At 43.2% G+C, this 144,179-nt stretch overlaps 3 protein-coding genes and 1 pseudogene across 16 annotated transcripts; 2 read left to right on the forward strand and 2 right to left on the reverse strand.

The window, feature by feature from the left end:
- The first annotated feature begins 1,409 nt into the window (after positions 1-1,409).
- On the forward strand, positions 1,410-24,820 carry LOC101440507 (cytochrome P450 4F2-like). Of its 2 annotated transcripts, XM_058292572.2 has the most exons (13): positions 1,411-1,567; positions 2,717-2,915; positions 4,971-5,115; positions 7,779-7,832; positions 7,924-8,051; positions 9,896-10,017; positions 10,794-11,064; positions 11,560-11,626; positions 11,810-11,939; positions 23,599-23,732; positions 23,829-23,893; positions 24,059-24,141; positions 24,554-24,820. In XM_058292572.2, the coding sequence occupies exons 2-13, from the start codon at positions 2,718-2,720 to the stop codon at positions 24,750-24,752; spliced, it is 1,596 nt and encodes a 531-aa protein (XP_058148555.1). In that variant the 5' UTR covers positions 1,411-1,567; position 2,717; the 3' UTR covers positions 24,753-24,820. The 2 variants fall into 2 exon arrangements, with proteins under 2 accessions (XP_058148557.1, XP_058148555.1); XM_058292574.2 differs by lacking the exon at positions 24,059-24,141 and having other exon boundaries at positions 1,410-1,567.
- Positions 24,821-33,907: 9,087 nt separating this feature from the next.
- On the forward strand, positions 33,908-83,052 carry LOC101418426 (cytochrome P450 4F2-like). Of its 12 annotated transcripts, none has more exons than XM_058292567.2 (14): positions 33,910-34,040; positions 56,568-56,628; positions 61,185-61,383; positions 63,319-63,463; positions 64,593-64,646; positions 64,737-64,864; positions 66,660-66,781; positions 67,549-67,819; positions 68,317-68,383; positions 68,577-68,706; positions 78,485-78,618; positions 78,705-78,769; positions 78,937-79,019; positions 79,434-81,303. In XM_058292567.2, the coding sequence occupies exons 3-14, from the start codon at positions 61,186-61,188 to the stop codon at positions 79,627-79,629; spliced, it is 1,593 nt and encodes a 530-aa protein (XP_058148550.1). In that variant the 5' UTR covers positions 33,910-34,040; positions 56,568-56,628; position 61,185; the 3' UTR covers positions 79,630-81,303. The 12 variants fall into 12 exon arrangements, with proteins under 12 accessions (XP_058148545.1, XP_058148550.1, XP_058148548.1 ...); XM_058292565.2 differs by having other exon boundaries at positions 33,912-34,036; XM_058292562.2 differs by lacking the exon at positions 56,568-56,628 and having other exon boundaries at positions 33,908-34,036.
- LOC131277528 (nucleophosmin pseudogene) lies at positions 44,228-45,217 on the reverse strand (annotated as a pseudogene).
- A 7,777-nt stretch (positions 83,053-90,829) lies between the features above and the next one.
- On the reverse strand, positions 90,830-112,824 carry LOC101415494 (cytochrome P450 4F2-like). 2 transcript variants are annotated; one of them, XM_058292539.2, is made up of 13 exons: positions 112,685-112,824; positions 112,043-112,241; positions 109,885-110,029; positions 107,458-107,511; positions 107,240-107,367; positions 105,277-105,398; positions 104,205-104,475; positions 103,401-103,467; positions 103,078-103,207; positions 91,916-92,049; positions 91,757-91,821; positions 91,510-91,592; positions 90,830-91,093 (listed from the first exon to the last, which is right to left on the reverse strand). In XM_058292539.2, exons 2-13 carry the CDS (start codon positions 112,238-112,240, stop codon positions 90,895-90,897), a joined length of 1,596 nt encoding a protein of 531 aa, XP_058148522.1. In that variant the 5' UTR covers position 112,241; positions 112,685-112,824; the 3' UTR covers positions 90,830-90,894. The 2 variants fall into 2 exon arrangements, with proteins under 2 accessions (XP_058148522.1, XP_058148523.1); XM_058292540.2 differs by having other exon boundaries at positions 112,665-112,824.
- Positions 112,825-144,179: the final 31,355 nt, after the last annotated feature.

Below are 144,179 nucleotides of genomic sequence, written 5' to 3' on the forward strand. Positions count from 1 at the left end.
TCGGTCCATAGTGGGCCCAGCATGAAGACTGCCCAGTACACATTAAGCAATCTATGAGGTGGGACAGAGCACGGTACGTTCTCTACGGAGAATGTCTGGAACACAGTAGGTGCCCTATGTAGGCTGCCTGGAACCAGTAGGTGTACTATGTAGAGCGTCCAGAACTCAGTAAATGCTCTATATAGAGTTAGTAGAACACAATCGGTGCTCGATGTTGAATGCCTGGAACACAGCTCATGTACTATGTAGGGTGCCGAGAATACAGTGGGTGCTGTATGAAAATGTCCAGCACACAGTAAGTGCTCTATGAAGAGTTCATGACACAGTAGGTGTTCTGTGATGAGTGTCTGGAACACACTCAATGCTCTAGGTAGTGGGTCTGGCACATGGTTGGTATGGTATGTAGAGTGCCTAGAGCCAAGTAGAAACTCTCTATGAAGAGTGCCCAACACACAGTAGGTGCTGTGCGAACAGTGCTCTGTAAAGAGTGCTGGAGACAGTAGGTGCTCTATGTAGTGCATATGTCATGTGGTAGGTGTACTATGTAGAGCGCCTGGCATGAAGAGTGCCTGGCACACAGTGGTGTTATATGAAGAATGCCCGGCACACAGTAGGCACGCTATGCACAGCACTCTGCACAGAGTAGGCTACCTTAGTACAGCACCCTGCACACCCGCAGCTCCAGTCCTAGCTGCCAGCCCCTCTCCTTCTCTCCCTCTTTCTGAGGCTCCTGGTCCTTCCCACCTCCTTGTGGCACCCTCCTCTGCCCCCTCTAAGGCCCCCTCCCATACCCCTTTCCCAGATGGGGAGACAGAGGCCGCAGAGAGGGCCTGTGCTGCCCACCGTCAGTGCAAGGAGAAGGCAGGATGGGGTCTCCACTCAGGGCCCCTGGTCTGTGCCCTGCTGCCTGGACCACATGCCCTCACGGTCCCTCCCAGACTGACCCCCACTTCCCCCCATCCTCCTCTCGGGTCCCCAAACCTGAGCCCAGCCCCCAGGTGTGCTTTGCCAACCTGACCAGCGTCTTTTATCCCCAGAATTTGATCCCTGTTTTCTTTATTCCTGGACCGGTTCTAACCGGGGTTTAATTCCTAACAGGTTTTACAGTCTGGAAATGGACCTTGCAATTCCTGGTGGACTCTGGCCACATGCTGGGAGCGTTTAGGGAAAGGGATTTGACCCGTGATGCTCCCCTGTCCCCTGAACGCCTGCTTTCCCCACTGCACCCTGGCCTTGGACAGCACAGGGCTGGATGTAAACTTGGGACCCAGGGACCTTTGTCCTTCTCCACCAGCTCATTCCTCTGACACGTGGTGGGAGGGGCTGAACGCTGCTTCCCTGGCCACACTGTGACCCTGAGCCAGGGCCTTAGCCACTTTTGAACCCCCGGTCCCTCTCCCAGCCCCTTATTTTGGTCAGGAGGCCAGGCAGGGAGGAGGCAGGCAGCCAGTGGGGATTGGCTGGTTTAGCCCTGCCCCTTGCAGCCGAACTCAGCTCAGGCACCAGGGTCAAAGACATCTCAGGAGGAGGCAGGAGACAGGCGCACTGGACAAGCCTCTTCTGCCAGGTCCGGGGTGACAAGTCTGGGGAGGGGTTTTGTCTGGGTGCCCGCTGAGAAAGTGAGGGTGGTGGTGCATCAAATTGTGGTTACCGGGTAACTGCCCCCCACTGTCCTCCCTCTGGCTGTTGCCTCGTTTGGCCTTTCTGGACCCCAGCAGGCTCTTTCTCGGTATCACTCACCTCTCATTTTCTTCCTCTCTGTTTATTTCTCTTGTGTCCCTCTGTCTCTCTGTTTCTTTTCCTCTTCCTCTCACTTGGCCTCTGCCCCCTGAATTTCCCTGGGCCTCCCCCTTCCCTCTCTCAGCCCCGTGCTCACCCACCTCTAAGCCTCCTGCCCTGGCTCAGGCGCTCGCCTCCTTCACCCTGATCCCCTCCTCAATCCCCATCCCAAACCCTGTAAGTCCCCTCTTCCTTGCCCCCCTCCCCAGCTCCCTCTCTCCCCATCCCTGCTCCCCACCTGCTCCCTTCCTTCTTCCCACTGCTGTCCCATCACTGTCCTCTTCCCTGTCCCCCTCCATATTTCCCTCTGTCTCCCCATCCAAGCTCTCAACCTTCTCCACTCCTTCTCCCCATCTCTCTCCCTCTTCATCCACCCCCTCCCTTGTCCTGCTGCTCCCCTCCTTGGCCCTCTGCCTCTACTTTTTATTTATTTTTAAGGACTTATTTATTTCTCTCCCCTCCCCCCCCCACCCTGGTTGTCTGTTCGCCCTGTCTATCTGATGTGTCTTCTTTGTCCGCTTCTGTTGTTGTCGGCGGCACGGGAAATTCTGTTTTTTTTTGTTGCGTCATCTTGTTGTGTTAGCGCTCTGTGTGTGCGGCACCATTCCTGGGCAGGCTGCGCTTTCTTTCGCGCTGGGCGGCTCTCCTTACGGGTGCACTCCTTGCGCGTGGGGCTCCCCTACGCGGGGGACACCCCTGCGTGGCAGGGCACTCCTTGCGTGCATCAGCACTGCGCGTGGGCCAGCTCCACACGGGTCAAGGAGGCCCGGGGTTTGAACCATGGACCTCCCATGTGGTAGACAGATGCCCTAACTACTGGGCCAAGTCTGCCACCTCTGCCTCTACTTTATGAACCACCTTTGCTCCCTCCAAGTGCACCCTCACTACCCCTTTTCCTCGCCCTCAGAGCTCACCCTCTGTGCCTGCTGCCCTGCAGGATGCAGCTCCTGAACCTGTCCTGGCTGGGACCCGGGCCCACAGGCCCCTCCCCGTGGCTGCTCCTGCTGCTGATCGGGGCCTCCTGGTTCCTGGCCCGCGCCCTGGCCTGGTCCTACGCCTTCTATGACACGTGCCGCCACCTTCGATGCTTCCCACAGCTCCCAAGGAGGAACTGGTTCTGGGGCCACCTGGGTCTGGTGAGTGGAGACCACAACCAGGACTGGACTTCCCGAAGGGTCAGGAATGGGGCTCAAGGAGCTGAGAGATGGGGATCTGGCAGAGTCTAGGACACCCACCCTGCAGGTCCATCTCTCTCCTCCATGTACCCTATGCCCCAAGGCCTTTCTCTCATTCTTATCGCCCAGCCTGCTTGGGGTCACTTTCCTGACTGTCTTCCCCATCTCAGTGCACCCTGTCTCCCCCGGGGGCTCCCAGGTCAGGCTGCATGGGGCCCATGACCTGCTCTGCTCCCAGGCTATACCCTGGTATTGTGCCTTCCCCAGGGCACAGCCCAGTGTCTGCTCTCAGTGGACCCCAGGGCAGAGTCTAACATTCTCTGTACCGTGGGGGCACAGCTGGGCTAGAGAGGGAGTCGCCCCAACCACCCCTCCTAGGCACCTTCCTCTTCTCATCTTGCCCGTCCCCCTAGAATTACCAGTGTGTCCCGTTGCCCAACCTGGACAAAAGTTGGCTACTTCCCTTTTCAGAGGCTGTCCTGGAATTCCAAGTCTTGACCTCCTCAGACTTGACCCTGCTCCCACTTGTATTAAATGGTTAATTATCTAGATGATTGTTAATCATCTTTCTCTCCCATTAAACTGGTTAGGGGGGGGCAGGTACTCTGTCCACAGTGCTCAGTCAAAGAGCTGGTACACTCTAGACGTTCAACAAATGTTGACGTCCTAGAGGTTCAGCTGACCATCACCTCCATGGGTCATCCAAGGCCAAAGGGAGGAACTCTCCCTCCTCTGGACCAATTCTGGAGTGCACACAGCTGACAGCTCTCATAACATCCAAAGAAGAGCTACAACTTGGGAAAGGGCTTTCCAAGCCAAGTTCAGGACAGAAGTGAGGAGTCCAAGCTCTTCCTGAAGGTTCGCTGAAATTACGGGCCTTGGAATTCCCTAAGGCCACAGGATTGTCATAAAATTACTGCAATTCTACCTCCTGCCTGACCTTAGAGTCTGGTCTTAATGGCCCTTCCCTTCCTCCCATCCCTCTTGCTCTATGACCTAAGCTTAGTCAGTCTCCCTCTCTGGACCAGTTTCACCTAGCACATTGAATCTTCACCGCAGGGTCCATGGGGAGCAGGCAACAGGGTACACAGGTGAAAGTGACTCATATCCACCTGTTTGGAGAAGACTGGGCATCAGGCACAATGGGGCATCCCTGGGACAGGGGAGGATGGATCAACAAAACTGACCCCTGCCCCACCCCAGCAGGGTACGTGGCCTCAGCCTTTTTTTGTGAATGGCCCCTTGGTGGACTTGTCAATAGGTTCAGGGAGAAGATGCATGGAGATACTCTGCACCCACTCTGGTGGGCAGGTGGTGTCCAGGTGGGAGTACTGTTCTGAATTAGTTCCCGACTGTTCTGAGGGAGGGGGCTTCCAAGGCTGGATTGTGCACCATCTGTAGACCCTCCCCTGGGGAAGGAACACCAGAGCGACCACTATACAGGTTCTCCCTCCAGGACCTCTTCCACGAGCTCACCCCACATGCCCTCCTCCATGGTTTGTCCTGACTGCAAATCTCTACACCACCCCGCTCTTGTCTCTCCCCTGAGGGATCTCCACCTTCAGGGCCTCCACTAAGATCTTCTTGCAGAGGCCTCCCCCTCCCCATGACTACTCCTCCAAGGGCTCTCCCCACAATTCATTTTCCAATGCCCCTTCCCCATGCGCCTCATTACGGCCCCTCCCACACCAGCCCTCCCGCCCCTTCCCACATCCCAAGCCACCTCCCCTTCTGGCTACCGGCTGTGTTGGAACTTCTCCCAGCTTGAGAAAATCTGTCTTCTCTCAAGCTCTGCCTCTCAGTGGGTGGAGAACGTGTCTTCTAACTCTGTCCTGGGTCATGTTCTTGAGACCTTGAGACACCAGGACCTTCTGGCCTCAGAGACACTAGACACCCCCCATCACTGTAGAATCCCTACAGTGTTTGCACCAATGTAGGAGGTTGGACCAGTGTTTCAGGAGGTGGAGACCTGTAGGCGGCTGCTCCTAGGAGGTAACTGCATACCATTGTTTGCAGGTCAAACCAACAGAGCAGGGCTTGAAGGTACTGGAAAAGCATGTGGCCACCTACCCCCAGTGTCTTGTGAACTGGTGGGGACCCCTCATTCCCATTGTCACTCTGTGGCACCCTGACTTCATCCGGTGTGTCACCAACACCTCAGGTACCCATGCCGAGCTTGTGGTGATCATGCTGTGGGGGCTTCAGTGCTATTAAGATCCTTTATCCCAAGCTTTGAGGGCCTCTGCAGGGGTCCCTCTTCCCCTCTTCTCTCTCAGCCATTTTTCTATTTCGGCAACCCCTTATTTCACTGTCAGCCCCACGGTGGACCCACTGGGCCATTGTAGTCCCAAGAGGCCTCAATCCAAAACCCTGTTCTGGAAGAACCCCCAGTATTGGGGTGATGGATCTAGAGAGAGAGATCATCAACCCTATGTGGTCAGGAATGGGGACAGAGAGACAGAGATGGGCTGGGCCAGCCCAGAGGTAGGAGCCAGGCTTCTGCCAGGCAAGCTGGAATTCGTCCTGGAGGAGAGGGGACTGGAACTGGGTCTGGAACAATAAGTAGGAACTTTTATGCCAGGTGCAGGGTGCTGCTGTGGGCAGTGGTAGTGGGTGACTCTGGGAAGGACCCTAGACTCCCCTATTGCTGAGTTTAAGCAAAGGAACAATATCCATTGACTGAAAACTCCAGGAACAACTGTCATCTGGCACAGCTGGATCCAGAATTTAAAGGATGTTATCAGGAATCTCTCTCCATCTCTTAGTTCCACTTTTCTCTGGCTCAGCCTTACTTCCAAGGCAGCTCTTTCCTTGTGGTGTAAACAGTGAATCCCAGAAGCTCACTTCTGATGGGAAAGCTCTGACAATTTCCTATTTTCACAAATGGCGTGGATTTACTTTCAATGTCTTGTCTGAGTCACAGGACCAATTCCTGAGCCAGTTGCACAACTCTGATTTCCCACTCTTGGACTTCGGACCCTGAGAGCTATTGTTTTTGGGGGCAGAAAACAACTTGAATATTAAGAACTTAGGTCATGAATTCAAACACAGCTGTTCTTGGGTCTAAGTCTCCCCACTTGCTATTTGAAGGGCCCTGTACAAGTGACTTCATCACCACAACCTCTATCTCCTTCTTGGAAAAATGGAGATGAGAGGAGAACCAAGGTGAGGGTTATGTTTTGTTTTTTTTTAATTTTAATTTTAATTTTTTAATTTTTAAAATTCATTTAAAAAATATTACATTCAAAAAATATGAGGTCCCATTCAACCCCCCCACCCCCATCCCACCACTCCCCCCACAGCAACACTCTCTCCCATCATCATGACACATCCATTGCATTTGGTAAGTATATCTCTGGGTATCACTGTGCCTCATGGTCAATGGTCCACATCATAGCCCATACTCTCCCACATTCCATCCAGTGGGGAGGGTGATGTTTTTGAACCAAATGGAGAAAAACCTTTCTGCTCCTGTACCTAGAGACCCTGCAATTGTTGTGTGTCAGGCTCTGTGATCCACGAGGAGGCTTGGTGTGGAGGGCGAGCAGCTGGCTGCGCTCCTGGAGCTCAGGTCTTAGTCTCTGCACTCCAGGTGCTTCTCTGCAGCATCATGGAAAGGTCTGGAATTCATCTTTGTTCCTCCCCAGATTCTGATTTTGGAAAACGGGTCTTCTCTATACACAGGGTCTGGCGAGCATCTATGGGGAGGTGTGGCGCTGGTGGGTTGGGGCCATGTCACGCAGTCATCTGAATCTTCTGCCCACTTTCATTAATCACATCCTCTTCACTATATAGAAATTCTGCGGGCCACAGTCTTCTGCTGCTATGGTCTCTGTGCTCCCTTCAGCTGGGTGAGTGACACAGGGGTGAGTGACAGGAGGAGCCACTGCCCCTGCCAACCTGAGCCCTTAACTGTCAGACCTCCAGTCATTTCTGGTCTTGTGTGGACATGTCTATGTGATGTTTGCTGTGTAACAACACCTGGTCACTTCTGGTGTGTGCTTACACCTGGAATCAAGTGTAAATGTTCTCCATCATGTCTGGGGCTCAGCTGTGGCCATGGATATTTAGGTTATGTCAAGGTCTGTCTAGGTCTTGGCAGAGATGCTGTTTAGGAGAGTCTGTTTCCCCTCTTGGTCATGTCTGAGTGATATTTGTGTCTTTTCTGAGGTCAATTCTGGAATGAGTCTGGTTCCCAGGATCACGCTGGGAAATATCTGTGAACTTATTGGAATCATGTGTGAGGCAGGTATAAGGTATGCCTGGATCACCTCTGGTCCATTTGGGGACATGAACAAGAGCATATTAATATTTTGTCTGGAGCAGGACTGTGGGGCAAGCAAAGGACATGTTAGATTGTCTCCAGCCCATGTCGATATATGTCGTATTATGTTATGGATATGTTAGTGTGTCCCATGCATGTTGTGGCCATGTGAGATATCATGGTCCGTGTATGGAGTTGTCATACAATGCTGAGGTGTTTGGGGTGACCTAGGTTCACAAGATGCTCTTTGTAGAGTGTTGGCTGTGCTCAGGTGCTTCAAAATATGTTGGCCATTAGAGGAGACATGTTGTGCTGTGCTGTGGCATGTTGATCCATGTCAGTGTGTCTAAGCATGCTGGAGCTTGTCTGTGGGTTCTGTCTTTTCTGTAGTCTGTGGCTGCAGCCTGGTCTAGTTCCCCTCGCCTCCCCCTGCTCTCTGCTTGCTCTCTGCATGGCCCCACTCCTGCAATGCTGGGTTTGGTGGGAATGAGGGCAGAACTGCCACCTGTGACCCACCCTTGTGCCCTCCATGGCTCCTGATGACCCATCTCACCTGTCAGCTGCCATTGCACGCAAAGACATGTTCGTCTACCAGTTCGCGAAGCCCTGGCTAGGTGAGTAATTGCAGGCAAGGGGGGTTATGAACAGTCATGGGGGCCAGGAGAAGGGGTGCCCTCACCTATTGCTCATGGCTGTCTCTACTAGGGGATGGACTTGTGATAAGTAATGGTGACAAGTGGAGCCGCCACCGTCGCATGCTGACCCCCGCCTTCCACTTCAACATCCTGAAGCCCTATGTGAAGATTTTCAACAAGAGCACGAACATAATGCACGTGAGTCCCTTGAACCTGAGGTCCCAGATGGAGCTAGTTTTGGGTGGAATGGACTTCAGATACATCTGTAATGGAGTCTTGGCCCTGTTGTGTGGCTTCGAGTCCATTGCTATTTCTCTGTATGCCTCAGTTTCCTTATCTGAAAATGGTGATAATGATCTACACCCTGAAGGGTGATCAAGATGACTTCATGGAAACATGTCCCTCAATCATATATGTGATTAGAAGGCATTGGTTTTTAGGCTCCCTACCAGAATCCTTGGAATCCTAAGACAGTGTTGATGATAATAATGAATGCTGCCTAGAAGCTATTCCTGAGTAACTACTTCAAAACTCTGATTTAAAACATTAGAGTTAATTACTGTTGGAAATCTATGGGTGAGTTGGCTGGCTCTACTGGGTGTGGATGGGCTCATTCATGCATCTGTGATCAGCTGGGGTTCTGGTAAGCAGATATGATTGTTCAAGCTTGCCTCTTACATATGCTTGGGGCTTGGCTCACTCAGGCTGACCTAAAATAGTCTCTGCTGGGTGAACGGTAGTTTTCTCCTTGATATCATTCATGCTTCAACAGGCAGCCCAGGCTTGCACACATGGCAGAGGCAGGGTCCAGGACATTGAGAGAAAATTGTAATGCCTCTGGAAGTCTAGGTTTAGAATGATCATTCTTCACTTTCACTGCATTCTATTAAACAAATCAAGTCACAAGACCAGCCTAGAATCACAAGATGGGGAAGTCAGCTCCACTTCCTAGTGGAAGAATTGGCAGTCACATTGCACAGAGTGTGGCTATAGGGTGAGATGAAACATTGGGGAAAAATAGAGTAATCTGTCTGTCATTTTCCCTACTTGTAATCCAATAACTTAGTTTGTCACTCTTTCATGGATTCTTCGAGAACACACAAGACTCGAGTCAGAGTCAAAGAGTTAGCTATTCATGGCACAGTGTATGCTTCATGTTGGTTTTGACTCTTTCCCCAAGTCACAAGTCACCCAAGTCTCATAGGGTGACACAGGTATGCTTAAATCAATGCCTGGCCATGCAGACCATTGCATTAGAGGGTAGGAACACTAATTTTAGGGAATCTGCAACTTGCATAGGAAGAACAAGAATGCTTGATTTTGGTCCAAGAGAAGGCATTACCTCATCCCTCAAGGATGCTTGCTGCAAGCACAATTCTGAGAAATGGTTCAGGTAAAGAGTGCCAGGTGTTTGAATTCCTGGCATTTCCAGAAAGATGTAAACTCCTTCGTAGGGCCCATGAAGGACTGCTTCTCTCAACATAGGGGGTATTTTTCTAATCAGTCCATAACAAGGATGATAATGATGACCATAATGAAAGATAATATTTATTAAGTACTTACTATGCATCAGAAACTGTGCCATTCTAAGATATATGTTGTCCAATTTAATTTTCTCAACCCTATGAGGCAGAGATGATCATTTTTGCCCTAACAGAAATGTTTAAACAGAGGCTCAGCGGGGTTAAGGACCTTGCCCAGAGTCATTCAGCTGTTACCTGGTCTCCTTTATCTGACACGGAAGATCAGCTTAACTTTATGCAAGATTTGACAGCTGGTACCCAGAAGAAGATGTTCATTTGATTGAGGACATACAAGCACAGCATGCCAAATTGTGGCTTGAACCCTTGTCTCCTGACTCCCAGGCATGGAATCTTCATGTCCTGTCACTGACGCCTTCCACTCCCACTTAAGCCTGGTTGTCCCTGAAAGTGGATGCCTGGTGTGAAGGACCAGGCTGGGTTCTGAGTAGATTCCAACCTGGTAAGTGGGCTGAGGTGCACATAGGGATCATCCCCATTTCTTTCCCTCTCTTTTGCCAGGCCAAGTGGCAGCGCCTGGTCTTGGAGGGCAGCTCCTGTCTGGACATGTTTGAGCACACCAGCCTCATGATGCTGGACAGTCTTCAGAAATGCATCTTCAGCTTCGACAGCCACTGCCAGGAGTGAGAATTTGGTGTCCATTCACACAAGGGGAATAGGTGGGGGGAGAGAGAGAGGAGTGATTATAGCAATGAAAAGGGCTTTCCTGGAGAAGGAAGGTCAGAGCAGAGCAATGAAGGACAAGGGAGGGGAGAGAGAAAGAGAGGAAGTTCCAGGCAGTGAAAATATTAGAATAAAGGCAAGGAGGGCTAGAAGAGTAGGACAATGAGGCCACCATGGATTGGGGTTGGGGAAGTTATATCTTAAGGACTCTCATAATCCAGGCGACAGTGTAGGAATTAATCCTTATGTTTCTTTAGAAGCTATGGAAGGGGATGAGTAGATAAGAGGTTTGTTCTGAGTAAAGCTTTGTAGATCTGTTTCTTTGTAGGTCTGATTTTGACTGTTGTGTTGACATTGGACATAAAGAGACAATAGAGAGGGCTGGGCCAATGGATCCATTGGGAAGATGATGCCTGAGATGGATGGAGAGTTTGGGGGAGGAGAAGGAGCATGCATGATGGTTATTGGTCAAGAAGGGAGAGATAGTCATGTAGTCCCAAGCTCTGCTCTGAGGACATGAGGACTGAGAGGTAGCTCACTGATATGAGGTTGCAGGGAGAGAAGAAAGTCTGGAGAGGCACACCTCCTGAGTCATCCCCACTATGTATCCCTGGGGAAAACTTTTCCTGGATGCTCAGGTTCCTGGTAGGAGGTAGCTCCCAGGTTCTGTTTGGAGATGCTCCTTGGCCTTCATGGGTGTTAAGTTGTTGCTTCCCTTTATGTCCTCCTCCTCCAGGAAGCCCAGTGAATACATCACCAGTATCTTGGAGCTCAGTGCACTTGTGGCGAAACGGAAAGAGCAGATCTTCCTGCACAAGGACTTGCTGTACCGCCTCAGTTCTTATGGGCGGCGCTTCCACAGGACATGTCGCTTGGTGCACAACTTCACAAATGCTGTCATCCAGGAGCGGCGCCGAACGCTCCCTGATAAGGCTGCTGATGAGTTCCTCATGACAAAGGCCAGAACCAAAACTTTGGACTTCATTGATGTGCTCCTGCTGGCCAAGGTGAGCTCCTTTGGGATCTGAGTTCAAGATGTAGGCAGGACCTTGATCTCAATTGTTAGACCAAAGAACTCGGATTCAGTCCAGAGGGCACTTGTGAGCCATGCGAGGTGTTTGAGAAAGTGAGGGATTCAGTATCTTATAAGGTGAGCAAATGTCTCTTGGGGAAGGCAATGTGTAACTTTCAATGCACATTACCAGTATATCATCTCATACCCCAGATTGCTAGGCTTTTTTTTCTTAGAAAGCTCTCATTATGCAGAGATGGGAAAATATTTATGGAGCATTGATGGTTTCCATTAGTGTCAAAACAAGAGACAAGGACAACAGCAAGGTGGATTGTAGGGTGGGGGCTATGGGGATGGTGGGGAAGGGATGTTCTAAGAGTGCAGGGTGTGCTTGAGTTTCTGAATGGATGATGGCTCTTCAGACAATGTCTTGGTTAGGGTGGGAGGCTCTCAGAGCTGGAGTGATTCTGGAGTCTTGCAATCTCTTCAGGATGAGGATGGGAAAGAACTATCAGATGAGGACATCCGAGCAGAGGCTGACACCTTCATGTTTGCAGGTGAGAGTCCCAGCCTGGGATCATGGTAGCACTAGGCGACTCTCCAGTCCAAAATCTTGGTGGGTGGACCCTGGACCACTCTATCCTGCACTGTCCTCCTTAAGGACTCCATGGCAAGGAGCTGCCTGCCCTCTGGTGTTTAATCAATCCAGAGGTTCAAGCCCACCTGACTGTTCCCCTCAGGCCATGACACCACGGCCAGTGGCCTCTCCTGGGCCCTGTACAACCTCGCTAAACACCCAGAGTACCAGGAGCGCTGCCGGCAGGAGGTGCAAGAGCTCCTGAGGGACCGCGGGTCAGAGGAGATTGAATGGTGAGTGCATGTTCTCATGACCTGTCCCTAAGTCCCTCTCATTGCCTCTGCTCTCCAGATGGGGACAGAAGAAGATCTTTTGGTTGATTCTTCCTTTATTGATTAGTGTGGCTAGGAGGAGAGCCCAGTGACAGGCCATGGTACGCAACCTGGGTCTCAATGGAAATGGTCCAGGTTTTGGGTGAGAAAGATCTGGCTTCAAATCCTCAACCTACTGTTAATTTGCTGATTTATGAAAATGGGTTATGTCTTCTCTTCAAGACTGAGTTTCTTCCTCTAACATGGGACTAATCTTCAATCCCCAGGGATCTGTGAGAGTTAGCAGCAAAATGTAAGGGCAGATGCTGGTTAGGATGTGGTCAGTTAATGAGCTTCTCCTTTCCTCCCTTGCTTTTCTTCCTTGAAACCATGGTTTTCTGAATATCTTTCCTCTCCTGAATATTTTCTCTTCTACTGCCACAAAATTCCTACTCTATTGTGTGGCCCAGGCATTCTTTGAAGACACCTATGGGTAAGAACTTTCCATCTCTTGCTGAGGAAATCCTCCATCACCCACCTGCCTTGAATTGTACTCAACCCCACCTCTGCTCACAGCCTCCTTCTGGTCCAGGCATGATCAAGTCTCGAGTTGTACCTTCTAGGCACTCCCAGACTGGTGTGAGAACAGTCCCATTTCAAGAGACTCCCAGCTCACATGGGCTGGTTTAGGGCTAAGAGAAATTAAGGAACACCTAGGGTGGTGGTGGAGTGGAGAAACCATCTCAACTAAGATCTTTTTTATCAGTAGTCATTTAGGTGCTTTAGGCCAAAGAGTACAGTGCTTTCAGCCAAAGAGACAAATGCCAACTAGAGAGGGAAAGGGAGAGATAGAGGAAAAGAGGGAAGGATTCCAGCAAATTGCATAAACCAGGGATGTCCAAATCTTTTTGTAGTTTAGGGCTTCCTGCCTTTTCTCCCGTGATGGTTTTGCAGAAGGAGCCAAGGATGTAGTTGGTGCTGTAAACTTTGGAACCTCAAGCTGTCCTCATTACCCCTAGAACTGATGAGGCTTCTTACAACTTTCTCCTTTGCCAGGGGTAGGACAGAGTCACAGCTGTGTGGAATAATCCAAGTTGTGCAGGTCTAGACTGTAGTTTGTCAGGGAGCCTAATGAGGCTTCACACCTGTTTCTCCCCTCCCTGGGTCAGGGATGGAGCTGCAGGTGTGGGCAGCAATCTATGCAGTGCAATTCCAAGATGCCTGCAATAGCCCTGGTAGACTTCTGATTATTCAGTCTGTGCCAGCCAAATGTACCTGCAGTTACCTGGATAGGCTGGTGCAGGTTCTGCCAGCTTCCTCCCTGCCAGAGTTGGGGCTGAATCCTAGGCTAGGGCTGCAGGCTGATCTGGGTGAAAGAAATGGGTTACTATCGTCACTGTGATTATCAGCATGGCTTCCCCTCAGGCTAGGGATGTTGTCAAAATGGTGGCTGGCCTCTTTCTAACTTGGACAGATTCACATCCCAGCTTTTCCTAGGAATTTTCCTTAGCCAACTGAGTCTACTAATTAGTAGCCAAAATCAGCACCAACTGTCTCCTTCTCCCCTGTTTGTGGGAAATGGAGCTTCAAATTCCAGCCACAGAATAGCTCCTCAGGCAGCTTATGCTGCCTGACAGTCACTGGCCTCCATGGATTGGCTGGTAATTTCACAGAGAGCCTGGCGCAGGTCCTTCCAGCTTCCTTCCTACCAGAGGTGGGGCTGGGGCTTTGGCTAGAGCTTCCATCTGGCCTGGATGGAAAGAATGCGGCCCCAGCAGCACCATGATTTCCCCTCGTGCCAGGCACAGAGTTAAGATGGTGGCTCCTGGCCTCTTTCTGAATTGGACAGGCTCAAACTTTAGCTGTTCTCAGGATTATGCTTTAGTGCACTGCCTTTACTCCTCTGCAGCTGAAGCGGTGCTCAACCATCTCTTCCTCCCCATTTTTGGGAATTGGAGTTTTCAGTTTCAGGCATGGTGAGATCCATAGCTCCCAAGGCAGCTTGTGCCTCCAGTGGATATTGGGCACTGGTCTCCAGGGCATGGAACACTCTTCCTATTGAGTCTTCTCTGCAGATGGGCTGTCTCCTCCTTACATTCCTTCAAGGATGTGGCAGAATGCTCTTCTAGTCTCCTGGAGCCCCCCTAACAGGTGCTTCAGCTAGCTCCAGATAGCTCTGGGTGTTTGCTAACTGCCCTGTAGCAGGAGCTGATTTTAGGAGTTCCTTACTCTGCCACCATCTTGCTGGTTGTCTCCCAAATACTTTTGAAGTGTGTGGTGTGAGAGACAGACAAGTTTAGGAGATAAAGATGGTGTATTGCAACAGAGTCTCATTGTGGGAAATCATTAATGCATTCAATTGTATTTATCCCTTTTTCATTATAGAAGTTACAGGTTTGTAGAAAACACAGTTTTCATATGCTCCCCTATTATTAACAACTTGCTTTAGTGTGGTGCATTTATTGCAATCATGAAATCATATTACTATAATTGTTCTATTAACCATAGTCCATGGTTTATAGTAGGTTTCACTGTTTGTGTTGTATAGTACTATGATTTCTTGTTTGCTTTTTTTTTCATTTACAAAATTTATTGAAGTTTATCACTCATACATAAACATACATAAACAATAAGTGTATAGTAAAAGTTGTGACCTTAGAAAAAAACCTGCATAACATCATACAGGGCTCTCATACCTTACCCTTCCATCAATCCTTTGCATTCTTGTAAAACATTTTTTAACAAATGTTAAGTAATATTTTGAGGATGATGAATCATCATGATAGATTCATCATCCTCAAAATATTACTACTAATCAAAGTATTTTACATTTGGTGGTTTTACCCCCCAATGCACCTTATTAATATTATTATTATATTATTCATACAGGAACATACATAAATAATAACTGTGTAGCAAAAGATGTGAACTTAAAAAGCAAATGAATATAACATCATACAGGGTTCCATAAAACAACCCACCACCAACACCTTGCTTTGTTGTGAGACAGTTGCTACAAATGAAAAAAGAATATCTTCAAAGTCTTACTACTGAGTATACTCCATACATTACATTTGGTGTATTTTTCCCCCAACACACCCTATTATTATTTTTAAAATATTTTTATTACGGAAGTTGTGAACTTGCTGGACAATCATGCTCATGTGCAGAATTCACATATACCATCACTCCATCAACACACCATACCATGGTGGAACATTTGTAACAGATTGTGAGATAATATCATCAGGCTATTACCACTAACCATGGTCTATAGCGAACATTTCACACACTTTTTCCATATTGCCCCATTATCAACACAGTATATCTTTGACGTATAAGCCTTAATATTACAGTATTGCTGTTAACCACAGTCCCATAGGCCACTCCAGTTCTATTTTTCCCATGCTTCTCCACATTCCCTCCACAGGGCAATAGTTATGTATACCTGCTCTAGCTCAGAAAGGATACTCTTACAACTCTCTGTACCATCAATTCTCATCCATCTCTTGGTTCACTGTGATATCCAGTCTCTAGATTATCCTCTCACTTTTTTTCAATTGACATTTACATCCCTAGACTACCCTTTCCATACACAATCCCATTTATAAACCAGTTGCTACTTACTATAATGTGTTACCATCAACTCTATACATTTCCGCACTTTTATAGTGAAGTTAATTACAACCTCTACGTACATTAAATCTCAGTTGTCATTCTCAGCCCTTCCCTTATCTCCTTTAAGAAACCATCACCTACCACCAAGTCTTGAAGCTGTTTTCCTACATTACTTTTAGAAGCTCTGTGGTTCTTGCTTTTACATGTGGGTCTTTCATCCTTTTAGAGTTGATTTCTGTACAGGGTGTGGGATAGGGGTCCTCTTTCTTTCTTTTGGCTTTGGATAGCCAGTTCTCCCAGCATCTTTTGTGAATGGACTTTCTGCCCGACCTGGGTGGGTTTGACAGAGTTGTCAAAAGTCACTTGTCCCTAGATGTGAGGGTTTCTTTCTTTCTTTCTTTCTTTCTTTCTTTCTTTCTTTCTTTCTTTCTTTCTTTCTTTCTTTCTTTCTTTCTTTCTTTCTTTCTTTCTTTCTTTCTTTCTTTCTTTCTTTCTTTCTTTTCTTTCTTTTCTTTCCTTTCTTTCCTTTCTTTCTTTCTCTCTCTCTCTTTCTTTCTTTCTTTTCTTTTAAATGTTACATTGAAAAATATGATGTCCCCATATACCCCCCACCACTCCCCCCACCCCTCCCACATCAACAGCCTCTTCCATCATCGAGGCACATCCACTGCACCTGGCAGATACATTCTGGAGCACCGCTGCACCACATGGACAGTGGTCCACATTGCAGTCCACACTCTCCCCCAGTCCAGACAGTGGGCCATGGCAGGACACACAACGTCCAGCACCCATCCCTGCAGCACCACCTAGGACAACTCCAAATCCTGAAAATGTGCCCACATCATATCTCTTCTTCCCTCTTATTACCATCAGCAGCTACCGTGGCCACTTTCTCCACATCAATATTACAATTTCTTCCCTTACTATTCACAATTGTTCCCCAGGAAACACCAGTAAGTCCACTCTAATCCATTCTCTATTCCTCCATCTTGTGGACCCTGAGATGGTTATGTCCAGTCCCCCTCTACCTCAAGAGGGGCCTTAGATTCCACATGGATGATGGATGCAATTCTCCTGCTTGCAGTTGTAGCCATGAGCTATCAATTTGGTTCCTTTGGTCTATGTGTCTGTCTTCAGGTCAATACAATGATGTTTTTACACTGTAGCTGAGTAATATAATTTATTTATTTATCTATCTATTTATTTATTTCTCTCCCCCCCTCCCCCGATGTCTGCTCTCTGTGTCCATTCGCTGAGTGTTCTTCTGCAACCACTTCCATCCTTATCAGTGGCACCGGGAATCTGTGTTTCTTTTCGTTGCATCGTCTTTTTGTGTCAGCTCTCCATGTGTGCAGGGCCATTCTTGGGCAGGCTGCCCTTTTCTTTCGTGCTAAGCGGCTCTCCTTACGTGGCGCACTCCTTGTGCATGGGGCTCCCCTAGGCGGGGGACACCCCTGTGTGGCACGGCATTCCTTGCTTGCATCAGCACTGTGCATGAGCCAGCTCCACACAAGTCAAGGAGGCCCAGGGTTTGAACTGCGGACCTCCCATGTGGCAGGTGGATGCCCTATCCATTGGACCAAGTTGCCTTCCCTGGGTAATATAATTTAAACTTCTCATGTGTGAGTCCTCCAACCTTGTTTTTTCTTTCTAAAAATGTTTCTGGCTATTTGGGGTCCCCTTACACTTCGAAATAATTTTGATAATTGTGTTTTCCACTTATTTAAAATACGCTGGGGGAATTTTTTATCAGGTTTGCATTGAATCTGTATATCAATTTGGGTATTTGGGCAGAATTGTCATCTTAATGATATTTAGTTTTCCAATCCATGAGCATGGGATGTTCCTCCAATTACTTAGGCCATTTTTGATTTCTTTTAACAATGCACCGTAATTTTCTGAATACAAGTGCTTTACATCCTGAATAAGTTTATTCTTAAATATTATTCCTTTTAGTCTCTGTTGTAAATGGAATTGTTTGCCTGACTTCCTTCTCAGATTGTGCATTACAAGTGTCTTTTTAAAAGGACACATATTTATTTATTTAAAAAGAAACTTAGATTACACAAAAAATATATGGGGTTTCCATATGCCCCACTCCCTAGCACTCCCACATTTTCCCACATCAGCAACAACCTTCATTAATTTGGTACATTTGTCACAATTGATGAACTCATCTGGGGCATTGCCACTATGTGAAGACTATGGTTTACACTCTTTCCTGCAAATTATTGCAAATTATTATATGATATACAATGGCTTGTATCTGCCATTGAAATATCATTCAGAATAATTCCCAAGTCCCAAAAATGCTCCTAAATTACACTATTTTCCCCCCTCTCTCCCCTCAGAAACTCCAGTAGTCACTGCCTCCACATCCATGATAAAAAGTTCTTCCATTCCTTGGATCACAAATCTAAAGTAGACCAACTGTATGTCTACTCTAGTACATTGTCTGTTCCCCAGTCCTAAGATGTGATGGTGATGCCCACTTCACCTCTAATTGAGCAGGGGCTTAGGTACCATGTGGCAGACAGATGGGGCTTTCTTGCTTGCAGTTACATGCTCTCTCTGTTCCTTGAGATGGTTGTTGTCAGTCATCTTCTCCTTGTTAGTTGTCCTGGGTGACTCCAATGAACTGTAGAGTAGGTGATGCAAGTCTGTTGAGATTCAGGGCCCAATTGGCCCATGGACAGACCAAAGATTTAAGTCTCTTGGACATACAACTATCAACTCTAGTACTAACTGTAGGTTCAGATAGAGGGTCAGCAGAACCATATGTAGGGAAAACACAACTGAGTCCTACTCTATCACAATAGGGAGTGTAAATTCCAAAGTAGGGCCCACTGGCAGGGCACCAAATTCCTGAGCTGTCTGCTCTGTGTATAGTGTCTGGATATCTTCAGAGACCTCAGAAGACTTGCTGTTTTTGGTAATATTTACTTTGTCAGTCTATGCATTCCTGCTGAGATGTGCTTAAGTGGATCCTCTGAATCTTGAAGACCTTATGTTGAGTGAAGCAAGCCAGGCACTGAAGGGCAAATATTACTTGACCTCACTGATATGAATTAAGGAAACTGAGCATGATCACAGAACTAGAGTCTGGAAGATATGCTTACAGGAGATAAGTGTCTTGTAAAGTCTATTTCATATGATTGAAGTATAGCTACTCCTGCTTTTGTTGTTGTTGTTGTTCAGTGCATGCATAGAATAACTTTTTCCAGCCTTTCACTTTCAATCTGTTGGTGTCCTTGGGTCTAAGTTAAGTGTGTTAGACATTATATAGGTGCCTCATATTTTCTTTTCCATTCCACCAGTCTGTTCTTTTCTTTTTTAAAATTATTATAGTCTTTTCAGAAAAAGATACACAGATCACATAAAATGTTACCTTAAAAAATAAAAGAGGGTCCCATGTACCCCCACTTCTCCCCCCAACTCCTCCCACATCAACAACTTCTTTCATCAGTGTGGCACATTCATTGCATTTGATGAATACATATTGGAGCACTGCTCCACAGCATGGATCATAGTTTACATTGTAGTTTACACTCTATCCCAGACCATTCAGTGGGTTATGGCAGAATATATAATGCCTTGCATCTGTTCCTGCAATATCATTCAGGACAACTCCGAGTCCTGAAAATGCTCCCATATCACACCTCTTCTTCCCTTTCCCTGTCCTCAGTATCTCTTGTGGCCACTGACTCCACATGAATGATACAGTTTCTACCCACTCTCTAACCCAACCCCAGCATGGGACATGATTCCTGGGGATAAGCCTCCCTGGTGCTGAGGTATTACAACCAAGCACCAGCTAGTGATGCAACCAGAAAAAGATTTTGTATATAAGGAGTGAATGGTAAAAACAGAGACTTTATATGGCTAATAGACTTCAAAAAGGGTTGGGAGATCATCATAGGGGTCCTGCTTATGCATATCTCAGCAGGATCTCAGAGACAGCCAAAGTAGACACAACCCCAGGTAGTGGTGCTCTGAGGGCTAAGGAGGCACACAGGTCCTACAGTCTTAACAGATGACTCTGGAGTTCAGTGCCTTAGCAGTGGCCCTCTTTTTCAATTTGTGTTCCTAAGTGTGATGGAGTTGGACTTAGATGTGACCTGTCTATGCATATTTCCTCTGTCCCTTTTACTGAACCTTTGATTGGTGCTGGTGTTGATGTATGCTCAGGAGACTTGAATCTCTGGACTGGCCATGGGCCAGCTGGGCCCTGAACCTCAGCAGGATTGTTGGACTTACCCAGGTCCACTACCAGGGAGTAGGCTTGTCAACCACCACACCAGGGAACAGGGAGAGGCTACAGCTGCAAATAGGGGAATCCCATTCATCGCCCATGTGAAATCTAAGCTCCCTCTTGATTTCGAGGTGGATTGGACATTTCCATCCCAGAGTCCTCAGGATGGAGGAATAAAATATGGATTAGAGTGGACTTACTGGTATTCTACTACTGAATTATTGTGACTTTAGCAATGGAAGAAACTGTAGTCTGTTTCTTTTGATTGGGGAGTTTAAGCCATTCACATTCAGTGTTATTATTCTAAAGTTTTTCTTTCACCCATTTTAACCCTTGGGTTTTATCTGCCATATTTTATTTTCACCACTCTTTTGAGACTTTCAGTTACTTTTACTGATATACTCTTCTTTTCTAGATTGTTTTCCAACCCTCTCTCTCCTGTCTTTTCTTTTCAGACTCTGGCACACCCTTTCATGTTTCTTGCAAGGCCAGTTTTTTTGTTATCTGTGAATATTCTAAACTCGGACTCATTTTTGAAAGACAGATTTGCTGGATATAAGTTCTTGGCTGGAAGTTTTTCTCTTACAGTATCTTAAATACATCATACCACTTTTTTTGTGCTTCTGATGAGAAATTGGCACTTAATCTTATTGGTTATCCTTTATATGTTATGCATTGTTTTTCTCTTGCTGCTCTTAGAATTCTTTCTTTGTCTCTGCCATTTGACATTCTGATTGGTATGTGTCTCTGAGTTGGTCTTTTTGGATTTATTTGGATGGGGGTACATTGTACTTCTTGGACAGGAATATCTATGTCCTTCAATAGGGTTGGGAAATTTTCTACCATTATTTCTTCAAATATTCCTTCTACCCCTTTTTCCTTTTCTTCTTCTTCTTGGATACCCAGGACACATATGTTTTCACATCTCTTGATGTTGTTTAGTTCCCTATGACCTTGTTCACCTTTTTCCATTCTTTATTTCATCTGTTCTTTTGTATTTTTTCCCAGAGGTCATGTCTTCAAACTCACTAATCCTTTCTTCTGCCTCCTGAAATCTGTTGTTTTACAACTCCAGTGTATTTTTAACATTTTATTTTTTTAAAAAAGATACATAGATTATGTAAATATTACATCAAAATATAGGGAATTCTCATATGTCCTGCTCAAAACCCCTCCCACATTTTCCAACATTAACTACACACTTCATTAGTGTGGTATATTTGTTACAATTGATGAATACATTTTGGGGCATTACCGCTAAGCATGGATTATAGTTTATATTGTAGTTTAAACTCTGTTCAGCACAATTTTATAAGTTACATGAAGATAAATATGACATAATGTTATATATATCATTTCTCTGATAATTACTAACTTTGAGCATACTTTCATTTTTGAACTCCCATGAATTCCTAGTTCATATCCATTGCCTATCTTTCTGTTGGATTTGCTGTTATTTCTTTTGTTGATTTTAGAGAATTCCTTGAGTACTTAGGGACATTTGGCTGTTAAGTTTGTCTATGTTGTCTGTTTTTAGAAATAACAGAAATATTCTTTGTTATTAAGGTTTATTATTAACATAACAATTGCATTTTCTATTACTTCCTTAATTTTGATGCATTTTCCTAAATTTTATTTGGTCTTGCAGTTTGTACTTTTTGGATTTTAAGAAGTGTTTCCTACCTCTAGGCCACAAAATTGTCTTACATTATCTTCTTTTCCCCCTCTCCCCACACCTGCGAGATGGTTCACTGTCTGTTTGTTCATTGTTGTTTTTTTTCCATTGTCTGTTTTATTTTTCTTCAGGTGGCACCGGGAACCAAACCCATATCTCTCATGTGGAAGTGGGCATTCAACTGCTTGAGCAACATTGCTCCCCACATTATCTTCTTTAACTTTTAGTTTTACCTTTCTTGATAGGTATCTAGTCCACCTGTAGTATATGGAATAGATGATGATCTAGTTCTATTTGTTTCCGTATTATCAGTTGTTTGAACACTGCATCCATCCATGCACAAGGTCTTATTGGGTTGAACTTTACCCAATGTTAAGTTTTCACCTATTTATGTGCATGTCTCTGAGCTCTCTGTTCTTAGTCATGGATCCATTTTCCTGTTCTTGCACAGGAATACACTATTTTTTTTTCCTTCTTTTTCTTATTAAAGCAGCTTTGCAATAGGTTTTGATATCTGGTGGAGTAAATGTTCTTCTTTGATTTTTTTTGGTTTTAAATTGACCTAGCTCTTCATGATCTTTCATTCTTTCAGAAAATTTAGAGAAAGTTTATCAAGTTCCTAAAATAATTCAACTAGATTTTTACATGATTGAATTGAATATGTGATTGTCTTGTGGAATAATGATTACTTCATGATATTAGCACAGACTGTCCTAGAGTGTGAATGGATCTCCATTTATTCAAATAATCTTAATGACTTTTAATGGAGTAAGAGATTTCTGCCTAGAGATTTTAAGTATCTAGTTTTAAATTATCCCTTAGACACTTGTTATTATGGAAATTATTATATTCTATTGATATTTTGCACAATACCAGTAGGATAGTATTTATAAGTTCATTTGGAATGAAGGGCTTTCATATTTCTTGTTATATTTAATCCAGTTATTTTATATTATTATGATTACTGTGTTTTATTATGTTTTCCAACTGGTTGTTATTTTTTATAGAAAAGTTAATGACATATATATATTTACATTAACTTAGAAAATACTAAAGATGGCATTTATATCAGTGGGGAAAATGTGGATCATTTAATAAAACTTCTTGAGAGAACTGGAGAGCAATCAAGAAAAACATTCAATCTGCTTCTCAGATCTTCTAACAAGATAATGTCCACATGAAACAATGAATTGTTAAAAACAAACAGACAAACAAAAGGTAACCAAACCCAGTGATTGTATTTAAAAAAGAAGTCTTAAAACTTCTAGAAGAAACCATGGGGAAATAGGAGGCCCTATTTTGACACAAGTCTCAGGAGATGTGCAAGAAGAAATTGGTACACTTTTAGATGAAAGAGATTCAAAGTAGTGTAAATGTAGTATGGCACTATATAATTTTTTAAAATGCAGAAATGTAATGCTGGAAGAATACACAAAGAATTAATATCTTGGATAATGTGTGGGTAGGGGAAGTTGGTATTGCTGGGTCATAGTGGTGCTCTTTTATAGTTTTCAAAATTTGAACCATTTGTCTTTATAGCCATTGAAATGTTAAAGAGTTACCCAAAAAGAAGGGGTAAATAATTTACCCTGTTACTGAATTCTCAGTGTTTATGAAATTTTTCCAGTGGGTTCTTTTGTGCTTTCTGAAAATAAAGACATTATCAGCCAATGACAATACCTTTCCTCCTATATTTTAAATTACATTAGTCTTCTTTTTTTCCTTGTCCAATTGCATTAGCTAGTATCGCTCATAAATGTGAAATAAGAGTAAACCATTGGCTGTGCTTATTTTCTTATTCATTCATCCTTTGGTTTTGTTTTCTTACCATGCAGAATATACTATTTTCATGCAAATTTTCATGGATGGTTTCTGGGTGTTGGTTTTGTTTAGAAGATTCTAAAATTAGCTGTCTAAATTTTCTCTGGCATTTTCTGATATTATTTTTCTGATCCTCAAGTTTCTGATGTATCAGGGATTTGTTTTGTTATAGAGAGTCAGAGCTAGAGAGAGGCGATGAAAGGGTCTCATGGGGCAAGTTGGAGCTGGGGGAGTCTGTCTTTGCTCCCTGGTCAATTGTGGGGGGATCTCAACAGGGACGACCTGGCCCATTTGCCCTTCCTGACCATGTGCATCAAGGAGAGTCTGCGGCTGCATCCCCCAGTCACCGGCATCCTCCGCCGCTGTACCCAGGACGTGGTGCTCCCGGACGGCCTGGTGATCCCCAAAGGTATCCACAGTGACATGGATGGGGACCCTTGGGCAGGGAGCTGGTTTCCTTAGGCATTGGGGGCCCTGGTCCTGACTGTTCCCTCCTCTTCCACAGGTGTAAACTGCCTAATCAGTATTTTCGGGATGCATCACAACCCGACAGTCTGGCCAAATCCTGAGGTGCTGCCCCTTCCCCAGTGATTTCACGTCCAGGGACCTGAGGGGATGGTGCAGAGTCTTGCCCCGGGAAACCAGATGCACCTCCCCCACCATACACACATCTGCCTCTCAAGAGCATGGTGTCCTGGGAGAATAACCTTAGCTGTCCTGCCTCATCTGCCCCAGGTCTATGACCCCTTCCGCTTCAACCCAGAAAACACCCAGAAGAGGTCACCTCTGGCTTTTATTCCCTTCTCAGCAGGGCCCAGGTGAGGCCAGTGGGCGTCTGGGGTGGGGAGCAGGAGAAGGGTGACTGGGGTCTGGGATTGCGTCTAGACCTGATTGTGGGGGAAGAGGAGGTTCCAGGTGGCCGGCTTTCTAATGCCCCTCTTTCCCCTCCCTGGGAGGATGGACAGTGACTGAAGAAGCTGAGTGAGGTCCAAGGAGAGGTCCCTGGCCTTCTCAGAGTCCCCTCCTGCACATCTGCTGGTCTGAATGGGGTTTGGAGTCTGAGCCAACTCTGAGGACATAGTCACACGGGGTTCCTATGCATGATTAATGTCCACTGCTCTATTGCTCAGGCTGATGTGGGAGAAGGTTGGAGTAGTAGACGAGGTCCAGGAATGATGGCGGCCCAAATGGGAGTCCTGGGCACAGTCCAATTCCTGATCCCGTCCACAGGAACTGCATTGGGCAGACATTCGCCATGTCCGAGATGAAGGTGGCCCTGGCGCTCACGCTGCTGCGCTTCCGCATCCTGCCAGGCATGACAGAGCCCCAGAGGAAGCCGGAGGTGATCCTGCGCACGGAGGATGGACTTTGGTTGCGGGTGGAGCCACTGAGCGCAGGTCCTACTGGATGCATCGACAAAGGGCCTTAGACCCCATCCCTGACCCCACCCATTCGCCTTGGTAGATTCCCTGGATTAAAACATTGCTGTCATCTCTGGTCAGACCTCACTGTGGTTCAGCAGACGGCCTTTGGAGACTGAGTGTATCCAGGGGATGATGGTGGCAGTTTGGAAGTGGGGCTGCTGTCTTTATTGTCTATGACCTTTATTGTCTTTCAGGCTGACCTCAGAGGCCCCACCATGATGGTGAGTTCTTCAAGAGCCCAATCACCGACATTCTCCTGTGGGCCAGAGGGAGCCGTGGTGGTGTTTGAGCAGGAAAAGGTCCAGGGTTAAGGATGGATTTAAGGGGACAGCTTGAGGTTCTGAGTCGAGGGAGAGGAGCTCTTGTAATAGCAGATCCTTTTCTCTGGGCCACAAAGGCGTCTGGCCTGACTAGAACACAGGGTAGAAGGGCTGCAGCCACACCCAGTCCACGACTCACAGTTCCCTCCTTGTGTTGCCAATGGCCCATGCAAGGACACTTGTGACTGCCCCCTTCTAGCCATCCCATCAGTGGTCCCCTTCTCCTCCCTTCAGGTAATCTCCCTTTTGTCTCCTGGTCCTCTGATGATGCTCAGGCAGCCTTGAGAAGAGATACCAGCTGAGTCCCATTGTGTACCAATTGGTCTTCTAAACCCTAGCAGCAGGGTGCATCCCCACCTTTCAACTCTGGGTTCTTCCATTCCATCACAGGCTAACCTCTCTCATCTTGGTGTGTGGTGTGGGGAGGACCTTCTTGTTTGACCCCAGATAGTCATCGTGAAACCCCCAAAACAAAAGTGAAAATGGAACATGTTCTGTGAAATGATTGTCTTCACATCTCACCTCTGCTTATGCAAGTGAATTCCCCTCTCTGTACCTCAGTTTCCTCAAATGTAAAAGGAGGCCAGCAAAAGGACTTAGGTTATACCAGTGACTAAATGTAAATGGCTTAAAGCTTTTCCTGGTGCAGGTTAAAAGTAAATAAATGTGGGAAGCAGATTTGGCTCAACTGATAGAGCATCAGCCTACCACATGGGACATCCAGGGTTCAAACTCAGATCCTCCTGAGCCATGTGGTGAGCTGGTGCATGCATAGTGGTGATGCATGCATGGAGTGCCATGCCACGCAGGGGTGTCCCCCACACAGGGGAACCCCATGCACAAGGAGTGCACCTGGTAAGGAGAACCACCCAGCACAAAAAAAGTGCAGCCTGCCCGGGAGTGGCACTGCATATGTGGAAAGCTGATGCAGTAAGATGATGCAACAAAAAGAGACACAGATACCTGGTGCCATTGACAAGAACACAAGCGGACACAGAAAAACACAGAGTGAATGGATACAGAGAGCAGACAACCAGGAGGAGGGGAAGGGGAGAGAAATAAAATAAAAAGTAACTCTTTAAAAAAAAAAATAAACGAATGTGACTACTATTCCTTTCTCTTCGAGAAAGCTTGTCTCTTGTAAATACAAGCATGCTCTCTTTGAAGACTGGTATCTCTGTTATGCATTTTAAGAGTGTCTTAGAACTCAAAGGCAAGACTTTTGATCTTTGTGTTCATTGAATCAGCTCTCCCCCTTTGAGGGCTGTGCAGATGGGGAATGATTGTTTCTGAAAGCGGTGGGAGCACCTGGAAGTACAATGGTGTGGTGATGTCATAGAAGCTTCAGTTAATATCTCAGATTAATATCCTGTTACAAATGTTCTCTTTTCATTGCCCAAGGGTGTCTTCATCACTGAGCCACAGCTGACCCTAAAATTCATCTTTCTAGCTGAACTTCTCTCCATCAAGACTTCCCAGGCACCTTCGACTCCTTCCTGTTCTCCTAATATTCCCTGTCTCTTTGCACCACGGAGTTCTTTCCCATGCTTTTATGGTTACTAGGTTAATTTGTTACTATCTTTATTTAAAGAGAACAAGCCTAGTTATTTTATAATGTGTGTCTGATCACTGCAATATCTGAAGTCCTTGTGTATCTGTCATTTTGTCTGTTGGTTTTGCTGGTTGTTATTCATGGTGTCACTTTCCTTGTGTAGCTGGTGTCTTTGCATATTGACTGTCAAATTTGGATAATATTTGTAGAATTTGAGGAAGCTATCTTTTTCAAGAGAGTAGTCTTTGGAACCATGCTGGAGCTCATTCATGTTAAATGAAGTCCAAGGCTATGGGTAACCAAAATGACTACAGCAATTTAATCTCAAACTGTAAATGCTCTTGTGAGGGGCTCCTTTACTTGAGTTTGCTCTCACACGGGGTGCAGCCCTGTCAGATGTCCGCTTGTGTGAGCAGGGTCTCCTTTGATTCCTCTCCTTGTAACATTCCTGCAATTTGAATTCCCTATCCTCTTTACCATCAGGCCATCTTGTCCCTGAAAAGAGAAATGCCTCCAGAGTAAAAGAATAATTCATATTTATTTTATCTCTAGGTATCTACTTTCAATTGAGTACTGTCTTCATCATTCCATTTTGTGTTTTCAGGTCATTTATTCACTTAAGAAGATTGGAAAAGTATCCATCTTCTAGAGCTGTTTTAAAAGTGTTGGAAGGTTAATCCAAATAACCTGACTTGCTATTAAAGGAAACAAGAAGAAGATGGGGGCACAGGGATACTATTGGGCAGGGCTTTTCACGCTTGAGGGGGGCTAGGGATGGGGGGATCAGTCAGATGGCACAAGGAATTGGGGGGAGGGTTGGGGGGAACAGATGAACATGGGTGATAGTCGGGTACGTGGTCGAAACTATACTGTTGAGAAAACACTTTAGAAAATATAATAAGGAAAGGTTACCTGTTTAAGGTACTTAATGGGGGGCATCTAGCACAGGGGCAGGCTTCTAGGGATTGTGTGAGTGGTCACCTTGTCATAGTGTGTTGTACCATTGGGTGGAGACCCATACAATGAGTGGGAAGGTGTACCCCCATCCTGGCAGAGGCCTGGTGTTCTCAAAGATAGAGAATTGTGTCTCTTGAGAGAATTGATGGTTCCCAATGGGGGAGGACAGTCTAGTGTGTCAAGCCCTCAGTATTGTTGCAAGTACGTGTGAATCTGGTCCTTCAAAAGTGTAGCTTGGGGAAGTGGACTTGGCCCAGTGGTTAGAGCATCCGTCTACCACATGGGAGGTCTGCGGTTCAAACCCTGGGCCTCCTTGACCCATGTGGAGCTGGCCCATGTGCAGTGCTGATGCGCTGCCCTGCCACGCAGGGGTGTCCCCCGCATAGGGGAGCCCCACGCGCAAGGAGTGTGCCCCATAAGGAGAGCCGCCCAGCCCGAAAGAAAGTGCAGCCTGCCCGGGAATGCGCAGCACACACGGAGAGCTGACACAGCAAGATGACGCAACAAAAAGAAACACAGATTCCTGTGCTGCTGACAACAGAAGCGGACAAAAAAAAAAAAAAAAAGAACACGGAGCAAATGGACACAGAGAACAGACAATTGGGGGAGGGGTGAATGCAAGAGAAATAAACAAACAAACAAACAAAAACAAAAGTGAAGCTTGGTTTTTACTGTGGGCCCAGAGGTGGGTGGGGGAGAGGAATAGAATAGATGCAAGAGAGGTAAATGGAGGCAATGGCAGTGTTCCACAAGATCATGCAATGATGGATAAAGGCCATGTTATATTTCACCAAAAATTTATAGAAGTGTATAGTCTAAAATGTAAATGATAATGTAAACCATAATGTAATTAGAATTTTGAAAAGTGTACAGTCTAAAATATAAACCATAATGTAAACCATAGTGGAACAATGTTTAGTAGCTTTGTTTCATTATTTGTACATCAGCTGTAGCAAATATAACACCGACATGCAAAAAGATCATTGCTGGGGATGGGGTGAAATGGTTTGATGCTGGGTATATGGGAGTCCCCTGTATTATCTATGTGAATTACTGTGATCTAAAACTTTTTTGCAGACAAATTAAAAATTAAGAAAAGAATGTTGCAAGTGAGGAAGAAGTGGATTAGATTGCCTTACCACTGTACATACGGGGCATCATCTATTACAATGATGAAAGGCAAAAGGTCAACAAAGTTTTTTGATATTTTTCACTTTTTAATTCCCTATTTTTTCTTCTTTATTTTCTTTTAAAACTTACATTAAAAAATATGAGGTTTCCATATACCCCCACCCAACCACGCTGCCCCTCTCACATCAACAACCTCTTCCATCACTGTGGCACATCCACTGCACCCAGCAAATACATTCTGGAGATCCACTGTAGCACATGGATGGTGGCCCACATTGTACTCCACACTCTCCCCCAGGCCACCCAGTGGGCCACGACAGGACACACAACATCCAGCATTCACCCCTGCCGCACCACCTAGGACAACTCCAAATCCTGAAAATGCCCCCACACCGTATCTCTTCTTCCCTCTCCCGACCATCAGCAGCCACCATGACCACCCTCTCCACATCACTACTACAATTTCTTCCCTTACTAATCACAATAGCTCCCCAGCAGAGCACCAGTAAGTCCACTCTAATCCATACTCTATTCCTCCATCTTGTGGACCAGGGATGGCTATGTCCCTTCCCCCTCTACATCAAGAGGGGCCTTAGATTCCACATGGATGATGGATGCAATTCTGCTTGCAGCTGTAGGTACTCTTGGCTCCCTGGTGTGGTGGTTGACTCTCTTCATCTCCCTGTCAGCTGTCCAGGGTAAGTCCAAGAAACCAGAGGGTAGGAACTGCAAGTCTGCTTAAGCCCAGGGCCTGGCCATCCCATGGACAACACAGAGATTCAGGTCTCCTGAGTATACATCAACCCAAACGCCAACCACAGATCTGGTAAAAGTGACAGAAGAGGCACGTGTAGAAAGGTTATATCTGAGTCCAATTCCATCACACTCAGGAACACAAACTTCAAAGTAGGGCCAACTGACATGGTCCTGAACTCCAGAGCCATCTGCCTTGACCATAGATCCTGTGGGTCACTGCAGCCCTCAGGAGAACCAGCACTTGGGTTTCCATCTACCTTGGCTGTCTCTGGTACCCTGATGAGGCATGCATAAGCATCATCCCCCTGATGACCTCCGACTCTTTTTTGGAGACTCTTAACCATACAAACTCAGTAGTCCTTTCCATTTCCCCCTTTTTATCCAAAGTCAAAAAGCAGTTTTTAACACCTGATATTAGGCTGAGATATTCTGCCGGTCTGGGTTGACCTCTTTGTTCAAGGTCTTTTTGTAGTTACATCATCAGCTGGTGCTTGATAGTGATCCCTCTGTGCCAGGGAGGCTCATCCCTGGGATTCGTGTCCTATACTGGGGGGGAAGGCAATGCATCTACATGCCGAATTTGGCTTAGAGAGTGGCCACATTTGAGCAACATGGGGGCTCTCAGGAGGTAACTCTTAGGCACCCCACAGCTCTAGGCCTAGTTCGTATTTCAGGCACACAGGCTCATAATCAGAGCTATCAGTGTCAAGAGCTCATCATTGGTCCATCCATCTTTACTGGTCTTTGCCTTTGCACTTGGGGGATTGTTGTTGTTCTATTGGGGAATGTGATAGAGCTGCCCTAGTCAGGAACTCAGCACTCTCTCATCTGTCGTTTCCAACTGAAACCACTATGAAAATATCCACACCTTTCTATGTATCCTGTATACATGCCCTGGAGAACTCCCTCTCAACCGTGTGTGCCCCAGCAATGACACTCCACACAAATGCTCCTTCCATGCCATAGTTGAACCTCTCTGTAGTCCAAAACATCTTTAGAAAGGAAGCCCAATATATTGCCAGGTTCCATTAATAGAAAAATGGAAAATAGTGATGGGTTTAAAGGTTAGATACAGAATATATAGAAATTTAGAAAAATTAAATAAAGGAAAAATAAATTGGTGTATCAAAGAGATGAGAAAATGAAAAAGCTTTGCTTTTGACATTTTGCCTTTCATCATTGCTTCAGGTGTTGCCCTGTATGTACAGTGGCAAGGCAATTTCTTCCATTTGTTCCTCATTATCGCACAACATTCTTTTTTTTTCCCTCCAAATTATTAAGTTTCTTTTGCATAAGTTTTTGGACAGTAATTCACATATACAATATATAGTACTCCTACATATCCAACATCAAACTTTTTGCACCTTCCCCAACAGTGACCTTTTTATATGTTCCTATTATATTTGCTGCAGCTAATGTACAAATATTGAAAAGATAGCTTTCAAACATGGTTCCATTTGGGTTTACATTATGGTTTGTATTTTAGACTAAATGATTTTCTAAATTTTCAGTTATCTTATTTTTTACATTATGGATCGCATTTTAGCCTAATAGAATTTTATACATTTTTGGTGTAATTTAACATGACCAATATCCATCATGGAATGACCTCATGGAACACTGCCATTGACCCACAGTTACCTTGAGTCCATGTATTCAACACCTATTCCCCTCCTCTCAGGGCCCATCATGACAATCAATCTTCATTACTAGAGGGACTATATTGAAAGATACTTGCAAAATGTTGAGGGCTTGACATACTTGACTGCCCTAACCCATGGGGAGCCACCGATTCTCTCAAGAGATACAATATCCTTTGTTTGAGAACACCAGTCCTCCCCAGGATGTGGGTATAACTTCACTCTCATTGTGAGTCTCCACCCAATGATATAATTCAGTATGACAAAATGAGCACTCACACACTCCCCAGAAGCTTGCCCTGTGTCAGATGCGCCCCCCTTAAGCATCCCAAACAGGTAACCTTCCATATTACATTCTCTAAAGAGTTTTCTCTGCACCACAATTTCAACCACATACCTGACAATCTCTCACGATCAAAAGCTCCCCCCAACCCTCTCCCCAATTTCTTGGGCAATCTGACCCATCTTTCCATCCCTAGCACCCCTAAAGCCCAGGCAGCCCCACCCAAAGTTATTCCTATGCCCACATTTTTTCCCTTCCCTGTACAAATACTTACCTCTAGCTTATCATAGATTTCACCCAAGTAGCTGTCAGCTCACAACCTTCCTCTTCCCCCAACTACCTTTAAGTTTATCTTCCAGTCTCTAGCTCTCTGAGACAGCTTGGTTTACTTATTTCATATCAGAGAGGCCATGTAGTATTTGTCCTTCAATGCCTTGGTTGCTTCACTCAAAATAAGGTTCTCAAGATTCATCCACGTTATCACGTGTTTGTACTGTATTTGTTCTTTTTTTTTTTTTTCCCAAATTCTACTCAATTTATTCATTTTTTAAAAAGATGTTACATTAAAAAAATATGAGGTCCCCATTCGCCCTCACCGCCCCCACCCCACCACTCCCCCCCCAATAACACTCTCCGCCATCATCATGTCACATCCATTGCATCTGGTGAGTACATCTCCAGGCATCGCTGCACCCCATGTCCCGTGTTCCACACCATAGCCCACACTCTCCCACGTTCCATTCAGTGGGCCATTTGGGTTTATTCCAACTTTTGGCAATAGTGAATAGTGCTGCTATGAACATTGGTGTGCATATATCAGTTTGTGTCCTTGTTTTCAGATCTTCTGGGTTTATACTCAGCAGTGGAATTGCTGGGTCATATGGCAAATCTACGGCTAGTTTTTTGAGAAAATGCCAAACTGTCCTCCAGAAGGGCTGGATCCTTCTGCATTCTCACCAGCAGTGGATGAGTGTTCGCCGTCCTCCACATCCTCTCCAACAATTGTAGTCTTCTGATTTTTTGATAGCTGCCAGTCTTATGGGAGTAAGAAGGTATCTCATTGTTGTTTTGATTTGCATTTCCCTAATAGCTAGAGATTTGGACATTTTTTCATGTGTTTTTTAGCCATTTGTATATCATCTTTGGAGAAGTGTCTGTTCAAATCTTTTCCCCAGTTTTAAAATGGCTCTTTGTCTTTTCATTTTCAAGATATAGGATTTCTTTATATATGCAGGTTATAAATCTCCTATCAGATATATGGTTACCAAATATTTTCTCCCATTGTGTAGGCTCTCTTTTCACTTTCTTGACAAACTCCTTTGAGGTGCAGAAGGCTTTAATTTTGAGTAAGTCCCATTTACGTATTTGTTCTTTTGCTGTTTGTGCTTTTGGTGTGAAGTTCATGAAGCCATTTCCTATTACAAGGTCCTGTAGATGCTTCCCTACTTTGCTTTCCAAAGTCTTTTTGGTCTTGGCTCTTATATTTAGGTCTTTCATCCATTTTGAGTTAATTTTTGTATAAGATGTGTGTTGGTAATCCTCTTTCATTCTTTTACATATGGATATCCAGTTCTCCAGGCACCATTTGTTGAAGAGGCCATTCTCTCCCAGCTGAGAGAGTTTGGTGGCCTTATCAAATATTGTATGACTGTATATATGAGGGTCTGTATCAAACCTCTCAGTTCGGTTCCATTGGTCAGTGTGTCTATCCTTGCCATTTTCACTACTGTAGCTTTGTAGTATGTTTTGAAGTCAGGTAGTGTGATTCCTCCAATTTCATTTTTCTTTTTCAGTATGTCTTTGGCTATTCGGGGCCTCTTTCCTTTTCAAATAAATTTCATAGCTAGTTTTTCTAATTCATTACAGAATGCTGTGTTGATTTTTACTGGGATTGCATTGAGTCTGTAGATCAATTTTTGTAGGATAGACATCTTATTAATATTCAGTCTTCCTATCCATGACCAGGGAATTCATTGATACTTTTTCTGTGGCCTAGCATTTGTCTCTCTTGGATAATGATCCATGTGCACTTGAGAAGAATGTATATCCTGCTGTATTTGGGTGTTATGTTCTCTATATGTCTACTAGGTCCTGTGGGGAACAAAGGCATGTTGTTTCCATAAAAGCAAGTTACCTCCTTAACCATTGAGTCGTGCTGTCCTTGGAGATATAGGTGCAAGTCATAAATCTATCAGGCAAATGTAACATTCTGGTGGAACAAGGACTTGCTAGAACAGAACGACCTGAGCAACAAGATAAATGAGTATATTTGTTTCAATAATATAATAGAACATTATGAGCTTTAGTAACTATCTAATTCACTGTGTTAGTAAGAATGAGGTAATGGTAATAGTTATCTAGAATAGTTCCTGCTTCTCATGACCTATTGGCATATATAAGCAAGACCCTGAGACTAATAAAGTTGTCTGATGAGCTTGAGAAATCAATGCTCTCAGATCCCCAGAACCCAATCTCTCTTTGTCTTTCATTCCGGATACTCTTCCGGTACGTGACTCAGACGTTTGGTGCCCGGGGCGGGGCCGGAAGAAGTTAGTGAGGCTTCTAAATCAGTGTCTGGAACCACGGAAAAGACCTCATCGAGGGTCGTGTGTGATATCCAAAGCAGAGTGACTCGAGTCTTCAAGATTAAGTAAGTAAGTAACATTTCCGCGAATTCATCAGGGTAATGGGTAATCAAATGAGATGTGTGGAAGCATATTTGCAAGTGTTAAAAACTTTGTTGAAAGCTAGAGGGGTGCCTTTAAAAAGTTGTGAGTTAATCAAATTGTTTGCTTTAATACAAAAGTATTGTGTTTGGTTTCGGCCTCAGGGGCGTAATGTTTTAAATTTGAAACAGTGGAAATGTGTAATGAAAGCTTTACGAGGAGTATATCAAAGAGGGGAGTCCATTCCTTTATCTGTGTGGGCTTTGTGCCAGCAAATTGCTGCCGCCTTAGATCCTTTACAGTCTGAGGAAGGAGAGAAATATGAAACTACTATATTTTCTAAGCCCGTAATTAATTTGAAATGAAAGAAAGTAAATTGGAACAAAAACAGGAGCTCGAGGGGAATGGGGAACCATCAGGTTTTTTCCCTCATCCTGGTATTAACCCTTTCATCAATAAAAGCTCAGTGAAGTGTCCCAATGAAATATCTTCTGTGTATCCAGTACAACCCTCTGCACCTACTGAATTGCCTTCTGTTACTAAGCCCAAATTAGAAATGTTTTCAGATGTTGCCGATGCTTTGCCTTATGTTAAACAATTATTATCTGCTTTCCCCGTAACATTACATGTGATACCACCAGATACAAATAATCTGCCAGGGGGTGTCAAGTTTCATTCTGAGCCAAAAACTTTTAAACTATTGAAAGATTTAAAATGAGCAAAGATACTAAATAAAGTCCTTTTTAGTGAAATCAGGCTTGTAAGAAAGCTCTCTGTTAAAGTGTTAGCTAAGATAAGAAACTGTTCTGGCAGCAACTCTGCAACCCCCCTGCTGTCTACATGACAATGTAGCTGTGGGCTAGTGGGGGTTAACTGAGTTAAGCCACTGAAAAAAGAGAAAAACGGGCTAACATTGGTGTACTGTTTTGTTACCATGCTAATTCTGATTGGGTCTAGTTAACCAAGGTAATAAAATTAGTACAAAATTTTTATCAAATTTTAAAAAGGAATTTTCAGTTTTCAATCAATAGTTTACTCCTCAACTTCAAGTCTCAGTATAATCTTACAGAGCAATGATCTGTAATGTATGTTAATGGTCTGTCTAAACTGCTAAATAAGAGTTTAGCTACATTTCTGCTGCTCAGGTTATCTTAACTGATTGCTGATAACTAATAAAAATGTTTCCCAAGTACAGGCTTGCATGTTACAGGCAACATGGATTCCAGAATAAACCTTTTTTTTTTTTTTAAAGATTTATTTATTTATTTAATTCCCCCCCTCCCCCGGTAGTCTGTTTTCCATGTCTGTTTGCTGGGTCTTGTTTCTTTGTCCGCTTCTGTTGTCGTCAGCGGCACGGGAAGTGTGGGCGGCGCCATTCCTGGGCAGGCTGCACTTTCTTTCACGCTGGGCGGCTCTCTTTCAGGGTGCACTCCTTGCGCGTGGGGCTCCCCTACGCTGGGGACACCCCTGCATGGCAGGGCACTCCTTGTGCGCATCAGCACTGCGCATGGGCCAGCTCCACACGGGTCAAGGAGGCCTGGGGTTTGAACCGCGGACCTCCCATGTGGTAGACGGACGCCCTGACCACTGGGCCAAGTCCGCTTCCCCAGAATAAATCTTAAAAAGTACAATCTAAAATGTGATATATGGAGAACTTAAAAAACAGCTATACCAAAAAGTAAGAAAGTAAGAATTATGAGTTAATTGTAAACTGTATGTTTCTGTTAATGTGTTTTAATTGTTTTGTGTCTGTCTGTTCGTTCAATGTCAGTGTATATTTTGAGACCTCCAGATGGTAATATAAATTAATAAAAATTTTAAAAAGAGCTCTATTCAAATGGCCAAAAATTAAATTAGTGCTTATATTAATACTTAAGTTTAAATGTTAATAAGATCTCTACAATGATAAAAATTGTAAGTCTTGATTAACAAAATTACTATAAGTCTTGTTATAACAAGTTGTTCTTGCCTAAATTGAAATGAATAGTTTACTTTTCTTCACAGAATAATATGAAGGATGTAAAACTTAAATGAATATTAAAGAAGGTTAAAAGTTTGTGGGAATGCTGACTGAAATTTAATAAGTTTTTTCTAAAAAGTGTGTTTTGTCCTAAAGTAGGATGGCTAATTTTCATAAACTCTTGGAACACAAATGCATGTGGCAAGTTATAGAAAGTATTGTGGTAACTTTAAGTAAGGAAGTGTGTTCTGTGGAGGTAAAATTTGTTTTAAAATAATATAATTATAGTCTATATGGTTATAAATAATTATAAGAAATTTAACAAAGCATTGTTTAAATTAAAGTGTTTAAATGGCTAATTCCAAAAGGTCATTATTAAACAAATCTGAATTAATAATAATAATAATAAAAGGTAATTTTATAACAGGAAAATTTGGCAGCAGCCAGCCTCCCCTGACAACTTGCTTCTAGGAGACTGTTTCTGATATTGCATGCTACTAAGTATTTAAAGAAAAGTTCATTATTTTAACAAGCTTGTTTAGTGTTAATGGTATTTGTTATAAGAAGTTTGCCTGATAACTTAGTATGTGGGCTACATGGAATGTGTTTTTATTATTAAGGAAACAAGAGATGATTTTGTCCTAAAATAAAATGATTGATTATTGGGAAAGAGTAGAGTGTGGAATAAAACCTAGGTGAATACTAAAGTGCAGAAGGTTCATAGAAAAGAAATTTTTATGATTAAATTTAAATAAAATTTAATGGGTCTATCTATAAAATTTTAAAAGGTTTAGTATCAAGTAGTATACTAATGCAAAGTTAAAATTTTGTTCTTTCTCAAAGTCTCTTAAGTCATTAATCTATTTTGGTAAAAGTTTTTATCCTGAATAATCAGTATAATATAAAGAAAGTCTGTTTTATCAAAATAGCTTATTGTCCTTTAACCTTATCATTTCCTCAGTGTTCAAAAAAGAAAAGGTCTTATCTCTTTTAAAGGAACATAATATTCAAAACTGCTTTCTCAAAATCAAATCCTGAAAAGCAGCCTTTTATTCCAAACTAATTATAAGAGATTTGTTCTTTTACCTTGAAAGAAAAATTAAAGTAATAGTTAAGTTCATTTAATATGTTATAAGTCAAATAGAAGGTGTTTAAAAGTGTTATGAAATTAACAGGTTTTTTTTCTTCTTTAACTCTCTGTTCATTAAAGTTGTATGAGTAAAAGATTTCTATGAATGCTTAAGAGTGTATAAAGTTACCAATATTTCAGCATAATATTAAAGAGAAGTACAATGTGGTTAATTATGGTTTTAATTATTATAAAAGAGTATGTGTCACAGAAACAACCTCTTACCATAGATTAAAATAACGACACTGCAGTATGCAGCAATCCCAAACACTGCTAGTTTGTTGCAAGAAGTTAATGTCCAGCTGTGCTGCTATCACTTTGTTTTGAAACTTGCTAAAACTTTCTTTAGTGTCTTCTCAAACAAGTCAAGCCAGCTGCATTCCTCTATCTGTAGAAAACCCAACAATAGACTTTTGCAGTGCTTTTAGGGCTATGTGCATAGCCCAACATCTTGTACAGTACTTACTGATGGTAGTAGTAATGGGAAAGCAGCATACGTTACTTCTCAAAAAGAACAGGTTTGGCAGACTCCTTATTCATCTACTCAATGCACAGAGCTTTCAGCCATCATTAAGTTTTGCAAACGTTTCAAGAGCCCTTGAATATTGTCTCTGACTCCAAATATGTTTAACTGTAAGCCATATTAAAACAGCCCATATTTTTATTACTGATGAATTGTCTCAACTTTTTGCTGACCTTCAAGCCCTCATTCGGCAAAGAAGTCAGCCCATATATATTACTCATGTCTGGTCTCATTCTTCCCTTCCTGGTCCTCTAGCTACCCAAAATGCAAGAGCTGATTTATTAGTAGGATGTTTGCAAGATGCCAGTAAATATCATGCATTGACTCATATTAATACTAAGGGACTTAGACATAAATTCCCTCAATTAACAAAACATCAAGCTCAAGAAATTATTCGCACCTGCCCCACCTGTGGATCCTTAATTACAGTGCCTTTACAGGCTGGGACTAATCCCAGAGGCCTGACTTCTAATCAACTGTGGCAGATGCATGTACTCACATACCATCATTCGGTAAATTACAATATGTCCATGTTTGCATTGATACTTACTCTCATTTTTTTTGGGCTACTGCACAAAGTGGTGAACGTTTTCATCATGTTCATTCCCATTTGTGGTCTGCTCTTGCTGTGATAGGATGCCCCTCAAAAATTAAAACCGACAATGGTCCTTCTTACACCAATAAGTCCTTTGCTACATTTTGTGCTACATATGGTACTGGACATACTACAGGTCAAGCCATAGTTGAATGCTGCCATCATACCCTAAAAACTATGCTTTTAAAACAAAAAGGGGGAGATGATGGTATTATAACACCAAAGATCAATTGGCAAAAGCTTTATTTACTTTAAGTTTTCTTAATGTTTATAATTCATTGACACCTGCAGAATGTCGCTTTGGAAAACGTCAAACATCTACAGTGGGCGCAGGAAATGAAGATCCACCAATATTGTGGAAAGATATTTTAAGCAATGAATGGAAAAAAGGCAGGATTAAAGTATGGGGGCGAGGCTATGCTCTTGTCATTTAATGTGGGAAACAAAGGCACGTTGTTTCCATAATAGCAAGTTACCTCCATAACCACTGAGTCGTGCTGTCCTTGGAGACACAGGTGCAGGTCATAAATCTGTCAGGGAAATGTAACATTCTGGTGGAAGAGGACTTGCTAGAACAGAACGACCTGAGCAACAAGATTAATGAGTATATTTGTTTCAATAATAAAATAGAACATTATGAGCTTTAGTAACTATCTAATTCACTGTGTTAGTAAGAATGAGGTAATGGTAATAGTTATCTAGAGTAGTTCCTGCTTCTCATGACCTATTGGGGTATATAAGCAAGACCCTGAGACTAATGAATTTGTCTGATGAGCTTGAGAAATCAATGCTCTCAGATCCCCGGATCCCAATCTCTCTTTGTCTTTCATTCCCGATACCCTTCCGGTCCGTGACTCCGACATCATCTTTTGGTGTTATAATGCCATCAAGGTCCAGCTCCTCTAATATATTGTTCAAAGTCTTTGTTTCTTTATTGCTTCTCTTTTGAGATGTTCGGTCCAAAATTGATAGGGGTGTATTAAAGTCCCCCATTATAACTGTAGAGGCATCTATTCCTTCACTTAGTTTTTCCAGCATTTGCCTCATTTGGAGGCACCCTTGTTAGAAGCATAAATGTTTATGATTGTTCTTTCTTCTTGAAAGACTGTCCCTTTCACTAATAAGTAGTGTCCATCTTTGTCTGTCAGAATTGTTTTGCATTTAAAGTCTATTTTGTCTGATATTAATATAGCTACACCTTCCCTTTTTTGGTTGTTTCCTTGAAAGATTGTTTTCCAGCCATTCACTTTCAACCTCCTTGAATCCCTGGGTCTAAGAATTGTTTCTTGTAGACAATGTATAGCTGGGTTATATTTCCTTATCCAGTCTTCCAGTCTGAGTCTCTTGACAGGTGAGTTTAATCCATTGACATTCAATGTCATTACTTTCAAGGAATTACTTATTTAGCCATATTTCCTTTGGATTTGTGTTTGTCATATTTTGTTAGATTTTCTTTTCCTGTTTTTGTCTTTTTAGTTGCTCTTACACTCTCCTCCAACTCTATCTCTCTTGTTTTTTTCTTTCTTCCTGCAGAACTCCCTTTAGTATTTCTCGAAGGGCAGGATTCTTGTTGGCATACTCTTATAGTTTCTGTTTATCTGTGAATATTTCGAACTCTCCATCATTTTTGAATGCTAACTTTGCTGGATAGAGTATTCTCAGTTGGAAATTTTTTCTTTTAGTACCTTGACTATGTCATACTACTGCCTTCTTGCCTCCATGGTTTCAGATGAAAAATCAGCACTTAATTTTATGGAGCCTCCTTTTATGTGATGGTTCTCTTTTTTCTTGCTGCTTTTAGAATTTTCTCTTTGTCTTGAGCATTGGATAATTTGACAAGTATATGTCTTGGGGTGGGCCTGTTGGGATTTATGCTGTTTGTGGTGTGTTGTGCTTCCTGGACATGCACTTCTATCTCCCTCAAAAGGTTTGGGGCGTTTTCAGCCATTATTTCCTCCAACCCCCCCTCTGTTCCCTTTTCCTTCTCTTCTCCTTCTGGGATGCCTATAATACATATGTTTGTGCATTTTGCATTGTCATTCAGGTCCCTAAGCCCCTGCTGGATTTTTTCTATCTGTTTATCGAGCTGTTCTACTATCTGTTTGATTTCAGATGTACTGTCTTCCACATCGCTTAATCTCTCCTCTGCATCTTTGAGTCTGCTCTTATGTGCTGTGAGTGTATTTTTGATTTCTTGAATTGTGCTGTTCATCACCATCATATCTGTTATCTTTTTGCGTATGATTGGAATTTCTTCTGTATTCTCTCCAATTGTTTTCTTCATATTCTTAATTTCTTCCTTCACCTCATGAAATTGGTCCCTAATATATGTTTTGAGGTATTTAATTACTTGTTCAATGTTCTGCTCCTCTTCCTGGTTTTTAATTTGTTCATTGCATTGGCCCGTGTTTTCCTGATGATTGGTTTGGTTTGTAGTTTTTTGTTGTTGTCTGGTAATCATTTTATCTTGATGGGGTTATTCAGTTGCCTAGCTTCTTTGTCTAGTTTGGAGTTTAGTTGTTTTTGCGTGCGTGTTGAGTCTTCTCTTTGTCACTTTGTTCTTCTTATTCTGTTTCCTTATTGTTGCCTAAGTTCACTTGAAAGAAAATATTAGGGCCAGAGAAAGCAAAAGGAGTAAGAAATGAAAATGAATAATAGTAGTATTGATAGTAAATATTAACAGAGTAACCCTGTGAGATATAGGAGAATGGATATTAGAGTCATGTGGGGTATGTACATTTATAACAGTAATAAATTTAGAGTACGTATAATGAGAAAGTAATCTGAAAATGGGGAGGAATACAGTGTGAATTAATAGGCCTGTGTATTCAGGAGAGAGGGAAAGAGAAAAGAGAGGACAATAATATAAAGAGAAAATATAAGGCAGAAAACAGTACAAATGTATTAGTAATAAAAGTAAAAAAAATAGGGTGGCAAACAAGAGAGGTGTAATGTAAGAGAAACAATCAATGATGGAGGATAGAAAGATGTAGAGGAAAGGGAATAGTGTTGGTGGCCAAATCAATACACACAGAAAAGAGTAATTGGAGGATGAGGAAATACAGCAAGTGTGAAGCTCTCCCTGCAGCAGCTAATGTAAGAAGAGTAAGAAAGCAGAGAAAGAGAGAAAGAGGGAAAAAAAGGGACAAAAGGGAGTGGGGAAGTAAGCAGGAAAAAGAAAAAGAGAAAGAAAGCAGAAAGATAAAAGGGCCTTGGGGGGATAAAAAGAAGGAAAAACCATCCAAATACTAGGGAAAGTTTCAAGGAAGGAATCCTGTCTGTAGTTAAATAAAATGCTTAGGGATCTAACGTTCCCCCTTTTTTCCCTTCCTTACTTCCCTCTCTCCCAGGCAGCGGGAAAGCTGCCTGAGAGGTCCAGTAGGAGATTCAAGTGAGTGCTTGTTGAGTCAGCTCCACACAGAAAATAATGACTTTTAATTTCCAGAGAGAGAACACCCACACCTCACCAGGAACCCCAAGTATGCTACTGGAGGCTTGGAAAGAACCTCCTACAATCTGTCTCTTTTAGATGTGCTACGAGAGGGCTTCTTGATTTTCTGACTCCACCTTCTCACAGGTCAAGTTTCCTATCCCAGTGTATTTGGGTGAATCGGGCTTTCTCAGCAGATTCGCCACTCCTCTCTTCCCAGACTCTCCCCAAGCCAGCCGGAATGCTCCTCCAAGCACAAAAAGAAGAAAAAAAAAAAAAAGAAAATTAAAAAAAAAAGGGGGGGAGGGTGGGAACACCAGAAAATGGAACCTGCACTAGCCAGGCCCCGCTACTGCACCCCCCCACTGGATCCCTCCTACCCATGGAAACAGTCCAAAGCCAGAGGTCTAAGGCAACCCCGGACCTCTGGGTGCACTAGACTTGGGAAAGGGAAGTCTGGGACTCTGCAGACCCAGGGCACGTAGGTCCATGGAACATGGATTTTGGGGGCTCAGGGAACACTGACCAGGGGACCACGCATCCGGAGACCATGGGGCCCAGGAACGCCACTGCACAACCGATAGTTCTCAGGAAAACCGCGGCCACCAGCCCCAGGGGGAAAGGTCCCGCCAGTATACAGCTTCCGACCTCTATACTTGTAAGCTGCAATTCTACGTTTTGCAGTCACCACCTCCACCACTCTCTCTCCAAATCTATGTCCACACACTCTGCCCTGCAAGCCCTCAAGACAGCCCACTCTGGCCAGACTCCAACCCCACTCAGCAATCTCTTCGCAGGAGAGACAGTAAGGTGCACTCAGATGCCATCTTGTCCTGCTTCCACCCTATTTTATTTTTTACTTTATTTTTTCTAAATTATTAGTATTCTATTTCTAATCATTAAAACTATCATTATTATTTCATTTTCCTGCTAATTGAATTGACAATATATTAGCCTTCATTTTTGAAGAACGTTTGGACCATGGAGGGGTTCAACTATGGCAGGGGAGGAACGCTGGTGTGGGATGTTATTGATGGGGGACACATGGGCCAGAGGGAGTTCTCCAGGGCATATATATAGGGTATATAAAAAAGTTCATGTATTTGTTAGGTATTTTATAGTAGTTACAGTTAAAAATGACAACTGAGGGAGTGCTGAGTTCCTAGCCAGGGGAGCTCTGTCACTTTCCCCAATGGGACAGCAACAATCCCCCAAGTGCAAGGGCAAAGACTAGTGAAGTAGGATGCTCCAATTGTGAGCCCTTGACACTGATGAATATGCTTATGAGTCTGTGTGTCTAAAATTTCAATGAGGCCTAGAGCTGCAGGGTGCCTAAGAGTTACCTCCTGAGAGCCTCCATGTTGCTCAAATGTGGCCACTCTCTAAGCCAAACTCAGCATATAAATGTATTACCTTCCCCCCAGCATCAGACATAACTCCCGGGAATGGGCCTTCCTGGTGCCGAGGGATTACCCCCAATCACTAGCTGGTGATGCACTAGAAAAAGACCTTGAATAAAAGGGGGATAATGATAAAGCCAAATGAGTTTATATGGCTAAGAGAATTCAAAATAAGTCAGAAGGTCACCAGAGGGGTTGTGCTTATGGACATCTCAGCAGGATCTCAGAGACAGCCAAAGTAGATACAACCCCAAGTAGTGGTTCTCCTGAGGGCTACAGAGACACACAGGTTCTATGGTCATGGCAGATGGCTCTGGAGTTCAGTGCCTTGCCAGTGGGCCTTATTATGTAATTTGTGTTCCTAAGTATGATGGAGTTGGACTCAGATGTGATCTTTCTACATGTGCCTCTCCTGTCACTTTTACTGAACTTGTGTTTGGTGCTGGGGTTGGTGTATACTCAGGAGATTTGAAAATCTGGACTGACCATGTGCCAGCTGGGCCTTGAGACTCAGCACTGTTGCAACACCTACTCTCTGGTTCATTGCAATTACCCAGGTCAGCTAAGAGGTAGGTGAAGATGAGGGAACCGAGAGAGTCTACAACTGCCAACAGGAGAATCACATCCATTAGCCATGTGGGATATAAACCCCCTCTCAATTTAGATATGGAGTGGACATCAGCATCCTAGGGTCCACAGGATGAAGGAATAAAATATGATTTAGAGTGGACTTACTGGTATTCTACTATAGAAGTATTGTGACTCTACCAGTGGAAGAAATTGTATCATTGATGTGGAGACAGCAGCCATGGTAGTTGCTGAAGGCAGGGAGAGGGAAGAAGAAAAGTGACGTTGGGTATTTTCGGGCCTTGGAATTGTTCTAAATGATATTGCAGGGACAGATGCTGGACATTATATATCCTAGCATAACCCACTGAATGTATTGGGGGAGAGTGTGAACGACAATATAAACTATAATCCATGCAGTACAGCAGTGCTCCAATTATATTCACCAAACGCAATGAATGTGCCACAATGATATGATTGCTTGTTGATTTGGGAGGAGTGTGGATGGGTGTGGGATGTGGAGTATGTGGGTGCCTCATATATATATATTTTTAAATTAAAATACTGAGTTTATTTCACATGTATATTTTGTGTCCCCACCATTTTCATTTGTCTGACCACTGCTACTACTATATCCTATCATAACATTCCATACATACTTAAAACCAAGCAAGGGGTGGAGTTCCATTTTTAAAAACTAAACAGGCATTTTGGACAACACATTCTTGGCAAAGGGACCTGGAAAACATTTATCAGACACGGTAGGGAAAGTTCTCACTCTGCATTATAAAAAGGACAGCCAGATATTAATGGTTACAGAAATGAAATAAGACAGAAAATGTTAACAAAGTGTTCAAACTACTTTCTTAAAGAGACTTCCTCCACTGCCAGAGATCTTGAATAGCCTCCTGGTCAGTCATCCGGAAGCAGTTCTTCACATAATTGATGAATTTGGCTTCCACTTTGGGAAGAGAACCACCTTTTTCTATACTTGCTTGCATTCTTGCTTTAATGTCTTCTATAGAACTAGGTCCTTCTGGTGTGTTAGGAGTTTTTTCCTGTTTTTTGAAGGATTCTTGACCTTTTGATTTTGGTGTTGATGGTTTTGAGTATTTTCCATTCTGGTTTGATTTTTGTGCATTTTTGGACTGGAGTTTCTCTGACAGATTTATTCACTGGAACTTTTTCTTCCGTTTCCTCCTCATCTTCATCATCATCATCATCTTCATCATCATCGTTGTCATCTGCATCAGCAAGTTTTACTTTTTATGTGGAACCTTGCTACCACTTCCGGGGGCAGATCGCTTTCCAGATGTGCTTAAGAGTTTCACATCCTCCTCCTCTTCCTCTTCTGACTCTGCATCTTCCTCTCAGCTACTAAGTGCTGTCCACTACTATGCACAGGCCCAGAACCACACTTCAACAGTAAGACAACAGGTGGCATTATTTCAAAGCCTCCAAGGGAAACCATTGGCTGTACAGACATTTTCAAAGTTGCCAGTGTTACTGTAATTGGACTGCCTTCATAAGTCATTGCCTCTGCTTCAAACAATGTGCAATTCATCCTTTGCTCCAGCTCCTAAACTGACCGTTCTTAAAGATAACGGGTGCTCATTTTCATCATTATCCACCTTAAAGTGATAATCTTTGTCAGCCTTTAGTTCACAACAGAAAAGATAGTTCTGGGGCCTCAGGGGGCTCCTGTCCATGTCCATCGAATCTTCCATGGGGTGGTGGCACGCACTTAGGTGGGAGAGAAGGCAGACGGAGACAGGCAACCACTGTTCCAAAAAACAGCCACGCAGGACAGAATCAGACCAGGGATTGTATTTTTCAATGTAACATTTTTTTGGTGTGATTTATGTATCTTTAAATAAGACAATAAAAAATGAAAAATATAATTTTTTTCATTGTGACTTTCATCACTGTAATAGGATTTGCCCTGCATGTATAGTGGCAAGTCAATTTCTTCCATTTCTTCCTCAGTGTCTTTCAAAATTTTATTTTTTATTATGTGTATTAAAAAAAATTTAGATCACAGTAAAGTCACATATAGAATATAGAGGACTTCATATACCCAATATCCTCACCCTCTTCCCCCTTCCCCAGCAATGATCTTTTTGCATGTGGATATTTCATTTGCTACACCTGATGTACACATATTGAAACATAGCTACTAACCATGGTTACATTATGTTTTACATTTTAGACTATACACTTTTATAAATTTTTGGTGAAATTTAACATGGCCTGTATCCATCATTGGACAATCATTCAAAACACTTCCATGCCCCTCCCCCCAGTTACACCCTCTTCCATCTATTCTATTCTTTCCCCCTCCTCTCAGGGCACACAGTGATAATTAAGCCTCACTCCTTGAAGAAGATTCATAGATACTTGTGACAATGCTGAGGGATTGACTCACTAGTCTGTCCTCCCCCATTGGGAGCCACCTATGTTCTCGAGAGACACCCTTTCCTCTTCTTGAGAATATCAAGCCCCAGGATGGGGTACACACCTTTCCACTCATTGTGTGGGTCTCCACCCACTGATAAAACACATTATGACAAGATGAGCACTTACATACTCCCTAGGAGCCTTCCCCAGGTGCACCCTGTGCCAGATGTCCCCATGAAACACCTTAAACTAGTTACCCTTTATTGTATTTTCTGAAGAGTTTTCTCAACATTATAGTTGCAACCACATATCTGACAATCTCCCATTTTCACCTGCCCTCCCCAACCCTCCCCCCAATTCCATGGACCATCAGACCCATCCTCCCAACCCTAGTGTCCCTCAAGCCTGTAAAGTCCAAACCAACAGTATCCTTATACCCCCGACTTATCCCTTCACTGCACAAATACTTACCTCCACTTTATCATAGATTTCACCCATGTTAGTATTGGCTCACAGTCTTCCTCTCCCCCTCTATTTCCTGTAAGCCTATCTTCCAGTCTCTAGCTCTCTGAGGCAGCTTGATTTGCTTAATTCATATCAGAGAGGTCATGTAGTATTTGTCCTTCCATGCCTGGCTTGCTTCCCTCAACATAAGGTCCTCAAGTTTCATCCATGTTATCCTGAGTGTTAGTACTGTATTCCTTCTTATAGCTGAGTAGTGTTCCCTTGCATGTATATACCACATTTTGTTTATCCACTCATCTGTTGTTGGGCATTAGGTTGATTTCAACTTTTGGCAGTAGTGAATAATGCTGCTATGAACATTGGTGTGCATATATCAGTTCACGTCCTTGCTTTCAGTTCTTCTGGGTACATACCCAGCTGTGGAATTGTTGGGTCATATGGCTGGTTTTTTGAGGAAATGCCAAACTGTGCTCCACAATGGCCGCATCCTTCTACATTCCCACCAGCAGTCGATGAGGGTCCCCATTCCTCCACATGCGCTCCCACACTTGTCCTCTGCTTTTTTAACAGCCGCCAGTCTAATGGGTATAAGTTGGTGTCTCATAAGTTTTGATTTGCGTTTCCCTAATATCTGGTGATGTCGAGCATCTTTTCATGTGCTGTTCTGCCATTTGCATTTCTTCTTTGGAGAAAGGTCTGTTCAAATCTCTGAAAACAAGGACACAAACCAACATATGCACACCAATGTTCATAGCAGCACTATCCACAATTGCCAAAAGTTGGAATCAACCCAAAAGCCCATCACCAGATGAATGGATAAATAAAATGTGGTATATTCATGCAGTGGAATCCTACTCAGCTATAAGAAGGAATACAGTATAAACACATGATATCATGGATGAATCTTATTTATTTTTTCTCTTTATTTTCTTTTAAATGTTACATTAAAAAAATGAGGTTCCCCTATACCCCACACCCCACCCACCCCACCCCTCCCACATCACATCTGAGTCCAGCTCCATCACACTCAGGAACACAAATGCCAAAGTAGGGCCAACTGACATGGTACTGAACTCCATCTGCCATGACCATAAAACCTGTGGGTCTCTGTAGCCCTCAGAAGAACCAATACCTGGGGTTGTATCTACTTTGTCCATCTCTGGGACTCTCCTGAGGTGTACATAAGGACAACCCCTCTGATAACCTCCTGGCTCTTTTTGGAGACTCATAGCCATATAAACTCATTTGTCCTTTCCATTTCCCCCTTTTATTTAGGTCAAAAAGAATTTTTAACTCCTGGTATTATCCTGATAATCCTGGTATTATCCTGGTAATATCCTGAGATATTCTGCTGGTCTGAGTTGACTCTTCTATTCAAGGACCATCCTTTATTGGTCTTAACCATTGCTCTTGGGGGATTGTTGCTGTTCCATCAGGGTATGTGATAGAGTTCCCCTGGCTAGGAACTCAGCACTCCCTCAGTTGTCGTTTTATCTGTCACCACTATGAAAATATCCGAACATTTTTATGTATCCTATATATATGCCCTGGAGAACTTCCTCCCAACCATGTGCTCTCTATCAATAACACTCCACACCAGTATTCCTCCCCTGCCATTGTTGAAACTCTCTGTGGTCCAAAACTTCCTCAAAAATGAAGCCTAAAATATTGCCAGGTTTCATTAATAGTAAAATGGAATATAGTGATGGGCTTAAAGGTTAGATATAGAATACAAACTTATTTAGAAAAATTAAAGGAAAAACAAATTGGGGTATCAAAAAATTAAAAAATGAAAAACTGCTGTTTTTGATGTTTTGCCTTCTATCACTGCAATAAGTGTTGCCCCGTATGCAAGTTCTTCCATCTCTTCCTCAGTTTCTGTGTCTTTTCTTTTTCTTTTCTTTTTTCTAATTATTAAGCCTGTCTTCACAAAATTTTAGATCACAGTAATTCATATATACAATATATGGTACTCCCACATATCCAACATCAGACACTTTGTCCCTTCCCCAGCAATAATCTTTTTACATGTCTACTATATGTACTGCAACCGAAGTACAGATACTGAGACAATAGCTTTCCAACAATGTTACACTTGGCTTTACATTGTGGTTTATAGTTTAGACTATACAATTTTCTAAATTTTTAATTATGTTTTACATTATGATTTACATTTTAGCCTATAGGACCCTATACTTTTTGGTGTAATTTAACGTGGGCTATATCCATCCTTGCATAATCTTTTGGAACACTTCCATTACCCCACAGTTATACTGATTCCATCTATTCAATACCTCTTTTCCCCTACCCTCAGGGCCCACAGTGACAGTAAATCTTCATTGACTGAAGGGCCATGTTCAGAGATACTTGCAACAATGCTGAGGGCTTGACATGCTCAACTGCCCTAATGCATTGGGAGCCACCCTTTCTCTCGAGAGATACAATTCCCTCTATTTGAGGTCTTCAGTCCTCCCCAGGATGTGGGTTTACATTCACACTCACTGCATCCAATGGTATAACCACTATGACCAAAAGAGCACTCACACACTCCCTAGAAGCCTGTCCTGAGTCGGATTCTACCCTTTAAGCCTCTTAAATAGGTACTCTTCCTTATTATATTTTTGAAAAAGTTTTCTCAACATTATACTCTCCACCACATACCTGACAATTTCCTATGTTCATATGTTCCCCTACCCTCTCCCCTATTTCCTGGGTCATCTTACCCATCCTCCCATCCCTAGCCCCCCTGAGGCCCACAAAGCTCCACCAAAAGTTATCAAGTTATCTCTATGCTCCAATTTTATCCCTTCCCTGTACAAATACTTACCTCCAGCTTATCATAGATTTCACCCATGTAGGTGTCATCTCGCAACATTCCTCTACCCCCCAACTTCCTTAAAGCCTATCATCTGGTCTCTAGCTCTCTGAGGCAGCTTCGTGTACTTGTTTCAAATCATTGAGGTCATGAAGTATTTGTCCTTCAATGCCTGGGTTGCTTCACTCAACATAAGGTTCTCAAGATTCATCCGTGTTAGCACATGTGTTTGTAATGTATTCATTCTTAAAGCTGAGTAGTATTCCATTGTATGTATATACCACATTTTATTGATCCATTCATCTGTTCATGGGCAACTTTTGGCAATAGTGAACAATGCTGCTATGAACATTCGTGTGCATATATCGGTTTGTGTCCTTGTTTTCAGCTCTACTGGGTGTATACCCAGCAGTGGAATTGCTGGGTCATATTGCAAATCTATAGCTAGCTTTTTGAGAAATCGCCAAACTGTCCTCCAGAATGGCTGGATCCTTCTGCATTCTCACCAGCAGTGGATTACTGTTCCCATTCCTCCACATCCTCTCCAGCACTTGTAGTCTTGTTTTTTTTTCATAGCTGCCAATGTTATGGGAGTAAGATGGTATCTCATTGTACTTTTGATTTGCATTTCCCTCATAGCTAGAGATTTGGAGCATTTTTTCATGTGCTTTTTAGCCATTTCTATTTCTTCTTTGGAGAAGTGTCTGTTTAAATCATTTTCCCATTTATAATTGGGTTGTTTGTCTTTTTATTTTCAAGATATAGGAGTTCTTTATATATGCAGGATATAAGTCTCCTATCAGATATATGGTTACCAAATATCTTCTCCCATTGTGTAGGCTCTCTTTTCACTTTCTTGACAAAAAACTTTCGGGTCCAGTAGGCTTTAATTTTGAGGAAGTCCCATTTATCATTTTGTTCTTTTGCTGCTTGTGCTTTTGGTGTGAAGTTCATGAAGCCATTTCCTATTACAAGGTCCTGTAGATGCTTCCCTACACTGCTTTCAAAGTCTTTATGGTCTTGGCTCTCATATTTAGGTCTTTGATGTATCTTGAGTTGATTTTTGTATAAGATGTGAGTTGGTAATCCCCTTTCATTCATTTACATATTGATATCCAGTTCTTCAGGCACCATTTGTTGAAGAGGCCATTGTCTCCCAGTTGAGAGTGTTTTGTGGCCTTATTGAATATAATATGACTATATATATGAGGATATATATCAGAACTCTCAATTTGGTTCCATTGGTCAGTGTGTCTATCCTTGTGCCAATACCGTGCTGTTTTCACTACTGTAGATTTGTAGTATGTTTTGAGGTCAGGTAGTGTGATTCCTCCAATTTCATTTTTCCTTTTTCAATATGTCTTTGGCTATTTGGGGCCTCTTTTCTTTCCAAATAAATTCCATAGTTAGTTTCTCTAGTCCATTAAAGAATGCTGTGTTGATTTTTATTGGGATTTTATTGAATGTGTAGATCAGTTTTGGTAGGATAGACATCTTAATAATATTTAGTCTTCCTATGCATGACCAGGGAATATTCTTCCATTTATTTAGGTCTTCTTTAATTTCCTTCAACCGTGTTGTGTGGTTTTCTGTGTGTAAGTTTTTTTTACATCTTTATTTAAATTTATTCCTAGTTATTTGATTTTTAAATTTACTATTGTAAATGGTATTTGTTTCTTGATTTCCTCCTGAAATTGCTTATTATCAGTGTACAGAAATGCTACTGATTTTTGCACATTGATCTTATAACTTGCTATTGTACTGAACTCATTTATGTGTTCTAGAAGCTTTCTTGTAGACTTCTCAGAGTTTTTTATGTATAGAATCATGTCATCTGCAAATAATGAAATTTTGGCTTTCTTTCCAATTTGGATGCCTTTTATTTCTGGTTCTTGCCTCAGTGTTCACGCAAGTACTTCTATGCAAATGATAAATAGAAGGGGTGATAATGGGCATCCTTGCCTTGTTCCTGATCTTAGAGGGAAAGATTGTAGGATTTCACCATTGTAAATGATTTTGGCTGAGGGTTTTCATATATACCCATTATCATGTTCAGAAAATTTCCTTGTATTCCAATCTTTTGCAGTGTTTTTATCAAGAAAGGGTGCTGTATTCTGTCAAATGCTTTTTCTGCATCTATATATATGAGCATGTGATTTTTTTCCTTCAATCTGTTTATATGGTGTATTACATTAATTGATTTTCTTATGTTGAACCATCCTTGCATACCAGGAATGAATCCCACTTGGTCGTGGTGTATAATTTGTTTAACATGTTGTTGAAAATGATTAGCAAGTATTTTTTTGAGTATTTTTGTGTCTAGTTTCATTAGAGAGATTGGTCTGTAATTTTCCTGTCTTGTGGTGTCTTTGTTTGGCTTTGGTTATAGGGTATTATTGGCATCACAGAATGCGTTAGGCAATGTTCTTTCTGTTTCGATTTTTTGGAATAGTTTCAACAGGATTGGTGTTAGTTCTTTCCTGAATGTTTTGTAGAATTCACCTGTGAAGCCGTCTGGCCCTGGGCTCTTCTTAGTTGGGAAATTTTTAATGACTGATTTTATCTCTTTACTTGTGATTGGTTTGTTGAGATAGTCAATTTCTTCTTTTGTCAATGTAGGCAGCTTATGTGTTTCTAGGAATTTGTCCATTTCCTCTGAATTGTCCTTCTTGTGGGAATATAGTTTTTCTTTACTTTTTCTGTATTAAAGATTTATTTATTTATTTCTCTCCCATTCCCCCTCTCCCACCCTGGTTGTCTGTTCTCTGTGTCTATTTGCTGCATCTTCTATGTCCACTTCTGTTGTTGTCAGTGGCACTGGAATCTGTGTTTCTTTTTGTTGTGTAATCTTGTTTTGTCAGCTCTCCGTGTGTGCGGCGCCATTCCTGGGCAGGCTGCAGTTTCTTTTGCGCTGGGTGGCTCTCCTCATGAGGCGCACTCCTTGCACATGGGGCTCCCCTACACGGGGGACACCCCTGCGTGGCAGGGCACTCCTTGTGCGCATCAGCACTGTGCATGGGCCAGCTCCACACGGGTCAAGGAGGCCCGGGGTTTGAACTGCAGACCTCCCATGTGGTACGCGGATGCCCTAACCACTGGGCCAAGTCTGCTGCCTGGAGTATAGTTTTTCAAAGTATCCTCTTATGATAGTCTTTATTTCTGTGGGGTCAGTGGTGATATCGTCTTTCTCATTTCTTATTTTGTGTATTTGCATCTTCTCTCTTTTTTTGTGTGTGTTAATCTAGCTAAAGGGTTTGTCAATTTTATTGATTTTCTCAAAGAACCAGCTCTTGGTTTTCTTTATCTTGTCAAGTGCTTTTTTGTTTTCTATTTCATTTAGTTCTGGATCTTATTTTTGTTATTCCTTTCTTTCTACTTCCTTTGGGGTTAGTTTGTTGTTTACTAATTTCTCCAAGTGCGCAGTTCGTTCTTCAATTTTAGCTCTTTCTTCTTTTTTGATGTATGAATTTATTGTACAAATTTCCCCTCAGTACGGCTTTTGCTGCACCCCATAAGGTTTGGTATGTTTTTTTTTTATTTTATCATTTTCATTACTTTCAATGTAGTTATCAATTTCTTTTGAGGTTTCCTCCTTGACCCACTGTTTTTCTAAGAGTGTGTTGTTTAGTGTCCATTTCTTGGTGTGAAATCTGGGTCTCTGGCTCTTGCAGATTTCCAGCTTCATTCCATTGTATTCAGAGAAATTATTTTGTATGATTTCTACCTTTCTGAATTCATTGAGACTTTCTTTGTGGCCTAGCATATGGTCTGTCTTGGAGAATGATCCATGTGCACTTGAGAAAAATGTATATCTTGATGTATTTGTTTGTAATGTTCTGTACATGTCTGTTAGGTCCAGCTCCTGTAATACAGTGTTCAAAGATTTTGTTTCTTTATTGGTTCTCTTTTGAGATGTTCTGTCCAAAGTTGATAGTGGTGTATTAAAGTCCCCCACTATAGTTGTAGAGGCATCTCTTCTTTCAGTTTTTCCAGTGTTTGCCTCACGTATTTGGAGGCACCCTTGTTAGGAGCATAAATGTTTATGATTGTTCATACTTCTTGAAAGATTATCCCTTTCACTAATATGTAGTGTCCATCTTTGTCTCTCACAGTTGTTTTGCATTTAAGGTCTATTTTTTCTGATATTAATATAGCTACTCCCTTTTTTGTTATTGTTTGCTTCTAAGATTGTTTTCCAGCCCTTCACTTTCAACCTTCTTGAATCCCTGGGTCTAAGATGTGTTTCCTGTGGACAGCATATAGATGGGTCATATTTCCTTATCCAATCTTCCAATCTGAATCTTTTGACAAGTGAGTTTAATCCATTGAATTTCAGTGTTATTGCTTTCAAGGAACTACTTACGTTAGCCACATTTTCTTTGGACTTGTGTTTGTCATATTTTTTTGTGTGTGTTTTATTCTTTTTGTCTTTTTAGTTGCTCTTACACCCTCCTCCAACTCTGCCTGTCTTGTTTTTTTTCTTTCTTCCTGCAGAACTCCCTTTAGTATTTCTTGAAGGGTGGGGTTCTTCTTGGCATACTCTCTTCCTTTCTTTTATCTGTGAATATTCTGAACTCTCCATCATTTTTGTATGCTGGCTTAGCTGGATAGAGTATTCTTGTTTGGAAATTTTTTCTTTTAGTGCCTTTACTATATCATACCACTGCCTTCGTTCCTCCATGGTTTCAGATGAGAAATCAGCACTTAATCTTATGGCGTCTCCTTTGTATGTGATGGTTGTCTTTTCTCTTGCTGCTTTTAGAATTATCTCTTTTTTCTTGAGCATTGGATAATTTGACAAGTATATCTTGGGGTAGGCCTGTTGGAATTTATGGTGTTTGGGGTGTGTTGTGCTTCCTGGACATGTACATTCATCTCCCTCAGTAGATTTAGGAAGTTTTCAGCTATTATTTCCTCCAAAATCCCGTCTGTCCCCTTTCCCTTCTCTTCTCCTTCTGGGATGCCTATAATGCATACATTTGTGCATTTTGCATGATCGTTCAGGTCCCTAAGTCCCAGCTGGATTTTTTCTATCTTTTATCGGTCAGTTCTACTATCTGTTTGATTTCAGATGTACTGTCTTCTACATCACTAATTCTTTCCTCTGCCTCTTTGAGTCTGCTGTTATTTGCTGAGAGTGTATGTTTGATTTCTTGAACTGTGCTGTTCATCACCATCATATTCATTATCTTTTCACATATGATTGCAATTTCTTCTGTATTCTCTCCAAGTGTTTTCTTCATATTCTTAATCTCTTCCTTCATTTCATCGAATTGGTCCCAAATATATGTTTTTTTTCCAAAGATTTCTTTTTTTCATTTCTCTCCCCTCCCCCCCACTGCAGTTGTCTGTTCTCTGTGTCCATTTGCTGTGTGTTCCTCTTTTCATCTGCTTCTGTTTTTGTCAGTGGCATGGGAATTTGTGTTTCTTTTCTGCATCAGCTCTCCATGTGTGTGGCCTCACTCCTGGGCAGGCTGGGCTTTCTTTGCTCAGGGGGCTTTCTTTGCTCAGGGCACACTCCTAGCGTATGGGGCTCCCCTACATGGGGGACACCCCTGCATGGCAAAGCACTCCTTGTGTGCATCAGCACTGCACATGGTCCAGCTCCATGTGGGTTAAGGAGGCCCGGGGTTTGAACCATGGACCTCCCATGTGGTAGATGGATGCCCTATCCACTGGGCCAAGTCTGCTTCCCCCAAATATATGTTTTGAGAGCTTTAATTACTTGTTTGATATTCTGCTCCTCTTCTTGGTGTTTAGTTTGTTCATTGACTTGGGCCATGTTTTCCTGCTTATTGGTTTGGTTTTAGTTTTTTGCTGCTGTCTAGTCATCACTTTATCTTGCCACATTTAATTAGTTGCTTAGCTTCTTTGTCTAGTCTTGGGGTTTAATTAGTTGTTTCTGCATAAGTGTCATGTCTTCTCTTTGTCATTTTGTTCTTCTTATTCTATTTTCTTGTTGCTGGCTAAGTTCACTTTGAAGGAAAATATTAGGGCCAGGTAAAGCAAAATGAGTAAGAAAAGAAAATGTGTAATAGTAATATTGATAATCAATGTTAGCAGAGGAACCATGTGACATCTAGGAGAAAGGATATTAGACTCATGAAAGCTGTGTAGAGTTATAACAGTAAGTAGAGTACCTATAATGAGACAGTCAACTTTATATGGGAAGGAATATAGTATGAATTAAAAGGCCAGTGTTTTCAGGAAAGAGAGAAAAAGAGACAGTAATATAAAGAGTGAATAAAAGACAGAAAACTGAACAAAGGTATTAAAAATAAAAAGTCAGAAAAATAGGGGGGAAAACAAAGAGAGGTGTAATGTAAGAGAAACAATCAGTGATGGAGGCTAGAATGATGTAGAGGAAAGGAATAGTGTTGGTGGCTAAAATCAATACAGAGAGAAAAGAAGAAATGGAGGATGTGGAAACACAACAAACCTGAAGCGCTCCCTGCAGCACCTAATATATATATATATATAATAAAATAAAAAAGGAGAGAAAGAAGAAAAAGAGAAAATAAAGGGGGGACAAAAAAGAGGGGGCAAGCAAGAAAAAGAAAAAGAGAAGAGAAGAAAAAGAGCCTTGGGAGGATAAAGAGGAAGAAAAAACCAGAAGACAATGCAGCAATAACAACAACAACAACAAAACCAAAGTTTCAAGCTAGGAATCCTCTTTGCAGTTAAATAAAATGCTTAGGGATCTGATGTTCCCCCTTTCTCCCTTCCTCAGTTCCCTCTCTCCCAAGGTATCAGGAAAGCTGCATGAGGGGTCCAGTAAGAGATTCAAGTGGGTCCTTGGTGAACCAACTCAACACAGAAGACAATGACTCTTTAAAAAATTTTTTGTCTTTATTTATTTTTTTAATATTACATTAAAAAAATATGAGGTCCCCATATACTCCCGACCCCCCTCACATCCCTCCTCCCCCCATAGCAACAATCTCCTCCATCATCATGAGACATTCATTGCACTTGGTGAACACATCTCTTAGCACCGCTGCACCTCGTGGTCAATGGTCCACGTTATAGCCCACAGAGCACCTACACCTCACCAGAAACCCCAAACATGCTATTGGAAGCTTGGATAGCTCCTTCTACAGTCCCTCCCCCTTAGGTGTGCTAGGGGAGGGCTAATTGATTTTCTGACTCCACTTTCTCCTAGAACAAGTTTCCTATTCCAGGGCATTTAGGTAAATTGGACTTTCTCAGCTAATTTGCCTTTCCTTCTTCCCAGACTCCCCAAGACAGCTGGTATGCTCCTCCAAGCTCAAGAAAAAAAAAAGCAGACAACTCGGGTAATCACGGACCTTAGACAGACCTCAGGGTGTGCTAGATTTGGGAATGGGAAGTCCGGGATATTGCAGACTCAAGGTATGTGAGTCTGTGGAGCGTGGGCTATGGGGTTTAGGGGACACAGGCCTGGGAACCACGCATCCGGGAAACACAGGGTTTAGGAATGTCACTATGCAACCAACAGTTTTCAGGAATTGCCATGGCTGCCAGCCCTAGGGGAAAGGGTCCTGCCCACAACTTCTGACCTCTGTGTCAGAAACCCAAAATTCTACCTATTGCAAGAACCTCTTCTATCACTGTCTCACCGAATTGACATCTAGACACCTCCTGCCCTGCAAACCCCTGAAACAGCCCTCTCCAGCAGGACTCTGACCCTACTCAGCTGCTTCTTTGCAGGAGAGATTATAAGGTGCACTCACTCAGATGCCCTCTTGCCCTGCCTCCTCTCAAGTTCTTCTTTTTTGTGTACTGATTTTGGCTACCAACACTATCTCTTTTCCCTCCTGTATCCTTCTATCTTTTGCCTTCTGTTATTGCTCTTATATTCCTCCTCTCTTTGTTCAGACCTTAGTTTTTCTGGCTTTTTATTTCTAACACTTCTATTCTCTTTTCTATCTTTTATAAACTCTGTTTTTGTCCTTTCTTTTCTATTTCTCTCTCCTCATCATGCTGCCCTTTTAATTCATACTACATTCTTCTCTATAATCAGTTTCCTATTTCACTATAAGGTACTCCACTTCTTTATTCCTATAACTCTACACTGTTTACATGATTTTAACACCCATTCTCCTAGGTCTTATATGGTTCTTTGGCTAACTTTTACTATCAATATTACTATTATACTTTTTCTTTTCTTATCTCTTTTGCTTTCCTTGGCCCTAATGTTTTTTCCTTCAAGGGAACTTACACAACAGCAAGGAAATAGAATAAGAATGAAGTGTCAAAGAGAAAACTTCACATGCACACAGAAACAGCTACTAAATAAAACCTGAGAATACAGTGAGAGGCTAATCAGTTGAACAAACCCATCAAGATAAAATGATGACCACACAGCAACAAAAAATTGGAAACCATACCAATAAACAGGGAGACATGGCCCAATTCAATGAACAAACTGAAAACCAGGAAGAGAAGGAGAAAATTGAAGAACTAATCAAAACTGTCCAAATAAATATCATGGACCAATTTAATGAAGTAAAGGAGAGCATACAGAAAAAATTGTAAACATACACGAATAGATAGTGGGTGTGATGGTGATGAATGGCACAATCCAAGGAATCAACAATACATTCTCAGCAAATAACAGCAGATTTGATCAGGCAGAGGAAAGTATTAGTGGAGGACAGTACATCTGAAATCAAACAGATAGTGGAATTGATAGATAAAAAGATAGGAAAAATTCAGCAGGGACTTAGGGATTTGAACAACAACCCTAAATACACAAACATATGCTTTATAGGCATCCCAGAAGGAGAAGAGAAGGGAAAGGGGACAGAAGGTGTGTTGGAGAAAATAATGGCTGAAAACTTCTCAAATCTATTGAGAGAGATGGAGGTACATGTCTAGGAAGTGCAATGCACCCCAAATAGTATCAATCCCAACAGGCCTACCGTACCATGATCTTGTGATGTTCATGCTACTGAATGCCCCTTTACAGGTGAACAGTGGTACAGCTTAAGGCTTAAGGACATGCTATGGGAAGTTAGCTTTCCCAGACACATCTTGATCTGCCAATTTCCAACTGTGTGAGTTTGGAGAGGAGGGAAACTTTCTTTCTGCCTGACATCTGGAGCCAGTCTGGGCGGGAAAGGATAGTGTGGTTGGGAGAAGGAGGTTTGGGGTCTCCCCAACATCATATCTCTCTAAGGAGGAAAGTTTTTCCCCAACCTTCTTGCTCAGCAGCTCTGCTGGGAACCTCATCCTTCAAGCTCTCCCTCACCTGAGACCACTGCAAAGGATAATTCTGACTAGGAACAAGGGTGGGGCAGTCTGGAGAGCTGCACTAGTCCCATTGGGTGCTCCATCCTGGTTGTAGGAGCAGGAGCCTGGTAGGGACCTCAAGGATTCAAGGTTTATTCCCATGGGCCACCTCTATGTCTGAGACTCCACCTTAAATATTGTCCCTGGATAATGGCAGTGGGGACAGTGGCAGAGGCAAAGGGTTTGGAATTGGGAGTTTGACAGACCAGTGTTCACTCCAGCTGTGTGGCCTTGGGCTGGAGGCTTTGCTTCTCTGAGCCTCAGTTTCCTCTTCTGTTAAATGGGCATCTCTGCCTCCTCTGGATGTCACCACCTGGGTCTCCCCGTGTAACTCTTGGCATAGGTCTAGAAAGTTGAGAGGAGAGTGGCAGGGAGGAAAGGACATGGTTTCTGACACACAGTGGGTTCACTTCATGCAGAGTGCCTGGGGCAGGGTAGATGTGCTTCTAGCTTACTAATCACACTGTAAGCATGCTTTGGCAAAACACCAGACATGCAGTAGGCACACTCTTTGTATTGTGCACAGTATAATGTAGACACAACCTCTGCTGTGTCACAAGCTCAGAGAAGGCACACTGTGTTGACTGCCTGGCACACAGTAGGCACACTTTAAAAAAAAAAAAGATTTATTTATTTAATTCTCCCCCCTCCCCCAGTTGTCTGTTCTCGGTGTCTATTTGCTGCGTCTTGTTTCTTTGTCCGCTTCTGTTGTTGTCAGCGGCACGGGAAGTGTGGGCGGCGCCATTCCTGGGCAGGCTGCACTTTCTTTCGCGCTGGGCGGCTTCCTCACGGGCGCACTCCTTGCGCGTGGGGCTCCCCTACGCGGGGGACACCCATGCGTGGCAGGGCACTCCTTGTGCGCATCAGCACTGCACATGGCCAGCTCCACACGGGTCAAGGAGGCCCGGGGTTTGAACCGCGGACCTCCCATGTCGTAGACGGACGCCCTAACCACTCGGCCAAGTCCGTTTCTCCGCTGTAGGCACACTTTATGTAGGTGCCTGGCACATGGAAGGTGTGTTCTGTGAAGAGTTCTCAGCACACAGTGTTCTATGTAGAGTGTGCAGCACTCCGTAGGTTCACTATGTGTAGAAATTTGACACACAGTAGGCATAATGTGCAGACTGCCGAGCACACAGTAGGTGCTCTACGAAGAGTGCCTGGCACACAGTAGTGCTCTATGAAGAGTTCCTGGCACACAGTAGGCACACTATGTACAGCAGTTTGCACAGAGTAGGCTACTTTAGTACAGCACCTGATACATGTGCAACTCCAGTCCTAGCTGCCAATCACTTCTCTTCTCTGCCTCTATCTTAGGCTCTGGTCCTTCCTGAGGCTGCCTCCACTGCCCCACCTAAATCTCCCCCCCATGCCCCATTTACAGATGGGAAAATGGAGACTGCAAAGAGGGCCTGTGTTGCCCACCTTCAGAGCAAGGAGGGGGCAGAATGGGATCTCCACTCAGGGCCCCTGGTCTGTGCTCCGCTGCCTGGACCACATGTGCTCCCGGCCTCTCCCAGGCTGACCCTCATTTTCCCTCTGTCCTCCTCTGAGGTCCCCAAGCCTGAGCCAGCCCTCCAGGCATGCTTTGCCAGACTGACCTGTGTCTTTTTTCCCCGGAATTTAATCCCTGGGTTCTTTCTTCACGGGCTGGCTAGAATCGGAGTTGCATTTCTACCAGAACGTGTAGCCTGGCAGTGGACCCTCCAATTCCTGCTTCACTCAGGCGCACATGCTGGGAGGCAATTCACGTAGAGGCATTGGGCTGGTGATGCTGACCTGACCCCTGGACACCTGCTTTTCCCTGTCCTTTTGGAGAGCACAGGGCGTACTGGAACCTTGGGGACCTTTGTCCCTCTATAGCCAGTTCATTCCCCACTCTTGGTGAGAGGTGCTGCCCACACTGTGTGACCTGAGCCAGGGCCTTGGCCAGGCGTGAAACCTGAACCCTCCCCTTTCCCCTATTTTGGGCAGCTGCCGTGAAGGGAGGAGGCAGGCAGGTCAATGGGGATTGGCTGGTCTAGCCCCGCCCCTCCCACCCTGACTTGGCTCAAGGACCAAGGGCAGAGTCCTCAGGAAGAGGCAGGAGACGATTGCACTGGACAAGCCTCTCCTGTCTGAGGTGCCAGCCTGGGGTGACAGGTCTGCAGGGGGAGGTTTGCCTGGATCCCTGTTGAGAAGGTGAGGGTGTTGGGGCAGCACACTGGAATTATTGATTAAATGCCTCCCCCCCAATCTCCTCCCTCTGGCTGTTGGCTTAACTGGCCTTTCCGGACTCCAGCCAGCTCTGTTCCTCCCTTACCTGTCCATCTCCCATCCCTGTGCCCCCAACCCCCATCCCAGTCCCTCTCAATCGCCTTTTCCTTGTCCCCTCCCAAGCTCCATCTCTCTACCCATCCTTGCTTCCACCCCTCACTCCATCTCTCCCCCTTTCCATCCACGCTCATCCCTTGTCCTGCTGCTCCTCTCCATGGCCCTCTGCCTCTACTTTGTGAACCCTTCTCTCCCCTCCAAGCCCACCCTCACCACCCCTTTTCCTTGCCCTCAGAGCTCACCCTCTGTGCCTGCTTCCCGGCAGGATGCAGCTCCTGAGCCTGTCCTGGCTGGGACCTGGCCCCACGGCCCCCTCCCCGTGGCTGCTCCTGCTGCTGATCGGGACCTCCTGGCTCCTGGCCCACGCCCTGGCCTGGTCCTACGCCTTCTTTGACAAGTGCCGCCACCTGCGATGTTTCCAACAGCCCCCAAAGCTGAACTGGTTCTGGGGCCACCTGGGTCTGGTGAGTGGGGACCAAAACCAGGACTGGATTTCCCGAAGGGTCAGGAATGGGACTCATGGAGCTGCGAGATGGGGGGATGGATGTGATCTAGGGTGCAGTGATGCAAGGGAGGGTGATGGGAGCCCCTTTTTCCTCACCCATCCTACAGGACCATCTCTCTCCTCCTCTATGCACCCCATGATCCAAGGCCTTTCTCTCATTCTTACCCACCAGCCTGCTTGGGGCCACTTTCCAGCCTGTCTTCCCCACATCAGTGCGCCTGACTCCCCTGGGTGTTCTCAGGGTGACCTGCCCTGTCCCCAGGCTCCACCCTGAACATGGAGCCTTCCCCAGGGCACAGCCCAGGGTCTGCTCTCAGTGCACCTCAGGGCAGAGTCTAAAGTTCTCTGGGTCGTGGGGGCACAGCTGAGCTAGATGGGGAGTCTTCCCACCCACCCCTCCTGGGCACCTTCCTATCCTCATCTTGCCTCCCACCTTCAGAGGCTGTCCTTTACCCCACAACCGTGACCTCCTCTGATTTGGCCCTGCTCCCTCTTGTACTTAAATGGTTAGTTATCTAATTGATAGTTAACCATTTATCTCTCCCTTTAGACTGGGGGAAGGTACTCTATCCACAGTGCTTAGCCAAGGACCTGGCGTCCAGTAGGTGCTCAACAAATATTTATGTCCTAGAGGTTCAGCTGATCATCACTTCTGTGGGTCATCCAAGGCTGAGTGGAGGAGCTCCGGGCTGCTCCCCTTCCCCAGACCAATTCTATAGTGTGCACAGTTGACCAGCTCCCCCAATGCCCAAAGGAAACCTACAGCTTTGGAAAGGGTTTCTAAGCCTTGTTCAGGACTGGGGTGAGAAGCCCAAGCTCTTCTTGAAGCTGTCCTGAGATTCTGTATCTTGGAATTCCCTAAGGCCTCAGGATTGTCATAAATTTATTGCAATTCTCTCTCCCCTCTTGGCCATGGAATCTGGTCTGCAGTCTTTCCCTTCTCCCATCTCTTGTTGTGTGACCATAAACTAGTCACTCTCTCTGGACCAGTTTCACATTGCACATTGAATCTTCTATCCAATGTCCTTGAGAAGCAGGTAACAGGGTACACAAGGGAGAGCGACTTATGCCCACCTGTTCATAGCAGCCTGTGCATCAGGTAGATAGAGCATCCCCTGGGACCAGGGAAGATAGATAGTTCACGTAGAACCAGCCCCTGTGCCATCCCTTTGGGGAACCAGGCCTCAGATTTTTTATTTGTGAATGGCCCCTTGTTGGTCATGTCTGTAGTTTCAGGGAGAAGATGCATGGAGATACTCTGCACCCAGCCTGGTGGCAGGTGATGCTCCAGGAGCGAGCGCTGTTCTGATAGAGTTCATGTCCATCCTGGGTGAGGAGGACTTCTAAGGCTCAATAGTGCCCCATCTGTAGACCTTCCTCTGGGTGAGGAACCTCGCGGGGGCCACCATACAGGCTCTCCCTGGAGGACCCCTTCGACGAGTTTACCCCACATTCTCTCCCTCATGCTTCTCTCCCACATCGTCCCCATGATCTGCCCCCAGTGAATCTCCACAATGCCCCCCCTAGGGTTTCACACCCAGGAATCTACCGCCAGGGTCTCCACTATTCCCTTTGCTCACAAGCCTCCCCCTCCCCCGTGGGCTTTCCTCACAGTTCCCTTTCTGCTGCCCTCCCACACCAGGCTCTCCCTACCCACTGCATCCCAAGCACTTCCTCTCAGTGGCCAAAGAAGGTATATTTTTGGTCTGCCCTGGGTCACGACCCTGGGACCTGGAGACCCCTGGACCTTCTGGCTTCAGGGACAGTTGAGACCCTGCATCAAGGCAGAATCCCTACTGTGGTTGCAGCACTGCAGGAGGTGGGCCAGGGCATGGGGAGATGGAGACCTGCAAGTGGCTGCACCTAGGAGGTGACTGCACACTACTGCTTGCAGACGAACCCCTCAGAGCAGGGCATGAAAGTCCTGGAGCAACTGGTGGCCGACTACCCCCAGGGGATTGTGAGCTGGTTGGGGCCCCTCATGCCCCATGTCACTCTGTGGCACCCTGACACCGTCCGATGTGTCACCAACGCCTCAGGTACCCATGCAGAACTTGTGGTGATGGGTGCTGTGGTGGTTTCAAGGGTATTAAACCCCTTTATCCCAAGATCCAAGGGCCTCTGCTAATCCACTTTGCTCTATGCAGACACTCTGCCGGCCACCGCCTTCTACTGATGTCTCTGTGTTCCCTGCAGCTGGGTGGGTGATGCAAGGGTGAGGGACAGGTGGTGCTGCTGTCCCCTGCCCACCTGAACCCTCAGCTGTCAGATCTCTAGGCATTTCTGATCTCGACTGGACATGTCTGTGTGACTTCTGCTGTGTAACCCCACCTGGTCACTTCTGGTGTGTGCTTACACCTGGGATCACACATGTACGGTCTCAGTCATGTTGGGATCAGCTGTGACCATGGACATTTGGGCCATGTCCAGGTCCATCTGGTTCTTGGCAGAGATGCTGTTTTAGGATAGTCTGTTTCCCATCCTGGCCACGTCTGAGTGATATTTATATCTTGTTTGAGGTTAATTCTGGAATGTGTCTGGCACCCAGGATCCCTCTGAGAAATGTCTGTGACCTTATTTGAATCATGTTTGAGGGAGATATAAGGTATGCCTGGATCACATCTGGTCCATTTTGGGACATGAACAAGACCATATGCATATTATGTCTGGGGCACATTTGTGGGGCCGGCAGAGGTTCTGCAAGATGGACTCCAGGCCATGCAGAGCAAGTCATGTTATTTAATGGATATTTTAGTGTCCCATATATGTTGTGGCCATGTGAGATATCAAGGTCCATATCTGGAGAGGTCAATTGATGCTGGGGTGGTTGGGATATCCTATGTCCACAGGAAAGTTTTTGTAGAGTGTTGGCTGTGCTCAGGTGTTTCAGAACACATTAAACTGTGGAGGAGACATGTCGTGGTGTGATGTGGCATGTTGATCCAGGTCAGTGTGTCTAAGCATGCTGGAGCTTGTCTGTGAGCTCTTCTTTTCCTGTACTCTGGGGCTTCAGCCTGGTCTGGTTCCCCTCACCTTCCCCTGCTCTCTGCTTGCTTTCTGCATTCCCCCACTCCTGCAGTGCTGGTCTTGATGTGAGTAAAGGCATACCCTCCATCTAGACCCCTCTCTTATCCCTTGCATGGCTCCTGATGACCCATCTCACGTCAGCAACCATCGCACCCAAAGACATTATCTTCTACCCGTTCCTGAAGCCCTGGCTAGGTAAGTATCTGCAGGCAAAGGGAGTTGTGGTCAGTCACGGGGTTCAGGGGAAGGGGTGCCTCACCTGCTGCCCTTGGCTGCCTCTACTAGGGGATGGGCTCCTGCTGAGTAGTGGTGACAAGTGGAGCCGCCACCGTCGCATGCTGACCCCTGCCTTCCACTTCAACATCCTGAGGCCTTATATGAAGATTTTTAATGACAGCACGAACATCATGCATGTGAGTCCCTTGATCCTGAAGTCCCTGACGGAGCTAGTCTTAGGTGGAATGGACTTCATATGCATCTGGTCTGGAGTCCTGGCACTATTGCATGGCTTTGAGACCGTGGCTTTTCTCTCTGTGCCTCTGTTTACTTATTTCAAAATGTGGATAATGATCTCCATCCTGAAGTGTGGTCAAGAAACTTAATGGAAACATGTCCCTCACACATAGTAGGTGATCAGAAGTTGTTGGTTTCTAGGCTGCCTACCAGATTCCTTGCAATCCTAAGACAGTGTTGATGATAATGATGAATACTACATAGTAGCTATTGCTGAGTAACTCCTTCAAAACTCTTTGGTTTAAAACTCAAGAGGTAATTATTGCTAGAAGTCTATGGGTGAGTTTGGCTGGCTTCCCTGCATGTGGATGGGTTCCTTTATGCAGCTGTGATCAGCTGTGGGTCATACAGGTAGATTTGATTGTCCAGGCTTGCCTCTCACACATGCTTGGGTCTTGGTTCACTCAGGCTGACCTAGAATGACTTCTGCTGGTGAACTGCACTGTCTTCCTTGTGATTACCCATGCTTTAAGCCCAGGCTTGCACACATGGCTGAGGCCTGGTTACAAGGCATTGAGAGAAATTTGCAAAGCCTCTGGAAGCTTAGTTTTAGCATTATTCATCACTTTCACTGCATTCTATTAAACAAAGAAGGCCACAAGTCCAGTCTAAGATCACAAGAGGGGGAAGCTGTGGTAGAATCACATTGCAAAGAGCACGGATATAGGGTGAGATGAGGCATTGGGAAAAATATCTGCGAATGGTCGGTGATTTTCCCTACTTACAATCTCATAAGTTAGCTTGTAACTATTTCAAGGATTCTTCAAGAAAAGAACGGACTCTTGGGTCAGAATGAAAAGAGTTTGCTATTCATGGCACAATGTATGCTTCCTGTTGGTTTTGACTCTTTCTCCAAGCCACCCAAGTCTCACAGGGATGACAGGTGTATATGCAGACATTGGCATTAGTGGTTAGGAACACTAATTTTAGGGAATCTGCAACTTTCATATGAAGGACAAGCATGCCTGATTTTTGTCCAAGGGAAGGCATTACCTCATCCCTCAAGGTTGCTCACTGCAAGTACAACTCTGAGAAATGGTCCAGGTAAAGTGTGTCAAGTCCTTGAATCCTTGGCGTTTACAGGAGAAGGCAAAGTGAATCATATGGCCCATGAAGGCTTGCATCTCCCAGTACAGGGAATATTTTTGTAATCAGTTCACTTCTAAGATGGTGATGATGACGATAAAGAAATATTTATTAAGTACTTAATATACGCCAGAAACAGCCATTCTAAAATACATGTTGTCTAATTTAATTTTCTCAACTCTTTAAGGCAGAGATGATTATTTTTTGCCCTAATACAAGTTATTAAACTGAGGTTCAAGGTGGTTAAGGAGCTTGCCCAGAGTCCTTCAGCTAGTACATGAGCTGCTTTATCTGACATGGAAAAAGTTCATCTTAACTGTTATGAAGGAGATGACAGCTGGTACTCAGAGAAAGATGACTTCTTTGTGAATATACAAGCAAAGCAGGCACAGTTGGGACTTGAATCCACTTGTCCTGACTCCCAGACATGGACTCTTCTTGTCCTATCAGTGACAGCTTCCACTCTCACTTAAACCTGGTCATCCCTGAATGTGGGTACATGGAGTAAGGACCAGGAGGCTGAATAGATTCCAACCTGATAAGTGGAGCCAGGAAGTGGCCGCAGGGCATGTAGGAACTATCCTCATTTCTTCTCCTCTCTCTGGCCAGGACAAGTGGAAGCGTCTGGCTTCAGAGGGCAGCGCCCATCTGGAAATGTTTCAGCACATCAGCCTCATGACCCTGGACAGTCTTCAGAAATGCATCTTCAGCTTCAGCAGCCACTGCCAGGAGTGAGAACTTGGTCCATTCACTCAGGGAGTAGGTGGGACAGAGAGAGGAGTGACCATGGCAATCAAAAGGGCTTTCCTGGAGGAGGAGGGTGAGAGCTGGGCACTGAAGAACAAGGGAGGTGAGAGAGAAACAGAGGAACTTCCAAGCAGTGAAAATATTAGAGGAAAGGCAAGGAGGCCTGGAGAAGAAGAGTAATGAGGCACCATGGAAGTGGGTTTGGGGAGGTGGACAGGGGCTGGATCTTAAGGGCTTTCAAAATCTAGGCAGCAGTGTAGGAATTAATTCTCATGCTTCTAAGAAGCTATGGAAGGGGATGAGCAGCTGAGGGGTATGTCCCAAGCAGAACTTTGCAGATCATCTCTTTGTAGGTCTGACTTTTGACTGTTATGTTGACACTGGACATAAAGACACCAGAGAGAAGGCTGGGTCTATGAAACCTCAGAAGATGACATCTAAGATGGATGGAGAAGTTGAAGGAGGAGAAGGGACAGGACTGATAATGGGCAGGAGGGGAGAGCGCCATGTAGTCCAAGCTCTGCTCTGAGGATATGAGGACTGAGAGATAGCTCACTGAGCTGTGGATGCAGGGAGAGAAGGTTTGGAGAGGCACACCTCCTCTGTGATCTCCACCATGTACCTCTGGGGCAATCTTTTCCTGGATGCTCACAATCCTGGTAGGAGGTAGCTCCCAGATTCTGGGTAGGAGATGCTCCTTCCCCTTCATGGGTGTTAAATTGTTGCTTTTCTTTATGTCCTCCTCCTCTAGGAAGCCCAGCAAATATATCACCGCCATCTTGGAGCTCAGTGCCCTCGTGGCAAAACGGAACCAACAGATCTTCCTGTACTCGGACTTCCTGTACCACCTCACATCCGATGGGCGGCGCTTCCACAAGGCCTGCCGCCTGGTGCACGACTTCACAAATGCTGTCATCCAGGAGCGGCGCCGAACCCTCCCTGATCAGGCTACTGACGAGTTCCTCATGGCAAAGGCCAGAACCAAAACTTTGGACTTCATCGATGTACTCCTGCTGGCCAAGGTGGGCTCGCTTGGGATCTGAATTCAAGAGGCAGACAGGATCTTGATTTCAAATGTTAGATCAAAGAACCCAGATTCAAACCAGAGAGCACTGGAGAGCCATGTGAGGTGTTTGAGGAAGAGAGGGATTCATTATCTTAAAATGTGAGCAAATGTCTCTTGAGCAAGGCACAATTTGTAAAATCTAAGGCATGTTGCCAGCGAATCATCTCTTAACCGAGATTGCCAGGGTTTTTTTCTTAGAAAGCTCTCATTTTCAGAAACACAAAAATATTCACGGAGCATTGATTCTTCCCATTAGTGTCAAAACAAGAGACAAGGACACAGTGAAGTGGAATTTGGGGAGGGGGCTGTGGGAATGGTGAGGAAGGTAGGTTCTAGGAGTGCAGGGTGGGCTTGAGTTTCTGAAGGGATGATGGATCTTCAGACAGTGTCTCGGTTAGGGTGGGAGGCTCCCAGAGCTGGAGTGATAATTCAGTCTTCTTGCATTCTCTCCAGGATGAAGATGGGAAAGGACTGTCAGACGAGGACATCCAAGCAGAAGCTGACACCTTCATGTTTGAGGGTGAGGGTCTGAGAATGGGATCATGGTAGGAACAGGTGTCTTTCCAGTCCAAAGCCTTGGTGGGTGGACCCTGGACCACTCTATCCTGCACTGTGCTTTTCCATCCTCCTTGAGGGCTCCATGTCAGTGAGCTTTCTACTCTCTGGTTTTGAATCAACCCAGAGATTCAAGACTGCCTAATTGTGACCCTCAGGCCATGACACCACAGCTAGTGGCCTCTCCTGGATCCTGTACAACCTTGCAAAACACCCTGAGTACCAGGAGCGCTGTCGGCAGGAGGTGCAAGAACTCCTGAGGCACCGTCCGTCAGAAGAGATTGAATGGTGAGTGCACATTCTCAAGGTTTGTCCCTGAGTCGCTCTCATTGGCCCTGCTCTCCAGGTAGGGACAGAAGTAGATGGTTTGTTGATTCTTCCATTATTGATTAGTGAGACTAGGAGGAGATCCCAGTACAGGTCCTGGTATTCAACGTGTCCAAGAAATGGTCCAGCATTTCTTTTAAATCCTCAACCCCTTATTAAGGTCTGGTTTTGAATCCTCAACCCCCTAAGACTTTGCTGAGGTATCAAAATGCATCATGTCTGCTCTCCGTGCCTGAGCTTCTTTTTCTAACATGGAATCAGTCTTCAGTCCCCAGGGATATGGGAGAATTAACAGCAATATGTAAGGGCAGAATCTGGTTAGTACATGGTCAGTAAAGATACTTTTCCTTTCCTCCCTTGCTTTTCTCTCCTGAGACCACAATTTTCTGAGGATCTTCACCCTCCTGAATATTGCCCTTCTTCTGCCAAACAATTCCTACCATATTGACTAGTCCAGGCATTCTTTTTTCTTTTTTTTAAAGGTACAGTTTGATGACTTTTTTTTTTCTTCTTTATTTTCTTTTAAATGTTACATTAAAAAAAAATATGAGGTTCCTATATAACCTCCACCTGACCCACCCAACTCCTCCCATATCAACAACCTCTTCCATCGGGTGAATACATGTTGGAGCACTGCTGCGCCACATGGACAGTGGTCTACACTGTAGTCTACACTCTCCCGTAGTCCACCCAGTGGGCCATGGCAGGACACACAATGTGCAGCATCTGTCTCTGCAGCACCTCCCAGGAAAACTTCAAATTGTCAAAATGCCCCAACATCATATCTCTTCTTCCTTCTCCCTACCATCCTTGCTACCATGGCCACTTTCTCCACATCAATACTACAGTTTCTTCCCTTACTAATCACAATAGTTCCCCAGCAGAACACCAGTAAGTCAACTCTAGTCCATTCTCTCTTCTTCCATCCTATGGACCCTGGAATGTTTATGTCCAGTCCCTGTCTACATCAAGAGGGGGCTTAGATTCCACATGGGTGATGGAGGCAATTCTCCTGCTTGCAGTTGTAGGCACACTCAGCTGCCGGTGTGGTGGTTGACCTTCTTCACTTCCCTGTTATCTGACCAGGGTAAATCCAATAAATGAGAGGGTAGTATTTGCAAGTCTGCTGAGGCTCAGGGCCTGGCTGTCACATAGGCAGTTTGGAGATTCAAGTCTACTGAGTATACATCAACCCAAACACCAACCATAGGTCTGGTTAAAGTAACAGAAGAGGCATGTGTAGAAAGGTCATATCTGAGTCCAACTCATATCTGAGTGAACTCCTTCACTCTCAGGGCTCAATCTCCGAAGCAGGGCCAACTGACATAGCCCTGAACTCCAGAGCCATCTGCCATGACCATAGAACTTGTGGGTCTCTGTATCCCTCAGGAGAACCAGTACCTGGGTTTCTATCTACTTTGACTGTCTCTTGTACCCTGCTGAGGTGTGCGTAAGCATTATCCCGCTGATGACCTTCCAACTCTTTTTTGAAGACTCATAGCCACATAAACTCATTCATCCTTTCAAATTCCCCTTTTATCCAAAGTCAAAAAGCAGTTTTTAACACCTGTTATTACGTGTAGGCTGATATATTCTGCCTATCTGAGTTGACGTCTTTATTCAAGGTCTTTTTCTAGTTACGTCATCAGCTGTTGCTTGATAGTAATCCCTCAGTACCAGGTAGGCTCATCCCTGGGAGTCATGTCCCATGCTGGAAAGAAGGAAATGCATTTACATACTGAGTTTGGCTTAGAGAGTGGCCACACTTGAGCAAAGAGGAGGCTTTCATTAGGTAACTCTTAGGTACCCTGCAGCTCTAGGCCTAGTTCCTATTTGAGATGCACAGGCTCTCAAGCATAGTCATTAGTATCAAGGGCTCATCATTGGACCATCCATCTTCATTGGTCTTAGCCTTTGCACTTGGGAGATTGTTGTTGTTCCATTGGGGAATGTGATACAGCTCCCCTGGCTAGGAACTCAGCAGTCTCTCAGTTGTCATTTTTAACTGAAACCACTATGAAAATATCCAAACATTTTTATGTACCCTGTATACATGCCCTGGAGAACTCCCTCCCAACCCTGTGCCCCCTATCAATAACCCCCCACACCAGTGTTCCTCCCTTGCCATAGTTCAATCTCTCTGTCATCCAAAATTTCTTTAAAAAGGAAACCTAATATATTTCCAGGTTCCTTTAATAGTTAAATGGAATAGAGTCATGGGTTTAAAGTTTAGATATAGAATATATAGTAATTTAGAAAAATTAAATAAAGGAAAAATTAATTTGGGTGTCAAAAAATAGAAAAAAATGAAAAAACTTTGATTTTGACATTTTGCCTTTCATCACTGCTATTGGTGTTTCCCTGTATGTACTTTGACAAGGCAATTTTTTCTATTTCTTCCTCAATGTCTACACCCTTTCTTTTTTTTTTTCTTCTAATTCTGTAGTTTGTCTTCACATAATTTTTATTTATTTTTTGTCTTTATTTTTCAATGTTACCTTCAAAAAATATGAGGTCCCCATATACCACCCACTCCTCTCACCCCACTCCTCCCATATCAATAGCCTCTTTCATCATCATGGGACATTCATTGCATTTAGTGAATACATTTTTGAGCACTGCTGCACCGCATGGATAATGGTTTACATTATAGTTTACACTTTCCCCCGGTCCATCCAGTGGGCCTTGGTAAGACATACAATGACAGCAATTGTCCCTGCAGTACCACCCAGGAAAACTCCAAGTCCTGAAAATGCCCCCAAATCGTATCTCTTCTTTCCATTCCCTACCCTCAGCAGCTACTGTGGCCACTTTCTCCACATCAATGCTTCATTTTCTTCCATTACTAATCACAATAGTTCCACAGCAGAACACCAGTAAGTCCACTCTAATCCTCTAATCCATGCTCCATTCTTCCATCCTGTGGACCCTGGGATGTTTATGTCCACTATACCTCTATATCGAGAGGGGGCTTAGATTTCACATGGATGATATGGGTGCAATTCTCCTGCTTGCAGTTGTAGGCACTCCTGGCAGATGTTGGATATGTGGGAGGATTTCTTTCAAATGACACTTGCATCCCTGGACTACCCTTTATAGTCACTTTCCCTTTTATAAACAAGCTGTTATTCACTACAATGTATTACCATCAACTCTCCACATTTCCACACTTTTATAGTCAAGTTAATGAAAACTTCTCCATACATTAAGCATCAGTCATCCTCAGTGTTCCTCTTATCTCCTTTAAGAATACACCACCTACCACCAGGTCTTGAAGATGTTTTCCTGCATTTTCTTCTAGAAGCTTTATGATTCTTGCTTTTATATTTAGGTATTTCATCCACTTTGAGCTAATTTTTGTATAAGGTGTGAGATAAGTACTCTTTCTTTCTTTTGGGTTTGGATATCTAGTTCACCTAGCACCATTTGTGGATGGACTTTCTGTCTGAACTGGGTGGGTTTGACAGGCTTGTCAAAAGGCGCTTGTTCATAGATGTGAGGGTTTGTTTCTGAACCATCAGTTTGGTTCCATTGGCCTATGTGTCTGTCTTTAGGTCAATACCATGGTGTTTTTACAACTGTAGCTGGGTAATGTGATTTCAAGTCCGGATGTGAGAGTCCTCCAACTTTGCTTTACTTTTCAAAAGATGTTTCCAGCTATTGGAGCCACCTTGCCCTTCCAAACAAATTTGAGAATAGTATTTTCCATTTATTTAAAAATTTGGTGGAAATTTTGTTGGGATTGCATTGAATCTGTTTATCAATTTGGGTAGAATTGACATCTTAATGATATTTAGTCGTCCAATCCATGAGAATGGAATATTCTTCCCATTATTCAGGTTTTCCCCCCCTCTTTTAACAATGCATGGTAGTTCCCTGAATACAACTGCTTTACAACCTGGTTAAGTTTATTCCTAAATATTATTTCTTTTGATCACTATTGTAATGGAATTTTTTCCCTACTTCCTTCTCAGAATTGCATTATAAGTGTCTTTTTTGTTATTATTATTATTATTTTAAAAACATTGCTGTGTATTTTATTGAATAAAAGGGAGTATTTATTTATGTTTACAAACAAGTTTCAAAATCAAAGAAAAACATGCATGCTTCTACTTATTAACCTTTTTCAAAATGCCAATAGCCCTCATGCTATATGAAGGTTTCTAAGGATTTATTAGAAAAAGCAACACAGTTCACCAAGACATCACTGAACTAACATGTTAGAAAAAAACAAAAAGGGATAAGATGCTCTTGTAGCTTGATAGTTTGATTTAATTTGACTTGATTGAAATAACCAAAGCATTTCAAGCATCTTTCATTATGTAGATGATGTTCTGCATTGAACAGTCTACTAAATTCTGAACAAAAGGTTATTATCTTTTAAAAAAATACATAGATCACACAAAATGTTACATTAAAATATAAGAGGTTCCCATATACCCCACTCATCACCACCCCCACCTGTCCTGCATCAACGTCTTTCATCAGTGTGGCACATTCATTGCATTTGATGAATACATTTTGGAGCACTGCTATAGAGCATGGAATATAGGTTACATTGTAGTTTACACTCTCCCGGTCCATTCAGTGGGTTATGGCAGGATATAGAATGTCCTGCATCTGTCCCTACAATATCATTCAGGAGTACTCCAAGTCCTGAAAACGCCCCCATATCACCTCTCTTCTTCCCTTGCCCTTCCTTCAGTAACTCCCATGGCCACTGTCTCCACATCAATGATACAATTTCTTCCATCGCTAGAGTCACAATAATTGTATAGTAGAATACTAGTTAGTCCAGTCTAATCCACATTTTGTTTCTCCACACAGAGAACCCTGGGATGGCAATGTCCACTCCATCTCTGAATCCAGAGGAGGCTTAGATCCCACATGGCTGATGGATGGGATTCTCCTTCTTGCAGTTGTAGACTCTCTGGGTTCCCAGGTGTGGGGTTGACCATCCTCACCTCCTTGTTAGCTGACCTGGGTAAGTTCAACGAACTGGAGAGTAGGTGTTGCAACTCTGCTGAGGCTCAAGGCTCAGCTGGCACATGGACAGTTCAGAGATTCAAGTCTCCTGAGCATAGATCAACTCAAGTGCCAACTACAGTTTCTGTAAAAGTGAAGGAAGGCATGTGTAGATATTTCATATCTGAGTCCAACTCCATCGCACTCAGGAGCACAAGTTCCAAAGCAGGGCCCACTGGCAAGGCACTGAACTCTATAGAGTCATCTGCCATGACTGTAGGACCTGGTTGTCTTCATAGCCCTCAGGAATACCATTACCTGGGTTTGTATGTACTTCGGCTGTCTCTGGGATCCTGCTGAGATGTGCATAAGCGTTGCCTTTCTGATGACCTCACCACTCATTTTGAAGTCTCTTAGCCATATAAACTCATTTGTTTTTACCATTCCTCATTTTATTCAAGGTCTTTTCCTAGTTGCATCACCAGCTGGTGCTTGGTAGTAATCCCTTGGTGCCTGGGAATCTCATCCCTGGGGGTCATGTACCATGTTTGAGTGAAGGTAATGCGTTTATATGCTGAGTTTGGCTTAGAGAGTGGCCACATTTGAGCAACATAAAGGCTCTCAGGAGGTAACTCTTAGGCACCCTGCAACACTAGGCTATGTTGCAATTTCAAGAGCAAAAGCTCATAAGCGTAGTCATCAAAATCAAGGGCCCATCAATGGACGATCCTTCTTCATTAGTCATTGCCCCTGGACTTGTGTGGATTGTGCTGTACATTAAAGAATGTGGGAGAGCTCCCCAGGATGGTAAATGAATATTCTTTCCATTGTTTTGTGCATCTCAACCCAATGTGGCAATGCCCCATGAACATTTGAACATATTTATTTACCTTATATGTATGCCCAGATGAACTTCCTCCCATGCCTCCCCTGTCTTTGATACCCTACATCAGTGGTCCTCCCCTGCCTTAGCTGTAACTCTTCTGTGTTCCAAAACTTCTTTAAAATGAAGCAAAAAATATTGCCAAATACAATTAATAGGAAAATGAAATAATAATGATAGCTTTAAACATAAGAAATAGAATACATAATAATTCAGAAAAACTAAAACATTATCTTCTTCTCAGTTTTAGTTTTACCTCTCCCTGATAGGTATCTGTTCCACCTGTAGTATATGGAGTAGATGAGGATCTATTTTTATTTGTTTCCACATCATCAGTTGTTTGGATGCCTTCTACTAAACAACCAATCCATACGCAAGACTCTTTCTTTACCTGATGTTACGTTTTCACCTATTTATGTGACTCTTTCTGAGCTTTCTGCTCTCATTCATGGATCTAGTTTCTTGTTCTTGCACTAGAAAACCTTCTTCTCCTTCTCCTTCTCCTACTCATTCTTTATCCTCCTCCTCCTTCTCCTCTTCCTTGTCCTCCTTCTCCTTCTCCTTCTCCTTTTTCTTCTTCTTCCTTGTTACTGAGCATTATAATAGGTCTTCATATCCACTGGAGTGTTTCCTTCTTTGATTTTTTAGTTTTAAATTGACCTAGCTCTTTATGATCTTTTATTCTTCCAGAAAATGTAGAGGAGTTTTATCAAGTTCCTAAAATAATTCAGCTAACTTTACACTAGGATTGAATTGAATAAGCGATTGACTTGTGGAAGAATGATTACCTTATGATCACTGCACACACTGTCCTAGTTTCTGTAATGTATCTCCATCTATTCAAATAATCATAACATCTTTTGGTGGAGTAAGAAATTTCTGCCTACAGATTTTTTTTTTTTTTAAAGATTTATTTATTTTATTTAATTTCCCCCCCTCCCCCGGTTGTCTGTTCTTGGTGTTGATTTGCTGCGTCTTGTTTCTTTGTCAGCTTCTATTGTCCGCTTCCGTCAGCGGCACGGGAAGTGTGGGCGGCGCCATTCCTGGGCAGGCTGCTCTTTCTTTTCACGCTGGGCGGCTTTCCTCACAGGCGCACTCCTTGCGCGTGGGGCACCCCCACGTGGGGGACACCCTTGCGTGGCACGGCACTCCTTGCGCGCATCAGCACTGTGCATGGGCCAGCTCCACACGGGTCAAGGAGGCCCGGGGTTTGAACCGCCGACCTCCCATATGGTAGACGGACGCCCTAACCACTGGGCCAAAGTCCGTTTCCCCTGCCTACAGATTTTAAGTATGTATTTTTAAATTAACCCTTAGATACGTGCTGTTATGGAAAATATTATATTCTCTTGATATTTTGCATAATAGCAATAGAGGATAATATTCATACATTCATTTGGAAAGAAAAGCCTTCATATTTCTTCTGATATTTAATCTAGTTATTTTATATTATTATGATTAGCATCTTTTATTGTGTTTTCTAACTGGTTGTTATTTTTATATAGATGAATGATATAGATACAGTTTTCCATTAACTTAGAAAATGCTAACATTGGCATTTTATATCATGGAGAAATGCGGATCCTTTAATAAAAGCTTTTGGGACAACGGGATAGAAATCAGGAACAAAAATTATCTGCTTATCAGCTCTTTTAATAACATAATGCCCACATGAAACAATGACATATGTTTGTAAAAAAAAAAGGTAACCAAACTAGGAGATTGTATTTAAAAGAAAAGAAGTCTTAAAAGCTCTAGAAGACTGTCCACATGCCAACTGGGCACTGAGCCTCAGCAGAGTTGCAACACCGCTTCTCCAGTTCATTGGATTTACACAATGGACTTACCTGGTTCATTGAACTTACGCACCTCACCCAGATCAATTGACAGGGAGATGAGAATTGTCAACCATCACACCAGGGATCTGTGAGTGTCTACAACTGCAAGCAGGAGAATGACATCCCTCAGCCATGTGAGATCTAAGCCCCCCTCTCGATTTAGAGGGGGAGTGAACATGGCCATCCCAGGGTCCACAGGATGAAGAAATAGAATATGGATTGGAGTGGACTTGTTGGTATTCTACTATAGAACTGCTGTGACTCTCGCAATGCAAGCAATTGTGTCATTGCTGTGGAGACGGTGGTCATAGGAGTTGCTGAGGGCAGGGGGAGTGGGGATGAGCTGTGATATTGTGCATTTTTGGGACTTGGAGTTGTCCTGAATGATATTGGAGGGACAGATTCAGGGCACTGTGTATCCTACCATAACTAACTGGATGGACTGGGGGAGGGGGAGTGCGAACTATAATGTAAACTATGGTCCATACGTGTGGCAGTGTTCCAAGCTGTATTTATGAAAAGCAATGAATGTGCTTTACTGATGAAAGGGGATGTTGATTTGCGAGGGAGTGGGGAGCGATGAGGTGGGGAGTGGGGTATATTGGAACCTCTTATGGTTTAATGTAACATTTTGTGTGATATATTATCTTTAATAAAAAAGACAATAAAAATTTGCTTAAGGGAAAGCTCTAGAAGAAACCATGGGGAAATAGTGGAAGTCCTATTTTTTTTTTACTTCATAGCATAATTTTAATAATCCAGTTAATCATTTGTAACAAATGTAGCACACGAATGCAAAATATTACTTTTCAGGAAAATTGTGTGTGTGTGCGTATCTGGGAACTTCCTACTCTCAGCATGATTCTTATGTAAACCTGCAATACTCCTTGAAAGAAGGAAGTTAAGTTGGCAACAACAGGTTAGGAGATGAGGGGGTCATTCTGAGATATTTCCAACTGATTCTGGGCACCCAGCAACATCTTGATTAAAATCAACAAGAATCATTTCTACCATCTTCCAAAGCTGACATTTCTTGGACCCTTCTAAACATGACGCGGTTTCTGAAAGGAACAGGAGTGAATGTCAGCAATGGAGAGTGACCAAAGATGCTTCCAACTGAAAGCACCAGAGAGTAAGGAGTTTGGGGTACAGTTCTCCTTCCAAAACTTTGACCTTTTCATTATAGAGCAGTGATGATATCCGATGGGACATGTTCCTCTTCTTGGTCCCACGTTCACAGGCATCACACAAACAAACCTCAGTAAAGGAGTTGTACAGGAGGAGAGTGGTACACGTTTAGGTAAAAGAGATACAGAGCAGTATATTTATGTGATGCTAATATATAAATTTTTAAAATGCAGCAAAGTAATGCTGGAGCAATACATAAAGAATCAGTATCTCATACAATGTGTGGAGAGGGAAGTGGTTATTGCTGGGTCATAGGAGTGCTCTTTTATAGTTATCAAAACTTGAACCACTCAACTTTATCAGCTACTGAAATGTTAAAGAGTCACACACAAAAAAAGGGGTGAAAATTCATCCCTTTACTGCATTCTTAGTGTTTATGAAAGTTTTCCTGTGGTTTCTTTTGTGTATTCAAAAATTGAAGGCATTATCAGCCAACCATAATGCATTTCCTCCTACATTTCAAATTACTATACTCTTCATTTTTCCTCGTCTAATTGCGGTAGCTAGTATCTCTAAATAATATGAAATAAAAGTAAAACATTAGGTGTACTTATTTTTTTACTCATTCATCTTATGTTCTTTCCCATCCCTGGAGAATATATTATTTCCATGCAAGTTTTTAATATTTTTATAATGGTTCCTGGGTATTGGTTTTGCTCAGATGATTTCTAAAACTAGGTGGCTAAATTTTCTCTGGGATTTTTCTGATATTATTTTTCTGATACTCAAATCTTTGATCTTTCAGGGGTTTGTTTTGTTAAAGAGAGTGAGAGTCAGAGAGAGGCGATGAAAGGGTCTCATGGAGCCAGATGGAGTGGGGGAGTCTGTCTTGGCTCCCTGTTCAATTGTGGGGGGATCTCAACAGGGACGACCTGGCCAATTTGCCCTTCCTGACCATGTGCATCAAGGAGAGTCTGCGGCTGCATCCCCCAGTCACCGCCGTCTCCCGCAGCTGTACCCAGGACATCGTGCTCCCGGAAGGCCGGGTCATCCCCAAAGGTGGAAGTGACGGAGGTCCCGGGCAGGGCGGTGTCTCTCTTAGGCATTGGGGGCCCTTGTTCTGACTGTCCCCTCTTCTCGCACAGGTGTGATCTGCGTCATCAGCATTTTTGGGACACATCACAACCCGACAGTCTGGCCAAACCCTGAGGTGCTGACCCTTCCCCAGGGATTTCACGTCCAGGGACCTAAGGGAATGGTGCAGGGTCCTGCCCCGGGGAAACCAGACCCACCTCCCCCACCCTACACACATCTACCCCCTGGAAAGCATCCTGTCTTGGGACAATAACCTTAGCTGTCCTACGCCATCCACTGCAGGTCTATGATCCCTTCCGCTTCAGCCCAGAAAATACACAGGAGAGGTCACCTCTGGCTTTTATTCCCTTTTCGGCGGGGCCCAGGTGAGGCCAGCGGGCATTTGGGTGGGGAGGGGTGGAGGGTGACTGGGTCAGGGACTGGGTCTACGCCTGATACTGGGGGAAGAGGAGGTTCCAGTTGGCCGGCTTTCCAAGGCCCCTCTCTCCCTTCCCTGGGAGGATGGACAAGGACCTGGAATAGCTGGGTGAGGTCCAAGGCGGGTCCCAGCAGTGCTCAGGGCCCCCTTGTGCACGTCTGCTTGTCTGGGTTGGGGATTGGAGTCCGGGCCAGGCTCAGGGACATGGAAGCCCACATGAAGGTCCTATGCATGGTTAGCGCCTACCTGTCTATCTCTCAGGCTGATGAGAGAGAAGGTTGGAGTCGTAGACAAGGTCCAGGGGCAATGGGGGCCCAGATGGGAGACCTGGGCGCTGTCCGATTCTCGATCCCTCCCCCAGGAACTGCATTGGGCAGACCTTCGCCATGGCTGAGATGAAGGTGGCCCTGGCGCTCACGCTGCTGCGCTTCCGTGTCCTGCCTGATGACCCTGAGCCCCGGAGGAAGTCAGAGGTGGTCCTGCGCTCGGAGAATGGTGTTTGGCTGCGGGTGGAACCACTGAGTGCTTTGCCTGGATCCACTGCCACGAGGTCTTAGACCCATCCCTGACCCCACCCATGTACCCTGGCAGATTCCCTCCTCCTCCTCCTCCTCCACTTCCTTGTCCTCCTTCTCCTTCTCCTTTTTCTTCTTCTTCCTTGTTACTGAGCATTGTAATAGGTCTTCATATCCAGTGGAGTGTGTTTCCTTCTTTGATTTTTTTAGTTTTAAATTGACCTAGTTCTTTATGATCTTTTATTCTTCCAGAAAATGTAGAGGAGTTTTATCAAGTTCCTAAAATAATTCAGCTAACTTTTCACTAGGATTGAATTGAATAAGCGATTGACTTGTGGAAGAATGATTGATTACCTTATGATCACTGCACACACTATCCTAGTTTCTGTAGTGTATCTCCATCTATTTAAATAATCATAACATCTTTTAGTGGAGTAAGAAATTTCTGCCTAGAGATTTTAAGTATGTATTTTTAAATTAACCCTTAGGTACTTGCTGTTATGGAAAATATTATATTCTTGATATTTTGCATAATAGCAATAGAGGATAATATTCATACATTCATTTGGAAAGAAAAGCCTTCATATTTCTTGTGATATTTAATCTAGTTATTTTATATTATTATGATTAGCATCTTTTATTGTGTTTTCTAACTGGTTGTTATTTTTATATACATGAATGATATAGATACAGTTTTCCATTAACTTAGAAAATGCTAACATTGGCATTTTATATCAGTGGAGAAATGTGGATCATTTAATAAAAGTTTTTGGGACAACGGGATAGAAATCAGGAACAAAAATTATCTGCTTATCAGCTCTTTTAACAAGATAATGCCCACATGAAACAATGACGTATGTTTGTAAAAAAAAAAAAAAAGGTAACCAAACTAGGAGATTGTATTTAAAAGAAAAGAAGTCTAAAAAGCTCTAGAAGAAGACTGTCCACATGCCAACTGGGCACTGAGCCTCAGCAGAGTTGCAACACCGCTTCTCCAGTTCATTGGATTTACACAATGGACTTACCTGGTTCATTGGACTTACCCACCTTACCCAGATCAATTGACAGGGAGACGAGAATTGTCAACCACCAACCAGGGATCTGTGAGTGTCTACAACTGCAAGCAGGAGAATCACATCTCTCTGCCATTTGAGATCTAAGCCCCCCTCTTGATTTAGAGGGGGAGTGGACATCGCCATCCCAGGGTCCACAGGATGAAGAAATAGAATATGGATTGGAGTGGACTTGTTGGTATTCTATTATAGAACTGTTGTGACTCTCGCAATGCAAGCAATTGTGTCATTGCTGTGGAGACGGTGGTCATAGGAGTTGCTGAGGGCAGGGGGAGTGGGGATGAGCTGTGATATTGTGCATTTTTGGGACTTGGAGTTGTCCTGAATGATATTGGAGGGACAGATGCAGGGCATTGTGTATCCTACCATAACTAACTGGATGGACTGGGGGAGGGGGAGTGGGAACTATAATGTAAACTATGGTCCATGCGTGTGGCAGTGCTCCAAGCTGTATTTATGAAAAGCAATGAATGTGCTTTACTGATGAAAGGGGATGTTGATTTGGGAGGGAGTGGGGAACAATGGGGTGGGGAGTGGGGTATATTGGAACCTCTTATGGTTTAATGTAACATTTTGTGTGATCTATTATCTTTAATAAAAAAGACAATAAAATTTGCTTAAAGAAAAGCTCTAGAAGAAACCATGGGGAAATAGTGGAAGTCCTATTTTTTTTTACTTCATAGCATAATTTTAATAATCCAGTTAATCATTTGTAACAAATGTAGCACACGAATGCAAAATATTACTTTTCAGGAAAAGTGTTTGTGTGCGTATCTGGGAACTTCCTACTCTCAGCATGATTCTTATGTAAACCTGCAATACTCCTTGAAAGAAGGAAATTAAGTTGGCAACAACAGGGTAGGAGATGAGGGAGTCATTCTGAGATATTTCCAACTGATTCTGGGTACCCAGCAACATCTTGATTAAAATCAACAAGAATCATTTCCACCACCTTCCAAAGCTGACATTTCTTGGACCCTTCTAAACATGACGCGGTTTCTGAAAGGAACAGGAGCGAACGTCAGCAATGGAGAGTGACCAAACATGCTTCCAACTGAAAGCACCAGAGAGTAAGGAGTTTGGGGTACACTTCTCCTTCCAAAACTTTGACCTTTTCATTATAGAGCAGTGATGACATCCGATGGGACATGTTCCTCTTCTTGGTCCCACGTTCACAGGCATCACACAAACAAACCTCAGTAAAGGAGTTGTACAGGAGGAGAGTGGTACACGTTTAGGTAAAAGAGATACAGAGCAGTATATTTATGTGATGCTAATATATAAATTTTTAAAATGCAGCAAAGTAATGCTGGAGCAATACATAAAGAATCAGTATCCCAAAGATGCCTCGGAGGCGTCTTTGGGACATGGAGCTGCCCTGGATGGTGCTTCAGGGGCAATCACCGGACATTGTAAATCCTCACAGGGCCCACTGGATGGAATGGGGGAGAGTGTGGGCCATGGTGTGAACCGTTGACCATGGGGTGCGGGGGTGCCCAGAGATATACTTGCCAAATGCAATGGCTGTGTCATGATGATGGGAGGGAGTGTTGCTGAGGGGGGGGAGAGGTGGGGTGGGGGAGGTAGGGTTCAATGGGACCTCATATATATATATTTTTAATGTAATATTATTACAAAGTAAATAAAATAAATAAAAAAAAGAAAAAAAAAAGAATCAGTATCTGGTACTATGTGTGGAGAGGGAAGTGGTTATTGCTGGGTCATAGGAGTGCTCTTTTATAGTTATCAAAACTTGAACCACTCAACTTTATCAGCCACTGAAATGTTAAAGAGTCACACACGCCTGATTTTGGGGGAAGAGGAGGTTCCAGTTGGCCGGCTTTCCAAGGCCCCTCTCTCCCTTCCCTGGGAGGATGGACAAGGACCTGGAATAGCTGGGTGAGGTCCAAGGCGGGTCCCAGCAGTGCTCAGGGCCCCCTTGTGCACGTCTGCTTGTCTGGGTTGGGGATTGGAATCCCGGCCAGGCTCAGGGACACAGAAGCCCACATGAAGGTCCTATGCATGGTTAGCGCCTACCTCTCTGTCCCTCAGGCTGATGAGAGAGAAGGTTGGAGTCGTAGACAAGGTCCAGGGGCGATGGGGGCCCAGATGGGAGACCTGGGCACTGTCCGATTCTCGATCCCTCCCCCAGGAACTGCATTGGGCAGACCTTCGCCATGGCCGAGATGAAGGTGGCCCTGGCGCTCACGCTGCTGCGCTTCCGTGTCCTGCCTGATGACCCTGAGCCCCGGAGGAAGTCGGAGCTGATCCTGCGCTCAGAGAATGGTCTTTGGCTGCGGTTGGAACCAGTGAGCGCTTTGCCTGGATCCACCTTTGTCTGACCCCACCTTTGTACCCTGGCAGATTCCTGGAAATAAAACGTTGCCACTTCTGTTCAGACCTCACCGTGGTTCAGCAGCGGGTGCTTGGAGACTGAGTGTATCCAGGGGATGATGTGGCAGGTTGGAAGTGGAGTTGCTGCCTCCAAGCCTAAGACCCTCATTGCCTTGCAGGTTGACCTCAGAGGCCCCACCATGATGGCGAGTTCTGCAAGAACCCAATCACTGATAGTCTCCTGTGGGCTATAGGGAGCCATGGTGGTGTTTGAGCAGGAAAGGAACCAGGCTTAAGGATGACTTTATGGGGTAAACTTCAGTGTGTCCAGGAATAAGAGGATCCTTAGTGGCAGATGCTTTTTTTCTAGGCCACAACAGTCCTTGGCCTGACCAGAACACGGGGAGAAGAGCTGTAGTCACACCCAGTCCACGACTCACAGTTCCCTCCTTGCTTTTGCCAATGGTCCATGCAAGGATACTTGCTCCTGTCCCTTTCTAACCATCCCATAGGTGGTCCCCTTCTCTTGCCCTCAGCGAGTCTCCTCCCTTTTCTTCCCCGGTTCTCTAATGCTACTCAGGAAGCCTTACAACAGATGCCCGCTGAGTTCCCATTGTGTGCCAGGCACTCCCCTAAACCCCAGAGGCAGGGTGCATCCCCACCATTCAACTCTGTGTTCCTCCATTCCATCGTGGGCCAGTCTCTCTCATCTTGTGTGGTGCGTGGCAGGGCCCTCTCTTTTGGCCCCAGATAGTCATAGTCAATCCCTGAAAACAAAAGTAAACCCCAAGAGCATGTTTTGTGAAATGATTGTCTTCATGTCTCAGCTCTCCTGTGCAAGTTAATCCCCCTCTCCGTGCCTCAGTTTCCTCAATTGTCTAGGTTTCAGCTTTCATTTGAGTAGTTTCTTCATCATTCCATTTTGTCTTTTCAGGTCATTTATTTACTTAAGTGGATTGGAAAAGTATCCAGCTTCTAAAGCTGTTTTATTTTTATTTTTTCTTCTTATTTTCTTTTAAATGTTACATTAAAAAAAAGAGGTCCCCCGTATACTACATATACTACAAAAAACATGAGGTTTAAAAAATATAGGTAGTTATGTCTGAGAAACTACAAGTGTCTTTTAAAAAAACGATCTTATTGCTACACAGTCATACATCACCAATCCATCCAAAATGTACATTAAGTGCTGTTTGGTGTAACGACAGAGTTGTGCATTCATCACTTCAATAATTATTATAGCATTTTAAATTACTCCACTAATAATGATAAATGCAAAGCAGGCAAACAAAAAAATTCCACCTCTTAAAAGTCACCTCTATCATGGCAGATGGAGTTCAGAGCCATGTCAGTTGGCCCTACTTTGGAGTTTGTGTTCCTGAGGGTGAAGGAGTTGGACTCAGATGTGATCTTTGTTCACAAGCCTCTTCTGTTACTTTTACCAGACCTGTAGTTGGCACTGGGGTTTAGTGTATATGTAGGGGATCTGAATCTCTGGACTGTCCGTATGATAGCCAGGCCCTGAGCCTCAACAGACTTGAAACTCCTACGCTCTGATTTATTGGACTTACCTCAGCCAGCTAACATGCAGGTGAAGAAGGTCAACCACCACACCAGGGAGCCAAGACTGCCTACAACTGAAAGCAGGAGAATTGCATCCATCATCCATGTGGAGTCTAAGCCCCCTCTCGATATAGATGTGGAGTGGGCATAACCATTCCAGGGTCCACAGGATGGAGGAATAGAGTATGGATTAAAATGGACTTACTGATATTCTATTCTGGAACTATTGTGGTTAGTAATCAAAGAAAATGTAGCTTCGACGTGGAGAAAGTGGCCATGGTAGCTGCTGAATGTAGGGAGTGGGAAGAAGAGATGAGATGTGGGGGAGTTTTCGGGACTTGGAGTTGTCCTGGGTGGTGCTGCAGGGACAGTTACCGGACATTGTATGTCCTTCCATGGCCCACTGGGTGGAACATGGTAGAGTGTGGGCTATGGTGTGGACACTTGACCATGAGGTGCAGTGGTGCTCTGAGATTTGTTCACCAAATGCAATAAATGTCTCATGATGATGGAAGAGATTGTTGTTGTCGGGGGAGGAGTGGTGTGTGGGGTGTGGGGGTGTGTGTGGGTGGGGACCTCATATTTTTTTAATGTAATATTAAAAAAATAAAGCCAAATAAAAAATAAAGCACCTGTTTGGGTATTCCAGGAGACCAGAAGAGCATCCTGAACCATCTTGAAAGAATAAAAGAAGAAGACGGCCCATCCACAAAAATTTATAAGTAGAGCACTCCATGCTGGGGAGTCAAGTGTCCATCCTCCATGGGGGCAGAAGCCACCTCAGGCGCTGTTCTGTGGCTGGAATTGGAGGCTCTATTTCTCAAATATGGTGAAGGAAGAGACGGTTGGGCACCAATTTAAGCTACTGAGTAGTAAATACAGTGGGTTAAAGTATAATCCTAATAAGAGCTAAAATTTGAAGCTGTTCAAGTCAGAAAGAGCCTGGTAGCCTCCATTATACCTCTGCCCCCTGCATGAGGAGATGCTGGGTGGACTGAGAATCATAGTGCTGGTGGGGACTGGCTTCTTTCCACCCAGATGAGATTGAAGTCCTAACCTAGGCTTTATCCCACCTCTTGCAGGGAGGAAGCTGGCAGGACCTATCCCAGCCTCTCTGCGTAACTGTAGGTGCATTCAAATTTTGCACAAAATGAATAGTCAGAAATTGACTGGGGCAACTCTGCTATTTTGGGCCCACAAGAAATAAATTGCTGCCCGCACCTGTAGTTCCCTCCCCACCCCAAGAAGGGGAGGAAGGGGCATGAAGCTTCATCAGTCTATCCCGGCACCTCAGTCTAGGACTGCACCACTTGGGTTATTACACAAGGCTGTGGATCCATCCCACCCTGGTAAAGGAGAAAGGTGGGAGAAGCTTCATCGGTCCCTGGGGCAGTGAGGGCAGATTGAGCTTCCACAGCTTACAGCACATTACATCTTCAGCTCCTACTACAAAACAAAGGGAGAAAGGGCAAGAAAGCCCTAAACTAAAGAAAGAACTGCACCCAGAGTAAATACATCTAGTAAGCCAGATGCCAAGATGCCAAAAAAAAAAAAAAAAAAAACACCCACAAAAAACCAAAACACTACAGTCTATATCAATAAACAGGAAGATATAACACAATTAAAGGAACAAGATAAGCCTCCAGATGATAGATGTTCAAAAAAATCTCATTAAATTCAATGAGATGGCTAAAGAGATTAAGGATATTAAGATGACATTGGTTGAGCACAAAGAAGAATCTGAAAGCATATATAGAAAAATAGCATTTTGGCAATATGACAAGGAAAGGTTCTTGGTTTAGGTTGTTGGATGGGGGCATTCAGCACAGGGCACACCTGGGGAGGGCTTCTAGAGAGTGTGTGAGTGTTCATCTTGTCATAGTGTGTTATATCAGTGGGCAGAGACCCATATAATGAGTGGGTAAGTATTGTACTCCCGTCCTGGGGAGGCCAGATATGTTCTCAAACAGGGAGGAGGGTGTCTCTTGAAAGCATGAGTGGTTACTAATAAGGAAGGATAAACTAGTGTGTCAAGCCCTCAGCATTGTTGCAAGTGTCTATGAATCTTGTCCTTCAAGGAGTGAAGCCTGTTGGTCACTGTGGACCCTGAGGGGAGGAATAGAATAGATGGAAGAGTGGGTAAGGGGGGGGCAATGGAAGTGTTGTTCATGATCTTGCAATGATGGATACAGGCCATGTTAAATTTCACAAAAATTTATAAGAGTGTATGGTCTAAAATGTAAGCCATAATATAGACCACTGACCATGGTTTGTAGCTATGTTTCAATATTTGTACATCAGTTGTAACAACTGTACCATTCACATGTAAAAAATCATTAATATGGAAGAGGGGAAAGGGGGAGGATGTTGGGTATACGGGAGTCCCCTATATTCTGTATGTGATGTTACTGTGACCTAAAACTTCTTTGAAGACATAATGAACAGAAAGGGAGACACTGAAGAATAAATGGAAGAAATTGCCACTGTACATACAGGACAACAGTTATTACAGCGATGAAAGGTGAAACATCAAAAAAATTAAAATACTTTTCATTTTTTAATACCCCAATTTTTTCGACTTTTATCTTTTTAAAAAAATTATTATGTATTTTATTTCTTATGTTTAAACCTATCGTTACTATCTCATTTTCCTTTAATTGAATTTGGCTATATATTTGGCTTTGTTTCTGAAGAAGTTTTGGATCACAAAGGGGTTCAGCTATGGCAAGGTAAGAGCATTGGTGTAGAGTGACAGTGATGGGAGACACATGAGAGGAAGTTCACCTGGGCATACATATTAGGAAATATAAATATGTTCAAATGTTCATGGGGCATTGCCACAGTGGGTAGAGGTTCACACAACAACTGAAAGAATACTGAATTCCCATCTAGGGAACTCTGCCACAATCTCTAATGGAACAGCAACAATTTCCCAAGTACAGGGGGGCAATGACCAATGAAGAAGGATGGTTCATTGATGGGACCTTTTTTTTTTTTTTTTTTAAGTAAAGGGTATTTATTTGGGGTAGAAGCTTACAGTTACCAGATCATAAAGCATAAGTTACTTCCCTCACCAAAGTCCATTGCCATGTGTTGGAAAAAAATAGCTGCTGAATTGATGGAACCTTGATATTGATGAGTATGTTTATGAGCCTTTTGCTCTTGAAATTGCAACTTTGCCTAGTGTTGTAAGGTGCTAAGAATTATCTCTTGAAAATTTCCATGTTGCTCAAATGTGGCAACTCTCTAAGCCAAACTCAGCATGTAAATGCATTACCTTCCCCCTATTGTGGGACATGACTCCCGGGAATGAGCTTCGCTGGTGCCGAGGGATTATGATTACTATCAATTACTAGCTGATGATGAAACTAGAAAGAGACCTTGAATAAAAGGGTCAACTCAGACAAGCAGAATATCTCAGCCTACATGTAGGATCATGTGCTAAAAACTGCTTTTTCACCTTGAATAAAAGGGGGAAATGGCAAAGAAAAATCAGTTTATATGGCTAACAGACTTCAAAAAAGAGGCAGGAAGTCACCCAATGGGTCACACTTATGCATGCCTCAGCAGGACCCCAGAAAAAGTCAAAGTAGATATAACCCTAGGTACTGGTTCTCCTGAAGGCTACAGAGACCCTCAGGGTATATGGTCATGGCAGATGGATTTGGAATTCTGTGCCATGTCAGAGGTTCCTACTTTGGAATTTGTGCTTCTGAGTGTAATAGAGTTAGACTCAGATGTGACATTTCTACACATGCCTCTTCTCTCACTTTTACTGAACTTGAAGCTAGGGATAGTGTATACTCAGGGGACTTGAATCTCTGAACTGCCCACGTGCCAGCTGGGCCCTGAGCCTCAGTGGAATTGCAACTCCTACTTTCTGGTTTGTTGGACTCACCTAGGTCAGCTAACAGTGAGGTGAAGATTGTCAACCACCATACCAAGGATACGGAGTGCCTACATCTGCAAGCAGAAGAATTGCATGCATCATCCATGTGTAATCTAAGTCCCCTCTTGATCTAGAAGTGGAGTGTACATCACCATCCCAAGGTCCACAGAATGGAGGAATAAAATATGGATTAGAATTTATTCCCTTACTAATCACAATAATTCCCCAGCAGAACACCAGTAAGTCCACTCTAATCCATACTCTATTCCTCCATCCTGTGGATCCTGGGATGGTTACGTCCAGTACCCCTCTACATCAAGAGGGGAAGAGGGGCTTAGATTTTGTGTGATCTATGTATCTGTTAAAAATAAATAAAAATACATTAAAAAATAGAGTGGACTAACTGATATTCTACTATAAAAATATTGTGACTAGTAATGGAAGAAATTATAGCATTGAGGTGGAGAAATTGGCCACAGTAGTTGCTGAGGGCAGGGAGAGAGAAGAGGTGTGATGTGGGAGCATTTTTGGGACTTTGAGTTTTCCTAAATGATATTGCAGTGTCAGATGCTGGACTTTATATATCCTGCCATAGCTCACTGAATGTACTGGGTAGAGTGTGATCTACAGGGAAACTATTATCCATGTGGTGCAGCAGTGCTCCGAAATAGGTTCACTGAGTGCAATGAATGTGCCTCAATTATGGAGGAGGTTGTTGGTGTGGGAGGAGTGGGGTGGGAAGGTCAGGGTTATATGGGAACCTCTTATGTCTTTCAATGTAATGTTCTTTGTGAACTACTAACTTTAATTTTAAAAAAGTGTTAAAAGTAAAATTTTAAAAAAGATTAAGAAACAAAGAAAAAGCTTTTAGCTCTTCTTACCTTCCACCTTTCTCTACGGGTGTTGGAATTTTGATAGTTTTCAGTGCTGGACTACTCATTTGTCTGTCTCTGCACCCTCCCCACCCAAGTTCTTCTCTCCCAGGGTGGTTGGGTTCAACAGGCTCCCTGAGCAGTTTCCTCTCTCCTTTCTCCCTGGGGACACCTCGGTGCTAGCTGGTCTGCTCCCCGAAATTCAAAGAGGGCCTAGGTATCCAAACCCATGGAAAGGAAACCACTCTCCACCTTTCACCAGAACCCAATTGCCCCAGGAGAATGCTCCCTCCAACTGGCTGGTGGGAGTTAGGGAGTCCATGGAGGTTTTTGCCTTGAGGGTGGGGCTTAGCTCCCACCACGGTTTCCAGTCACAATGGTGAGCAACTCTCAGCTTTCCCTTGGTCTCTTTATTTCTTTGTCCAGTTCCCTCCAGATCAATGAATGCCCTGAAGCCTCCTTCTCTGTGGGTTCCCAAAACAATTCACTCCAGCAAGATTTTGCCTCTTCTCAGCCGTTTCTAGTGAAAGCCTTGGGGAGTGCCCACCTACAATGACACCATCTTCTGAGAACCTCACATTCTTCTATTTTTCACCTGCCCCAAGAAAGCTTTAAGTGTTTCACATTTAGTCCTTGAGACAACACAAGGGTTGTTGCTGACCCCATTTTTAATTGAGGAAACAGGCACAGTGAGGGGGATTGACTGGCTCGAGTCACACAGCAGAGCTGAGACTTGAAGCCAAGCAATCTGACTCCACAGCACATGTTCTTGGGACTTATTTTGCTTTCAGTGGTTTGGCTGTGACTACCAGTGGTCAGTCAAGATGGCCTTGACCTGTATCTCACAGCAAGATGAGAAAGGTTGGCCCGCGATGGTATTGAGGAACCTGGAAGGGAAAGTTTGGGGATGAACTCTGCTCCTGGGGCTTTTCAAGGGTGCCTGGCACACAGTGGCGTCTCAGCTATTACAGTGTCTGTTGGACAGCATCAGAGGGACCAAGGCAGAAAAGGGAGTGGACTCCCTGAATGTCAGAAAAGGGAACCACAGATGGAATAACTAGGAGGGGGCAGGCACATGAATGGAGCTGTTGGCAACAGCACTGAGGGGACTCTGAGTCCTGGAAGGGTGTGGCTACATCTTTTCTCCCCCTATGTTCTGGACAGGCCAAGGGACTTTGTTTCAGAGCACACGTGGCCAAGAGAAAGGGATCTGCCACTATGGGATTCCTCTTCCTGGACTCAAAATCCCAAGGCAGCCTCTTAAATCCATCCTTAACCCTGGTCCCTTTCCTGATCAAGCACCTACTATGCCTCCCTATGGCCCACTGGAGAATGTCAGTGATTGGGTTCTTGCAGAACTCACCATCATGGTGGGGCCTCTGAGGTCAACCTGCAAGGCAAGGAGGGTCTTAGGCTTGGAGGCAGCAGCTCCAATTCCAACCTGCCACCATCTCCTCTGGATACAGTCAGTCTCCAAGCGCCCCCTACTGACTCACAGGGAGGTCTGAACAGAGGAGACAGCAAAGTTTTATTCCCTTAAATCTGCCAAGGTAGATGGGTGGGGTCAGGGATGGGTCTAAGGCCCTGTGGCCGTGAATCCAGGTGAGGCTGTGTTCAGCGGCTCCACCCGCAGCCAAAGTCCACCCTCCGCGCGCAGGATCAGCTCTGGCTGCCTCCGGGGCTCTGTCTTGTCCAGCAGGATGCGGAATCGCAGCAGCGTAAGCGCCAGGACCACCTTCATCTCGGACATGGCGAATGTCTGCCCAATGCAGTTCCTGTGGGCCGGATTGGGATTTGGACAGTGCACAGGACTCCCATTTGGGCCCCCATCCCTCCTGGACCTTGTCTACTACTCCAACCTTCTCCCTCATCAGCCTGAGGGTTAGAGAGGAGGTGATAACCATGCATAGGACCCTCATGTGGACTTCCATGTCCCCTGAGCTTGACCCGGACTCCAACCCCCAATTCAGACCAACAGATGTGCAGGAGGGGCCTCTGAGCACTCCTGGGAGGCCTCCTTGAACCTCACCCAGCTTCTCTAGGTCCTTGTCCATCCTCCAAGGGATGGGAAGAGGGGTGCTGGAACTCTGGCCCCCTGAACCTCCTCTTCCCCCACAATCAGGTCTAGAAGCAGTCCTAGGCCCAGGTCACCCTTCACCCCTTCCCCACCTCAGATGCCCGGTGGTCTCACCTGGGCCCCGAAGAGAAGGGCATAAAAGCCAGAGGTGACCTCTTCTGGGTGTTTTCTGGGTTGAAGCGGGAGGGGTCATAGACCTGTGGTGGATGAGGCAGGACAGCTAAGGTTATTCTCCCAGAACAGGATGCTTTTGAGAAGCAGAAGTGTGTGTGGTGGAAGAGGTGGGTCTGGTTTCCCAAGGCAGGACCCTGGATCATCCCCCAGGTCCCTGGATGTTAAATCACTGGGGAAGGGGCAGCACCTCAGGGTTTGGCCAGACCGTCGGGTTGTGATGTGTCCCGAAAATGCTGATGACGCAGATTACACCTGTGAGAGGGAGGGAATAGTCAGGACAAGGGCCCCCAATGCCTAAGAGAACCACCTCCCTGCCCAGGAGTCTGCGTCCTGCCGTTGTGGACACCTTTGGGGATGACCCGGCCATCCGGGAGCGCGATGTCCTGGGTACAGCAGCGGGAGATGGTGGTGACTGGAGGATGCAGCCGCAGACTCTCCTTGATGCACATGGTCAGGAAGGGCAAATGGGCCAGGTCGTCCCTGTTGAGATCCCCCCACAATGACCAGGGAGCCAAGACAGGCTCCCCCAGCTCCATCTGCCCCATCAGGCCCTTCCCTTGCCTCTCTCTGACTCTCACTCTCTACAACAAAACAAATCCCTGAAAGAGCAAAGATTTGAGCATCAGAAAAGTAATGTCAGAAACACACCAGAGAAAATTCAGCCAGCTAATTTTAGAAATCATCTGAGCAAAACCAATACCCAGGAACCATTATGAAAATGTCAAAAATTTGCATGAAAATAATATATTCTCCATGAATAAGAAAATAAGATGAATGAGTAAAAGAGTAAGTACACTAAATGTTTTACTTTTATTTCACATTTATTAGAGATACTAGCTACTGCAATTAGACAAGGAAAAATGAGGAGTATAGTAATTTGAAATGTGGGAAGAAATGTAACATGGTTGGCTGACAGTTTCTTCATTATTGTAATACACAAAAGAATCCACTGGAAAATTTTCATAAATACTGAGAATTCAGTAAAGGGATGAATTTTCACCCTCTTCTTTTTGTGTGGCTCTTTAACATTTTAGTAGTTGATAAAGTTGAATGGCTCACATATTGAAAACTCTAAAATAACACTCCTATGACCCACCAAAACCCCTTTCCCTCCCCATACATTGTTGAAAATACTAATTCTTTATATATTGCTCCAGCATTACTCTTCTGCATTAAAAAAATATATATAGTAGCATACTATATACACACTACTCTGTTTCTCTTTCATCTAAGCATACTAATCTCTGCTTGTACATCTCCTGAGACTTGTGTCAAAATAGAAACTCCACTATTTCCCCATGGTTTCTTCTAGAGCTTTTAATAATTCTTTTTTAAAAAAATACATTCTCCTAGTTTGGTTACCATTAAAATAAATAAATATAAGTCATTGCTTCATATCGATATTATCTTGTTAGAAAATCTGAGAAGCAGATTATTTTTTTTCCTGATTTATCTCTAGTTGTCTCAAAAGCTTTTATTAAATGAGCCACATTTCCCACTGATATAAAATGCCAACTTTATTATTTTCTAAGTTAATGTACCACTGTATATATATTATTCATTTGCCTATACAAAAACAACCAGTTAGAAAACATAATAAAAGATGCTCATCATAACAGTATTAAAAAAAACAGATTAAATATAACAAGAAATATGAAGGTTGTTCATTCCAAATGAGCATATAAATATTATCCTCTATTGGCATTATGCAAAATATCACTAGAATATGATATTTGCCGTAATAACGAGTATCTAAGGGTTAATTAAAATACATACTTAAGATCTCTAGGTAGAAATTTCTTCACTAAAATACATTAAAGTTATTTGAATAAATGGAGATCCGTTGCACACTCTAGGACAGGGTATACTAATAGCATGAGGTAATCATTCTTCCACAAGTCAATTGCTTATTCAATTCAATCCTGGTGAAAAGCTAGCTGAATTATTCTAGGAATTTGATAAACTTCCTCTAAATTTTCTGGAAGAATAAAAGGTCATAAGGAGCTAGGTCAATTTAAAACTAAAAAGTCAAAGAAGGAAACACACTCCACCGGATATGAAGACCTATTATAAAGGTTATTAAGAAGAAATAATAAGAAGAATGAGGAGGAGGAAAAGAAGGAAGAGAAGGAGGAGGAGGAGGAGGAGAAACACTGTTTTCCTGTGCAAGAGCAGGAAAATGGATCCATGAGTGAGAGTATAAAGCTCAGAGACAGGCACATAAATAGGTGGAAACTTAACATCAAGTAAAGGAAGAGCCAAAAAGTCTTTGCTTATGCATGAATTGTTTGGTAGAATGTATTCAAACAACTGATGATGTGGAAACAAATAGAAATAGACCCTCATCTACTCCATATACTACAGGTGGAGTAGATACCTATTAGGGAAAGGTAAAACTAAAGTTAAAAAAAGATAATGTTTTAGTTTTTGTGAATTATTATGTATTTTATTTCTTATGTTTAAACCTATCATTATTATTTAATTTTCCTATACTTGTATTTGGCTATATTCTTAGCTTCATTTTTGTAGAAGTTTTGGATCACAGAAGAGTTACAGCTATGGTAGGGGAAGATCACTGGTATGGGGCATCAGTGATGGGGGAGGCATGGGAGGACGTTCACCTGGGCATACATATAAGGTATATAAATATGTTCAAATGTTCATGGGGAATTGCCACATTGGGTGGAGATGCACACAACAACAGAAAGAATATTCAATTCCCATCCTGGGGAGCTCTGCCACATTCTCTAATTAACAGCATTAATTCCACAAGTACAGGGACAATGACTAGTGAAGAAGGATAGTACTTTGATGGGCCCTTGATATTGATGACTATGCTTATAAGCCTTTACTCTTGAAGTACAACATAGCCTAGTGTGGTAGGGTGTCTAAAACTTACCTCCTGGGAGCCTCCATGTTCTACAAATGTGGCCATTCTCTAAGACAAACAACATATAAATGCATTACCTTTCCCCAGCATGGGAAATGACCCCCAGGCACCAAGGGATTACTACCAAGCCGTGGCTGGTGATGCAACTGGAAAAAGCCCTTGAATAAAAGGTGGAAAAACGTAAAGACAAATGAGATTATATGGCTAAGAGGTTTAAAAGTGAGTGGGGAAGTCATCAGAGAGGTAATGCTTATGCACATCTCAGCAGGATCTTGTAGACATCTGAAGTAGATACTATCCCAAATATAGGGGCTCCTGAAGGCTCTGGAGACACTCAGGTCATACAGTCATGGTAGGTAGCTCTGGAGTATGGTGCCTTGGCAATGGGTTATCCTTTGCTGTTTGTGCCCCAAGTGTGAGAGAGTTGCACTCAGATGTGACTTCTCTACACAGGCATCTTCTATTTTGTTTGAATCTGCAGTTGGTGCTGGAGTTGGTAGGGATATGTTCAGGACTCTCGAATTTCTGGGCTGTTCATGTGCCAGCTGGGCCCTGAGATGCAGTGCAGTTGCAATACTTACTCTCCAGTTCATTGGACTCAGCCATGACAACTAACAAGGAGGTGAGGATGGGCAACTGCCATACCAAGAAAACAAGAGAGTCTACAACTGTAAGCTAGTGAGCCCCATCCATCAGCCATATGGGATAGAATTCCCTTCTCAATTAGAGGTGGAGTGAGCATCATCATCCCAGAATCCTCAGGATTGGGGAATAAAATATCTACTAGAGTAGACTTACTGGTATTATACTATAGACTTATTGTGGCTCTAGCAATGGAAGAAATTATATCATCGATGTGGAACAGTGGCCACTGGAGGTGCAGAAGTCAGGGAAAGGGAAAAAAGGTGTAAAATGGGGGCATTTTCAGGACTTGGAATTGTCCTGAATGAAAATGCAATGACAGATACAGGACATTATATATCCTGCCATAATCTCCAGAATTGAGTGGGAGAGAGAGTAAACTATAATGTAAAGAGTAATCTATGCTGTGTAGCAATGCTTCAAAATGTGTTCATCAACTACAATGAATGTACCATGTTAATGGAAGAAGTTATTACTGTGGGGAAAAGTGGGAGGAGTGGTGATTGGGTTAAATGCAAATCCCTTATTTTTTTATGTAACATTTAATGTAATCTAAGTCTCTTTTAAAAATAAATTTAAAAAGATTTTTAAAAAGTAGATAATGTGGGGACCATGAGGTTCAAGCAGTTGGATGCTCACCTCCACATGGGAGGTCTGGGTTTGGTTCCCCAAGCCTCCCAAACAAACGAACAAAAAAAACAGACAAAGAACAACAACAAAAAAAGAGCAAGCAGACAGGGAACCATCATGGGGGGGAAGGAAGGAAAAAGAAGATAATGTGGGACATCTTTGTGGCCTAGAGGTGGGAAACAAATATTAATATCCACAAAGTTCAAACTGCAAGACCAAAATAAAATGGATAAAAATGCATCAAAATTAAGGAAATAATGGATAATGCAATGATTATGTTAATAACATTATGTTAATAATAAATATTAATTAATATTTAATAAGCAGTCAGAAGAGACATTTGGAGAAGATATTTGCAGAATATCTTACATACTGAAGGAAATCTCTCAAATCAATAAGAGAAATAACAGGAAACCCAAGAAAAAAATAGGCAAAGTATATGAACTAAGAATTCATGGGAGCTCAAATAAAGAAACTTTTAAGCATATGAAATTATGCTCAAAGTTAGTAATTATCAGAGAAAAGAAACATAAAATTATGTCATATATACCATAACATAACTTATAAAATTGTGCAGAAGAGAGTTTAAAGTACAATAAAAACTATAAAATCTATGCTTAGTGGCAATGTTTCCAGATATATTAATAAAGTTTATCAAATATACCACACTAATGAAGGAAGTTGTTAATGAAGAAAAACATGGGAGGGGTTGGCAATGGGGCATATGGGAATCCCCTATATATTTATGTAATATTTATGGAATCTAAGTATCTTTTTAAAAAATTTAAGGAAGTACAGAAGATTTGAGGAGGCAGAAGAAAAGATTGGTGAGCTTGAAGACATGGTCTCTGAAAACAGACATACAAAAGAAAAGATGAAACAAAGAATGAAAAAAATTGAACAAGGTCACAGGGAACTAAATGACATCAAGAGAGGCATAAGCATATGTGTCCTGGGTGTCCCAGAAGGAGAAAAGAAGAGAAAAGGAGCAGAAGGAATATTTGAAAGAATAATGGTAGAAAATTTCCCAACCCTATTGAAGGACATAGATATCTGTGTCCAAGAAGCACATGGTACTCCCATTTGAATAAATCTGAATAGACCAGCTGCAAGATACATACATACTAACTAGAATGCCAAATGCCAGAGACAAAGAGATAATACTGAGAGCAGAAAGAGAAAAGCAATGTATAACCTATAAAAGATAATCAATAAGTTTAAAGTGCTGATTTCTCACTAGAAACCATGGAGGCATGAAGACAGTGGTGTGATATATTTAAGATACTGCAAATGAAAAACTTCCAGCCAATAATCTTAAATCCAGCAGGTTTGTATTTCAGAAATGGGAGCAAGTTTAGAATATTCACAGATAATAGAAACTGAGAGAGTTTATAACAAAGAAACTGGCCTTGCAGTAAATACTAAAGTGTGTGCTACAGTCTGAAAAGAAAAGACAAGAGAGAGAGGCTTAGAAGAGAGTCTAGAAATGAAGACTATATCAGTAAAAGTAACTAAACTTCTCAAAAGAGTGGTGAAGCAAAATATGACAGATAAAACCAAAAGGTTATGATGCGTGAAAAAAGAACTGCATTTAGAGTAATAATATTGAATGTTAATGAATTAAACTCCCCAAAGAAAAGAAACAGACAGGTGGAATGGATAAGAAAATATGAGCCATCTATATGCTGTCTGCAAGAGTATCCCTTAGACCCAAGGATACCAACAGATTGAAAGTGAAAGTCTGGAAAAATTATTCCACACATGCACTAAATGAAAACAAAACAATAAAAAAATGGGGGAGGGTGGAATCGGATGTGGCTCAAGCAGTTGGGCCCCTGTTTACCAAATAGGAGGTCCAGGGTTCGAGGCCCAGGGCCTCTTGGTGAAAGCAAGCTAGCCCTCATGGTGAGCTGGCTGACACAGAAAGCCAGCCCACATGGGAGTGCCCTCCCATGTAGGATTACCATCCCACACAGAGTGCTGGTTGATGCTGAGAGCTAGCGCAGTAAGATGACACAACCAGAGACACAGAGGAGAGAAAATATGAAGACATAGCAGAACAGGGAGTTGAGGTAGTATAAGAGAGTGATCACCTCTCTCCCACCCCGGAAGTTCCCAGGATCAGTTCTCAGACTCGCCTAATGAGAATACAAGCAGACACAGAAGAACGCACAGTGAATAGACACACAGAGCAGACAATGGCAAGAACCAGATATAAAAGGCATTCAAACTGGAAAGGAATAAGTCGAAATTTCATTATTTGCAGATGACATGATCCTAAACATAGAAAACCCTGAGAGGTTTACAACGAATCTTCTAGAACTCATAAATGAGTTTAGTAAAGTCGCAGGTAATAAGATCAATGCACAGAAATCAGTAGCATTTCTGTACACCGATAATGGTATCGTAAATACCATTTACAATAGTCAATAAAAAAATCAAATACCTAGGAATAAATTTACCTAAAATGTAAAGAATGTATACACAGAGAACAACACAACACTGTTCAAGGAAATCAAAGAAGACCTAAATAAATGGAAGAATATTCCTTGTTCATGGATAGGAAGACTAAATATTATTAAGATGTCTATTCTTCCAAAACTGATCTACACATTCAATGCAATCCCAATAAAAATCAACACAGCCTTCTTTAAGGAACTAGAAAAACTAGCTATGAAATTTATTTGGAAAGGAAAGAGGCCACGAATAGCCAAAGACAGATTGAAAAAGAAAAATGAAATTGGAGGAATCACACTACCTGACTTCAAAACATACTACAAAGCTACAGTCATGAAAACAGCATGGTATTGGCATAAGGAGAGACACACAGACCAATGGAACCGAATTGAGAGTTCGATATAGATCCTCATATATATAGTCATATAATATTCGATAAAGCCACCAAACCCTCTCAACTGGGAGAGAATGGCCTATTCAACAAATGGTGCCTGGAGAACTGGATAGCCATATGTAGAAGAATGAAAGAGGATTACCATCTCACACCTTATACAAAAATCAACTCAAGAAGGATCAAAGACCTAAATATAAGAGCCAAGACCATAAAGAGTTTGGAAAGCAATGTAGGGAAGCATATACAAGTCCTTGTAATAGGAAATGGATTCATGAACTTCACACCAAAAGCACGAGCAGCAAAAGAACAAATAGATAAATGGGACTTCCTCAAAATCAAAGCCTTCTGCACCTCAAAGGAGTTTGTCAAGAAATTGAAAAGAGAGCCAACACAATGGGAGATAATATTTGGTAACCATATATCTTATAGGAGACTTATGACGTGCATATATAAAGAACTCCTATATCTTGAAAATAAAAAGATAAACAACCCATTTAAAAAATGGGAAAAAGATTCAAAAGACACTTCTCCAAAGAAGAAATACAAATGGTTAAAAAACACATGAAAAAATGCTCCAAATCTCTAGGTATCAGGGAAATGCAAATCAAAACTACAATGAGATACCATCTTACTCCCATAAGATAGGCAGTTATGAAAAAACAGAAGACTACAAATGCTGGAGACAATGTGGAGGAACGGGAACACTCATCCACTGCTGGTGGGAATGCAGAAGGAGCCAGCCATTCTGGAGGACAGTTTAGCAGTTTCTCAAAAAACTAGTCATAGATTTGTCATATGACCCAGCAATACCACTGCTGGGTATATACCCAGTAGAACTGAAAACAAGGACACAAACTGATATACGCACACCAATGTTCACAGAAGCATTGTTCACTATTGCCAAAAGTTGGAATCAACCCAAATGCCCATCAACAGATGAGTGGATAATTAACATGTGGTATATACATACAGTGGAATACTACTCGGCTTTAAGAATGAATGCACTACAACCACATGTGATAACATGAATGAATCTTGAGAACCTTATGTTGAGTGAAGCAACCCAGACATTGAAGGACAAATACTACATGACCTCAATGATATGAAATAAGTAAACCAAGCTGCCTCATAGAGCTAGAGACTGGATGATAGGCTTACAGAAATTTGGGGGCTAGAGGAAGGATGTAAGCTGACACCTACATGGGTGAAATCTATGATAAGCTGGAGGTAAGTATGTGTACAAGGAAGGGATAAAATGGGGGCATAGGGTTACCTTGGGTGGGGCTTTGTGGTCTTGAGGGGGGCTAGGGATGGGAGGATGGGTAATATTGCCCATGAAATTGGGGGGAGGGTGGGGTAACATACGAACATAGATTGTCAGGTATTTGGTTGAGAGTATAATGCTGAGAAAACTTTTTCAAAAATATAATAAGGAAGGTTACCAGTTTAAGATGCTTAAAGGGGATAATCTGATGCAGGACAGGCTCCTAGGGAATATGTGAATGCTCATTTTGCCAGAGTGGGTTATATCATTGGATAGAGACCCATATAATGAGAGTGAAGGTATATACCTACATCCTGGGGAGGACTGATGTTCTCAGATAGAGGAAATTGTATCTCTCCAGAGACATGGTGGCTCCCAGTGAATTAGGGCAGTTGAGCATGTCAAGCCCTCAACACTGTTGCAAGTATGTCTGAACATGGCCCTTCAAGCAATGAAGATTGACTGTCACTGTGGGCCCTAAGGGGAGGGAGAAAGAAGTATTGAATAGATGGAACCGACGTAGCTGTGAGGGCAATAGAAGTGTTCCACAAGAGTGCGCAAGGATGGATATAAAACATGTAAAATTACACCGGAAATATATAGGGGCCGATAGGCTAAAATGTAAATCATAATGTAAAACATAAGATAACTAAAAATTTAGAAAATCGTATAGTCTAAAATGTAAACTGCAATGTAAACACAAATGTTATCTTGTTTGAAAGCTATTGTCTCAATATCTGTACATCACTTTCAGTAAACATAGTATGAATATGTAAAAAAACTATTGCTGTCGAAGGGAAAAGGCTTTATGTTGGATATGTGGGAGTACTGCATATTGTATATATGAACTAGTACAATCTAAAACTCTTGTGAAGATAAGCGTAATAATTAGAAAAAAGAAAAGAAAAAGATAGGACGTAGACACTGAGGAAAAGACGTAAATAGTTGCGTGGCCAATTTGCATACAGGGCAACACTTATTGCAGTGATGGAAGGCAAAACATCAAAACAAAGCTTTTGCATTTTTAAATTTTTTGATACCCCAATTAATTTTTACCTTAATTTTTCTAAATTAATATGTATTCTATATTTAACCTTTAAACTCATCATTGTATTGCATTTTACTTTAATGGAACCTGGCAATATATTTGGCTTCACTTTTGGAGAAGTTTTGGGTCACAGAGAGGTTCAACAATGGCAGCGGAGGAATACTGGTGTGGAGTGTTATTGACAGGGGACACATGGTTGGCAGGGAGTTCTCCAGGGCATATATCCAGGGTACATAAAAATGTTTGGATATTTTCATAGTGAATACAATTAAAAACAACAACTGAGGCAGTGCTGAGTTCCTAGCCAGGGGAGCTCTATCACATTCCCTAAAGGAACAGGAACAATCCCCCAAGTTAATGACAAAGACCAAAACAGAATGAAGGTCCAACAATGAGCCCTTGATAGTAATGACTATGCTGTGAGCCTGTGCACCTGAAATAAGAACAAGGCCTAGAACTGCAGGATGCCTAAGAGTTACCTCCTGAGAGCCTCCATGTTGCTCAAATGTGGCCAGTCTCAAAGCCAAACTCAGCACATAAATGCGTTGCCTTCCCCCAAGCGTGGGACATGACTCCTGGGGATGAGCCTCCCTGGTGCCGAGGGATTACTACCAAGTACCAGCTGATGATGTAACTAGAAAATAACCTTGAATAAAAGGGTCAACTCGGACCAGCAGAATATCTTAGTCTACATATAATACCAGGAGTTAAAAATGCTTTTTGACCTGAATAAAAGGGGGAAATGGAAAGGAGAAATGAGTTTATATGGCTACGAGTCTCCAAAAAGAGCCAGGAGGTTATCAGAGGGGTTGCCCTTATGCACACCTGAGCAGAGTCCCAGAGACAGATAAAGTAGATACAACTCCAGGTGTTGATTCTTATGAGGGGTACAGAGACCCACAGGTTCTATGGTCATGGCAGATGGAGTTCAGTGCCATGTCAGTTGGCCCTACTTTGCAGTTGGTGTTTCTGTGTGATTGAGCTGGACTGAGATGTGATCTTTGTTCACAACTATAATGTAAACCATTATCCATGTGGTGTAGCAGTGCTCAAAAATGTATTCACCAAATGCAATGAATGTTCCATGATGATGAAAGAGGTTGTTGATGTGGAAGGAATGGGGTGAGGGGGGTGGGGGGTATACGGGGACCTCATATTTTTTTAATGTAACATTAAAAAAATTAATAAGACAAAAAATTAAAAAAAGAAATAGAAAAAAAATAGAAAAAAATAAAGAAAACACAAAAACTGTAAAACTTAAAAAAAAAAAGGCTTTGGTCACTCCTGGTTTACGCAATTGGCTGCATTCCCTCCCTCTTTTCCTCTATCTCACCCTCTCCCTCTCTCCTTGCCTTTGTCTCTTCAGCCTAAAGCACTGTTCCTGATTGTACTTAAATGGCTACTGATAATCATTCAAGGTCTTAGCTGCTATCTCTTCTCTGCCTCCACCACCATCCCGGGGTTTCATCAATTTCTTTCAGTGTTAGAACCGCCTATGTGAATTGGGAGTCCCTTGATATGGGAATGCTCTCCCACCGGGCTGGGAGCACCTAGAAGGCTGAAACCAAGTCTTGATCCTTCCTGGACCAGATTGAGGCTGTGAGCAGAGGTGAGTATAAGCAGAATGCAAGACAGATGGATGATGGAAGGGTTTGTCAGCAAGAGATGGAAACCTCTTACTTAGAGGACTACTAAGAATGCCTGGACTAGTCAATATGGTAGGGATTATGTAGCAGAAGATGAGCAAATATTCAGTAAAGTGAAGATCTTCAGAAAACTGTGATCTCAGGGGAGAAAAGCAAGGGAGGAAAGGAGAAGCTCATTTACTGACCATGTCCTAACCAAATTCTGCCCTTACATATTGCTGCTAAATCTCCCAGATCCCTGGGGATTGAAGACTGGTCCCATGTTAGAGGAAGAAATTCAGTCGTGGAGAGAAGATATGACCCTTTTTGATAACTCAGCAAATTAATAGAGGGGTGATGATTCAAAAGCAGATCTTTCTCACCCCAAAGCTGGACCTTCTCCAGGACAGGTTGGGTACCGGGGCCTGTCACTAAGTTCTCCTCCTAGTTCCACTAATCAATAATGGAAGAATCAATAAAAACATCTTCATCTGTCCCCATCTGGAGAGCAGAGCCAACGAGAGGGACGAGGGAGAGGCCATGAGATCATGCACTCACCATTCAATCTCCTCTGACCCGCGGTCCCTCAGGAGCTCTTGCACCTCCTGCCGGCAGCGCTCCTGGTACTCTGGGTATTTTGCAAGGTTGTACAGGACCCAGGAGAGGCCACTAGCTGTAGTGTCATGGCCTGAGGGGTACAGTCAGGCAGTCTTGAGTCTCTGGGTTGATTCAAAACCAGAGGGCGGACAACTCCCTGACATGGAGCCTTCAAGGAGGATAGGAAAGCACAGTGCAGGATAGAGTGGTCCAGGGTCCACCCACCAAACCGTTGGGCTGGAGGGACCCCTGTTCCTACCATGATCCCGTGCTCAGACCCTCACCCTCAAACATGAAGGTGTCAGCCTCCGCTCGGATGTCCTCGTCTGACAGTTCTTTCCCATCTTCATCCTGGAGAAAATGCAAGAAGATTCCATTATCACTCCAGCTCTGAGAGCCTCCCACCCTAACCGAGACACTGTCTGAAGATGCGTCATCCATTCAGAAACTCAAGTACCCTGCACTCCTAGAACCTACCTTCTTCACTATTCCCACAGCCCCCACGCCAAATTCCACCTCACTGTGTCTTTGTCTCTTGTTTTGGCACTAATGGGAAGAATCAATGCTCCGTGAGTATTTTCATGTTTCTGCATAATGAGAGCTCTCTAAGAAACAAAATCCTGGCAATCTGGGTTATGAGATGATTCATTGGCAGCATGCCTTAGAATTTACAAATTGTGCCTTGCTCAAGAGACATTTGCTCACATTTTAAGATAATGAATCTCTCTTGTCCTCAAACACCTCACATGGCTCTCCAGTGCTCTCTGGTTTGAATCTGGGTTCTTCGATCTAACATTTGAAATCAAGATCCTGTCTGCCTCTCTTTTTGGTCTTTATTTTTTTAATATTACATTAAAAAAATATGAGGTCCCATATACCCTCCACCCCCTTCACCCCACTCCTCCCCCCATAACAACAACCTCCTCAATCATCATGAGACATTCATTGCATTTGGCGAATACATCTCTGAGCACCGCTGCACCTCATGGTCAATGGTCCACATCATAGCCCACACTCTCCCACAGGCCACACAGTGGGCCATTTTGATACCTGTCTGCCTGTTGAATTCAGATTGCAAGGGAGCCCACCTTTGCCAGCAGGAGTACATCGATGAAGTCCAAAGTTTTGGTTCTGGCCTTTGCCATGAGGAACTCGTCAGCAGCCTGATCAGGGAGGGTTCGGCGCCGCTCCTGGATGACAGCATTTGTGAAGTCGTGCACCAGGCGGCAGGCCTTGTGGAAGCGCCGCCCATCGGATGTGAGGTGGTACAGGAAGTCCGAGTACAGGAAGATCTGTTGGTTCCGTCTCGCCACGAGGGCACTGAGCTCCAAGATGGCGGTGATATATTTGCTGGGCTTCCTAGAGGAGGAGGACGTAAAGGGAAGCAACAGTTTAACACCCATGAAGGCGAAGGAGCATCTCCTACCCAGAATCTGGGAGCTACCTCCTACCAGGATTGTGAGCATCCAGGAAAAGATTGCCTCAGAGGTACATGGTGGGGATCACCCAGATGTGTGCCTCTCCAAAACTTCTTCTATCCCTGCATCCACATCTCAGTGAGCTATCTCTCAATAATCATGTCGTCAGGGCAGAGTTTGAGGTACATGACTCTCTCCTCCTGCCCAATATCCATCCTGTCCCTTCTCCTTCTTCAACCTCTCAGTCCATCCCAGGCATCATCTTCTGTGGGTCCATAGGCTCGGCCTTTTTCTCTTCTCTTCATGTTCAATGTCAACACAACAGTCAAACATTAGACCTACAAAGAGTTGGATCTCCAAATCTCTGCTTGGGTTGCACTCCTCATCTGCTCATCTCCTTCCATAGCTTCTTAGAAACTGGAGGATTAATTCCTACACTGCTGCCTGGATTTTGAAAGCCCTTAAGATTTAGCCCCTGTCTACCTCTCCAACCCCATTTCCATGGTACCTTATTACTCTGCTCATCCTGGTCTCCTTGCCTTTACTCTAATATTTTCACTACCTGGAAGTCCCTCTGTTTCTCTCTCCCCTCCCTTGTCCTTCAGTGCTCTCCTGTGACCCTCCTCCTCCTCCTCCCCCTCCTCCCCCTCCTCCTCCTCCTCCAGGAAAACCCTTTTGACTGCCATATTCACTTCTCTCTCTCTCCCACCTACTCCCTTGCATGAATGCACCAAGTTCTCACTCCTGGCAGTGGCTGTTGAAGCTGAAGACGCATTTCTGAAGACTGTCCAGGGTCATGAGGCTAATGTGCTCAAACATGTCCAGACGAGCACTGCCCTCCAAGGCCAGCCGCTTCCACTTGTCCTGGCCAGAGAGAGGAGGAGAAATGAGGCTAGTCCTTATGTGCCCTGAGCCCACTCCCTGGCTTCACCTTTCAGGTTGGAATCTACTCAGAACGCAGCCTCCTGGTCCTTCACCCCAGGCACCCACTTTCAGGGACAATCTGGCTTAAGTGAGAGTGGAAGCTGTCACTGATAGGACATGAAATTTTCACGTATGGGAGTCAGGAGATGTGGTTTCAAGTTCCAACTCTGCCTTCTGTGCTTTTAAGTCCTAAATCAAGTCATTTTCCCCTGTGTAACAGCTCTTTCATAACAGTTGAGATGAACTTTTTCCATGTCAGATAAAGCAGATCATATACTAGTGAATGACTCTGGGCAGGCTCCTTAACTGCCCTGAGCCTTAGTTTAATAATTTTATTAGGGTGAAGAAAGATCATCTCTTGCACAAAGAATTGAGAAAATTAAATTAGACAGCATGTATCTTAGAATGGTTTTCTGACATATAGTAAGTACTTAATAAATATTATCTTCCATTATCTTCATCATCATCACCATAGTTGTGGACTGATTACAAAAATATCCCCTATGTTGGGAGATGCAGGCTTTCATGGGCCATATGAATCACTTTACATTCTTCCTAGAAATGGTAAGAATTCAAGGACCTGTCACTATTTACCTGGACCATTTCTCAGAGTTGTGTTTGCAGTGAGCAATCTTGAGGGATGAGGTAATGCCTTCCCTTGGACAAAAATCAGGCATGCTTCTCTTTCCTACGAAAGTTGTAGATTACCCTAAAATTAGTGTTCCTACCCTCTGATGCAATGGTCAGCAGGTGCAGACATCCAATACACCTATCTGTGTCATCCCTATGAGGCTTGGGTGGCTTGGGGAAAGAGTCAAAACCAACATGAAGCATACATTGTGCCTTGAATAGTAAACTTTGATTTTGACCCAAGAGTCTTGTGTTCTGGAAGAATTCTTGGAAGAGTCACAAACTAACTTATCAGATTATAAGTAGGGAAAATCACAGACAGTTCACATATTTTTTTCACCAATGCTTCTTCTTACCGTATATCCATTGTCTTTGCAATGTGACTCGACTGCAACTTCCCCACCTTGTGGTCCTAACTTCCCCACCTTGTGATCCTATCCTGGTCTTGTGGCTTTCTTTGTTTAAGCGAATGCAGTGAAAGTGATGAATAATTCTAAACCTAGGTTTCCAGAGGCTTTGCAAATTTATCTCAATACCTTTTAGCCAGGCCTCTGCCATGTGTGCAAGCCTGAGTTGCCTGTTGAATCATGAATAATCACAAGAAGAAAAGTGCAGTGCACCCAGCAGAGACCATTCTAGGTCATCCTGAGTGAACCAAGACCGAAGCATATGTGAAAGGCAAGTTGGACAATCAGACCTGCCTACCTGACCCACAGCTGATCACAGGTGCATGAATGAAGCCACCCACGTCCAGGAGAGCCAGCCAACTCACCCATAGACTTCTCGCTATAATTAACTCTTACATTTTAAACCAAAGAGTTTTGAAGGAGTTACTCAGCAATAGCTACTATGTAGTATTCATCATTATCATTAACACTGTCTTGGGATTGCAAGGATTCTGGTAGGGAGCCTAGAAACCAACACCTTCTGATCACCTACTATGTGTGAGGGACATGTTTCCATTAAGTTTCTTGACCACACTTCAGGATGGAGATCATTATCCACATTTTGGAATAAGTAAACTGAGGCACAGAGAGAAATAACCATAGTCTCAAAGTCATGCAACAGAGCCAAGACTCCAGACCAGATGCATCTGAAGTCGTTCCCACTTAAAGCTAGTTCATCAGAGACTCCAGGCTCAAGGGACTCACGTGCATGATGTTCGTGCTCTCATTGAAAATCTTTGTATAGGGCTTCAGGATGTTGAAGTGGAAGGCAGGGGTCAGCATGCGACGGTGGCGGCTCCACTTGTTGCCATTACTCAGCAGGAGCCCATCCCCTAGAAGAGGCAGCCATGGGCATCAGGTGAGGGTACCCCTTGCCCTGACCCCCATGACTGACCAAATTCCTTTTGGCTGCAATTACTCACCTAGCCAGGGCTTCAGGAATGGGTAGAAGACCATGTCTTTGGGTGCAATGGTGGCTGGCACATGAGATGGGTCATCAGGAGCCATGCAAGGGATAAGAGGGGTCACAGGTGGGGGGTATGCCCTTACATCAAGTCCAGCACTGCAGGAGTGGGGCCATGCAGAGAGCAAGCAGACAGCAGAGGGAGGTGAGGGGAAACAGAACAGGCTGCAGTTGCAGAGTGTAGGAAAGGTAGAACCCACAGACAAGCTTCTGCATGCTTAGACACACTGACATGGATCAACATGCCACATTACACCATGACATGTCTGTTCCACAGTCCAATGTGTTCTGAAACACCTGAGCACAGCGAACACTCTACAAAAGGTTTCTTGTGGACATAGGACATCCCAGCCATCCCAGCATCAATTGACATCTCCAGATATAGACCTTGACATCTCACAGGGCCACAACATACATGGGATACACTAAAATATACACAGCATAACAAAACATTCTTTTACATGGCCTGGAGACCATCTGACATGACCTCATCTTGCCCCACAGTTGTGCCCCAGTCATAATATGCATATGGCCTTGTTCATGTCCCAAAATGGACGAGATGTGATCCAGGCATACCTTATACCTTCCTCAAACATGATTCAAATAAGGTCACAGACATTTCTCAGAGACCCTGGGAGCCAGACACATTTCAGCATTGACCTCAAACAAGACATAAATGTCACTCAGATGTGACAAGGCAGAGAAACAGATGATCCTAAACAGCATCTTTGCCAAGATCCAGACAGACATGGACATGGCCCAAATGTCTGTGGCCACAGCTGATCCCTGGACATGACAGACCATACATGTGTGCTCCCAGGTGTAAGCACACACTTGAAGTGATCAGGTGTGGTTACACAGCAGTTGTCACACAGACATGCCCAGATAAGAACAGAAAATCCTGGGGATCTGACACCTGATGGTTCAGGCGGGCAGGGGGCAGCAGCACCCCTGCATCACCCACCCAGTTGAAGGGAGCACAGAGACCATAGCCGTAGGAGGCTGAGGGCAGAGGGATGTCTGCATAGGGTGAAATGGACAGATTTGATGAAGGTGGGGTAGAAGGTGCAGATGACCATGTGACATGGCCCCACCCACCAGCAGCACACCTCTCCATAGGTGCTCACCAGACCCTGTTTATAGATTTCCAAGCTTCGAATCTGGGGAGAAACAAAGACCAATTCCACACCTTTCCAGGCTGCTGGAGAGAAGCACCTGAAGGCAGAGACCAAGACCTAAGCTCCGGGGAACAGCCAAGTGCTCACTCTCCACACCAGACCTCCTCATGGATCCCAGAGCCTGACACACAGCAATTCAGGGTCCCTCAAGTACAGGAGCAGAAAAAGCCTTTCTCCATTTTGGTCCCCAAATATCATCTTTACCTTGGTTCTCCTCTCATCTCCATTTTCCCAATAAGGAAATGGAAGTTGTGATGAAGTCACTTGTGCAGAATCTTTCAAATAACAAGTGGGGAGCCTTAGACCCAAGCAAAGCTATGTCTGAATTCACGACCTGCATTCTTAATATTCAAGTTGCTTTGTGCCCTTGATATTCAAGTTATTTTGTGCTTGAGAGGCCCAAGTCCAAGAGTGGGGAATCAGAATTGTGAGATTGACTCAGGAAATGGCCTTGTGACTCAGGCAGAACACTGAAAGTAAATCCAGGTCATTTGTGGGAATGGGGACTTGGCAGAGCTTTCCTATCAGAATTGAGCTTCTGGGATTTATTCTTTACGAGGAAAGAGCTGCCTTCAAAGTAAGACTGAGTCAGAGAAAAGTGGAACTAAGAGATGGAGACAAATTCCTAATAACATCATTTGAATTCTGCATCCAACTGTACTGGATGATAACTCTTCCTGGACTTTTCAGTTAATGTATATTGTTACTGGGGTTACTCCTCAGAAATGAGAGAGAATAGGGTCCTTCCAAGAGTCAACCACTACCACCACCCACAGCACTGCCCTGTCCCCAGTGTAAAATTCCTACTCATTGTTCCAGACCTTGTTCCAGCAACCTCTCCTCCAGGAAGCTTTCCATCTTGCCCAGCAGAAACCTGGCTCCTCCTCTGGGCTGGCCCAGCCCATTTCTCTGTCTCTCCATCCCCATTCCTGAACACGCAGTGTTGAGGGTCTCCCTATCTAGATCCATCTCCCCAACACTGGGGGTTCTTCCAGAACAGGGTTTTGGGTAGAGGTCTCTTGGGGCCACAGTGGTCCAGTGGGTCCACCGTGGAGCTGATGGTGAGATAAAGGTTGGTGAAATAGAAAGATGGCTGAGAGAGAAGAGGGGAAGAGGGACCCCTGCAGAGGACCTCAAAGCTTGAGATAAAGGAGCATAATACTGTTGAAGCCCCACAGCATCCATCACCACAAGCTCTGCATGGGTACCTGAGATGTTGGTGACACACCGGACGATATCAGGATGCCACATAATAACAATGGGGAGGAGGGGCCCCAACCAGCTCACAAAACCTTGGGGGTAGGTGGCCACCAGCTCTTCCAGTATGATCAAGCCCTGCTCTGTGGGTTTGACCTGAAAGCAATTGTGTGCAGTCACCTCCTAAGAGAAGGCACCTGCAGGTCCCCACCTCCCCATGCCCTGGCCCAGCCTCTTTCAGTGGTGCAATCACTGTAGGGATTCTGTAGTGATGGAGGGTCTCAAGTGTCCTTGAGGCCAGAAGGCCCTGGTGTCTCCAGATCCCAGGGGCATGACCCAGGGAGATGGAAAATACACCTTCTTTGCTCACTGAGAGGAAAAGCTTGGGACACAGTGGGTGGGGAAAGCCTGGTGTAGGAAGGCAGGGGAAAAGGGACTGTGGGGAGAGCCCACGGGGGGGGGGGGTGCTTGTGAGAGAAGGCCATAGTGGAGACCCTGATGGTGGATCCCTGGGTGAAGAGCCCTTAAGGGGGGTTCTGTAGAGATTTGCCTTGGGGGCCGGCCGTGGGAAGGAATGTAGTGAGAAAGGCATGAGGGAGGGCATGCGGGGTGAGCTCATTGAAGAGGCCCTCCAGGGAGAACCTGTATGGAGGTCCCCATGGGGTTCCTCCCCCGGAGGAGGGTCTACAGATGGGGCACATTGAGCCTTAGAAGTCTCCCTCACCTAGGATGGTCATGAACTCTATCAGAATAGTACTCCCACCTGGAGCACCACCAGCCCACCAGGCTGGGTGCACTGTATCTCCATGTATTTTCTCCCTGAACCTACAGACATGCCTAACAAGGGGCCATTCACAAATAAACAATCTGAGGCTGTGTTCCCCGAAGGTGTGCGGCAGGGGCTGGTTCCAGACGAACTATCTTTCCTGGTCCCATGGAATATTCCATCGTACCTGATACCCAAGATCCTCTTAACAGGTAGACACAAGTCACTCTCCTTTCTGTACTCTGTTACCTGCTCCCCACGGATATTGGGGAGAAGATTCAATGTGCTAGGTGAAACTGGTCCATGAGAGGGAGTGACTAGGGTAAGGTCACACAGGAAGAGGGGTGGGAGGAGGGGAGGATGTAGATCGGCCTCCAAGGCCAAGGAGGGAGGAAGAATTGCAATAAATTTATGAGGCCTCAGGGAATTCCAAGATTCAGAATCTCAGGATACCTTCAGGAAGAGCTTGGGCTCCTCACCCCTGTCCTGAAGTTGGCTTGGGAAGCCCATTCCCAAGCTGTAGTTCTCCTTTGGACATTGGGGGAAGTGATCCACTGTGCACACACTAGAATTGGACTGAGGAAGGGAGCAGCCTGGTGCTCCTCCCTTTGCCTTGGAATACTCATGGAGGTGATGGTCAGCTGAACCTCTAGGATGTCAACATTTGTTGAGCACCTACTGTATGAGAGCTCTTAGGCTGAGCACTGTGGAGAGAGCACTTGCCCAACCCCCAGTCTAATGGGAGAGATAGATGATTAATGACAAATTATATAATTAACCATTTAAGTACAAGTGGGAGCAGGGCCAAGTCAGAGATCAAGACTGGGGAGGCAAGGACGGCATCTGAAAGGGGACATGGTCAAATTTTATCCAGGTTGGGAAATGGGACTCATTGGTAATTCTTGGGTGGGGGGGGCAAGGTGAGAAGAGGAAGGTGCCCAGGAGGGATGGGTGGGGAGACACACCCTCTCTAGCCCAGCTGTGCCCCGACGGCTCAGAGAACATTAGACTCTGCCCTGAGGTGCACTGAGAGCAGACCCTGGACTGTGCCATGGGGAAGGCTCCATGTTCAGGGTGGAGCCTGGGGGCAGGGAAGGACAAGGGCTCCACACAGCCTGCCCTGGAAACCCCCAGGGAAGACAGGGGGGATTAATGTGGGGAAGACAGGCAGGAAAGTGATCCCAAGCAGGCTGGGGGGTAAGAATGAGAGAATGGCCTCAGGACATGGGGTCCACAGAGGAGGAGAGAGATGGACCTGCAGGGTAGGTGAGGAAAGAGGGGTTCCCCTTGGACTCCTTTCCATGTTTGTACCCTAGACTACATCCAGTTCCCCATTTCTCAGCACCCTAAGCCCCATTCCTGACCCCTTGGGAGTTCCAACCCTGCTTCTGGTTCACACTCACCAGACCCAGGTGGCCCCAGAACCAGTTCCTCCTCGGGGGCTGCTGGAAACGTCGCAGGCGGCGGCACTTGTCATAGAAGGTGTAAGACCACGCCAGGGCACGGGCCAGGAGCCAGGAGACCCCGATCAGCAGCAGGAACAGCCATAGGGAGTGGGCCATGGGACCAGGTCCCAGCCAGGACAGACTCAGGAGCTGCATCCTGGAGGGAAGCAGGCACAGAGGGTGAGCTCTGAGGGCAAGGAAAAGGGGTGGTGAGGGTGTGCTTGTAGGGAGAGAGGGGTGCACAAAGTAGAGGCAGAGGGCCAAGGAGGGGAGCAGCAGGACAAAGAATGGGGTTGAATAGAAAGGGGGAGAGATGGGATGAGGAATGGAAGCAAGGATGGGTAGAGAGATGGAGCCTGGGAGGGAGACAAGGAAAGGGGAATTTAGAGGGACTGGGATGGGAATTGGGGGGGGGGGTAGGGATGGGAGATGGACAAGTAAGGGAGGAACAGAGCTGGCTGGAGTCCAGAAAGGCCCAATTGGGCTAGCAGGCAGAGGGAAGAGATTGGAGGGGCAGTTACCCAATAATCCCATTGTGCTGCACCAGCACCCTCACCCTCCCAACAGGGATATCCCAAACCTGTCACCCCAGGTTGGCACCTCCTGTCAGAAGAGGCTTGTCCAGGACAACCGTCTCCTGCCTCCTCATGAGATGACTTTGCCCCTAGTCCCTGAGCTAAGTTGGTCTGGGAGGGACAGGGCTAAGCTGGCCAATTCCCACTGGCCTGCCTGCCTCTTCCCCTGCCTGGCCTACTGCCCAAATTAGGGGGAGGGGCAAGGGGCTGAGGTTCAAGACTGGCTGAGGCTCTAGTTGAGAGTCACACAGTGTGGGCAGCACCTCCCACCATGGGTGGGGAACAGCTGGGTGTAGAGGGACAAAGGTCCCTGGGGCCCCAAATTTACAACTTGCCCTTTGCGCTTCAAAGGCAGGGTGTGGCAGGGAAAAGCAGGCATTAAAGGGCTAGGTGAGCATTGCTAGGCTAACTCCTTTACATGAAATGCCTCCCAGCCTGTGGGCCAGAGTCAAGCAGGAACTGGTGGGACAGCCTGGTAGGAGTTCAACATGAACTCAAGCCAGTCCACAAAGAAAGAATCCAGGGATCAGATTCTGGGCGTAAAAGACACAGGTAGGACAACTCCAAGTCCCAAAACTGCCACCACATCACATCTCTTCCTCCCACTCCCTACTCCCAGCAGCCACCATGGCCACTTTCTCCACACCAATGCCACATTTTCTTCGATTACTAATCACCACAGTTCATGAATAGAATATCAGTAAGTCCACTCTAATTCATACTCTATTCCTCCATCCTGTGGGCCTTGGAATGGTTGTGTTCATTCCAAATCTGTATCAAGAGGGGGCTTAGATTCCACATGGATGTTGGATGCAATCCTGCTTTCAGCTGTAGGCACTCATGGCTCCCTGGTGTGGTGGTTGACATTCTTCACCTCCATGTTAGCTGAGTGGGGTAAGTCCAATAAACCAGAGTGTAGGATTTGCAAGTCTGTTGAGGCTCAGGGCCTGGCTATCACATGGACAGTCCAGAGATTCAGGTCCCCTAGGTGTACATCAAACCCCAGTATCAATTACAGTTCCAGTAAAAGTAACAGGAGAGACTGTGGACAAAGATCATATCTGAGGCCAGCTCCATCATACAGAAACACAAATTCCAAAGTAGGGCCAACTGACATGGCACTGAACTCCATCTGCCATGACCATAGAAACTGTGGGTCCCTGTAGCCCTCAGAAGAACCAATACTCAGGGTTGTATCTACTTTTATCTGTCTCTGGGACTCTGCTCAGGTGTGCATAAGGGCAACCCTCTGATAACCTCCCAGCTCTTTTTGGAGACTCATAGCCATATAAACTCATTTGTCCTTTCCATTTCCCCCTTTTATTCAGGTCAAAAAACATTTTTAACTCCTGGTATTATATGTAGACTGAGATATTCTGCTGGTCCGAGTTGATCCTTTTATTCAAGGACATTTTCTAGTTACATCATTAGCTGGTATTTGGCAGTAATCCCTCAGCACCAGGGAGGCTCATCCCCGGGAGTCATGCCCCATGCTGGGGGGAAGGCAACACTTTTACACACTGAGTTTGGCTTCAAGACTGGCCACATTTGCTTTCCAAGGTCTTTATGTTCTTTGTTCTTACATTTAGGTCTTTGATCCATGTTGAGTTGATTTTTGTATAAGGTATGAGTTGGTAATCCTCTTTCATTCTTTTCCATATAGATATCCAGTTCCCCTGGCACCATTTGTTGAAGAGGCCATCCTTTCCCATTTGGGAGGGTTTCGTGGCCTTGTCAAATACCATATGGCTGTATATATGAGGGTGTATATCAGAACACTCAATTTGGTTCCATTGGTCTGTGTGTCTATCCTTGTGCCAATACCATGCCATATTCACTACTGTAACTTTGTAGTATATATATATTTTTAATTATTTATTTATTTTTAAAACTTACATTCAGAAAATATGAGGTCCCATTCAACCCCACGGCCCCCACCCCCCACTGACCCCACAGCAACACTCTCTCCCATCATCGTGACACATCCATTGCACCTGGAAAGTACATCTCTGAGCATCACTGCACCCCATAGTCAATGGTCCACATCATAACCCACACTCTCCCACGTTCCATCCAGTGGGCCCTGGGGGGATCTACAATGTCCCGTAATTGTCCGTGAAGCACCACCCAGGACAACTCCACGTCCCGAAAACGCCTCCACATCTCATCTCTTCCTCCCATTCCCCAAACCCAGCAGCCACCATGGCTACCCTTCCCACACCCATTCCACATTTTCTCTGTGGACATTGGATTGATTGTGTCCATTGCACATCTATGTCAAGTGGGGGCTTAGATTCCACATGGATACTGGATGCACTCCTCCTGCTTTCAGTTGTAGACACTCTAGGCTCCATGGTGTGGTGGTTGACCTTCTTCAACTCCATGTTAGCTGAGTGGGTTAAGTCCAATAAATCAAAGTGTAGGAGCTGAAGTCTGTTGAGGCTCTGGGCCTGGGTGTCTTATTATCAGTCCAGAGATTCAGAACCCCTAAATATATCTAAAACCCCAGCACCAACTACAATTCCATTAAAGTAGCATGCAAGTCTTGTTAAGAGAGATCCCCTCTGAGTCCAGTTCCATCATGCAGAAACACCAGCTCCAAAGAAGGGCCATCTGCCATGGCAGTGAACCCCATCTGCCATGAGCATAGGACCCGTGGGTCTCTTTATCCCTCAAAAGAACCAATACCTGGGGTTGTATCTACTTTATCTGTCTCTCAGACTCTGCTCAGTTGTGCATAAGGGCATTCCTTCTGACAACCTCCAGACTCTTTTTTAGAGACTCATAGCCTTATATTCTCATTTCTCCTTTCCGTTTCCCCCTTACATTAGGTTAAACAGCATTTTGAAGTCATGTGATTATATGTAGACAGGGATATTCTGCTGATCCGTATTGAACCTTTAATTCAAAGTCATTTTCTAGTTGCATCTTCTGGTATGTGGTAGTGATCCCTCGGTGCCAGGGAGGATCATCCCCGGGTGTCATGTCCCACGCTGGGGGGAATGCACTGCATCTACATGCTGAGTTTGGCTGTGAGAGTGGCCACATTTGAGTAACATTTGAGAAACTCCCAGGCACAGTGCTACTCTAGGCTTATTCTTATTGCAAGTGTATAGGCTCAAAAGCATAGCCATTAGTATCAGGAGCCCACTCTTGGGCCCTCCTTCCTTCCTGGTTCTTGCCGTTGCACCTGGGGGACTGCTGCTGCTCCCCTAGGGTCCACGACAGTGACCCCCCGGCCAGGGGCCCAGTACCCCCCAAGCTGTTGTTTTTAATTGTTTCCACTATGAGTATATCTAGACATTACTATATACCTGGGCATATGCCCTGTATAACTCCCTGTCAACCATATATATCCTGTCAACATCCTATATCAGTATTCCTCCGCTGCCATTGTTGAACCACTCTGTGATCCAAAACTTCCTGTAAAGTGAATCCCAACCTAATGTCAGCTTCACAAGAGTCTTAGATCACCAAAATTCATATATAAAATATACAGTACTTCCCCAGATTCACCATAAAACCTTTTCCCTTCCACAGAGATATTCACTTAACTTGTTCGTATCATATTTCCTGAAACTGATGTACAGATTCCGAGACAATAGCTTTCAAACAAGATGACATACTATATGGTCCATACTTTAGGTTGTACAGTTTTCTTTTTTCTTTTTTTAAAGATTTATTTATTTATTTAATTTCCCCCCCTCCCCTGGTTGTCTGTTCTTGGTGTCTATTTGCTGCATCTTGTTTTGTCCGCTTATGTTGTCATCAGCGGCATGGGAAGTGTGGGTGGCACCATTCCTGGGCAGGCTGCTCTCTCTTTTCACGCTGGGCGGCTTTCCTCACGGGCGCACTCCTTGCGCGTGGGGCTCCCCCACGCGGGGACACCCCTGCGTGGCACGGCAGTTCTTGTGCGCATCAGCACTGCACATGGCCAGCTCCACACGGGTCAAGGAGGCCTGGGGTTTGAACCGCGGACCTCCCATATGGTAGACGGATGCCCTAACCACTGGGCCAAAGTCCGTTTAGTTATCCTATGTTTTGCCTTATGGTTTACATGATTAGTCTGTCATCCCCTATATGTTTTTGGAGTAATATTACATGTTTTATATTCATCTTCGTGTACTCTCACAAAATTCCTCTCTTGCCCCCATATTTACCTTGTTTCCATCCATTCCACATCCATTTTCCCCTCCCCTTGGGGCCCACAATGCCAGCCAATCTCGATTTCCCGAGAGGCCATGTCCAGAGATAGTTGCAGCAGCATTCAGGGCCTGACTTTCTCAACTGCCCTAATGCCCTGGGAGCCATCCTTTCTCACTAGAGATACAGTTCTCTCTATTTGACGGCATTGGTCCTCCCCAGGATGTGGGTCCACCCCAACTCTCACTTCTTGGGTCTCTTCCCAATGGTACAACCGACCTTGGCAAAATGAGCCTTCAGCTATTTGCCCTGAGTCCGTCCCGCATCAGACCATACCCCCTGAGCATCCTAACCAGGTGACCCTCCTACTTATACTTTGATACGATTTTCTCCACCTTTTGTTCTCAACGAACACCTGACACTCTCCCATGTTTGTATGTTGCCCCTCCCTCCCCCCAGTTTTTGGACAATATTACCCCTCTTCCCATCCCCAGCCCCCCTCAAACCCACAAAGCCGCACCCGGAAGCAACCCCTTGCCCCCATTTTGTCCCTTCTTTGTGCTCATACTTACCACCAGCTCATCACAGATTCCACCCCTGCAGACGTGAACTCACATCCTTCCTCCACCCCCCAATTTCCTGTAAGCCTCTTTTCCGGTGTCTAGCTATCTGAGGCAGTTTGCTTATTTCATATCATTGAGGTCATGCAGTATTTGTCCTTCAATGCCTGGGTTGCTTCGCTCAACATAAGATTCTCAAGGTTCATCCACGTTATCACGTGTGATTGTAGTGTATTTGTTCTAACAGCCGAGTAGTATTCCATTGTGTGTATATACCACATTTTATTGATCCACTCATCTGTTGATGGACATTTGGATTGCTTCCAACTTTTGGCGATAGTAAACAATGCTGTTATGAACATTGGTGTACATATATCTGTTTGTGTCCTTGTTTTCAGTTCTGATGGGTATATATACCCAGCAGTGGTTTTGCTGGGTCATATGGCAAATCTATGGTTAGTTTTTTGAGAAACCGCCAAACTGTCCTCCAGAATGGTTGGATCCTTCTGCATTCCCACCAGCAGTGGATGAGTGTTCCCATTTCTTCATATCCTCTCCAGCATTTGTATTCTTCTGTTTTTTTCACAGCTGCCAATCTTATGGGAATAAGATGGTATCTCATTGTAGATTTGATTTGCATTTCCCTGATAGCTAGAGATTTAGAACATTTTTTCATGTGCTTTTTAGCCATTTGTATTTCTTCTTTGGAGAATTGTCTGTTTAAATCTTTTTCCCATTTTTAAAATGGGTTGTTTATCTTTTTGTTTTCAAGATTTATGAGTTCTTTAATATGCAAGTTATAAGTCTCTTATCAGATATATGGTTGTCAAATATTTTCTCCCATTGTGTGGGTTCCCTTTTTACTTTCTTGACAAACTCCTTTGAGGTGCAGAAGGCTTTAATTTTGAGGAAGTCCTATGTATCTATTTGTTCTTTTGCTGCTCGTGCTTCTGGTGTGAAGTTCATAAAGCCATTTCCTATTACAAGGTCCTGTAGATGTTTCCCTACACTTCTTTCCAAGATCTTTATGGTCTTGGCTCTTATATTTAGGTGTTTGATCCATCTTGAGTTGATCTTTGTATAAGGTGTGAGATGGTAATCCTCTTTCATTCTTCTACATATAGCTATCCAGTTCTCCAGGCACCATTTGTTGAATAGGCCATTCTCTCCCAGTTGAGAGGGTTTGGTGGCTTTATCAAATATTATATGGCTATATACCTGAGATTCTATATCTGAACTTTCAATTCGATTCCATTGGTCTGTGTGTCTCTCCTTATGCCAATACCATGCTGTTTTCACTACTGTCGATTTGTAGTATGTTTTGAAGTCAGGAAGTGTGATTCCTCCTATTTCGTTTTTCTTTTTCAATATGTCTTTGGCTATCCGGGCCTTTTTCCTTTCCAAATAAATTTCATAGTTAGTTTTTCTAGTTCCTTAAAGAAGGCTGTGTTGATTTTTATTGGGATTGCATTGAATGTGTAGACCAGTTTTGGTAGGATAGACATCTTAATAATATTCAGTCTTCCTATCCATGAACAAGGAATATTCTTCCATTTATTTAGGTTTTCTTTGTTTCCTTGAACAATCTTGTATAGTTCTCGGTGTATAAGTTTTTTACCTCTTTAGTTAAATTTATTCCTAAGTATTTGATTTTTTTAATTTACTGTTGTGAATGGTATTTGTTTCTTGATTTCCTCCTGATCTTGCTCATTATTGGTGTACAGAAATGCTACTGATTTTTGCGCATTGATCTTATAACCTGCGACTTTGCTGAACTCATTTATGAGTTCTAGCAGCTTTGTTGTAGATCTCTCAGGGTTTTCTATGTATAAGATCATGTCATCTGAAAATAATGAAATTTTGACTTCTTCCCTTTCCAATTTGAATGCCTTTTATATCTGGTTCAAGCCTCAGTGCTCGTGCAAGTACTTCCAAGACAATGTTAAATAGAAGTGGAGACAATGGGCATCCTTGTCTTGTTCCTGAGTTTAGAGGAAAGGATTTCAGGATTTCGCCATTGTAAACAATGTTGGCTGTAGGTTTTTCATATATACTTTTTATCATGTTAAAAAAATTTCCTTGTATTCCGATCTTTTGGAGTGTTTTTATCAAGAAGGGATGCTGGATTTTGTCAAATGCCTTTTCTGCATCTATAGATATAATCATGTGGTTTTTTTGCTTCAATCTGTTTATATGGTGTATCACATTAATTGATTTTCTTATGTTGAACCATCCTTGCATACCTGGAATAAATCCCAGTTGGTCATGGTGTATAATTCGTTTAATGTGTTGTTGAATACGATTAGCAAGTATTTTGTTAAGTATTTTTGCGTCTAGGTTCATTAGAGAAATTGGTCTGTAATTTTCCTTTCTTGTGGTGTCTTTGTTTGGCTTTGGTACTAGGATAATGTTGGCCTCATAGAAGGAGTTTGGCAATGTTCCTTCTGTTTCGATTTTTTGGAATAGTTTCAACAGGATTGGTGTTAGTTCTTTCCAGAATGTTTTGTAGAATTCACCTGTGAAGCCGTCTGGCCCTGGGCTCTTCTTAGTTGGGAGATTTTTAATGACTGATTCTATCTCTTTGCTTGTGATTGGTTTGTTAAGATCCTCAATTTCTTCTTTCATCAATATGGGCTGCTTATGTGTTTCTAGGAATTTGTCCATTTCCTCTAAATTGTCATTTTTGTTGGAATATAGTTTTTCAAAGTATCCTCTTATGATAGTCTTTTTTTCTGTGGGATCAGTGGTGATATCACCTTTCTCATTTCTTATTTTGTGTATTTGCATCTTTTCTCTTTTTCTCTTTGTTAGTCTTGCTGAAGGTTTGTCAATTTTGTTGATCTTCTCAAAAAACCAGCTCTTGGTCTTGTTTATTTTTCAAGTGCTTTCTTATTTTTTATTTCATTTAGTTCTGCTCTTATCTTTGTTATTTCCTTCCTTCTTCTTCCTGTTGGGTTACTTTGTTGTTGTTTTTCTAATTCCGTCAAAAGAGCAGTTAGTTCTTCAGTTTTTGCTCTTTCTTCTTCTTTGATATATGAGTTTATGGCTATAAATTTCCCTCTCAGTACTGCCTTTGCTGCATCCCATAAATTTTGGTATGTTGTGTTATCATTATCATTTGATTCAAGGTAGTCATTGATTTCTTTTGAGATTTCCTCTTTGACCCACTGTTTTTCTAAGAGTGTGCTGTTTAATTTCCAAATTGTGGTGTGAAGTCTGGGCCTCCGTCCCTTGAAAATTTCCAGCTTCACTCCACTGTGATCAGAGATATTGTTCTGTATGATTTTGATCTTTCTAAATTCATTAAGCCTTTCTTTGTAGCCTAGCATATGGTCTATCTTGGAGAATGTTCCATGTGCGCTTGAGAAAAATGTATATCCTGCTGTGTTTGGGTGTAATGATCTATATATGTCTATTAGATCCAGCTCTTCTAATATACTGTTCAAATGTTCTCTTTCTTTAGTCATTCTCTTTTCAGATGTTCTGTCCAGAGTTGATAGTGGTGTATTAAAATCCCCCACTATAATTGTAGATGCATCTATTTTTTTCACTTAGTTTTACCAGCGTTTGTCTCACGTATTTAGAGGCACCCTTGTTAGAGGCATAAATATTTATGATCGTTCGATCTTCTTGACAGATTGTCCCTTTCACTAAAATGTAGTATCCTTCTTTGTCTCTTACAATTTTTTTGCATTTAAAGTCTATTTTGTCTGATATTAATATAGCTACTCCTGCCTTTTTTTGGTTATTGTTTGCTTGTATGATTGTTTTCCAGCCATTCACTTTCAATCTCCATGCGTCTCTGGGTCTAAGATGTGTCTCTTGTAGACAGCATATAGATGGGTCATATTTCCTTATCCAGTGTCCCAGGCTAAATCTTTTGATACGTGAGTTTAGTCCATTGACATTCAGTGTTATTACGTTCAGAGAATTATATGTGGTAGCCATATTTTGGTTGGATTTGTGTTTGTTATATTTTGTTTGTAATATTTTATTTTCCCCTTCTATTTTTGTCTTTTTTGTTGTTCTTCCACTCTCCTCCATCTCTGACTGTCCTGTTTTTTCCTTTCTTCCTGCAGAACTCCCTTAAGAATTTCTTGAAGGGGAGGTTTCTTGCTGATATACTCTTTCAGTTTCTGTTTATCTGTGAATATTTTGAAATCTCCATCATTTTTGAATGCTAGTTTAGCTGGATACAGTATTCTTGGTTGGAAATTTTTTTCCTTTAGTACCTTGACTATATCATACCACTGTCTTCTTGCCTCCATCGTTTCAGATGAGAAATCAGCACTTAATCTTATGGAGCTTCCCTTGTATGTGATGGTTTTCTTTTCTCTTGCTGCTTTTACAATTTTCTCTTTGTCTTGAGCATTGGATAATTTGACAAGTATATGTCTTGGGGTGGGCCTGTTGGGGTTTATGACCAGTGGAGTGCGCTGTGCTTCTTGGATATGCACATCTGTCTCTTTCAGTAGATTTGGGAAGTTTTCAGTCATTATTTCCTGCAACACTCCTTCTGACCCCTTTCCCTTCTCTTCTCCTTCTGGAATGCCTATAATACGTATGTTTGAGCGTTTTGCATTATCATTCAGGTCCCTAAGTCCTATCTCAATTTTTTCTACCTTTTTATTGACCACTTGTACTATCTGTTTGATTTCCAATGTACTGTCTTCCACATCACTAATTCTCTGCTCTGCCTCTTCCTCTTCTAGTCTGCTGATATTTGCTGCAAGTGTATTTTTGATTTCTTGAATTGTGGTGTTCATTTCCATCATATCTGTTATTTTTTTGCGCATGTCTGCAATTTCCCCTCCAAGTGTTGTCTTCATGTTGTTAACCTCTTTCATTACTTCATCAAATTTGTCGGTGATAAATGTTCTGAGATCTTTCATTGCTTGTGCGAAGCTCTGTTCCCGTTCCTGATTTTTAGTTTGTTGATTGGATTCAGCCATGTTTTCCTGATTACTGGTTTAGTTTGTAGATTTTTGTTGCTCTCTTGTCATCATTTTTTCTTGATGGGTTTAATCAGTTCCTTAGCTTCTTTTTCTAGTCTTGGAGATTAATTAGCTGTTGTTTTTGCGTAAGTGTTATATCTTCTCTTTGTCACTTTGTTCTTCTTATTCCAATTTGTTATTGCTGGTTAAGTTCACTTTAAAGGAAAGTATTAGTGCTGGGGAAAGGCAATTTTGTAAGGAAGGAAAAAGTGTAAAGTGGTATTGGTGATATATGCTAACAAAGCAACAATATGAGTTCTGGGAGGATGGAGGTTAGATCGTGTAAATTGTGTAGAGTTATAGTAGTAGGAAAGTACCTATAGTGAAGTAGACAACTGAATATGGGAGGAATATGGTATGTACTAAGAAGCTATTGTTTTCGTAAGAGAGGGGAAGAGAAAAGAGAGGTAATAGTTTCAAGGGCAGATACCAGATGGAAAACTAAACAAAGGTATTAGAAATTAAGAGTTAGACACTTTGTGGGTCAAAGAAAGGGAGGTGGAATATAGGAGAGATAGCAGATGGTGGAGGATATCAAGTTGTAGGGGAAAGGGGATAGTGTAGATAGGCTAAATCTATTCACAGAGAAATGAGGCAATGGAGGATGTGGAAACCCAGCAAATGTGAGGTGTTTCCTGCAGGACCTATTGTATTGTTAAAATAAAATAGAATAAGAAGAAGATCGGGGACAAGAAAGAGAGGATTAAAAAAAAAAGAAAAAGAAAAGAGACTTTGGGGGATACGCTGGGAGAAAAGCCTAGGGGATAATGCAATGCCAGGAATCAGAACATTAAAAAACTAGAATAAAAAATAGAAATAGAATAAAAATAAAAACAAAACAAAATGAAACAAAGAAGAAAAAATGCAAACATTGAGGGCTAGGACATTCAAGGGCCTCAGATGAGCCTCAGGGCGTGTTGGATTCAGGGATGGACAGTCTGAGGTATTGAGGCCTCAAGAGGTGTGAGTCTCTGGCATGTGGGCTGCCAGAGTCCAGGGAACTTAGACCTGGCAACCTCGAGTCCAGTTAACAGGAAGCCTGGGAGCACCACAGTGCATCACTGCCTTCAGGGATCCCTGCAGCTGGGTGCCAGCCCTATGGGTGAGGTCTCATCCACAAGCTCTGTCCTGTGTTCTACAATTCATTTACTTACTAGGGTCTATTGTGTGGATATATCACCGATTGACTTCAGGAACTCTCCCACCCTGTGGTCCCTGGGAACGTCCACCTGGGGGCTCCTCTAGGCTGTAGCCAATTTAATGACTCAGATCAATAGCCAGGTCTGGGGGAGGGGCTCCAGCCAGAAACGCTAATAACAGAGTCCAAACCCGAAATTCCCACGCTTCGCAAAATATTCCCCTAATCAGCTTCCAAACGTCTGCCACCCACGAGACCCTGGTAGCGTCTCTTTGTTGCTATCACTTTGAGACTGCTGTAGGTTAGCAGCCGGGCTTGGGGGGGGCGTGGCTCTATGCGGAAATGCTATTGCTTGTGTCCGCAATCAAAAATTGCCCCACTTTGCCCAAAAATCTCCATCTGTCTGCCCAAATGGGTCTGCAAGCACCTCCCTTCCCACCAACCCCCAATAGGCCACCCAGGGCCCATGAAATCCCCAGTACTGCAGAGCCTCCAAAAAAAACACAAAGAACAGAAATCCCGCCGCCAGGCTCGGCCCGCCTCCCCCGGCCGCCGCCCCTCGGTGCTGGGCAGTCGGCCTGCCTCCCCTGGCTGCCGCCACTCGGCGCTCGGTGCTCGGCCAGCCTCCCCCGGCCGCCGCCACTTGTCGTTCGGCCCGCCTCCCCGGGCCGCTGCTGCTTGGCGCTGGGTCCGGCTCCCCCCACGGCCATGGTTCTAGATGCCTCAGCTCCGCCCACCCAAGGAGGGAATCTTCCACACGTAGCTGGGATGTCTGTATATATTTCACAGACGGATCCTCTCTGTTACCTTCCCTCCAAATCGATGTCCAGACACCTCTGGACCAGCAAAAATCCCGAAACAGCCCCTGTAGTATATTTTGAAGTAAGGTAGTGTGATTCTTCCAATTTCATTTTTCTTTTTCAATATGTCTTTGTCTATTTGGGTCTCTTTCCTTTCCAAATAAACTTCATAGTAAGTTTCTCTAGCTCATTAAAGAATCAGTGCTGATTTTTATTGGGATTGCATTGAATCTGTAGATCAATTTTGGTAGGATAGACATCTTAAATATTTAGTCTTCCTATCTATGAACAAGGAGTATTCTTCAATTTATTTAGGTCTTCTTTGATTTCCTTGAAAAATTTTGTGTAGTTTTCTGTGTATGTCTTTTACATCTTTAGTTAAATTCATTCCTAGTTATTTGACTTTTTTATTTACTATTGTAAATGGTATTTGATTTCAGATGTCCACCTCAGATTGCTCATTATTTGTATACAGAAATGCTCCTGATTTTTGCGCATTGATCTTGTAACCTACAATTTTACTGAACTCATGTATTAGTTCTAGAAGCTTTGTTTTAGACTTCTCTGTGGTTTCTATGTATAGCATCATATCATCTGCAAGTAGTGAAATTTTGACTTCTTCTCTTCCAATTTGGATGCCTTTTATGTCTGGTTCTTGCCCCAGTGCTCGAGCAAGTACTTCTAAGTCTATGTTAAGTAGAAGGGGAGTTAGTGGGCATCCTTGTCTTGTTCCTGATCTTAGAGGGAAGGATTTTAGGATTTCACCAGTGTAAATGTTAGCTGTGGGTTTTTCATATTTACTCTTTTTAAAAAATTTCTTTGTCTTTATTTCTTTAAATGATCCTTTAAAAAAATATGAGGTCCCCATATACCCAGTGTTTTGTCAAGAAAGGGTGCTGTATTTTGTCAAGTGCTTTTTCTGCATTTATATATATGATCATGTGATTTTTTCCCTTCAGTCTATATATATGGTGTATTATATTAATTGATTTTCTTTTTTTTTGATTTTTTAGTAGATTTTTAATTGATATTTTTAAAGATTCATAGAACCTGCAAAATGCTACATTGAAAAATAAGAAGTTCCCATATAGTCCTTATGTTTTTATCTTTTTTATTGATTTTTAAAAAATATTACATTAAAAAAATATGAGGTCCCATTCAACCCCACCACCCCCACCCCACCACTCCCCCCCCCAGCAACACTCACTCCCATCATCATGACACATCCATTGCACCTGGTAGGTACATCTCTGGGAATCTCTGCACCCCATGGTCAACAGTCCACATCAAGTCCCACACTCTCCCCCATGCCATCCAGTGGGCCCTGGGAGGACTCACAACGTCCGGTGATTGCCCCTGAAGCACCATCCAGGACAACTCCAAGTCCCAAAGGCACCTCCACATCTCATCTCTTCCTGCCATTCCCCATACCCTTCAGCCACCATGTCCACTTTTCCCACTCCAATGCCACCTTTTCTCTGTGGACCTTGGATTGGTTGTGTCCGTTGCACCTCTATGTCAAGAGGAGGCTCAGATTCCACAAGGATAGTGGATGCAATCCTCCTGCTTTCAGTTGTAGGCACTCTAGGCTCCATGGTGTGGTGGTTTGTTGAATCATCCTTGTGTACCAGGAATGAATCCCACTTGGTCATGGTGTATACCTTGTTTAATGTGTTGTTGAATACGATTAGCAAGTATTTTGTGAGGATTTCATATCTAGGTTCATTAGAGAGATTGGTCTGTAATTTTCCTTTCTTGTGGTGTCTTTGTTTGGCTTTGGTACTATGATAATATTGGCATCATAGAATGAGTTAGGCAATGTTCCTTCAGTTTAATTTTTTGGAACAGTTTCAGCAAGATTGGTGTCCATTCTTTCAGGAATGTTTTGTAGAATTCACCCATGAAGTCATCTGGCCCAGGATTCTTATTTGGGAGGTTTTTAATAACTGATTCTGTCTCTTGTGATTGGTTTGGTGTGATCATCAATTTTCTCTTTTCTCAATGTAAGTTGCTTATGTGTTTTAGGAATTTGTCCATTTCCTCTAAATTGTCCTTCTTGTTGGAATATAGTTTTTCAAAGTATCCTATTATGATAATCTTTTTCTCTGTGAGGTCAGTGGTGATATCTCCTTTCTCATTTCTTATTTTGCATCTTCTCTCTTTTTTTCTTTGTTAGTCTTGCTAAGGGTTTGTCAATTTTATTGATCTTCTCAAAGAACCAGCTCTTTGTTTTGCTTATTTTGCTTATTTTTACTTTCTTATTTTCTATTTCATTTAGTTCTGCTGTGATCTTTGTTATTTCTTTCTTTCTTCTTCCTTTGGGGTCAGTTTTTTTTTTTTTTTAAGTAATCCCTCCAAGTGTGCAGTTATTCTTCAATTTTAGCTCTTTCTTCTTTTTTGATGTATGAATTTATGGGTATAAATTTGCCTCTCAATACTGCTTTTACACATCTCATCAGTATCTCATACACAGCCAAAGTAGATACTACCCCAAATCGTGGGGCTCCTGAGGGCTATAGAGACACTTAGGTCCTACAGTCATGGTAGGTAGCTCCAGAGTTTAGTGCCTTGTCAGTGGGCCCTACTTTGGAGTTTGTGCTCCCAAGTGTGACAGAGTTGGACTTAGATGTGACTTTTCTACACATGCCTTTTCACCCTTTTATTAAACCTATTGTTGGTGCTGGAGTTGGGAGGTGTATCATTTTGATATGTTACAAATTCCAAAAACAGATATTGGATTGTATTTGTAATCTGCCCTGTACCTGGGCATGATTAAGTTATGATTAGGGCTTTGAATGGACCACATCATTAGGGAGTTGAATCCCCACCCCTTAGTGTGTGGGGACTCACAGCTAAGAGACATGGCAAAGGACAGAGTTGAGGGTTTTTTATTATTCTTTTTTAAAAAATTTTTTACTGGTTTTTTGAACATAGATTATGAAAAATGTTACATTAAAAAATATAAGAGGCTCCCCTATACCCCACACCCATGCCCTCACTCCTCCCACATCAACTTCTTTCATCATTGTGTCACATTCATTGCACTTGATGAGTACCTTTTGGAACAATGCTGCACTCCATTAATTATAGTTTACATACTAGTTTACACTTTCCCCCAGTATTTTCAGTGGGTTATGTCAGTATATATAATGTCCGTCATCTGTCCCTGCAATATCATTTAGGACAACTCCAAGTAGAGCTTATGATTTTTGATATTGGAGTTTTGATGTTGTTTAATGCTGAAGCCTTAAGCTGGAGCCCAAGGAAGTAAACTAACAGAGGAAGAGAAACAAGCTCCATGAAGAGAGGAACCCTGAGTCCAGAAAGAAGCAATCTCTGGGAAGAAAGGAACATTAAGCCCAGAGAGAAGCAAGACCCTAGAAGGGAGGAACCCAGGAAGGCTGAATCTTCACAGACATCTGCTGCCATCTTGCTCCAAGACATGAAAATAGACTTTGGTGAGGGAAGTAACTTATGTGTGGCTTGATATCTGTAAGCTCCTATCCCAAATAAATAGCCTTTATAAAAAACAACCAATTTCTGATATTTTGCATCATCACCCCTTGGCTGACTAATACAAGAGACTTGAATCTTTGGACTTGAATCTCTGGTCTGTTAGCCTCACTCCAGTTCATTGTACTCACCCAGTACAACTAACAAGGAGGTAAGGATGGACAACCATCACACCAAGGAGCTGAGGGAGTCTACAACTGCAAGCAAGAGAGTCCCATCCATCAACCATGTGGGATTAAAACCCCCTCTCAATTAGAGGTGGAGGAGAAACACCATCCCGGAATCTTCAGGATTGTGGGATAAAATATGGACTAGAGTGGACATTCTGATATTCTATTATAGACTTATTGTGTTTCTAGTAATGGAAGAATTTATATCATTGATGTGGAGGCAGTGACCACTGGAGGTCCTGAAAGCAGAGGGAGGGAAAAAGACGTGTAACACAGGGGCATTTTTGGGACATGGAATTGTCCCGAATGACTTTGCAAAGACAGATACAAGACATTATATATCCTGCCAAAACCTACAAAATGGAGTGGGAGAGAGTGCAAACTACAATGTAAACTATAATCCTTGCTGTGTGGAATGCTGCAAAATGTGTTCATTAGTTGTAATGATGTACCACACTAATGTAAGAAGCTGTTAATGTGGGGAAAAGTGGGAGGTGTGGGATGTGGGGCATATGGGAATCCCTTATATTTTTTATGTAACATTTAATTTCAGTAACTTAAAAAAAATAAAAAATATATCTTTAAAAAAATAGGGAAGGGGAAAAAGTGGGAGAATTTTGGGTATATGGGAGTCCCCTATATTCTGTATGTGTCTATTGGTAACTAAAACTTCTTTGAAGACAAAAAGAAAAAAAAGACATTATCTCTTTTTCTCTTTTTCTTTTTCTTGCTTGCTACCCCCTCAGTTTGTCATTTTTTCCTTTTCTTTCTTTATTTCTCTTCTTTTTTATTCTTTTTATATTAGGTGCAGAAGGGAGGGCTTCACATTTTCTGTATTTTCTCATCCTCCATTTCCTCTTTTCTGTGTGTAATGATTTTGAGCACAAAAACTATCCCTTTTCCTCTGCATCATTCTATCCTCCGTCATTGATTTTGTTTCTCTTACATTACAAGTCTCTTTGTCCCCCCCCATTTTTCTGACTTTTTATTTCTAATACCTCTGTTCTGTTTTCTGTCTTATATTAACTCTTTATATTATTGTCCTTTTTTTCTCTATCCCTCTCTCCTGAACACACTGGCCTTTTAATTCACATTATTCCTCCCCATATTCAGTTTACTGTCTCATTATACATACTCTACTTTTCTTACTGTTATAACACTACATTCCTTACATTAGTCTAATATCCATTCTCCTAGATCTCACATGGTCCCTCTGTTAATATTTACTATCAATGCTATCATTATTCAGTTTCTTTTATTACTCTGTTTGCTTTCTTTGACCCTAATATTTTGCTTCAAGTGATCTTAGCCAACAACAAGGAAATAGATAACGGATATGAGGGTGATGAACAGCACAATTCAAGAAATCAAAAATACACTCAGCAAATAACAGCAGACTCAAAGAGGCAGAGGAGAGAATTAGTGATGTGGAAGACAGGACATCTGAAATCAAACAGGTAATAGAGCTGATTGATAAAAAGATAGAAAAATCCATCAGGGACTTAGGGTCCTGAATGACAATGCAAAACGTGGAAACATATGCATTATAAGCATCACAGAAGGAGAGAAGAAAGGAAAGGGGACAGAGGGATATTGGAGGAAACAATAGCTGAAAACTTCCCAAATCTACTGAAAGAGATGGATGTACATGTCCAGGAAGCACAACTCACCCCAAACAGCATAAATCCCAACAGGCCTACCCCAAGACATATACTTGTCAAATTATCCAATGCTCAAGACAAAGAGAAAATACTAAAAGCAGCAAGAGAAAAGAGAAACAGCACATAAAATGAGGCTCCATAAGATTGAATGCTGATTTCTTATCTGAAACCATGGAGGCAAGAAGACAGTGGTATGTCTTCTTAGTCAAGGTACTAAAAGAAAAAAAATTTCCAACCCAGAATACTCTATCCAGCAAAATTATCATTAAAAAATGATGAAGAGTTCAATATATTCACAGATAAGCAGAAACTAAGAGAGTATGACAACAAGAATCCTGCCCTTCAAGAATACTAAGGGTGTTCTGCAGGAAGAAAGAAAAAATAAGAGAGATATAGTTCGAAGAGAGTGTAAGAGCAAATAAAAATACAAAAACAGAAAAAGAAAATCAAACAAATTATGACAAACACAAATCCAAAGAAAATATGGCTAATAAAAGTAACTCCTTGAAAGTAACAACACTGAATGTCAATGGATTAAACTCACCTGTCAAAAGGTTCAGACTGGGAGATTGGATAAGGAAATATGACCCATCTATATGCTGTCTGCAAGAAACACATCTTAGACCCAGGGATTCCAGAAGGTTGAAAGTGAATGGCTGGAAAACAATCTTACAAGCAAACAATAACCAAAAAAAAAGGGCAGGAATAGCTATGTTAATATCATATAAAATAGACTTTAAATGCAAAACAATTGTATGAAACAAAGATGGACACTACATATTAGTGAAAGGGATACTCTTTCAAGAAGAAAGAACAATCACAAACATTTCTGCTCCTAACAAGGATGCCTCCAAATACGTGAGGCAAACACTGGAAAAACTAAGTGAAGGAATAGATGCCTGTATAATTTTAGTGGGGAGCTTTAATGCACCACTATCAAATTTGGACAGAACATCACAAAAGAAAATCAATAAAGAAACAAAGACTTTGAACAATATATTAGAGGAGCTGGACCTAATTGATGTATACAGAACATTGCCCCATATACAGCTGGATATACATTCTTCTCAATTGCACGTGGATCATTCTCCAAGATAGACCACATGCTAGGCCACAGAAAAAGTCTCAATGAAATCAGAAAGATTGGAGTCATACATAGTAATTTCTCTGACCATGGTGGAATAAAGGTGGAAATCTGCAAGGGCCAGAAACCCAGAGTTGGCACCCAGATTTGGAAGTTAAATAACATACTCTTAGAAAAACAGTCAAGGAGGAAATCTCAAAAGAAATTAATAACTACCTTGAAACTAATGAAAATAATAACATAACATCCAAACTTATGGGATACAGCAAATTCAGTACTGAGAGGGCAATTTATAGCCACAAATTAATATGCTAAACGAGAAGAAAGAGCTAAAATTTAAGAATTAATTGCATACTTGGAGGAATTAGTAAAAAAAAAAAACAAAGTAAATCCAAAGGAAGAAGAAAGAAATAAAAAACAAAGATCATAGCAGAACTAAATGAAATAGAAAATAAGAAAGCACTTGAAAAAATAAAACCAAGAGCTGGTTCTTTGAGAAGATGAATAAAATTGACAAACCCTTAGCTAGACTAATAAAGAAAAAGAGAGAGAAGATGCAAATACACAAAATAAGATATGAGAAAGGAGATATCACCACTGACCCCACAGAAAGAAAGACTATCTTAAGAGACCACTTTGAAAAACTATATTCCAACAAGAAGGATAATTTAGAGGAAATGGGAAATTCCTAGAAACATATATGCAGCCTACATAGAGAAAAGAGGAAATTGACAATCTGAACAAACCAATTGCAAGTAAAGAGATAGAATCAGTCATTAAAAACCTCAGAACTAAGAAGAGCTCTGGGCCAGATGGCTTCACATGTGAATTCTACAAAACATTCTGGAAAGAAGTAATGCCAATCTTGCTGAAAGTCTTCCAAAAAATTGAAACAGAAGGAACATTGCCTAACTCATTATATAATGCCAACATTATTCTAGTACCAAAGCCAAACAAAGCCAGAAACCACAAGAAAGGAAAATTACAGACCAATCTCTCTAATCAACCTAGACATGAAAATCCTCTACAAAATACTTGCTAATTGTATTCAACAACACATTAAACAAATTATACACCATGATTAAGTGGGATTCATTCCTGGTATGCAACGATGGTTCAACATAAGAAAATCAATTTATGTAATACATCATATAAATAGACTGAAGGAAAAAAATCACATGATCATATCTATAGATGTAGAAAAAGTACATGACAAAATACAGCACCCTTTCTGATAAAAACACTGCAAAAGATCAGAATAGAAGGAAATTTTCTGAACATGATAAAGGGTGTATATGAAAAACTCACAGCTAACATAATTCACAATAGTGAAATCCATTAATGTTTCCCTCTAAGATAAGGAACAAGACAAGGATTCTATTTAACATTGACTTAAAAAGTATATCCAGGGGACTTGAATCTCTGGACTGACCATATGACAGTCAGGCCCTGAGTCTCAACAGACTTCAGCTCCTACACTCTGGTTTATTGGACTTAACCCACTCAGCTAACATGAAGTTGAAGAAGGTCAACCACCACACCATGGAGCCAAGAGTACCTACAACTGAAAGCAGGAAAATTGCATCCAGCATCCATGTGGAATCTAAGCCCCCTCTTGATATAGATGTGGAGTGGACCCAAACATTCCAAGGTCCACAGGATGGAGGCATAGAATATCGATTAGAGTGGACTTACTGATATTCTATTCATGAACTATTGTGATTAGTAATCAAAGAAAATGTGGCATTTGTGTGGAGAAAGTTGCCATGGTGGCTGCTGGGGGTAGGGAATGGGAGGAAGAGATGAAATGTGGAGGAATTTTCGGGACTTGGAATTGTCCTGGGTGATGCTGCAGGGACAGTTACCGGACATTGTATGTCCTCCCATGGCCCATTGGATGGAACATGGGGGAGTGTGTGCTATGATGTGGTCCATTGACTATGATGTGCAGCAGTGCTCAGAGATGTATTCACCAAATGCAATGAATGTCTCATGATGGTGGAGGAGATTGTTGCTATGGGGGGAAGAGTGGGATGAGAGGGGTGGGGGGTACATGGGGACCCCATATTTTTTAAATGTAATATTAAAAAAATAAAGACAAAATAAAAATACTTGTTTGAACAATGAGGCAAGAACCAGACCTAAAAGGCATCCAAATTGGAAAGGAAGAAGCTAAAATTTCATTATGTGCAGATGACACAATCCTATACATAGAAAACCCTGAGAAGTCTACAAGAAATATTCTAGAACTCATAAATGAGTTCCATAAAGTAGCAGGTTATAAGATCAATGCGCAAAACTCAGTAGCATTTCTGTACATCAGTAATGAGCAATGTCAGGAGGAAATCAAGAAACAAATACCATTTACAATAGTAAATTAAAAAATCAAATACCCAAGAATAAATTTAACTAAAGATGTAAAAAACTTATACACAGAAAAGTAAACACCACTGTTCAAGGAAACCAAAGTAGACTTACACAAATGGAAGAGTATTCCCTGTTCATGGATATGAAAATTAAATATTATTAAGATGTATATCCTACCAATACTGATCTACAGATTCAATGCAATCCCAATAAAAATCAACACAGCATTCTCTAATGAACTAGAAAAACTAGCTATGAGATATATTTGCAAAGGAAAGAGGCCCTGAATAACCAAAGACATATTGTAAAAGATAAATGAAAATGGAGGAATCACACTACCCGGCTTCAAAACATACTACAAAGCTACAGTAGTGAAAATAGCATGGTATTTGCAGAAGGATAGACACATTGACCAATGGAACCGAATTGAGAATGCTGGTATAGAATCTTATATATAGTCATATAACATTCGACAAGGCCACCAAGCTCACTCAGCTGGGAAAGAATGGCCTCTTCAACAAATGGTCCCTGGAGAACTGGATATCCATACATAAAAGAATGAAAGAGGATTACCATCTCACACCTTATACAAAGATCAACTCAAGATGGATCAAAGACCTAAATATAAGAGCCAAGACCACAAAGACTTTGGAAAGCAGTATAGGGAAGCATCTACAGGACCTTGTACTAGGAAATGGCTTCATGAACTTCACATCAAAAGCACGAGCAGCCAAAGAACAAATAGTGTTGGGAGCGGTCAATACAAGTATACACTGAGTTCAGCAATGCCGGCAACATGGCCACCAGAGCAGAGCCCACTTCCTTGTTCTTCTCTCTCCCTGCTCCTTTGTTCTCCGTTTCCCACCACTGCCCAGACTGATAAGATAGTGCGCAGGCGCAAGGCCAAAACTAAGGTCTGCCTCCCACCCTGGCGACAGCAACAACCAATCCTTAGCCTCTACTACCTCACTCCCCGCTCCTCCCCCTCCTGAGGGTATATATACTTTGCCCCCTTTAATAAAGTTGCAGTTTGATCAGAACCCTGTCTTGCTGTCATTCTTTGTGTCTCTTGTCCCACCATTCTTTCTCGGCAGGTTTTGGGTCTCCGTTGCCATCCCGCGGGCCGGGGCAAAATAGATAAATGGGCCTTCCTCAAAATTAAAGCCTTCTGCACCTCAAAGGTGTTTGTCAAGAAAGTGAAAAGTCAGCATACCCAATGGGAGAAAATATTTGGTAACCCTATATCTGATAGAACATTTATATCCTACATATATAAAGAACTCCAATATCTCGAAAATAAAAAGACAACTCATTAAACAATGGGAAAAAGATTTGAACAGACACTTCTCCAAAGAAGATATACAAATGGCTAAAAAGCATATGATAGTGCTCAAAATTACTAGCTCTTTGGGAAATGCAAATCAAAACTACAATGAGATACCATCTTATGCCCGTAAGACTGGCAGCTATCGAAAAATCAGAAGACTACAATTGTTGGAGAGGATGTGGAGGAATGGGAACACTCATCCTCTGCTGGTGGGAATGCAGAAGGATCCAGCCATTCTGGAGGACAGTTTGGCAGTTTCTCAAAAAACTAGCCATAGATTTGCCAAATGACCCAGCAATTCCACTGCTGGGTATATGCTCAGTAGAACTGAAAACAAGGACACAAATCGACATGTGCACACCAATGTTCATAATGACACTATTCCTTATTGCCAAAAGTTGGAACCAACCCAAATGTACATCAACAGATGAACGGATAAATAAAATGTGGTTTATACATACAATGGAATACTACTCAGCTGTAAGAAGGAATACAGTACAGACACATGTGATAACATGGATGAATCTTGAGAACCTTATGTTGAGTGAAGCAACCCAGGCATTGAAGGATAAATACTACATGACCTCTCTGATATGAAATCAGTAAACCAAGTGTTTTCAGAGAGCTCGAGACTGGATGATAGGCTTAAAGAAAGTTGGGGGGTAGAGGAAGGTTGTGAGCTGACACCTACATGGATGAAATATATGATAGGCTGGAGGTAAATATTTGAACAGGGAAGGGATAAAAGGGGAGCATAGGGATACCTTTGGGGTGCAATTTGTGGCCTTGAGGGGCTAGGGATGGGAGGATGGGTTTGATGGCCCCCAAAATTGGGGGGAGTTTGTGGGGTACATTTGAACATAAGAAATTGTCAGGTATGTGGTTGAAAGTATAATGTTGAGAAAACTCTTTAGAAAATATAATAAGAAAGGACACCTGTATAAGATGCTTAAGTCAAGGCATCTGGCACAGGGCAGACTTCTAGGGGGTATGTGAATGCTCATTTGGTCATAGTGGGTTTTATCATTGTGAGGAGACCCATACAATGAGAGTGAAGGTATACCTACATCCTGGGGAGGGCTGATGTTCTCAAACAGAGCGAGTTGTATCTCTCAATCGAATTGGTGCTCCCAGTGGGTTTGGGCAGTCAAGAATGTCAAGTCCTGAATATTGTTGCAAGTATCTCTAAATATGGGCCTTCAAGTAATGAAGACTGATTGTCACTGTGGGCCCAGAGGGGAGGGGGAAAGAGGTATTGAATAGATGGAATCAGTGTAACTGTGTGGCAATGGAAGTATTCCACAAGATCATGTTAAATTACACCAAAAATATATAACAGTCTATAGGCTAAAATATAAGCCATAATTTAAAACAAAGGATAAGTAAAAACTTAGAAAATTGTATATCCTAAAATTTAAACCACAATGTATACCCAAATGGAACCAACTTTGAAAGCTATTGTTTCAATATCTGTACAGCAGCTGCAGCAAATACAATATGAACACGTAAAAATATCTTTGCTGTGGAAGGGACAAAGGGTTTGATGCTGGATATGTGGGAGTACCATATATTGTATATGTGAATTACTGTGCTCTAAGTCTTTGTGCAGACAAACTTATAATTGCAAATTAAAAAAGAATGTAGAGGGGCAAGATGGTGGCTGCGTGAGCTTGCCTGGTAATGTCTCTGCAGGGGGCGGCTGGGCAGCGTTGAAGGCTCTTTGGGACCGCGCTGTTTCGGGGATTTTTGCTGGTTGGAAGGTGTCTGGACGTCAATTCGGTGGGAAGGTAACAGAGAGGATATGTCTACAATATATAAACGGAGGTCCCAGCTGGGCTCGGGAAGTTCCCTCCTTGGGTGGGCGGAGCCGCGGTAGCGGGCGCTCCTGCAGCTCCGGAGCCGCGGCGGCCAGGGGTTTTTGTTTTTGTTTTTTTTTCCTTTTTCTGGAGGCTTTGCGGTGCTGAGAAATTCGCGGATACTGGGCTGGCTGGTGAGGGGTTGATGGGACAAGACTCCTTTGCAGATCGATTTGGGGAGACAGACGGTGCTTTGCTGTGAAGCGGGGGACGTTTTGGTTGCGGACAGGGAGGGTTGCGCTTCCGCCTGGAGCCCCATCCCCACAGGTCTGGCTGCCGATCTGCAACGGAATTGGATTTTTGGGCAATAAGGAGACACAATTGGGAGACTGTTGTAGGGTGCAGTGAGGGAGGAGGACACGTCTGGAAGCTGATTGGGGAATATTTTGCGAAGTTTGGGATTTCGGATCTTAGAGTCTGTTTTCGGCGTTTCCAGCTGAAGCCCACCCCACCCGGCGGGGCTTGGGATCTGGGTCATTGAACTGGCCGTGGTGTAGAGGCGCCCTCAAGTGGCTGTTGCGTGGGAGCACAGGAAGGGAGCGGTCCAAAGGCTGAAACCCTGAGGAGTAGGTGAATTTCAGGGATCAGACATTCAATATAGAATTCGCGGATCTGGCTTCCCCCACGGGGCTGGCACCCAGCTACGGGGATCCCTGAGGGCTGTGTTGCACTGCGGGGCTCCTAAACTTTCTGTGGACCAGATCTGAGGTTGCCAGGTCTGGGTCCCCTGGACTCTGGCGGTCCACACCCCAGACTCGCACCTCTTGAGTCTTCAGTGTCTCAGACTTTCCACCCCTGAATCCATCACGCCCTGGGGTCTACCTGACGTCCATGAGTGCCCTGGACCTTAACGTTTGCATTTTATCTTTATTGGTTCATATTGTTTTGTTTTTATTTTCACTTTATCTTATTTTTTACTCTTTTTGATGCCCTGATTGCTAATATTGCATTATCCCCTAGTCTTTTCTCCTAGCGAGTTCCCCACAGTCCTTTTTTTTTTTGTATATACAGTTATTTAGGGGTTTTTTTTGGTTGTTGTTTTAGATAGTGTTGCAATTGTGACACGTGTATACCTGTATCTCTCTTCCCCCTATCTGTTCCCCACCGTTTGCCTATCCTCTTTTTCTTTCTTCCTTTCTTCTTGTCTTTCTTTTTTTCTTTATTATAATTAGTTTCTTTTTTTTTTCTCGGTTTTCTCTTTCCCTCTTGTCCCTCATTTTCCATTTATTTTATTTTAATTCAAGTACACAATAGGTGCTATGGGGAACACCTCACATTTGCTGGGTTTTCCCATCCTCCACTGCCTCATTTCTGTGTGAACTGATTTAGGCTACCTACACTATCCCCCTTCCCCTGCATCTTGATATCCACTATCATCTACTGTCTCTCCTATATTCCACCCCCCACCTCCCGTTCTTTGATCCACAAAGTGTCTAACTCTTAATTTCTAATACCTTTGTTCTGTTTTCTGTCTGTTATCCACTCTTGAAACTATTACCTTTCTTTTCTTTTTCCCTCTCTCATGAAAACAATAGCTTTGTAGTTCATACCATATTCCGCCCATATTCAGTCATCTACTTCATAAAAGGTACTCTACCTACAGCTATAACTCTATACAATCTACATGAATCTAACCCCCATCCTCCCAGATCTCATATTCTTGTTTTGTTAACATACATTACCAAAACTACTTTACACTTTTCCCTTGCTTACACAATTGCCTTTCCCCAACACTAATACTTTCCCCTAAAGTGAACTTAACCAACAACAAGTAACTAGAATAAGAAGAAAAAAGTGACAAAGAGAAGATATAACACCTAAGCAAAAATAACAACTAATTAACCTCCAAAAGCAGACAAAGAAGCTAAGGAACTGATTAAATTCGTCAAAATAAAGAGATGACCAGAAAGCAACAAAAATCTACAAACCAAACCAATAATCAGGAAAACATGACTGAATCCAATCAACAAACCAATAATCACGAAGGGGAGCAAAACTTGGCACAAGCAATGAAAGAACTCAGAACATTTATCACCGACAAATTTGATGCAGTAATGAAAGAGGTTAACAACATGAAGACATCACTTGGAGGGGAAATTGCAGACATACGCAAAAACATAACAGATATGATGGGAATGAACACCACAGTTCAAGAAATCAAAAATACACTTGCAGCAAATATCAGCAGACTAGAAGAGACAGAGCAGAGAATTAGTGATGTGGAAGACAGTACATCAGAAATCAAACAGATAGTAGAAGGGGTCAATAAGAAGATAGAAAAAATCCAATTAGGATTTAGGGACCTGAATGACAATGCAAAACACTCAAACATACGTATTATAGGCATTCCAGAAGGTGAAGAGAAGGGAAAGGGGTCAGAAGGAGTGTTGCAGGAAATAATGGCTGAAAACTTCCCAAATCTACTGAAAGAGACAGAGGTACATATCCAAGAAGCACAGCGCACTCCACAAGTCATAAACCCCAACAGGCCCACCCCAAGACATATACTTGTCAAATTACCAAGGCTCAAGAATAGAGAAAATCCTAAAAGCAGCAAGAGAAAGGAAAACCATCACATACAAGGGAAGCTCAATTAGATTAAGTGCTGATTTCTCTTCTGAAACCATGGAGGCAAGAAGACAGTGGTATGATATAGTCAAGGTACTAAAGGAAAAAAACTTCCAACCAAGAATACTCTATCCAGCTAAACTAGCATTCAAACATGATGGAGAGTTCAAAATATTCACAGACAAACAGAAACTGAAAGAGTATACCAACAAGAAACCTCTCCTTCAAGAAATTCTAAAGGGAGTTCTGCAGGAAGAAAGGAAAAAACAGGAAAGGCAAAGTTGGAGGAGAGTATAAGACCAACAACAGCAACAAAAAAGACAAAAAAAAAAATAAACAAACAAAATATGACAAACACAAATCCAATCAAAATATGGCTAACACAAATAATTCCTTGATAGTAATAACACTGAATGTCAACGGATTAAACTCACCTATCAAAAGATTCAGACTGGGACATTGGATAAGGAAATATGACCCATCCATATGCTGTCTACAAGAGACACATCTTAGACCCAGAGACGCATGGAGATTGAAAGTGAATGGCTGGAAAACAATCATACAAGCTAACAATAACCAAAAAAAGGCAGGAGTAGCTATATTAATATCAGACAAAATAGACTTTAAATGTGAAACAATTGTGAGAGACAAAGAAGGATACTACATTTTAGTGAAAGGGAAAATCTGTCAAGAAGATCGAACAATCATAAATATCTATGCCCCTAACAAGTGTGCCTCTAAATACGTCAGGCAAACGCTGGAAAAACTAAGTGAAAGAATAGATACATCTACAATTATAGTGGGGGATTTTAATACACCACTATCAACTCTGGACAGAACATCTCAAAAGAGAATCACCAAAGAAACAAAACATCTGAATAGCATATTAGAGGAGCTCGATCTAATAGACATATATAGATCGCTACACCCAAACACAGCAGGATATACATTTTTCTCAAGCGCACATGGATCATTCTCCAAGATAGATCATATGCTAGGCCACAAAGAAAGGCTGAACGAATTCAGAAAGATTGAAATCATACAAAACATTATCTCTGACCACAGTGGAGTCAAGCTGGAGATTTGCAAGGGACAGAAGCCCAGATTTCACACCACGATTTGGAAATTAAACAGCACACTCTTAGAAAAACAGTGGGTCAAAGAGGAAATCTCAAAAGAAATCAATGACTACCTTGAAGCAAATGATAATGATAACACAACATACCAAAATTTATGGGATGCAGCAAAAGCAGTACTGAGAGGGAAGTTTATAGCCATAAATTCACATATCAAAAAAGAAGAAAGAGCAAAAATTGAAGAACTAACTGCACATTTGAAAGAATTAGAAAAACAACAACAAAGTAACCCAACAGGAAGAAGAAGGAAGGAAATAACAAAGATAAGAGCAGAACTAAATGAAATAGAAAATAAGAAAGCACTTGAACAGATAAACAAGACCAAGAGCTGGTTTTTTGAGAAGATTAACAAAATTTACAAACCTTTAGCAACACTAACAAAGAAAAAAAGAGAGAAGATGCAAATACACAAAATAAGAAATGAGAAAGGCGATATCACCACTGACCCCACAGAAATAAAGACTATCATAAGAGGATATTTTGAAAAACTATATTCCAACAAAAATGACAATCTAGAGGAAATGGACAAATTCCTAGAAACACATAAGCAGCCCATATTGACGAAAGAAGAAATTGAGGATCTTAACAAACCAATCACAAGCAGAGAGATAGAATCAGTTATCAAAAATCTCCCAACTAAGAAGAGCCCAGGGCCAGATGGCTTCACAGTTGAATTCTACAAAACATTCCGGAAAGAACTGACACCAATCCTGCTGAAACTATTCCAAAACATTGAAACAGAAAGAACATTACCCAACTCCTTCTATGATGCCAACATCACCCCAGTACCAAAGCCAAACAAAGACATCACAAGAAAGGAAAATTACAAACCAATTTCTCTAATGAACCTAGACGCAAAAATACTTAACAAAATACTTGCTAATTGTATTCAACAACACATTAAACATATTATACACCACGACCAAGTGGGATTCATCCCAGGTATGCAAGGATGGTTCAACATAAGAAAATCAATCAACGTAATACACCATATAAACAGATTAAAGGAAAAAAATCACATGATTATATCTATCGATGCAGAAAAAGCATTTGACAAAATACAGCACCCTTTCTTGATAAAAACACTCCAAAAGATTGGAATACAAGGAAATTTTTTGAACATGATAAAGAGTATATATGAAAAACCTAAAGCCAATATTGTTTACAATGGAGAAATCCTAGACTCCTTCCCTCTAAACTCAGGAACAAGACAAGGATGCCCACTGTCTCCACTCCTATTTAACATTGTCTTAGAAGTACTTGCTCGAGCACTGAGGCAAGAACCAGAAATAAAAGGCATTCAAATTGGAAAGGAAGAAGTCAAAATTTCATTATTTGCAGATGACATGATCCTATACATAGAAAACCCTGAGAGATCTACAACGAAGATTCTAGAACTCATAAATGAGTTTAGTAAAGTTGCAGGGTATAAGATCAATGCGCAAAAATCAGTAGCATTTCTGTACACCAATAATGAGCAAGATCAGGAGGAAATCAAGAAACAAATACCATTCACAATAGTAAATTAAAAATCAAATACTTAGGAATAAATTTAACTAAAGAGGTAAATAACCTATACACCGAGAACTATACAAGATTGTTCAAGGAAATCAAAGAAGACCTAAATAAATGGAAGACTATTCCTTGTTCATGGATAGGAGACTGAACATTATTAAGATGTCTATCCTACCAAAACTGATATACACATTCAATGCAATCCCAATAAAAATCAACGCAGCCTTCTTTAAGGAACTAGAAAAACTAACTATGAAATTTATTTGGAAAGGAAAGGGACCCCGAATAGCCAAAGACATACTGAAAAAGAAAAACGAAATAGGAGGAATCACACTACCTGACTTCAAAACATACTATAAAGCTACGGTGGTGAAAACAGCATGGTATTGGCATAAGGAGAGACACATAGACCAATGGAATCGAATTGAAAGCTCTGATATAGAACCTCACATATACAGCCACATAATATACGATAAAGCCACCAAACCCTCTCAATTGGGAGAGAGTGGCCTATTCAACAAATGGTGTCTGGAGAACTGGATAGCCATATGTAGAAGAATGAAAGAGGATTACCATCTCACACCTTATACAAAGATCAACTCAAGATGGATCAAAGACCTAAATATAAGAGCCAAGACCATAAAAACCTTAGAAAGCAGTGTAGGGAAACATCTACAGGACCTTGTAATAGGAAATGGATTTATGAATATCTCACCAAAAGCACGAGCAGCAAAAGAACTAATAGATAAATGGGACTTCCTCAAAATTAAAGCCTTCTGCACCTCAAAGGAGTTTGTCAAGAAAGTAAAAAGGGAGCCCACACAGTGGGAGAAAATATTTGGCAATCATATATCTGATAAGAAACTTATAACTTGCATATATAAAGAACTCCTATATCTTGAAAATAAAAAGATAAACAACCCATTTAAAAAATGGGAAAAAGACTTAAACAGACACTTCTCCGAAGAAGAAATACAAATGGCAAGAAAACACATGAAAAAATGTTCCAAATCTCTAGCTATCAGGGAAATGCAAATCAAAACTACAATGAGATAGCATCTTACACCCATAAGATTGGCAGCTATGAAAAAAACAGAAGAATACAAGTGCTGGAGAGGATGTGAAGGAAGGGGAACACTCATCCACTGCTGGTGGGAATGCAGAAGGATCCAACCATTCTGGAGGACAGTATGGCGGTTTCTCAAAAAACTAGCCATAGATTTGCCATATGACCCAGCAATACCACTGCTGGGTATATACCCAGCAGAACTGAAAACAAGGACACAAACTAATATATGTACACCAATGTTCATAGCAGCATTGTTCACTATTACCAAAAGTTGGAATCAACCCAAATGCCCATCAACAGATGAGTGGATCAATAAAATGTGGTATATACACACAATGGAATACTACTCGGCTGTAAGAACAAACACACTACAAACACATGTGATAACATGGATGAATCTTGAGAACCTTATGTTGAGTGAAGCAACCCAGACATTGAAGGACAAATACTACATGACCTCAATGATATGAAATAAACAAGCTGTCCTAGATAGCAAGAGACTGAACGATAGGCTTACAGGAAATCAGAGGGTGGAGGAAGGATATGAGCCGATGTCTGCAGGGGTGGAATTTAAGACGAGATGGTGGTAAGTATGAACACAAAGAAGAGATAAAAGGGGGCAAGGGGTTGCCTTTGGTTGGGGCTTTGCGGGTTTGAGGGTGGCTGGGGAGGGACGGATGGGTAACGTTGCCCAAAAGTGGGGTGAGGGAGGGGTAGCATACGAACACAGGAGAGGGTCAGGAGGTGGTGGAGAGTAAAATGCCGAGAAAATTATATCAAAATATAATAAAGAGGGTTACCTGTTTAGAATGCTCGGAGGGGAGGGTCTGATGCAGGTCGGGCTCCTGGGGAATGTCTAAATGCTCATTCTGCCAGAGTGGGTGACACCATGGGGTGGAATCCCAAGTAGTGAGAGTGGGGGTGGACCCACATCCTGGGGAGGACTAATGCCATCAAATAGAGGGAACTGTATCCCTCAAGAGAAAGGGTGGCTCCCAGGGCATTGGGGCAGATGAGCAAGTTAGGCCCTGAACACTATTCCATCTATCTCTGGAAGTGGCTCCTCAGGAAACGGAGGTTGGCTGTCACTGTGGGCACCAAGGTGGAAGGGAAAATGGACGTTAAATGTGTGGAACCAAAGTAAATGGGGGGCAAGAGAGGAGTTTCTTGAGAGTACACAAGGATGGATATAAAACATGTAATATTACACCATAACATAAAGAAGATGACAGACTGATAATGTAAACCATAATGTAAAACATAGGATAACTAAAAATGTAGAGAACTGTGTATCCTAAAGTATGCACCATAATGTAAGCACAGATGTTACCTTGTTAGAAAGCTAATATCTCAGACTCTGTACATCACGTTAAGTAAATATGATATGAATAGGGTGTAAGAGTATCACTGTGGAAGGGAAAAGGTTTTCTGGTGGATGTGTAGGAGTGCTGTATATTATATATATGCATTGCTGTGGTCTAGGACTCCTGTGAAGAAATGCTGAATAATTAGGGGGGGGGGGGAAAAAAGGATAGGATGTGGAATTTTTTCAAATCAACATTCTTTATCTAAGTTCTTTATCTAACTTTATCCAAGTTCTTTATCTATCCTTTAAACCC

Source organism: Dasypus novemcinctus, unplaced genomic scaffold, assembly GCF_030445035.2.
Source record: "Dasypus novemcinctus isolate mDasNov1 unplaced genomic scaffold, mDasNov1.1.hap2 scaffold_124, whole genome shotgun sequence".
Lineage (NCBI taxonomy): Eukaryota > Metazoa > Chordata > Mammalia > Cingulata > Dasypodidae > Dasypus > Dasypus novemcinctus.

Coding starts and splice junctions, on each gene's coding strand:
- LOC101415494 (XM_058292539.2), bottom strand. CDS start 112,240: ATGCAGCTCCTGAGTCTGTCCTGGCTGGGACCTGGTCCCATGGCCCAC. Junction 103,468..104,204: donor ATGTACTCCTGCTGGCAAAG/GTGGGCTCCCTT, acceptor CATTTTCTCCAG/GATGAAGATGGGAAAGAACT. Junction 91,593..91,756: donor CGGTCTGGCCAAACCCTGAG/GTGCTGCCCCTT, acceptor CATCCACCACAG/GTCTATGACCCCTCCCGCTT.
- LOC101418426 (XM_058292562.2), top strand. CDS start 61,186: ATGCAGCTCCTGAGCCTGTCCTGGCTGGGACCTGGCCCCACGGCCCCC. Junction 67,820..68,316: donor ATGTACTCCTGCTGGCCAAG/GTGGGCTCGCTT, acceptor CATTCTCTCCAG/GATGAAGATGGGAAAGGACT. Junction 78,770..78,936: donor CAGTCTGGCCAAACCCTGAG/GTGCTGACCCTT, acceptor CATCCACTGCAG/GTCTATGATCCCTTCCGCTT.
- LOC101440507 (XM_058292572.2), top strand. CDS start 2,718: ATGCAGCTCCTGAACCTGTCCTGGCTGGGACCCGGGCCCACAGGCCCC. Junction 5,116..7,778: donor GTGTGTCACCAACACCTCAG/GTACCCATGCCG, acceptor CTCACCTGTCAG/CTGCCATTGCACGCAAAGAC. Junction 23,894..24,058: donor CAGTCTGGCCAAATCCTGAG/GTGCTGCCCCTT, acceptor CATCTGCCCCAG/GTCTATGACCCCTTCCGCTT.